The 144179-nt window shown below is 37.8% G+C and overlaps 1 protein-coding gene and 2 pseudogenes across 3 annotated transcripts; all 3 read right to left on the minus strand.

Moving 5' to 3' along the window:
• Positions 1 to 41108: 41108 nt before the first annotated feature.
• IL33 (interleukin 33) lies at positions 41109 to 77774 on the minus strand. The gene is made up of 8 exons (XM_081066759.1): positions 77737 to 77774; positions 54111 to 54218; positions 48274 to 48399; positions 47537 to 47671; positions 46081 to 46191; positions 45435 to 45485; positions 44494 to 44591; positions 41109 to 43137 (listed from the first exon to the last, which is right to left on the minus strand). The coding sequence occupies exons 2-8, from the start codon at positions 54205 to 54207 to the stop codon at positions 42934 to 42936; spliced, it is 822 nt and encodes a 273-aa protein (XP_080922885.1). The 5' UTR covers positions 54208 to 54218; positions 77737 to 77774; the 3' UTR covers positions 41109 to 42933.
• On the minus strand, positions 70892 to 71981 carry LOC308505106 (nucleophosmin-like; annotated as a pseudogene). The gene has a single exon. The product of its transcript is annotated as a nucleophosmin-like (transcript).
• Positions 77775 to 112852: 35078 nt separating the features above from the next.
• LOC308505013 (acidic leucine-rich nuclear phosphoprotein 32 family member B-like) lies at positions 112853 to 115911 on the minus strand (annotated as a pseudogene). Its single transcript has 2 exons — positions 115838 to 115911; positions 112853 to 113627 (listed from the first exon to the last, which is right to left on the minus strand). The product of its transcript is annotated as an acidic leucine-rich nuclear phosphoprotein 32 family member B-like (transcript).
• Between the last annotated feature and the right edge of the window lie 28268 nt (positions 115912 to 144179).

Genomic DNA, 144179 nt, shown 5'->3' on the forward strand with positions numbered 1-144179 from the left:
TTTTAGCGAGTAAACAAATAACTATTCCAAATAACTATTGGAACACCCTCACCTGATCTGCTCCCAATGACTTCTTTCTTTACTCAAAGATAAAGGAAATATTGAAAGGAAGACATTTTGATGGCATTCAGGACATCAAGGGTACTATGATGACAGCTCTGATGGCCATTCCAGAAAAAGAGTTCCAAAACTGCTTTGAAGGGTGGACTAGGTGCTGGCGTTGGTGCACAGCTTCCCAAGGGGAGTACTTCAAAGGTGACCGTAGTGACATTCAGCAATGAAATATGTAGCACTTTTTCTAGGATGAGTTAGCAAACTTAACTGTTAGCTTTCATACATGATTACCAGTTATGGGAGGTGGTCTGCACAGTAAAGTAGAAGTAGTTGGATAGGGTCTGTCAGGATGTCAATCCACCATATCCACTATTTCTACTCAGAGCTTGTAATTTATACAGTGGAAACATCAGGACTACAATCTAGTGAGGGCAGGTGTTCAGGGATCCCATAGCTCATTGCCTGGCTGCAGATTCCCAGGGAATGGCCTTGAGCAAGTTTTAGATTCTGGTGATTTTGTTGGATATTCTGGTAATTCTTGCAAGCATGATCTTGTGGAACATGATGCGATCGTCAGCAAATTTCACCAATTTGCCATGGCCATACCTGTGTCTCTCCAATGAAGCATCTAGCGGGGCATACAAACCAACTTCAGCCCTGCTTTGGGTTTATATTCAATAACCCTTTCACATAACTCAGTCGTGTTTATTGTCTTGCCTTGATTATCTCTCCTTAGATTAAAAAACTGAGTATTGTTCTTGGAACAATGCAAACACTGGAATTGGAAACATGAAAGGCTGATGATGGATTTGGCTACATGTCTAAAGGCCAGAAAAGGGCAACAAAGACTGCCTAAAACTATTTTGTTCCAGAGGTTGAACTTTTCCTCCTTTACCTGCAGAAATATTAGCAGTTTTAGGAATGCTAAGACTCAGAACTAGATCTCCTCTTTCAAAACTAAGGATGAAGGGTAAATAACTCCCTGAATTAAGCTACATAGCATGGAACATACATTGTCCATTCAAAGTTGAGATTCCAAATCACCAGATTTGAACTTGCACTTGATTATCCTTCTCTGAATTGTTTCCGCCACTAAGCTCACTGCCTAGTTTCTTGTTTCTATGCTTTCTCACCCTTCAAAGTATGAACTCCTTTGTTAAACTTTGATTCCTTTTAGTAGTGATTTCCCTCATAGCAAATTGACTTGACCTCCCTCAGCAACTTATGCCAAATCAAAACATGGTCTCTGGAAGAGGGCCTCCTATCTAGCAAAGTTCTGACCATCTGAGTAGACCTGGACACATAAGTAGCACAATGGAACAATTTATTTTTTTAGGCTTATGCATAACCACATACAAAACAACAGTTATACTTTGAAAACATAGATCTATCAAATGAAATTTCATTTATTTATAGTGATTCTAACCAATTGTTTGAATAAACTATTCTTTTAGTTTATTAAGTAGTAAAATTCCAAACTATTGCCCCATGGTTTTAGAATTTCGCATCTCTAGATTAGATGGTGAAATAATCTATATTACATAGAAAGGCTTACAAAATTGTTCATGTAAAACTGAAAGCTTTTTGATGCTATTTAGGCATTAAAAACAAAAAAAATATGATTCAGTAATGTATGAAGAATGAGTTTGAGAATTGTTTTTAACTCTACTACAATGGTTTGCTATCTTTTGTTTCTAAGGAAGACATTATTGATCCATTTTTAGTAAAGAATGAATTTTGAATTATTTCTCTAGTAAGGTTGATGGATTCATACCAATCCTTTGTAAACAGAAAGGTAAATGGTACAAAAAAATGATGGATTGTTTTCCTCTTAATATTTAGAGGCCTGTATGTTATGTTTTATAAATAAATTATTGAAACTTGAATGTAAAAACCAAAGCCACACCCTTCACTAGGTCTGGGTTGTTTGGGGATGGAAGAAGTGAGATTATAGTAATTGATACATGAGTCTAGAAATGATTAAGGACTTTTATCAGTGCCAGCAGGTTTAACCATTTGACTTCTTTTGTTATAAAAGATCAATATAGAGCTTTCTGATTATACTGACTTATAAAATAACACACTTTAGTGATTCCGATTGCTTCTAAAGAACTGACAATTTACCCTGCAGTCCAGTCATTTGCACTGTCAGATTTACTGAGTTCTCTGGGGTTTTATTTTGAGTATTACAGAACTACTATCATGAACATTTTGCTCATTTTAGCTGAATACCAGGAAAAATGTTTAAATATTTAATTGAGCCTGAAAATAAGGCATATAGTTGAAACCCTAATCCAGTCAGAATGTTTCAAGAGTAGGAGGAGAAAATTAGTAGTTGGGCTTTACTTGTGGAAAACCAGAATATTATATTTGATTTCAGATTGCAAGTTATTTTCACTACAGTCTCACATCATAGCCCAGCTCCATCAATAATATATGCAGTGAGTCACCCTCCCCATAGCTACTCTTTAGCACGAACTGGGATATTTGCAGCAGTTTACAGCGGCAAGTGTTATTGCTAGCAATTCTCATATTTCAATAGTTGAGTTGATCTTCATTTAGGACCAGGATGACATTTCTTTTCAGCATCCCTCCTACATGGACAAATTAGTTTACAACATACTTAGGTATATTATAGAATAGGATTTTCCTCTCTGAAGCCAAAACATACTATCAGGGTATTAAATTGGACCTTATTACTAACTGTTATTCACTCTCTTTGATGGTGTATATAATTTTGGCAGGAGTCCCGGGGGAATCAATTTCCATTCAAAATATGGTTGAATCTGAAAAACTAGCATCCTTCCCCCCCAAGGGGCCATTTGCATAAATTGATATGTATAGGATGAAGGGGCTTGTTAGGAGGAATTTTGTATACAGATCCTCAGAGGTAGAAGAAGAGGAATGGCAGGGAGATGAAGGGATGGAGAGAAGGGAAAGGAAAATGATCAAAAGATGCAGGAACTTCCCTAGATTAAAAATGAAGATGCTTCTTATTGGAAATATAAAGGCTATCTATATAAAGGCCTGCAAAGGGTTGCAAGGGCTCCTTAAACACTGTATTTTTTTCCAGAGAATGTACTTTTCCTTTGATGCTTGCATGAACATTAGTGGTCCCGGAAATTCTCCCAGTCTCTGAACCAGAAACTGCCTTCTTAATGCTGAAGATAAAGGGCAAAGAAGCCCATGTACTACATGTCAAAGCCCATTGCCCTCTATTTAGGGCAATATGGGCATTCTTTAGGGGAATTTCACAATGGAAGGCGTTCCCATTCTCTTTTTTCATTTGGATGAGAAAGGGGTGGGGTGGGGACAGATTCTCCCTTTCCAGAAGTTTTGACCTTTGTTTTCTTTTTATATTTTGGAGGATAGCAGGTTGGAAGATAGGTCCTAGGGGCAACAGTGGGGAGTCATCTAAGAGAAGAAAGTAGACAGCTGGCACATGCGTCTGAAAAGACTTGGTCAGTTGGGTTGATAGATGCAGGTCATCTGTGCTCTGCCAAGGAACTTGCCTTGTTTCTTTAGTCAGGATCTAGAAATTCAGAGGATGCCTTAAAAGGAAAAAGAGAAGAATGACAGTTGCTTCTCACCACCAGACTCCTCCCCAACGAACACACCTTCTGAATTATATGCAATTCCAACAAAGGCATAGGCTTCTGCTAAAATATATGCAGGGGACCCAGATTCCTTGAGGGAACATTTATCTGGAGGATGTTCAGATTTTGAGCACTGGGAGATACACGTTCCTCAAGTGACTGGGGACAAAGTGGACGTCTACAGAGAGTGCAGAGCAGAAGCATGTGGAAGGGCTGGCCCTGAACACAGATGACTCCCAGAAGTAACTGTGGAGACTGGGGGTGTGCGTGCTGAAGTCCTGAAGCTTGGCACTGAGGGTTTAGACCTAGCAACATGTGTGGCCAAAGCAATCGGACTCACTTGTATTCACAGGCTGTAGAGGTCCATGGACAATCAGGCTATTAACAGAAAATTCATGATCTTTTAAAGGTTATCATCATTGTGGTTGATTTGCTGTAACATGAAAAACCTGAGGCCTGGACTCTATTTTCTAGTTGCATAGCTATTTTTGTCTAAAAACTGTCATGCCTGCTATGGCAACAGCATAATTACTTTATTTTCTTGATTCTGAGACACAATCAATTGTAAGACACTTCATCGTTTTAATAAAAGGTTTCTAGGAGGAAAAGCCTACTATATTTTACATTGATTTTTAAGACGCAATCCTAACTTTAGAAACATTCAAATGCCACAAAATACACATTTTAGAATTGAAGAAATACAGTAGTCATGCAGCAGAATACAATCATTAATGGCTGTGCTTGATTTTTCTACTGGAATTCATAATGGACCTTCATTTACACTGTTTTCTCTTCCCTTTCTGAATGAAAGGACAGAGGGAAATTATCATTTTTTTAAATATCTGCTATAACAATTAAAATAATGGAGATTTCTAATGTTTGTTGACTGCTTAATCTGTGCCAGAAAATGTTCTGAGTACTTTCACATGTGTTATTTTATTTAATCCTCATAATAATATCAAAAGGTAGGTATTACAAATACTGTTAATTTCTGAGAGACTTAGTTTCCCCAGTTTGAAGACCAGGAAACCAAGGTACACAGAGAATAACTTATCTGAAGTCACATAGTTATTAAGTAGCAAACTTGAGATATTAATCTCAAACCCAGGATTGCTTAGGGTTTTTTTTTTAAACTCATTTTTTTGTTTGTTTACTTTTTACTCTCTTTCTTAAAAATTCTGAAATATATCATGCATACAAAAGTATATATAATATATGTACCTTTAAAAATTATAAATAATTGTGTACTCAACCACTCAACTAAAAAACAGTATTATGTTTCAACGTTTTTGAAGCTCGCTACATGTCCTCATTCTCTTTCCTTCAGCCCAGTTAACCTCTACTTCAAATTTTGGGGAGATCATTTCTTTTTTTCTTTGTAAGATTTTAACACTTATTTATGTATGTATAAATAACGCATTATTTAGTTTTGCCTATTTTTGAACTTTTTAATTATCTATTTTAGTTGAGGTATAATTGACATATAACTTTATATTAGTTTCAAGTGAACAACATAATGATTCAATATTTATATATGTTATGCAATGATCACCATAAGTCTAGTTACGATCTCTCACCATTTTTGAACTTTATATAAATGGAATCATGCCTGTATTCTTCTGTGACTTGCCCATTGTTTTTGAGATTTATCCATGTTGGTGGTATTGCTAGTTTATTAATTTTCACTGTTGTATAGTAGTCCACGGTATGCGTATACCACACATATTTATATATTCTATTTATGCAAGCTGTATATTGAGACAGTGACTTGAAGGTCAGATTCTCTGGTGAACCACTGCAGGCTTCAGGCCTGTCTGAAGTCCATTCCTGCACATATACTTGATATTTTCTTGTACACATGACTTCATATTTATTTATAATGGACTTTTCCTTCCTATAATATATCCTGAAACATCTTCAGCCTTATTTCTTCTAGTTCCTACCATACACTTTATACTCCAGGCATATTAAATTACTGCAGTTCTGAAAATGTAAGTTCACCTCTAGGCCTTTGCCCTTGTTGCTCTTTCTGCCTGGAATGCTTATTTCCTGGCTAACTCTTGTTCACCTATCAGCAGTGTCTGGTTACAAAAGCCTTCCTCCACTATATTCTAGTTTGGGGCTTCTCCTTGAGCTAACCAAGGGGGCTTCCTGCTATTATCTCAGGGTTTAGTCAGAGTTGGTTTCCCCAAGTGTCTAATATATTATTGAATAAAACCCCATAGTTATACTTGGTGCCTGGAAAGACTGTATAAAATGTCTGTTTTGCATAGTAGTAAAAAAGAGATGGATAACTGCATATTATTTTCATTTGCCTCAGGACTTTTGGCTAGATTCCAGAGGACTTTCTCCAAGAGCAACAAGATAAAATCCATCCTCTTTGCCTGGAATAAGTTCTCTGGCATGGGAAAGAAAGCTTCTTGTTTGGTTCTCTCTTTGTGTTATTTTGACACCAGCTTCTTATCTGTTAGACATCTCACCAAGAAATACCTCAAGAGATGGGGTTTGGGGTGGGGACAGGAAGTAAAATTCAAATTACTTTGTTACATACTTAAAACAACAACAACAAAAAAGCTTTTGATTACTATGCTGTATTTGTCACATCTAAGAAACCAATATTGGTATATTACTGTTAACTAAATTCTACAATTTGAATTTCCTGGTTTTTCCCTAATGCCCCTTTTCTATTTGAGAATCCCATCTGCAATACCACATTATATGTGGGCCTAGAGTCTTCTTACCCTCCTCTGGTCTGTGATAGTTTTTCAGACTTGCCTTGTTTCTGATGACATTGACAGTTTTGAGTAGTATTGGTCGAGTATTTTGTAGAATGTCAATCAATTTGAGGTTGTCTGATGTTTTTCTCGTGGTTAGACAGGGGTTATGGATTTGGGAGAAAACGACCACAGAGGAGAATGCCATTCTCTTCACATTATTTCAAGGGTGTGTGCTATCAACATGACTCACCACTTAGTTTACATATTTTTTAATATCGTTAGTTAAATGGCTGAATGGTGAGAGCATAGATGTTGACATTAGAAGACTGAATTCAGATTGTAACTCTGTCATTTATTAATGTGTAACTTGGGAAAGTTACTTTATCTATTCCTTAGTTTCCTCATCTATAAAGTGAAGATAATAGCATCTACCTCATTAAATTAGTATTATAAATAACATGAAAAGCACTTGGAACAGGGTTTGGCACAGAGAAAGTAGGATATAAGCTTTGACTATTATTGCTATTATTGGCTGACATGAGATTTGTATATTTCTATTATGTATGTCTTCCTGTCTCTGTTTACCTCAGAAAATTAAACTGTTAGTGTTCAGTGATAAAAAGGAAACTACATGGGAAGATCTTTGAACATGGGAAGATCTTCGTCTTATTGTTTCTTGGAGTTTTGAATTATCCCTAAAATACTGTATTTTCCCTTAAAATTAGCATAGTCTGCCAATGAGAATCTTTTGTGGGAGACTCCTTAGTATTTTCCCTATTATTATTATTTTTTGTATAATTCAGTTATTAAACTTGTGCTATATTTACTTACAATTTGAAAATTCTCTTCAGAGTACTGGTTCTTTTAGCCATTGATCCACTGATATATCTCTGGTTCCCTAGCCAGGAGTGCAATTTTGATTAATAATCTATGAAAAAGAGTTATTACTGTTTTCTTCCCGTTGACCCAAGCAAAAGATTCCCAGGGTGTGTTTCAGCATTTATTAGTATTACAAATGAAGATTTAATATTGTTCACTGCATAGTTAATGGTTGGTCTTGACACCTCTAAAAGGGGAAGACAATTGTATTTACAAATCTATATGTCAGTTTTCTGATGCCTTTTTCAGTTTTCTATTTGCAATTCTAAGTGATAATCTTGAATACTGATTCTGAATATTAAAATGTATTCTTTTGCAGTTGGGATTTCTGATAATTTCATTGGAAACTTCAAAAAATGTTTTATGCAAACCCAGCTATGCATATTCTAAAATATTTTTGTCTAATGATGTGTTGTGTTTCTTTTTCCCCCATGGAAATGTTATCACCCTGGCTGTTCTGTCTGTCTGTCTGTCTGTCTGTCTGTCTGTCTCTCTCTCTCTCTCTCTCTCTCTCTCTCTCTCTCTCTCTCTCTCTCTCTCTCTTTCTCTCTCTCTGTTTCTTGGTAATTTGGGCCAGTAGAATAGAGGTATTTACAAATGAGAATAATAAACACTCTTTTTTGTGTGGCTTCTTTTACTGAAATTATATCTGAGATTTATTTATGTTGTTATGTGTTTATTTTGTTACATATTTTTTATTGCTATGTATAACATCCATTTAAAGCTACCATTTCCTTCTATCTGCAAAAGTAATACATTTTCAAAGCAGAGAATTTGGAAAAAGCACAGAAAACAAAATAAAAATGACTGGTAGCTCCACTATCCAGAGGTAATTATTCTTAATGCTTTTGATTATAACTGCTAGGCTATTTTTCTATGCATATATGATTACTAGATTTGGATTATATATACATTTCTATTTTATAACCTGTTATTTTCTCTTAACAGTTCATCATAAACATTTTCCATGTCATTAAACATACGTTCTTTTACAATGGTTTAAAAATATTTTTTAAAAGATTGTCATTTTAAAAAGTGTGTGTGTGTGTGTGTGTGTGTGTGTGTGTGTGGTGATGGGGGAATATGTAAAGCACTCATAAGAAACAAAATTCAAAAGATACAAACAGCTGTGTAATGAAAAGTTTCTCTCCTCTCCTTGCATTGGCTACCCCCTGACCCCACCCCCAGGACCCAGTGTTACCAGTTTTTAGTATATTCTTCTGGAGCTGTTCTGTGCACATGTAAAATATATATAAACACGTTATTTTTCCCTTTCCTTTTTTTTTAACATTTATGTATTTAAGTGTGTTTTTCCAGGACCCGTTAGCTCCAAGTCAAGTAGCTTTTTCAATCAAGTTGTGGAGGGTGCAGCTCACAGTGGCCCATGTGGGGATCGAACCGGCAACCTTGTTGTTAAGAGCACCATGCTCTAACCAACTGAACTAACTGGCTGCCCCATTTTTCCCTTTCTTATGCACAAATATTTTGTGTACTGTTCGCCACTTGCTTTATTTACTTAATAAGGTTTCTTGTAGCTTATTCCACATCAGTATTTCCACATCAATATCAAGAGCTTTCTTGTCCTTTGACATATGATAAAATGCTTGCTTTACTGATATTAAGTGAAATACAAATTATAGCTACACTAAGAGGCTATTTGTCACCTGATAGGCGAAAAGGAAATGGTATTCTTTATTGTCAAGAGCATAAAGAAGTAATAACAACAATAATAATAGTAAAGCACTATTCCAAATAGTTTACTTGTAATGTCATTTCATCCACAGCAAGTCTATGAAGTAGGTTCTATTTTTCTGTTCATTTTACAGAAGAGGCGACTGATTCACAGAGTTTAAATAACTTACCCAGTTCACTCTTATACAATGATGGGGGTGAGGGGGCTCTAAATGGGTAGCATCCGTATGAAGAGAAATTAGGCAATTGCTATCAAAATTACGCATTTATTCTTTGACCAGAATTGCACTTCTAAGAATTTATTATATTCTCCCACATGTGAGAAATTATACATATATAAGAGATTTTTGTAACAATGTTTATAGTAGAAAAGTGTCAAGGGCTGATTGGAGAGAGCCGAGCTGCCAAAATGAAAGTAACAGTCAAGCCTTTCATTGCTTACTGCTGTAGTATAAGGCAAGAGACTAACCAGGAGAAAGTGTGGGCTCCCCTAGTGTTCCATTCTTCCCCCTGGAGCAGCACTCAGTGAGGGTCAGGTGAATCAGTAGGGATGTGAGTATCTTCTCATGGTCACCGGAACCGTGAGCAAAAGGCTCTTGACATTTTATGGACCCAAGGGCTGGGGGAAGGGAGAGGGGCAAGGGGTAGGAATGGAAAAGTAGCACTCACTGAGTCCTGAGCCAGAGTGGATAAAAGTGTCTTCAAGGTTCCTCTCATAAGGAGGTCTCAGCAGAGATGTCTGGTGAAGGCCCCTAAGGAAGAGGACTCCTAATGGAGGTGCCTGGGCTGGGAATGCACATATGTGGTTGGCCGTGGGGCCTGAGTCTTTGATTGCAACTCCCTTCTGGGACTGCAGCACACTGGTTGTGCAGCAAGTCTGTTATGGGAGGGCAGCTTTCCCAAGAGACTTCCCAGGTAAAGCTGTTGTAATTGCCTGCGTTCTGGCCTGAGAGATCACACAGAGGTTTTTGGCCATAGTCAGACTCCTCACTAAGATTAGAAACAATTTAAATGTTCTGTAGTAGGGTATTGGTTGAACAAATTGTGGTAAACCCATACAGTGTCTTGTAATATCGCAGTGAAACATGATTTTCAGTGGCAACAGAGTATAAATCTTAGTTGGAAATAGATGATTTACTTGAATAATTGAAGAGAGTATATGGTGGGTTGAGGGATAGTGCAGCAGCCAAGGCTAGCAACAGGGAAGCCATTACTATCCCTAATCCTGAATGGGTACAGGAAGGAATGGTCACAGAAAACTCTTGAGACTATAGCCTCCATAGAGGCAAATCATCACTGCCAAACTAGGAAGCAGGAGGAATAAATTCCCTGACCTCTCTCCTTCCACTGTTTGTTCAGCACATCCATCCCTTGCTGATATTTTCTGTCTGCCATAAGGAACCTGAAGCCAGAAGGTAAGGGAAACTGGTGTAGTCTATTAAGGTTAACCTTCCAGGGCATAGAGTAGGGACGAAAAGAGTGGAGACTGAAGCTGCAGAAGCAAACAAAATATCTAGTTCAATGATATTTCATTGGATAAATAGTATGTAATTGTTTAATCTATCATCTGCTTTTGAGCATTTAGTTTGCTTCCAGATTTTCTTTCTGGTTTTATAAATATTCTTTTATTTAAATCTTTGCATGCCTATTTCCATAAGGTATATTCTTAAAAGTAGAATACCTAGGCCCCACTTGTAAGATTTTTGATATATGTAACCTTCAGAAAAATTTTAACAATTTACCTTCTACCAGCAGAATGTGTTTGTTTTCCTACGTCCTCATAACACTAGATATACTGTGTTTCCCCGAAAATAAGACCTACCCTGAAAATAAGCCCCAGTTAAGATCATCAGCCAGACTGACGCGTTTAGTATGTTATGACGGTGTTCCAGAAGAAGATAACATGGCTGTATTTGAATAAATGTAGATTGTTGTACATGAAAAAAATAAGACATCCCTGAAAATAAGCCCTAATGGAGCAAAAATTAATATAAGATGCAGTCTTATTTTCGGGAAGCACAGTATCATTAGCCTTTATCAATTTAATAGGGAAAAGACTACATCTTGTTGTTTTAGTTTATATTTCTTTCTTAACCTTACCATGTTTCCCTGAAAATAGGACCTAGCCCGGACAATCACTTCTAATGTGTCTTTTGCAGTAAAAGTTAATATAAGACCCGGTCTTATTTTACTATAAGACTAGGTATAATATAATATAATATAAAATAATATAATACTGGGTCTTATATTAATTTTTGCTCCAAAAGACGGTGTAGAGCTGATGGTCCAGCTAGGTCTTATTTTTGGGGAAACACTGTATATGTAGTTATTGCCATTTTACTATTCATATTTTTTATCTTAGTTTTCTTCTTTTTCTTAAAGAAGTACCGTAATATTCCTTATAATACTGGTTTGGTGGCGATGAACTCCTTTAGCTTTTTCTTGTCTGGGAAGCTCTTTATGTGTCCTTGGATTCTAAATGATAGCTTTGCTGGGTAGAGTGATCTTGATTGTAAGCCCTTACTTTTTATCACTGAATATTTTGTGCCAATCCCTTCTGGCCTGCAAAGTTTCTGTGAGAAATCAGCTGATATACGGGAGCTCCCTTGTAGGTAACTAACTGCCTTTCTCTTGCTGCTTTTAAGATTCTCTCTTTGTATTTGACCTTTTGCATTTTAACTATGATGTGTTTTGGTGTGGGCCTCTTTGGGTTTATCTTGTTTGGGACTCTCTGTGTTTCCTGGACTTGTATGTCTGTTTCCTTCACCAGGTTAGGGAAGTTTTCTGTCATTATTTCTTCAAATAGGTTTTCAATTCCTTGTGCTCTCTCTCTTCTCCTTCTGGTACTCCTGTAATGCGAATGTTGTACACTCGATGTTATCCTGGAAGCCCCATAAACTCTCCTCACTTTTTTGGAGTCTTTTTTCTTTTTGCTGGTTCTGATTGGGTGTTTCGGCTACCTTATCTTTTAAACTGCTTAATTCTGTCCTCTGCTTCATCTAACCTACTGTTGATTCCCTCTAATGTATTCTTCATTTCAGTTATTGTAAAATGTTTTTTTTTTACATGTTTTCTATCTCCATTTTTATGTTTCCTATCTCTTTGTTGAAGTTCTCCCTGAGATACTGAGCATCCTAATTACCAGTGTTTGGAACTCTGTGTCCTGTGTCTGGTAGATTACATGTATCCATTCTGTTTGTTCTTTTCTGGATCTTTGTTTTATTCTTTCATTTTTGGGACATGTTCCTTTGTCTCCCCATTTTGGCTTCCTCCCTGTGTTTGTTTCTATGTATTAGGTAGGGCTGCTATTCCTCCTGGTCTTAGTTGAGTAGCCTTATGTAGTAGGTGTCCTGTGGGACCCAGTGGTGCTGTCTCCCTGGTTATCAAAGCCAGGTGCTCCAGGTATGTCCCTTGTGTGGGTTGTGTATGCCCTCTGTTGTAGTTGAGCTTTGGCTGCCATTTGTTTGTTAGTGGGAGGGATTGATCCTTAGGCTGATTAATTGTGAGGACTGGTTGTGACAACAGTGGAGGAGCTGTAATTCAAGAGTAGGGTTTGCTTCAGTGTGGTTCTAGTGCCTTCTCAGTCTGCCCTTTGGGTGTGTCATCCTTGGAGGTGGCCAGGTGATGCTCTAGCTTGGTCTGAAGCTGGCTACCATGTATGCCAACCCTGGTGCCTTCTGGAAGGGAACCTGCTGCAGGCCAAGTTTAGCTGCAGCTTGTACTTGCCCAGGACAACCTGGTATGAGCCACAAAGCAATTGTAGATTGGCACTGCCCACACTGGGCTTAGAGGTGTCTTGAGGGGCCAATCTGCAAACCAAGGCTGGTTGCCACTAGTGCTGGGCTTAGGGCTACTCAGCCAGAGGTATGGGACATGCTGAAGCCAGATGCTTCTTGTTTGGGTTATATGAACCTTTGAAAGATTTTATGAAATTCCAAAGAATGAGTTAAGATGGGTTGTTTGTACAGAAAAGTCACTGGAAGTGATTTGGGTGTGCCCGAAAGTTGGGTGGAGCGGGATCTCCGAGAATCACTAAGGCACAGCAGATGAAAGGTGATAGCCAGTTTGATGGAGATTCAGATATGGTGTCTGCCTGTGTCTGCACGTAGGGAGATGGGGAAGGCTCAACAAACGAATTATGGCTTCTGTGAGCTCCTCCGTCTGGGGAGAAAGCTGCCACTGCCTCCCTCACCCTAAGGCAAACAGTTCAGTTTCTCCTTGTATGTGCCTTGTTACCTTTTCAGCTGCTGCCCTAGCACTTGATGTCAGTGAGTCCATTAGCGAATAAGTCTGTGTGCAGTCCTTTTAAAAGGAGCTCCTGGCACTCCAGCTGTCCTCCATCTCAGCCACAATCTCCACTGATTTTCACAACCAGAAGTAATGGAGACTGCTCTAAGAGCCAGATAGAATATATGGTCTGACTGGGCATTTATTGATATTTGGTTCTCATATAGCTCATTTCTCCCTCTTAAGAAAGAAGTGACCTCTAATGTCAAGGATATTACAATTATAGTTTTATTATCACTTGCCCTTTGGATTAAAAATACCAAGTCCTTACGCCTTAAGTCTTAAAATTGTACCCTTTCTGTCTAGGTAGCTCCTCCAAACAGACTCAGCTTTTCTAAAAATATTGTGACAGCAACCATGGGATTTGTGTAATATGTGACCACCCGGCAAATAATACTTCTTTTAGTGACTCTGGGTAATGGATCTATTGCAATTGTCAATTAAAGAAATACTACTATAGTTTTATTCTAGGATCTTACTGGTTTATGATGGCTTTGACCTTTTTCTGTGTCAGATTCTCCTGGAGTTGATTTGCTCATTTCCTTGTATCCAGGACTTCATACCGTTATCAGCTATGTCTCAGTCTCTCCACCTGCAACCACTTCATTTAGTGCAGAACCTTCAATAACTACATGGAGATTTGTGGTTCTCTCTAAAAAATTCTCTCTCTGTCTCTGTCTCTGTCTCTCTGTCTCTATGTCCCTCTCCCTCTCTCTGTCTCTCTCTCTCTCACTTTCCTTCCCTTCCTCCCTCCCACCCATCTTCTCTCTTACTCTCTCCTGTGTGTTGCTCTGAGCTTTCCTACACAGGAATGAGGAGTGTTAGTAAAGAAAGAGAATATTCTAGTTTTGGAAAGACTCTTTAGTACATTGTCTTAGCTTGGGCTGCTATAACAAAATATCATAGACTAGGTGACTTAAATAACAAGTCATTATTTTCTCACAGTCATGGAGGCTGGGAAGTCCAAGGTCAAGATCCCAGCAGATTTGATTCTTGGTGAGAACTCTCTTTCTGGCTTGTAGGGCTCTCTTCCTAGTTTACCGATGGCTACCTTCTCACTGTATCCTCACATGGTGAACAGAGAAAACTCTTGTATCTCTTTTTCTTATAAGGGTACTAATTCTATCATGGGCCCCCACCCTCATGACCTCATCTAAACCTAATTACCTCCTAAAGGCCCCACCTCCAAATACCATCACATTGGGGATTAGGGCTTCAACATAAGAATTTGTAAGTGACAAAACACTCAGTCCATAACAACGTATAGAAGTCATTACTTTTTTTTTTTTCCTGTGAGCTCCATCAAAATCTCTGGCTGTAACCACTTGGGCACTTATTGATTGACTAATTCATGTTCACTATTTATAAAGCAGTGTTTCTTAAACTTTAGTGTACATACAGTTCCCTGGACTAATTTTTTTTAAATTCAGATTATTCAGATTCTGGGGTAGAACTTGAGAGTCTGTTTCTTTCTTTTTTTTAAAATCTTTGTTGGGGAATATTGGAGAATATCCAGGGCCTGTCAGCTCCAAGTCGTTGTCCTTCAATCTAGTTGTGGAGGGCGCAGCTCAGCTCCAAGTACAGTTGCCATTTTCAATCTTTAGATGCAGGGCCACAGCCCACCATCCCATGTGGGAATTGAACTGTCAACCCTGTTGTTGAGAGCTCGCGCTCTAACCAACTGAGGCATCTGGCCACCCCAAGAGAGCCTATTTTTAGCAGTCTCCTAGACAATGCTGATGTTGCTGGGAAAGGGACCACACTTTGGGCATTAAGGATATATATAACCACAAATATTTAGAAGTATTTATTTGGGAATTTGGGAGAGAAAGGATTTGGTCTTTGTTTAAAAGTATCGAGCATGGATATATGCAAATGAACAATTATGTCTAATATTTGTTCAGTCTATCCTAATATATTCAAAATCACATTCAGTCTCAGGTGCTATGTTAGATATTATAGGTCTTATATTTGGAAATTAGTAGGCTTCCATTGGCCTAATTCTCCATAGATATTAGAGATCTGTCCTCTTGAGACAGGAACGAGCAAGGATCATCTCCTTTTGGAGGGGTAAGTGGAGGAAAAGACAGAGATAGCACAGAGGATGTTAGGATAGACAGGGATCAACAAAATGACTTGCTAAGAGCATTCTCCTCAAAAATATTATTGCAAAGTAAACTAGTATCTCTCAAGCTTTAGGGCACATAAGAATCACCTAGGTTATCTGAGGAGAGTGCAGGTTACTGGACTCTATTCCCTGAGGGTTCTGATTCAGTAGGTCTGGCAGTGGAAAGGGGAAGCAACAATTTGTATTTTAAATAAGCACATCAGGTAAATCCAAGGCCCTGGACTATATGAGAAAGATTGGTAGTAGTCTCTGGGGAAAGAAAACAAAACAAAACATATAACAAAACCAGGCAAATATTTTTATCTCTTTTGATTGGAGTTTTTTTGAGTTACTGTAAAAGAGAAACAAAGACATCTCGCAGGTTAGCAGATAGGTCTATAAGACATCTAACTGTAAAGTAGCAGGCTCAAACCCTGTCAATACTCTCTCCAAGGCAGGATTGATGCCCACAATATATAGGAACATATATAGGAATTTAGAGCTAATAGGAATCTTAGAGGCTTTCCAACTTTTTGGGTTGTGGTCCATAGTAACAGACACATTTAATAGTGTTTCAGAAAACACACACATGTTATACATCAAATAACCTGTGATGCACTCTGATATTTTTTGTTAAAGTTCAATTGTTTAAAAAATTCTGGTTATGACCCATTAAATTGATTGTATGACTACTGTGTTACAACTTGCCACTTGAGAAACACCAATCTAGTACAATCACTTTATTTTACAAATGGAGAGGTAAAAGCTTGGAGAGGTAAAACTTGTACAAAATCATATAGCTATGAACAGTAGAACTTAGAGCTAGAACTCAGATCTCAGACTTTTAATCCAATGATCTGTCCACCATGACCTACTCTATACCTAAATGTTTGTTTTATTGCTCTTAACATCTTTTCTCTCAGGACAAAATGGCCTACTATTTGTATCTGTGTACTAGATTGCCTGCCTATGTAGTTGAAACATTTTGAAGGTCACAAATGTCTTTTCCCTAAATGAACCGCTAGGTGGTAGTATAACCTCTTCTGATGGTGGACTATTCAACTGAGCCAACGTGAATTAAGATTTGTGTACTTGGCACCCTTATTTTATAATGCTTTCTAGATTGATATTTCTCTGTGGATAAGCTGAGCTCTATGCTCATCCTTAAGAAACTATTTTACATAATTTTACAAGGTGGACACATTTTGTTATTAGGTATCTTTTCTCATTTGTGTGGAAGAGAGATTTAGAAAAACAAATACATGTACATATGTGTTTCCAGTATCCCCAAAAAGGCCCTCTTCTTCTGTAGTCAATATATTTTGTTTTCCATATTCTTTTTTTAATTAAAATTTATTGGGGTGATAGTGGTCAACAAAACTAGACTGGTTTCAAGTGTACAATTCTATAATACATCATTTATATATTGGATTGTGTGTTCATCACCCAGAGTCAGTTCTCCTTCCATCACCATATAGTTGATTCCCTTTACCCTCATCTACCACTCCCCTCCCCCCTTACCCTCTGGTAACCACTAAACTAAACTGTTGTCTGTGTCTATGAGTTTTTGTTTCTTTATTTGTTTATCTTGTTCCTGTGTTGCTTTCAGTTTTATATCTCACATAAGAGTGAAGTCATGTGGTTCTCGACTTTTCCGTCTGACTTATTTACTTAGCATAATAATCTCAAGATCCATCCATGTTGTTGCAAATGGCAGCATTTCATCTTTTCTTATGTCAGAGTAGTATTCCATTGTGTATATATACCAAATCTTCTTTATCTAGTCATCTATCGAAGGACACTTTGGTTGTTGCCATGTCTTGGAAACACCGTAAATAATGCTGCAACGAACATCAGAAAGAAAACATGGGCCAGTGGGCTCTCAACCACAGGGTTGCCAGTTCGACTCCTCGACTCCCACAAGGAGTGGTAGGCTCTGCCCCCTGCAACTAAATTGAACACAGCACCTTGAGCTGAGCTGCAGCTGAGCTCCCAGATGGCTCAGTTGGTTGGAGCGTGTCCTCTCGACCACAAGGTTGTCTGTTCAACTCCCACACGGGATGGTGGGGCTGCGCTCCCTGCAACTAACAATGGCAACTGTACCTGGAGCTAAGCTGTGCCTTCCACAACTACGATTGAAAGGACAGCAACTTGACTTGGAAAAAATCCTGGAAGTACACACTGTTCCCCAATAAAGTCCTGTTCCTCTTCCCCTCTAAAATCTTTAAAAAAAAAAAAAAGAAAGAAAAGAAAGAAATACCAAGTTCTAGGGAGCAACCTAAGAAGAAGTGTCCAAATACTTTATGGCAAAAATTACAAAACTTTCTTGAAAGACATTAAAAAAGACCTAAATAGAAAAATATACCACATTCACGGATTAAAAGACATATTATTGTTATGATTTTACTTATCCCAAGTGATCTACAGATTCAATGAAATTCCAATTAAGATCCCAATTATATATTTAAACCTAGTGAGCTAATTCTAAAATTCATGTGGAAATACAAAGGACTAAAAATAGATAAACCAGTCCTGAGGAAGTATAAGATTAGGAGATTTGCTTTACCAGACTACTAGACGTCAAAATCTATAAAGCTGTTAGTTCAAAGACAGACAAAAATGGAACAGAATAGGGAGATAAGAAATAGATCCTGGGGCAGCCTGTTAGCTCAGTTGGTTAGAGCGCGGTGCTCTTAACAACAAGGTTGCTGGTTCGATCCCCACGTGGGCCACTGTGAGCTGCGCCCTCTACAACTAGATTGAAACAACTGCTTGACTTGGAGCTGATGGGTCCTGGAAAAACACACTTAAATAAATAAAAGTTTAAAAAAAAAGAAAAAGAAATTGGTCTATATATGGTATATGGAAACTTAAAGCAAATCAGTGGGGCAAAGAATGAAAGTTTGAATAAAAGATGCTAGGAAAATTGATTATCCATGTGATAAAAATAAACTCTAGATGCATTAATATTTAAACATGAAAAGTAAAATTATGAAATTGTGAGAAACAATATAAAGAAAAATATCTTCATTACTTGGAGTATGGAAGGGTTTCTTAAATAAGATATAAAAAGAATAAACAAAAGGAAAATATTTATAAATTTAGCTATATTAAAATTTGTCTTTACTGGTAGACAGCATAAAGTGTGAAAATACAAGGCACAAATTGGGAGAACGTATCTGCAGCTGATAAAACTGACAAAAGGTCAGAATCTAGGATATATATAAATTCTCACATCAGTTAGGAAAAAAAATAAATAGAAAAATGGGCAAGAACTTAAATAGGCATTTCATAGAAAAAGAAAGCTGAATAGCCAATTAACTTACTAAGAAATGTTCTACCTCTTTAGTAGTTTAGGAAATGCAAATTAAAACCATTACATAATACCATGTCACCCCACCCATGAGACTGGCAAAAATTCAAAACTCTAACAATAAATAGTGTTGGAGAGAATATGAAGCAAGAGTAACACATACACTGTGGGTAGGAATGTAAATTGGTATAGTCACTTTGGAATAAAAAAATATGAAAACATCTTATGATGCATCAGTTCCACTTCTAGAGAAATTCTCTCAAATGTATACTGGGAAACGTGTGAAGGAAATATAGGAATGTTCATAGCAGTGTAGTTTGTAATAGCAAAAACCAGAAAGCACTCAAATGTCCTTTGACAACTATAAACCTTACTGTTCATGAACAAGGAGGAGGATGGCATGACTATCCCAAGTGTCGTATGGTTTATAAAGTGTCTGCCATACTAGCAAGGAAGATTCAAAATAACTCAAATTATTTCAAGAAATATTAGCATGGTCCATTATGTTCTTTCTTTTTACCTTTCCCTTTAAGAATAACTCACAAGTCTTTAGAGATAAAGAATATGTCATCAACAGTTGGCTAAAGAGAGGAATAGTTTATTGCATTGAACTCCTGCATTCTGGAAAGTCTGGAGTGGGTGTATAAAAGAAAATACTTTAAAAACAACCTCAAGACCAACTTTGAAATTAAATTGGCAGTCTCTCTGACTTGCACACCCGCTTGGTATTAATTATGAAGCTGACTTACATCCTAATGAAATGAGATCACAAAGGTCAAACGGGGTGTGGTCATTCGTTTTTGCAATAGTAACAGGCAAAATGAATGAACAGACTGCCTTTTCCTCATAGCTGAGCTTACTGGCGTAATTAATGAATACAACAGCTGCTATAGCAGTTGTTCATTCCCCACTCATTAAATCATAATGGTTTTCTAGTGAATGCCGAAATGCCAAGATAAATGTTTTCTCTCTGCATCTCACGTTACAAGCATATTTAACAGTACCTTAAGAAAGCCCAATTTTACCAGTGTCATTGGAATATTTGAATCTTTCCTGTCTTTCCTCCCCTATCAAGAAAGAGCTACTTTTCTGTTTTTCATTTTTTCTAAGAGAAAGGAAGGAAATTCTTTGGGGGGAAAGGAGACTTCCGGCGATGCAGGGGAGTTGTATTGCATATTCTAGGGGAAAAAATACTGCTGACCTTTTCAGTTGTCATGTTACGGAAAGCAATAACGCCAAGAAAACAGTGAAAGGTTGAAGGGCTCAGACACACTGGGAATTTCCGGCTCCATCACTTAGTACTAACTAGGATATGATGCTGTATTATTTAGCATTGAGAAAGCTGCTTAATCTTTCTAAGCCTTGGTTTCTTCATTTGTAAACTAGGCAGAGTAATAGAGCCACCGTGTTATGAGAATATGATAAGCATGTAAAGCATGTAGCCTAGCACATGGTGGGTGCATGGTACACCTTAGGTTGGGGGTCCCTGGGTTCTGAGTTCAGCGATCCATTTCATTTGTCAAAGGTTGCTCTGAAAGTGTCTGTGTGTGTTTTGCACAGTTTTCAAAAACAGTGTCTATACTGCCTTGTTTATGCTAACATGTAAGCTGCAACTTTGTGGTGATTAGTCTGGAAGGTACAACGGTGAAGTTGGTACAACAGTTTCTCACTGAAAATGGGTAACAGCAAAACACTTATGGTACAGATTTTATCTCTGCAAATAATGCCTCTGAGCTCCAGAGTACCATATATAGGGATTTGTTTGACATCAGCACGTGGATAAGCTGGGATGTCAAACCCAGCTTATCCCAAATGGAACACTTGCTTGTCCATCCATGAATCTGTTCCTCTTCAGACTTCCCAATCTTACTAAACAGTGCCTTTGTGCATCCAGCTGCTGAAGCCAAAAATGTGAGTTATTTCCAAATCCTTTAATCCCTCACTTCTTAATCCAGTTCATTTCCAAGTGCTATTTAAATCTCCTTCAAATATATCTTCAGTCTGTCTATTCACCCCATCGTCTCTACCACCATCACTCTAATCCAAATCATTTTTAAAAAGCTGGATTGCTACAGTAGCTCTCCAACTATTGTCGCCATTTCGATGTTTTTAGTTCCCTTCCAATCCATTGAATTTGTTATCTTCCTGATCCAAAGCTTTGGTGGATTCCCTCTGCACATAGGATAAATCTAAAATCTTTAATATGACCTATAAAACCCTAAATGATATGTCCTGTGCCTGCTTTTCAGCCTTCTGTCCCTCTCTTAATCACCCCATTAGATTAATGTGGGGACTCAATTTTTCCAGTTGTGAGAATTTAGCATCACTAATGTGGTATGCTTATACAGACTTTACCCCGATCTCAAGCATTAATGCAGTTATTATTCTCACTGTTTAAGAGTAGAATGACAGGACCAAGAATGTTCACTTTTGGCATAGTATCAGAAAGACATGTTTTGACAAAATTTGTTGCAATCCTGCGATGAATCTGTGAATAAGAACAGAATGAAATTTAACTTGTCCTAGTTATAGATAAGATTTAAACACACACACACACACACACACACACACACACACACACACACATAAGCCAAACAAGTTGAACACATGCCCTCAACGTACATACACCCTTGTGTAGTAAATCATAGGTTGTCACGTCCCTCGCAACAAGGGCAGTGAGGAGGCGAGAAGTGGCTGTTTGGGTTAAGTTTTGAAGAAAGAAACAAACAGAGACTTAATGCTGTTAAATCTCTCAGAAGGCCAGGGGTCTCTCAGTCTCAGAGGACTGGAGCCCCCAATAAAGCCAACTGGAAGTTTTTATTGATAAATATACAAGGGAGTAGCAGTGTTTTTAGCACGGTCTGTGAGACTCACTTATCACGTTATAGAAACATCCCAAGCCAATTATTTTAACCTTTAAACAGCCGAAGCACAAGGTCCCATGATATCTTACCTAAGGTCTGTACCTTCTCAGGGTCAAGTCTCTCATATTATAACAGCTCTGTTGAGATAAGTGCAGAGAACTGATCTTTGTTGTCCTCATGACTTCTCTCACAAACAGGTGCAAGGGAACAGCAAGAGCTGGCAACAGACTTTCCCAAGCAGGGGGAAGGGGAGGCAAGGCCCCTTCCCATATTTGTCTAAGGCAGCTCATTGGGGATCCCCACTCGGTTCCGCCTGGCTTAGGTTGTATCTCCCGTGAGATATCTTACCCGTCTTTGGCTGCAAACCGTCTTTTGGGGATCATACAGAGAGACATAAGGTGTAAACACAAGGATGGAACAGAGTCCCAGAAAGGCACAATCTCACAAACTCTTCTTGCCTTAAGGAAAGACATAGAGGGACAGTTGTGTGACTACAATAGGTAGATAAATCATGCATACATACAATGCTAGGCAGTATACAGTCAACTTTTCCACCACAATTAGCTAGAGTCATCCATAAAGTCTTCAAAAGATAATGGAGACAGCTGGATTTTGAAGGAAGCATAGTAATAACATTGATAGAAAAGAAGCAAGAGGATATTTCAAGTGTGTGAAAAAATAGACTGCTAGGAATGAATGTTCCAAAAAAAGGAACAGTGAGGAATCACGATATAAAGAGAGAAAAATAAAAGTTTCAAAGTAAGGAGACCTGTGCTCCAGGCCCGGCTCTATTTCTAGCCAGCAAGAACCTTAGCTTCTTTGGTTTGTTTCCTCATGTTTAATAATAATGATAAAAGGAATAGCTAACATTCACCGAGTGCTTAATGTATTTAAGCATAGTGCTAAGCATTATTTCATTTAATTAGTACAAATAGATTGCTACTTTTAATATTTCCATATTGCCGATGAAGAAAGTGAAACTTTGAGAAGTTAAATAACTTGATCAAGCTCATATAACTAGGGAAATAGGGAAGTAGGTTTTGAATCCATGTATTCTGATTTCAAAGCCAATGTCTTTTTACCATCTTCCTATATTGTGTCCTGAAAAGTTGAGGAGGTAGGAATAGACAATTTTGTCTCAAAGATTCTGTCATTTCAAGTGATTTCATAAATTTCAAATGATTCCATCATTTTTGTTCTGATAGAGTACAAAAGAGAATTGGGTACGTGGGTAGGATGGGTAGGGCCCTATAATGTAATTCTGATATTACCCTGAGTTAGTTCAAACTTCACAGATTAAAGGCACAGATCTCCACAAGTCTGCCCGCACTTCAGACACCAGCCACGAGTTCCAGGGTTCCCAGGACATCTGCACTTCTGACCAACTGGCTACAAATTTGGGGGTATCCACTTTCCCCTCAGTTTCAGTAATTTGCCAGAACAACTCACAAAGCTCAGGAAGGTGCTATATTTATGATAACAATTTTGTTATAGCACAAAACAGAAAACACACAAATAAGGACACCCAAAAAGAGACCACAGGGAGAAGTCTGGGAGGGTCTCAAGAGCAAAGCTTTCATATCCCTCCCCAAGAAGTCAGAATTGATGTGTAACAATTCCCACAGAGTACAATAGTCCCCTCTTATCTGTGATTTAGCTTTCTGTAATTTCATTTACCCATAGTTAATTGTGGTTCAAAACCATTAAATGGGAAATTCTAGAAATAGCAATTCATAAGTTTTAAATTGCACACTGTTCTGAGTAGGGTGACGAAACCTCTCGATGTCCCTCTCCATGCCCTGCCAAGATGGGTATCATCCCTTTGTCCACGCTGCAAACACTTCATGCTTTTTAGGCACTTAGTAGCCTTCTTGGTTATGAGATTTTTTATCAGAGATTTTTGAAAGACCACATTCACATAACTTTTATTGTAGTATATTATTATAATTGTTCTATTTTATTAGTAGTTATTGTAAATATCTTACTATGCCTAATTTATAAATTAAACTTTATCATAGCTATATATGTATAGGGAAAAATAATGTTTATATAGGATTCAAAAGTATCATCAGTTTCAGGCATCCACTGTGGGGGTGTTGGAATGTATTCCCCTTGGGTAAGGGGGAAATATTGTGCTGTTAACCAGGGAAGTTCACCTGAACTTTGGTGTCCAAAAGTTATTGGGGTTACATTACATAAGCATGATTAATTGAATCATTGGCTAGGAGATTGAACTCCATCTCCAGTTTTCTCTTTTTCTGGAAGTCACGGTGGTATGGTGGTATCGTGTTGGCTCCAAACCCCAACCCCCTAATCACATAGTTGTTCTTTCTGGTGTGGCCAGCTCCCATTCTGAGTCATCATCTCATTATCATAAACTATTAAGTGTTGCTTGAGGTTTATTATATGACGAATAACAAAGACACCCTTATCACTAAGGACATTTCCAAGGATTTGGAGGGTTCCTCCCAGGAACTAGGGACAAAGGTCAACCAAATCTCCCATTCCATTACATTTTTATTTAATATTATAAAAATGTATTATACAAATATATAACATACAAATATATTATGTATTCAATATATATTATATAATGCATAGTTTAATATAAATATATAAATTTATATAAATATTTTATATCTTTCATTCATAGTTTAACCACCTGAAATAAAATCATATTTTCAAAAATTTTAATAAGTTATGAATCTGCTGCTCAGCATTCCAAAGCACAGTAGTTTTCAGAAAACATTTACAGCTAGGTAGAGTTAGCTAGTGACTCTTAGTTTTAAAACAAAAGTGAGATAAACAGGCTAAAGGTGCTATTTCAAAATACCAATATCAAGGTAGTGTATAAGAAAAAGGAAACATAATGGAAGAGCTTCCTTCTAATAGAATTGTTTGGTGAAATTGAATGATTTCCTGGAAACCAAATATGGAAACTCTGTCCTTTATATAACATTTTCACAAAACACTTTATACAGTTAGCCAAGCACTTACACATTGTGAAAAGTTGACATAAATGGAGCAACTTAAAAATAGAACTAGAGCAGCTGTTTCAGAGGAATTGTATGGCATGTCTTACTCCTGGAACCTTAGGAATGTTTGAACTAGGCAAAATAACCTTTGGACTGGACCAAATCAACATTGTTTTACAAGCAGCTGACGGGAAAGCACACATGCTGAGCACAAGGACTAACAGCATATGAACGTGCTGTAGGATCTGTAACAAGCCATGTACAGCTAAAGAGTAACTTCGCTTATTAACACCCATAGGAATTCCTTTTTTTCCATTCATGTAATTCCCTTTTCTTATCTCATAACCCCCCCGTTGCCTGCACTCTGAAATTGGAACGCCATTTGGGTATCTGCCTGAATCAGTGCTTTCTGGATTGCAATCCTTTGATCTCAAGTAAATGCTTGTTGCTTCTCACTGGGGCTTTTTATTTTTAGGTTAAAAGGTATTTTTTGATTTGAGACATATAAATAAATGTTAAGGTAAAATGGGTTATCTCTCATTGTACAAACCAGGTAAGAGCAAAGCTCAGAGCTGTTAATGATTTGCGCCTGCGTCTTAATAGGTCGAGGAGTGAACACTGTTTTTCAGGCCCTGAAACTGCTGTTTTGTAAATAGAGATCATGCTACGGACCTCTCAATGTGTCTTTTGTATGTTGTTTCAAATTTTAATGATGAATTGCTGAAATGTATCTATTCTGATCATTAGATCAGCCCCTGAGGCCAAGAGTTAGCTTAGATAGGCTTGACTGAGGCAGGAGTTAGGTTGCTGTGACATAATAAAAAATTATCTGGTCTTTAGTAGCAGTTCCTGGCACATAGCTGTGGGGACAAAGCCCCAGAAAGCAGTTTCCAGGCTCTCGGCCTCACATAGAAAGGTGCTGGCTCGGGTAGTAAGGGGCATGAAAGACAGTATTAAAGGATTAGGATGTGCAACCCCAACCCCCACCTCTGTGGCGGGGAGAAGGGCTGGAGATTGAGTTAATTACCAATGGCCAGTGATTTGCTCTATCGTGGCTACATAACAAAACCTTCATTAAAACCTCTAATTGATAAGGTTTGAGGGAATTCTGGGTTGGTGAACACATACAGGTGCTGGGAGGGTGGTGTGCCCAGAGAGGATAAGTGTGGGGACAGAGTCCCAGAGTGCAGTTTCCAGGCTCTCAGACTCAGGCCTCACGAGGAAAGGTGCTGGCTCAGGTAGTAAATGGCCATCAACTGTGACTGGATGGCCATCAGCTGTGGCTAGTTGGCTGTTAGCTGTAACCAGTGAGCCATTGGCCACTAATATAACTGCCATGGCTACACTAGCAGAAAATGGGGGCTAGCAAGAAGATGGTGGCTGAGCTAGCAAGCACGGATTACAGTTAGCAAGTAAGGTTGGTTGGCAGACAAGAGGACGGCGGATAGAGGATCGTGTGGCTCTGGCTTCCTGTGTCTCCAACCCAGCCACCATTGAGAGACTACAGTGGTGTGACTCCCCTATCTATGGCTCCATGGGTGTTCCTTTTTGGCCTCACCACATCCTGCGTTCTTATGTGGGGAGCAGGAGCTGAGACCCTGCAGGCCGCCCCACACGACAAAATGGCGCAGTGAGCAGGGTCTCCCGCACAACAATAAGGAATGTTGCTTCCTCCAGGCCTGGCTCTATGCACCATCTCTATTTGGCTGTTCCTGAGTTGTATCCTTTATAATAAACTAGCAGTAGCGAGTGAAGTATTTTTCCTGAGTTCCATGACTTGTTGTAATGAATTATGGAACCTGAGGTGGGAGTTGTGGGAACCCCCAAAACTATATCCAGTCAGTCAAAAGTACCGGTAGCAACCTGGGACTCGTGAATAGCATCTGAAGTGGCAAGAGTCTTGTAGGACTGAGCCCTTAAACCTGTGCGTCTGAAGCTAACTCTGGGGCATTAGTGTCAGAATGGCAATGAATTACAGGACACCTAGTTGGTATCCAGAGAGTTGGAGAATTAGTCTTTAAAAAATCGCACACCTTTAGAGTCATAAGTGTTGTTAATAAAAACAGTTCAGGTGCAGTTTGTGCTCCCCGGGTAGAGAAAAGTTGTGTAGAGCACCTGAGCCTTTCGCCAGGAACCTCAGCCTCATTAGCGCCCATTCATCAGAGCTGTCTGATGGTCTCCTTACAAGATAATAGCCCTCAATAATTGTAGGACATCATGAAGTAAGTGATCTAGGATGTTAAAGTTTCATACGCTGAAAAAAGAGGATCTTAAAGATGGACTAGGCATTTATCTTATTTCAGTTGAGTTTATTATGGAGCACTGCTTTCCTTTAATGAAAATATTGAAAAATAATTATATTCAAATATTTTATTTATAAGCCTAACATTCTAAAAATATGTGAGCCGTGGGTCCTGGGTGCTTCTGAGGAATATTAGGACAAATGATTACAGGGACACTCCTCAAAGAAAGAAGGGACAGAAGAAAATGCACAGGGAGTCTTAGGAAGACGAGATGGGCTGGAGATCAGAGACTAATCCAGGGTCATCCATGAGTGTCAGTCATCTACCCTGAACACATAGGCGTATATCTCTGCTCTAGACCTGAGCGGGAGGGAGGCTGCTTTTGATGGAGGAATATTTTCCCTGTGAGTCCCCAAATGATGTAGATGATGTAGGATCTGCCGGCAGTTTCTGAATGTGTGCCAGGATCCTGTCTCGTGAAGCCGAAAATTGGAAACACGGACCCAGGAGAGGCAAAGAGTTTTAAAAAGATAGTTTATTGAAAGCAAAGAGTCAGAGCTCCCAAGTGGGAGAGGGTCCCAAATGAGGGTGGCCCGTGACTGAGGCTAAAGCTCTTACCTTTATACCTTTCCTTGCCTGTTTAGGGAAGGGGAGTTGTTTGAAGAAGGGAACTGTTTGAAGAAGGGAACTGGCACCTTCTAATGAAATCTTCCTACCAGGTTTGTTCTGCTTGCAGGAATTAGCAAAGTAACCCACTCTTATCTATCAGACCTGCTCCACCATTTGTCAGGCCAAAGGGGCTTTTAAGATTAACCTCAAGTCCTTGATACATTTTGTCCTGCAGCGAAGGAGTGATTTCAAAACCTGGAGTTTTAGAATATGTCTATCTTTGTTTATTTATTCCACCAGGGACCTCCCTGTTTACCTAGGGACACACTAACTATCCTGTATCACTTTGAAGCTGTCTCAAGTGGATCTCTCTCCAGGAGAGATGCCTGCTGAGAAACTCAAAAGAACGTTACAACTATAATTATAGTGCATAGATCCCTGGTCAGGGTGGCTAGGATTGAGAAACCCTTAGAGGTAAAGAAAGAAAACAGCAGTGGTGGTCTGAATGCAGCTGAGGCTCTGGCATGCTTTATTGCTGGGGCCAGAGCTGGACCATTCTCACACATGAAACTCAGTCCAACTGGTAATGCTTTCCTCATAGTTTTGAAAAGTAATAGAAAGTATCATCCACCCCTCAGGCTATTAGAAAATTGGCTATGTACTCTGGAGACAGTCTGACTTTCAGGGGAACTTTTCTAATTGCAATTTGGCTATATTTTTCTAACGCAGACTTCAACTCTTATTACAGAAAAGAATGATTCTAGGAAGTTGCTATATCATCATCAGCTATAGTGATGATAGATATATTTTCTTCACTTATTATTCTATCATTCAATAAAAATTTCCCCAGGTTATTGAGATATAATTTACATATAACAGTGTGTTATATGTATGTGTTAAGGCATACAATGTGATGATTTGATACACATATACTGTGAAATGATTACCACAATAAGGTTAGTCAACACAGCCATCACCTAAGTAATTACTTTTTTTTCTTTTTGTGGTGAGAACATTTAAGATCTCTCTGAGCAACTTTCAAGTATATATTATTAACTACAGTTGTTGCAGAAAAAGGCAGAGACCAAGAGACTCAAGCGGCACACAGAGATCAGGGAGAACACAGCTTTATTACGCCGGCGGGCTCAGCAGGATTGTTTCCAAAGACTGAGCACTTACTAGGGTCGGGCGCTATGTTTTATAGGGTTAGGCCTCCGGGTTTAAGGGGGATTTGCCCCATTGCTATTGCAGTGCTAGGAATTGGTTAAATCTGGCCGAAGTGCCAGGGAGGTCCGTCCCTAACAGATGTGATCGCTCAATACTGTTTTGACGGGAAAGCCTCTAACTGCTGTGCTTGCAGGAAACTGCTCTGATAAGATATCGGAGGAGGGAGGGGGACGGAAAGCTCCTAGCGGCTATGCTCGCAGGAAAATACTGTCCCAACACAGATACCATGCTGTATGTTAGATCCCCAGAACTCATCTTATAAGGAAGTTTGTACCCTTTGACCAATGTTTCCTTTATTTACTCATCTGTCAGTGGCCACTTATGTTGTTCCAAGTCTTACTATAGTGAATAATACTACAGTGAACATGGGAATGCTTATATCTTTTCAAGATAGTGATTTCATTTTGTTTGTATATATACCCAGAAGTAGGGTTGCTTGATCATATTGTAGTTCTATTTTTAACATTTTGAGGAACCTCCATACTGTTTCCTATAAGGGCAAGCACTAATTTGCATTTCCACCAACAGTGCGCAAGGGTTCCCTTTGCTTCATATTTTTGCCAACACTTATTTCTTGCCTTTTTGATGATCGCCATTCTAACAGGTGTGAGGTGATATTTCATTATGGTTTTGAGTTGCATTATGATTAGTGATGTTGAGTATCTTTTCATGTACCTGTGAGCCAGTTGTATATTTTCATGAGAATAATGTTTATTCAGTTTCTCTGCCCATATTTTAATTGTATTTTGTATTTAATTGCTATTGAGTTGTATACGTTTCTTATATATTTTGAATATTAACCCCTTATCTGATATATGGTTTGCAAAAGATTTTCTTCCGTTCCATAGTGTCAATGAAAAAACATCCAGCCTAAGAGAAAGCTTATAAGAGTTTATTTAAGCCAAACTGATGATAATTGCCAGGAAGCAATAATCTCAGCAGATTGAGAAAATACTCTGTGATTTACAGCTTATTTTATATGTAGAATCAAAGGAGAAGGGTTACATGAAATCCAGTGGTGGTATATTAAGGGGGTGGGAGAAAACAAAGTGGAAAGGGGGGAATCTCTGGGTTTGGGTAAGAGTAAATTGGAGAGACAGGTACTTTTTCACATAGGTGGGTACAAGATAGTTAATAGTTCACTTTTTATAGCACGTAGAGATGGTAATCAGGGGAAAAGAATAATAATGAGGGTTTCTGTAGTTTCCTGCTCTGGTCTGGCAAAAGGGATTACTGACATTCCAAGGGCATGTTATCTTAGATGCAAAAAGACAATAGACAGGCTCATTTAAGGTAAAGACTGACCTTTGTCAAGGAAGCCACAGGTTAAAGAAATGATTTCCCACCATGGCCCACCTTAGTTATGAATTTTTATGTTCACTCTACCTTATGTGGTTATTCTCAGTCTCCTGAGCTTGTCAGGTTTAACTTGTGGCCCCCTTTTCCATCCACAATAGGTTACCTCTTCATTTGTTAATAGTTTCTTTTGCTGTGCAGAAACATTTTAGTTGTTTCTGTGCAGAAACAACTATTTGTTTATTTTTCTTTTGTTGCTTGTGCTTTTGGTGTCATATCCAAAAAAAGTCATTGCCAAGACCAATATCATGAAGCTTTTTCCTTATGTTTTCTTCTAAGGGTTTTATAGTTTCAGGTCTTACATTTAAGTTCTTAATCTATTTAGAGTTAATTTTTGTGAGTGGTGCAAGGTAGGCACCTAATTTCATTCTTTTGCATATGAATGTCCAGTTTTTTTCCAGCAACATTTATTGAAAAGACTGTCTTTTCTCCATTGAGTACTATTGGCTCCCTTATCAAATATTAATTGACACATGAGTTTATTTCTGGGCTTTCAGTTTTATTCCATTGGCCTATATGTCTGTTTTTATGCCAATACCACACTGTTTTGATTACTATAGCTTTGTAATGTAGTTTGAAACCAAGAAGTGTGATGTCCTCAACTTTATCCTTCTCAAGATTGCTTTGGATATTCCAAATCTTTTGTAGTTTCACACAAATTTTAGGATTGCTTTTTCTATTTCTGTGAAAAATGCCATTGGATTTTTGATAGGGATTGCATTGCCTCTATAGATGGCTTTGGGTAGCATGGACATGTCAACATTATTTATTTTTCTTATCCATGAACTCAGAATATTTTTCCATTTGTGTTTACATCAACTTTTTTAAAAAAATTAATATCATGTAGTTTTCAACATATATATATCTTTCACTTCCTTGGATACATTGATTCCTAAGTATTTTATTGTTTTTGAAGCACATATCTTTACAGATAAATGTTTTCAATTTTGGGGGGAGATATCCACGAGAGGGATTGCTAGGTCATATGATAGTTCTAGTGACTTTTCTTTAACCAGACATTCTTTTTGCATGGGGGTTGTACCTAATATAACAATGTTTATCTTAGTCATTCTCTTTTCTTGAAAGTTCTCGTAACCAAAAATGAAAGTTTTGAATTGGTTTAATAGAGGCTTTTTCATAAAACTTTGGAATCTGCTCATTATTTGTCAAAAAAGTTGTTTTTAAAACTTATAAATATTAGTCTATTATCTTAGAGACATTACAATGAATTGTTTTCACTAGCCATTACTAGTTCCTCTTCTTTTCTCCCCTTTCTCACATTGTCTAATGAAGACACCAAAAACTAGTTAAAACAATAGGAGGGAAAAAAATACATAGTATTGGATTTCTTCCTTTGAATTGGAGAAAATTAAGAGGAATTTTTCTCTGGGAAACGTAATATCCTCCTCATAGGCATGAGGCCTTTGGAAAATGTTAGGCATGACCAGAGGAATGAGTCACGGGAGACCAAGATTGGTCTATTATAATTTATTTGGCGTGTTTGAGCTGCGGGAGGTCAGGCTAGAGCAGAGACAAAAAACCATAACCTCTTCCAGCAAAGAGTTTTATGGAGTTTTATAGGACGGGGTAAACAAGGCTGTTCCCCCTTCAATAACAAAGAGTTTCAGGGATGAGCAAGCCCACCAGCTCCATACCCTGGCCCCAGGTCGCATCCAGACCACCCAGGTCTGTCCAGACGCCCAGGTTTGCTGATCACAGGCCCCTAGGAGATAAAGCAAGACAGGAGGATCAAGACAAGATGGCTTTTCTTCCCTCCCCTTCTTCCACTTCCCTCCCAATCCGGTACAAGCCATTGTTTCTCAGACTAGTTGTATAGATTCATCAGTGGCTCGGCCGCTCACAGCAGCTCACGGCAGTTCTCACCAGCTTGCCACTGGCCGCTCCTGGAAGCACACGGTAGCCCACGGCAGCTCACGCTCACAGCAGCCCAACTCCAGGGAGAGCCATTGTTCACAATCTTAGCTATAGAAGGTGGAGCTCACTGGCCCATATGGGAATTGAACCAGTGACCTTGGCGTTAGAAACACGGTGCTCTAACCACCTGAGCCACTGGGCCAGCTAGACTAGATGGCTTTTAAGATAAGGTTTCTGCTCCTGGCCTAAATATGGCTTAACAGAAAATACCAGTAAGATCTCTTGAAAAATTAGGCCTTATTCTATGTATGAGAGGTTGGACAAAGGATTTTAAAAATTGCCTTTTAGATTTATTAGAAAGGAATCTGGAGGATTCCTCGAAAGTTGTGGTTTCTACATAGAGCAAGGAGAAAGGACTTAAAGTTACCCTCATCAAGAACTGATTGTCTTGGGCCGGCCCAGTGGCTCAGGTGGTTGGAGCACGGGCTCTCAACCACAGGTTGCCAGTTCGATTCCTCGAGCCCCTCAAGGGATGAAGGGCTCTGCTCACTGCAACTAAGATTGAACATGGCACCTTGAGCTGAGCTGCCGCTGATCTTCTGGATGGCTCAGTTGGTTGGAGTGCGTCCTCTCAATCACAAGGTTGCCGGTTCAACTCCCGCAAGGGATGGTGGGTGGGCTGTGCCCTCTGCAACTAGCAATGGCAACTGGACCTGGAGCTGAGCTGCACCCTCCACAACTAAGACTCAAAGGACAGCAACTTGAAGCTGAACGGCACCCTCCACAACTAAGATTGAAAGGACAACAACTTGACTTGGAAGAAAGTCCTGGAAGTACACACTGTTCCCCAATAAAGTCCTGTTCCCCTTCCCCAATAAAACTCTTTAAAAAAAATACATCATTTCTGGTATGTATGACATGGTATCTCGTTGTGGTTTTGTTAATATTCTTTTCAAGTAATTTTATTTTTAAAATGGAAATAACTATTATGTTTCTATCTTTGCTCATTGTAATGCGTTCAGATAATGCAAACAGCTATCAAGATGAAAATGAAAATTGAAAGTTTCCCATATCTCCATCCACCCAGTGATAGCTACGGTTAACTTTTGGAAGGAAATTCTTGGAAAATGCCTACCGTTCTCACTTTCTAACTCTTATTTACACAATCTTCAGATAATTGCTTAGAAACAGTTTTATTTAGTTGAATGCTTCTGCAATCCAGACTATGCCTTAGGAGAAAAGGAATAACCGTTGACTGAGTTCCTATGAAATGCCAGGCACAGTATTACCTTATTTAATTCCAAACAGCTTTTTGAGGATGCTCTTATTATCATTCTAGCATAGACTGAAATGGAAGCTGAAAGATGTTAAAAGTAACCTACTAATAAAACTAAAGTCATGATTTGCCAACCCAAGTCTGGCAACTGAAAAACTGTTTATTTTTTTTAATTTTAACATGCAACATCACTTGGTGAATTATGTCTTTATTACAGTTTTTATTAATTCAGTTAATCACTTACTTTAAGCAATTTGTGGTGAATAACTATAAGGACAATTCAATAAAGAAGTGAATAAGAGAAAACACATTTCAAAAATGCGGTTATTAACTATTGATACTGTGGATCTGTTAAATACCTTTAAAAATTCTAACAGTTTTATTGAAATATAATGGACAGCCAATAAACTGCATATATTTAAGATGGACTATTTGATAAGTTTTGAAATATGAATACACCTGAGAAACCATAATGGTAGTAAAGACAGTGAACAAATGAATCATGCTCAGAAGATTCCTCATACCTCTTTGTAATTACTTCTTTCTTCCCCACTCCTATACACTCCCATCCCCAAACAACCACTGATGTTCTTTTTATTGCTATAAATAGTTTGCATGTTCTAAAATTTTTATAAATAGAATCATGTAGCGTGCACTCCTTTCTTTTTAATCTGGTTTGTTTCGCTAAGTTTAATTATTTTGAGAGTCGTCCATGTTGTAGTGGATCTTAATAGTTTGTTCTTTTTTATTGGTGAGGAGTAATTTCATTGTATAGATATACTATAATTTGTTCATCTGTTCACCAGTGGATCGACATTTGGGTTGTTTCCAGTTTGGGGCTATTCCAAGCAAAACAGGTATAAACATTCATGCACAAGTCTTTGCACAGAGACACAAAGGTAATATGGTAAATACCTAAGAGTGAAAAGGCTAGATTATATCATAGATATATGTTTAGTTAATTTTAAAATAGTTTTTAAACAGTGTTATTGAGATATAATTCACATACCTTATAATCTATACAATTCAATGAATTTCAGTTAATTTGCAGAGTTGTATAACCATAAACCAGTTTTAGAAATTATGTTTTGTTTTGTTTTAAGATTTTATTGGGGAAGGGGAACAGGACTTTATTGGGGAACAGTGTATAGTCCAGGATTTTTTCTTCCAAGTTGCTGTCCTTTCAATCTTAGTTGTGGAGGGTGCCGTTCAGCTTCAAGCTGTTATCTTTCAGTCTTAGTTGTGGAGGGCGCAGCGCAGCTCCAGGTCCAGTTGCCGTTGCTAGTTGCAGGGGGCACAGCCCACCATCCCTTGCAGGAGTTGAACAGGCAACCTTGTGGTTGAGAGGATGCTCTCCAACCAACTGAGCCATCCGGGAGCTCAGCGGCAGCTCAGCTCAAGGTGCCATGTTCAATCTTAGTTGCAGGAGGCGGAGCCCACCAGCCCTTGCGGGAGGCAACCTTGTGGTTGAGAATCCACTGGCCCATGTGGTAATCAAACCGGCAGCCTTTGGCGTTAGGAGCATGGAGCTCCAACTGACTGAGCCACCAGGCCGGCCCCAATTTTAGAAAATTTTTGTCACCTCAAAAAGACCTTTGTCTCTATTTGCAGTCACTCCTTGCTCCTACTTTTAGCTCCAGAAACTTTCTGTTTCTACAGATTTGCTGTTTCTGAGTATTTCATGTAAATGGAATCATACAATATGCAATGTTTTGCATCTGGCTTATTTTATTTCATATAATGCTTTTGAGATTCATGCATGTTTTAGTATGTATAAGTACCTTGTTCCTTTTTATTGCTGAATGGTATTTCATTGTATGCGTAATACCATATTTTGTTTCTCCATTCGTCAGTTGATGGGCATTTGGGTTGTTTCCCAGTAATTGGATATTATGAATAATGCCCCTATGAACATCTGTGTACAAGTCTTTAAGTGGCTATGTGTTTCATTTCTCTTGGATAGATTCTTAAAGGAATTGTTGGGTTGTAAGGTGAATTTATTTGTAAATTTTAAAGGAATTTTTTAAAAGAACTGCCAAACTATTTCCAAAACAATTGTACAAGTTTAAATTTCCACAGCAATGTATGAGAGTTTCAGTTCCTCTGTATCCTTACCAACACTTGTTTTTGTTTGTTTTTTGATTATAGGCATTCTAGTGGGTGTAAAGCAGTTTTTTATCGTGGTTTTAACTTACATTTCCTTAATAACTTATGATGATGAGCATCTTTGCATGTGGTTTTCATGCACATATCTTCTTTCATGAGGTGTCTATTCGAATATTTTGTCCAATTTAAAAAGTTTGGTTGTTTGTTTTCTTATTATTACGTTTTGAGAATTATTTATATATTCTGGATACAAATTTTCATCAGCTATATGTTTTGCAAATATTTTCTCACAGTCTATGCCTTGTCTTTTTACTCTTTTAACAGTGTCCTTCTAAAAGCAGACATTTTTAATTTTGATGAATTCCAATTTATTGATTCTTTTTCTTTTATGAATCATGTTTTTGATATCATATGTAAGAAATCTTTGCCCAATCCAATATCATGAAGATTTTCTCCTATGTTTTCATATAAAAGTTTTATAGTTTTTAGGTTTTACTTTTTATATCTGTGATCCATCTTGAGTTAATTTTAATATATGGAGCAAGGTATGGATTGGAGTTCAGTGTTTTGTTTTTTTGTTTTTGTTTTTTTGCATGCAGATATCTAATTGTTCCATCACCATCTGTTGAAAAGATTATCCTTTCTCCGAATTGCCTTTACACCTTTGTAAATAATTAATTATTATATATGATTGAATCTATTTCTGATATCTCTATGCTATTCCACTGATGTATTTGTCTATCTTTATGGAAACACCACAGACTGCATAAATGTAACTTTATATTAAGTATTGAAAGCAAGTAGTAGAGACCTCTAGTGTTCTTTTTCAAAATTGTTTTGGCTATTCTATGTCCTTTTCATTTCCATGTAAATTTAAAAATCAGCTTGGGATTTTGATTGGGATTGCACCAAATCCATATATAAACTTGGGGAATATGGACATCTTAATCATATTGGGTCTTCTGACCCATGAACAAAGTATGTCTCTCCATTTATTTAGTTCTTTAATTTCTCTAAGTTGAGTTTGGTAGTTTTTAGTGTATAGGTCTTGCACATGTTCATCAGATTTATCCCTAAATCACTTAAAAAATTTAATTGTACTATAATGGTATTTAAAAAATTTCAATTTCCAATTGTCTTTTGTTATTATATAGACATACAATTGATTTTTGTGTATTGATCTTGTAGCATCCTGCATTCATGCTAAATTCATTTATTAGTTCTACCCTGTTTCCCTGAAAATAATACCTAGCCGGACAATCAGCTCTAATGCATCTTTTGGAACAAAAATTAATATAAGACTTGGTCTTGTGTTATATTATACAAGATCCGGTCTTATAGTAAAATAAGATCAGGTCTTATATTAATTTTTGCTCTAAAAGGTGCAAAAAAGGTGTATTAGCTTCTTTGTAGATGTTATCACACTTTCTACATGGATGATCATGTTGTTTTGAAATAAAGGCTGTTGTACTTTTTCTTTTCCAATCAGGATTATTTATTTTTTTTGTCTTGCCTTGTTGCAATGACTAGAACTGCCAGTAAAATACTGGATAGAAGTGGTGAGAGTACACATTCTTTTATTGTTCTTGATCTTATTTAGTCTTTTCCTAGTTAGTCTTTCACTATTCATTGTGATGTTAGCTGTAAGTTTCTTTCGGTCTATGCCCTTTATCAGGCTGAGGAAGTTTCCTGCTATTCCTAGTTTATGGAGTATTTTTATCAGGAATGGATGTAAGATTTTGTCAAATGCTTTTGTGCATCTATTGAGATGATAAATCGTTTTTCTATTTTAGGTTGTTAAAATGGTAAAGTACATTGATTGATGTTTGAATATTAGACCAATCTTATATTCCTGGGATAAACCCACTTGGTCATGATGTATTTTATATTCTTTTAATATACATATCCTTTATACATATTATATATCTTTTTTCAATATTATTGGGTTTCATTTGCTAAAATTTTATTTCGATTTCCTGTGTCTGTGTTCATGAAAAATATTCGTCTGTAGTTTTCTTTTCTTGTAACATCTTTTGTTTTGATATCAATGTAATTCTTGCCTCATAGAATGAGTCCAATAGAATTTGCTCCTCTTCAATGTTTTGACAGTTTGTTTAAAACTGATATTATTTGTTCCTTACATGTTTAGAAGAATTCACCAATATAGATTGTTTTTTTTATGAAAACATGTTAAACTTCCAATTCACTTTTTAAAAATTGGATATAGGGCTATTTGTGTTTTCTGTTTCTTCTTGAGTGAGTTCTTGATAGTTTGTGCCTTTCATGGAATTTGTCTATTTTCATGAAAATTGTCAAAATATTTTTCATAATAGTCCCATTTGTTATCCTTTTAATATCTTTAGAATTTATAGTGATGCCAACTCTCTTATTAACATTGGTAATTTGTATCGTCTCCTTCTTTCCTGATCTGTCTGGCTAAAGGTTTATAAATTTTATTGATTTTTCTCCAACACCCAGTTTTGGTTTCATTGATTGCTCTATTGTTTTTCTGACTATTGAATAATAATAAATTATTTCATAATTTTTTTGGTTTTCCATTCCTATATCTTAGAACACCTGTACTTTTATCCACTTTTTAAAAAAAATGTATTGGGGAATATTGGGGAACAATGTGTTTTTCCAGGACTCATCAGCTCCAAGTCAAGTCATTGTTTTCAATCTAGTTGTGGAGGGTGCAGCTCACTGGCCCATGTGGGACTCAGACCGGCGACCTTGGTGTTATAAACACTGTGCTCTAACCATCTGAGCCAACCAGCCGCCCCTCCAATGATATTTTTAAATTTATTTTTCAATTACAATTGACATAAAATGTTATGGTTTTTTCAGGTGTACAACATAGTGATTAGACTTATCTTTACTTTATGAAGTGATCATCCTAATGAGCCTAGTACCAATCTGACACTATACATAATTGTTACATATTATTGATTATATTCCATATGCTGTACTTCACAGCCCCATGACCTCTTTTATATTATCCAATGATCTTTTGAAGGAATATGGGTCATTTTTTCATTTTTACTATTAAATATTTTTATATTTATAATGTAATATTGATATGTATGAAAGACTAAATATATCTTATTTATAGGTTAAGTATAATCAAATAAACACCTGTGAACTTGGTGGATTACTTCTATACCAGTTAGATCTCATCTATTCTGATTTTACCCCCACTTTATCACTTACAGGGTAACTTCTCTTAAAGTCATGGAGGGATTTGATTGTGTTATTTTAGGTTTTAATGGTACCTGAGAAAAATTGTTCTCAGTTATTATCAATCAAGTTTGCCTGTCTTTCTAAGCTAACATTCACTGAGTGCTTGCACTATAAAAAGGCAATTCTTATTACTGTCCTAATAATCAGACGCGACCATTGTCTCTTCTACAGATAAAGTTTGCTTTAAACCTCATTCAGCAGAAAACCCAACACTAAAGCACACGTGGGTTTATTTTTCTCTCTCAACAAGAAAATCTGAAGTTCATACTATAAGACTAGGAAGGCGGAAAACAGTGTCACATATAACATGATGTCTTCTATTAGATTCCCTAGAAGCAGACTCTGAGTTAGGGATTTATGAGCATGTGATTTACTAAGGAAATATTCCCAAGAAAGACTGCTAAGGAAGTTGGGCAGGACAGGAATGGACAGGAATCTAAGTAAGAATGTGATCTTCTGATGAAGTCTAGCAGAGGGTAACTTCAGCGTGAACCTTATAGGGGAATTTTTGAGTGAAATTTAAGACAGTTATTTCACCCAAGACAAGGAAGCTGGGCTTTCAAAAGCTTTGTGAGGCTGATGGGAAGAATGCAAACTCACAGAAACTTTAGTCTCTCCGTGCAAGAGGGCAAATCAGCATCAGTACCATAGAGCAGTTCTTATAAGAAGAGCTGCAAATGTTGGATATTGAAAGCACCCAGAAGATGGTGGTGGTGGTGGTGGTGGTGGTGGTATGGGTATGTGGTACACACAGATATATTATCAAAGAACCCAATCTAAAGGAATGTAAGGGGATTTGGGCAGAACACCTATATTGTTCACTACACCAGAGTTCTTCCAACTTTTCCTCCTGCCATTTTCAATGTGTTGGCCTTTGTCCCCATGCTCATCATCTCATGGTCAGAAGTTGGCTGTTGTACATTCAACCTCGTATCTATAGTCTGGGGTAGGAAGAAGGGGAGAGGGTGAAAGACTGACAAAGGACATGCCAGTTGAATATGTCCCCTTCAAAAAAGTTTTTTTCAAACTTATCTTGCCTACATTTATTGTCCAAAACAATATTAAATGGTTACTACATCAATTACATGGGAGTCTAGGAAAGAGTGTGTTTTTAGTTGAGCATATTGCTTCCCAGTACAAAACGAGGTTCTGTTAGTAAGGACATTGGAGTGGTGATGATGGATATTAGGTAAGCAACTACAATATGTGGTACCTCCTCATTTTATAGAGGATAAACAGAGATTAAGAGAGGTTACATAATTTGTGAAGTTGCATCGACTGTAAAGAGTAAACTAAGGCTATGTTTTTAATATGCTGGCTAGTGATTCATGCATTCTTTTTATGGGAGTGTCCTCTGGGCTAGGGATTATAATTGGACTTGCACAAGTGTTTCATCACCTTGGCACCTCAACAGGAAATAGCTCATTCATTCTCTCTCTATCAATTGGCTTTCATTTTCATCTTTTGCATTCATTCCTCAGATTCTTAAATCCCTTAGCTCCAACCCTGACTACTAAGGGATTTGGAACAACCGAATTTACCTTCTTTGGCTGACATCTACAGAAGGAACGTGTTTAGCATGACCTTGGGAATGGATATATGAATAGCTCAAGGGTGGGTACTAGGGCATGAAGACAGAGAATTCAGTCCTACTTCTTTCCTTAATGAGAAACTCACATTGACCTCTCTCACCTTCAGGCAATTATATACTGCAGAGTTGGAGTTTTAATACATATTGTATGTGTTTTAAGTCCCATGAAGACAAGGAACATAGCTAAGGTTTCTTTTGTGCTTTCATGGTGCCTAGCAGAGTCCAGCAAACATGGCATGTATTTAAGGACTAACTGCTAGAAGATAAGATTTCTCAGTTATAAAGGTGATAGTATGAGGAAAGAATGAATTTTGAGACAAGCCTGTCCCAACTCCCAGGGGAGTAACCTACTTGAAGATTTTTCTATCCACCATGCAATTTCTCAGCATGAGGCACAAAGATTGAAATTGTTATTTTTTTGGCTTGTTTTGTTCTGTATATGTGAGGGTTCTTAATCAATCTTTTTAGACTTTAACCAGCTGTTGCATTCTAATTAAGTTACCAATTTTCTTTCCAAATCCCCCAAATCTCAACTCTCAGTTTTCTTCCAATTCTAAGTCACTTGTTCAAATGAAATTTTCTTGACAATATTTCAAGGTATTTAATAAACACATAAAAATCTGAAGACTATAAATAACACGAGGGAAAATAAGTTTTGACATAATTTTCTTTTGATACATGCAAAAATTCCTTCCAGTAATGTGTTTATGGACCATTGAAAGACATGTCCTACTCTAGATGCAGGTAAATAACAAAAGACCACCATACATTTGAATATTGTAATCAAATAACATCGACAATAATGGTGGTGGAAAGTATTTTTTAGGAAGAGGACTATTAAACCTGGAAAATAGATAGTCAGGTTGAAAGGTATCTAAATAAGGAGTGAGAAATCTCGGGTTAAAGTTCTAATGCAGGTGCATGTTGGCTATTTGATCTTGGGTTAAAGTCACTGAATATCTCCTGTATGTTGATCACCGAGATAGACACTGGGTGTACAAAGGTGAAAAAGACACAATCCCTGCTCGGGAAAATCACAGTAGTTTTGGATCACCAAAAATATCAGACAAATAAACAACTCCAGATACCAAGATTGGTGGATTAGGATATGCTTCCTTTTACTTAAGAATTTCAGAATGTTAAGTCATTTTTTGATAAAATCATTATGGCTTTACATACTTTTGAAAAATAGTTTATTGAACAATATAAACAATGTAATGGATATATTTGGTTATTTAATAATAGTCATTTTAAGTATATCATACAGATGCACAAGGTCAACATTTAGTGTTTTTCAAAAGGGCTGACATAAATTCTGCTTTTATTTTTGTCTCTATAGTACAATTATTGACAAAGTAATGAAATAAAGATATGTTCTACAATTATTTGCCCCCACACAGTAATTTTCAGCCTCTTTTATCTCTTTTATCTTTTGTTCCACCAGCAATTATAACCAGTAGATCTCAATAAATGAGAAATAAAAAAGCCTACATTTTTCCAGAAAAAGTCATTTCATACGTATTCTTTTATTATGTTTACCATTTATTGTTAGTGTTAAGCCTATGAAAAATTGTACTAGAAATTGCTAAGGTCTTAAAATAAGCAAAATCTATTCCATTAGTAGTTGAAAATGTTATTTTATGATTGAGTATAAATTTTACTCACAGTAAAACATGAAGATGTTTAATAAAAATATTGCCATCAATAGGTTTATGTAAAATTTTACAACATCAGGTAGACAAAGCAGAATAAAGGTGTTGGCATGCAGATGTCAGGTGACATGAAGCTCAGGGTGTGCCAAAGATGTATTAAGGACACGGTTGGTCAGAAGAAATGAAGAAGGAACAGAAATCAAATGAATGTTTCATAGTAAGCAGTGTCATTGGGAAGCCGGCCAACAAAAAGACTTGTGCACATGGGAGGAAAGGATTAGAAGAAATTTTGTCCAAGGTGACAAGGATGTTAAGTCGTTGGTTCCTGGAAGCCTGAATCAGAAGGACATGGTATGCCACAAACATAAGGGATAGCCAGTTACTGACATTATAATGTTAATCCTGTGTCACAACTAGGATCTACTAGATTAGAGGACTTCCGGCCCCACCATCGTACTTACTTTTGTTGTGGCTTAGTGCTTTCTCAAAAAATGTTTTAGTTTGTTAGATATTCCTACTGATTCCAATTCTATGTCTGAACTAAAATTTATTTCACTTCCTAATGTAAGAGTGCCTTGTTTATAGTTAACTCAGTCTATACAAATCAGAATTTTAAAAATGCAACAATTAATTAGAGGTGAAATTATTCACTTTACAAATACTAGATTTATTTTTCTTCATTTTAAAATTACCCTTGCCTTTTTCACATATTTATATTACCTGCCTAGTCATGTAGGCATCTGAAGTTTCAGATTATCTACAAACATGGTGTTTTATTCCAGTTGTGAAATAGTCAATCTATGAAGCATCTTATTGTGTTTTTACTAGCAACTCTAGTGTTTGCAACCAGGGAAAATTATGTCCCTATGTAGCTCTTTAAAATGGATCCTTGTCTAAAATGAGACTTGGGATAAGACCCTTGTTTCTCTCCAGAGGTCTCAACTATAAATATGAAGTTCCTTCTGTACTGAAAGTAGCAAAAAGTAAAGGTCTATATCTCTTCAGAATGTTGGTGGGTCTCTTTACCAACACCATATTTAATACACTGATACTTGTATTCGGTATGCAGTGATACAGAGGGAAATAAAAAACAGAACTGAAGGATTACAAAAAGTATTTTTATACATGAAAAGGAAAATATTCCACAGTATGCTAAGCATTCTCTATTTCCTTTAAATGTTATCTATTTCTCTTTTTAAAATTTCTCATCCCTTCTTCAGTGGTAGCTATTTGGGCTACCAACCCAGCGTCCACAGCTTTCCATCACATTAAGTTTAAGAGAGCTTAAATATGATATTCTCTCTATTTGAACCCCCAGTTTGGTCCCCTAATTTAACTAGAGCAAGATGGTTATCCTTTACTCCTATAAACACTCCAGGATTGCTCTTACATTCAAATGAAACGTATTTGGAGGAGGAGGGCTCCCTGTGAAGCAGAAAGAAGGTCTGGTCTGGCAACGGGTCTTCACATTTTTGTAGCTTAGGAAACAAGAGAGAAAGCAACCAATATATGAGTGGGAAGTCCAGAGTCAACTTCACATCCCTGTGTTAGAACCTAAAGGGGAATAATTATTTGTAACGGTATTTCTAGCAAGCCTGCTTAATTACTAAGTAGGGGATGGGAGGGGGTGGAAGTAAGAAGTAAGCAGAGGGTCAAAAAGGGAGGATTTGACTTAATTCACTGACAGTATACTTTCAGAGACATTATAACTTAGAATGACTGGATCTGGGTGCAACAGTTCTGGATTTGTACTCCTCTTTTGCCCTGTATTATCTCTGAGACCTGGCCTTAATATTTTAGTTGAACCAGTTTTCGAGATCAGTCAAACCCCAACTTACTCACAGACATGTGAGTGATATAAATGATTAGTTTTTTAACAGTAAACACTGGGATTGGTTTGATACACAGTAATACCTGACTAATACAATAACTCCATCATAGAGTTACTTTGATAATTAAATGCGATAGTATTTATAAAACATTTAGCACAATGCTTGGTATATAATAGAGCTCAATATGGGTTAACTCTTATTATTGAGTACTTATATATGCCAAACACTGTTATATACACTTAGAAATGTTAAAGGAATTCTGGTTACCATATAGTGTTCATGTCGATTACTTACATGGCTGTATGAGTTAGCTTCATCATTTTGTGTATTTATATAATTTATCTTCTATGTTATACTGTCATGTTTTCTTCCTTGTCGCCACTTTTGGCTTCTTTGTTCTTCAAGATGTTTATAATTCTTCATCATGACCAATATAATACTGCCACTTACTAACTGAAGAAGACTGTGCAGTGAATCCTATGATTAGAGTGTAAGTTACTATGCTATCTATAATACTTGGCACATGGAATACTTGGCACATGGAAATGTTTATGACCTTCTTTTTAGCAGACTCAGAGTGTGTTAGCCTAAGAAAACGGTATTTTACAAAGAAACGCTTCCTGGAAGAACAGAGTAGTTTCTAAAGCCAAATAGGAAGGATCTGAGATCATTCTATATAGCAGTGCTTCTCAAACTTGACTGTGCATGTGGATCTCCTGGAGATTTGTTAAAATGCTGATTCTGATTTAGTTGTGAGGGAGCCTGAAATCCTACAAGCTGCCAGGTGATGCCGTACTCTTGGCAGAGATCAGACCTTCAGTAGCAAGGCTGGACCAGCCATTTCCCTTGCTTCCCTACTCCACAAGCAAGTTCCTAGTAATGACTGGCTGTGTTGTACATAAAATAGCACAAACAAAACTGCTTCTTCAAAATACCCCAAACACCCAAATCTGCACAAATGAGTGGCACTAATCATGACAGTTACGTGCATATTTCTGTTACCTCCACAGAGTGCTCCTTATTATTGGCAAGCAGCAGGATGTCTTTGTCTTTTGTAGGACTCAGGTTTACCATTAACTTCTGACCATCAACACCATCACCTTGCAATTAAAAATATATAAGTCACAAAGTTAAGAATTGTAACTAATTTTAATTTAACTCAATTTAACACTCAGGAAAAGAGTTATATAAACTAACTGCTTTATTCAGAAATATTTGCACCTGAATGAAACTCAAGAGTCATTGGACAAATAGGGGATAATTCTAAGTCCCTTGAAGAAGAGAGGTTAGTTTTTCTAACTGAGAATTGTAACACTAATGAGTGTTTCTCAGGGTGTCAGCTTCTCTGTCTGCATGTCAAGCCACTGATAGTTGTCCTCTAATATCCAGCTTCTTTTCTTATATAATCATAGAACATTTCCCAGCCTGCCTCTTTATTTTTTGTAGCTAAGTGTAGCAATATGACTAAATTCTGACCAATGTGAGGCAAGTGGAAGTGTCAGATGCAACTTCCAGGTCATGTCCTTAAAGGGAAAGAGAATTCATGTACCCATCTTCTTCTGTACAGCCAATTGGACATTGTCATGGTGGCAAGTAATCTTGAACCACGTAGATGTTGGCAGAGCCACATAGAGAGAAGGAGGTAGGTCCATGGACAACCTGTTGAACAGAGTGCCATTCCAGCCCTGACTAAGAAATAAAGTTTTGTGTAGATTAAACCACTGTTACTCTGGATTTCTATTAAATGTAGCCAAATCTTTATCCTATTAAACTATAAAATGGATGGGATGGAGTAAATCCTCTAAGAATCTGAGATTTTACTATGAGGTTGTGCTCAAGAGAACCTTCCAAGACTGCCTTCCTTTCTCAGGAAGGATTTTTGGATTTGTCTTTACCCAAATTTGAGAATGCAAGCGTTACAGCTAGCCAGACCTCCAAGTTACCTGTTTCACTTGTGGAGATTTGCGAATCATAGAAACGGAATAACACCTTGTCTGAAAGAGAATGCATAAAATCCCTTGGGTGATTTATCAAAAGGTTCCAGTTCTAACATACACATAATATCAGAAAATACCATCTTATTATATATATATATATATATATATATATATATATATATATATATATATATATATATATCAACAAAAACAAAACTTTTATGGTTTTGAGGAAGGTCTCGAACATGTATAAAAATGCTCTGATGAATTCTCCAATACAATTATTAAAATATTTAAAATATTCATATCTCTGGTATATCCTTTCACAAGAGTTTTACTTTGGTGACATTGATAAGGCTGGAAAGATCAGGTAGTAATTTAGCGGTATCAAACATGTGTGGTCCTCCTTCCATCTTTCACAACAGATACCACTTCTCAGTACCAGTGTTCTTCCCTGACGAACCCTGACTAAGCATCTGAATCCTCCTCAACACAGTGATATTCAGGCATCCATTGCCAAAGCATCAGAGTTAGCACACGTCATGAAATCTATTTACCATATCTGAGTTAATCCATTGTTTATGGTTTAGTAGATTTATTTTTTACTTATTAGCCATCATTATATGATGATAGACAAAAAGAAATATTCTACCTTTCTTTTGGTTTTTTCCTGAATCTTCAACAGAGATCTCATAACTTCCATCCGCCGCAAAAGGAAAAGTAATGCATTGATCATTGTATGTCCTCAGGGAAACAGAACGTTCTGCAACAAGTGAAAATCTTGTCATTAAGAATTCAAAACTTGTTCTCATGAACAATCTTTTAGCAATTTTTAAAAAGTACTTCCTCAAAGTTGTTTTTTTTTTTTTTCCAATTTGAGCTACACTTAGTCCATCACTGTTGGAGAGATGAAAGTCTTTGGTGCAAGTTTAAAAGTCTCAAAGTCTGATGTGTGCCACCTGAATGGGATGAAAAATGCTAATTTCTTGCAGAAGGCCAGGGGAGGCTATGTTAGTGTGTTTGGTGGGGAGAATGAACCTGGAAAAGTGAGACATTGCCTGAGGAAACTTCCGCTTCTGGACTCCCCATTAACAGGGGACTGTGGGCAAGAAGGGACTGTATTGAAATAGACGTGGATAAATGAATTCCCACCTGTAAGGTGTGGAGTTACTGAGAGACTTTCAACAGTCCTAGAGAATTCAGGTATGAGCCCCACTCTGTCCTCTGGCTAAATAACAGGGACAGAGCAGTACTCCCAACTTTTTCAAATGTCTCCGCACACATAGAAAATGAGCATGCTGGGGTAAACTGGAGTAGATTTAGGGACTACCTTTCTGGGTCCTGAAGAAAAAAAGTATTCTATTGTCTTTGCATTATAGAGTTATGCTAAGAAAAGTATACAAAATGTTAAGGAGAATATTAAATATTGAATTTGTATAAAATAAAATGATTTAAAAATACATAGTGAGAAATTTCAATATGCTTCTGGGAACTTAAGACATTTATATCAGGAATAATGCTTGAAATGGCAACATGCAATTCCCAGTCAAGTTTTCTTAATGACCTCTTCACTTCTTGACAGTCGCCATCAACTTGGACTTTATTTACACAAGTAGGTGATGCAATTTAAAACCATTTTAACAACTATTTTAAATGTTTAAGAGTCAAAATTATACTTCAAAACTGTAATAGCACTTCCTTTTCTTTCATTGTCAAAATGTTGAAATTTGAGGGGGATAATGTGTTTCTTCCCCCCAGGATAACATATTTTCCCCAGGAAAATGTATATGGGATGCCAATCAATAGCAAGCATTTCAAAATAACGATGGGATGCTAACTCTAGCATGCACGTGCATTGTTAGAGCAGCTACCCTGCACCTATTTTGTATGCCACCAAATGGGCACACATCAGCAGCAAATGAACAGAAGTTTGTTTTGTTTTTGTTTTTGTTTTGGTGGAGACAGTCTCACCTAGGAGACAGAGAGAGTAGAAGCTTCTGATATACATGAAGACATTGACTTGTGGCTGCTTCCTAGACTGGCGCTTGCCAGGATCCTGTGTCTTAGGTCCCTCCTCATCCGCACATCACCCCTGTGACCAGTCACACCTTGGATACTTGAATCACCAGTTGCTCTCATATATTTCTGGACCATAGATATATCAAAGCTGAGGCCCTCTGCAGACCGTTCCAGGAGCTGCGGACAGTCAGCCAATACCAAATGTGACTCCTTGTATTTTGCAGCTGCAGAGCAGGGGTAGGCGTAGAAGTGCACTGTCAGTCCCCACTCTGCCCAGACCTCCTCCCCGCGCCCCTTATTCCTGCTTTGAGGATTCCCAGTCAAGGCTGCTTGCTGACAGTGCTGATTGGCCTCAAGTCTTTGGCCACCCCGGTCTGAAGGGATCAATACCTTCTGGCACTTTACAGCCAGAAGGACACACCCATGGAAGTCCAGGTGGAATAAAACTAGTCACCCATGGTCTCAGCACCCAAAAGGCAACCACTGGTAACATTTTAGTTTACTTCCTTTAAATCACTGAGATACTCACTTTATTGCAATGGTCTAGAACCAAACTCACAATATCTCGAAGGTATGTCTGTATATATAATTTTATATCCTCTTTTTTCTCTTAACATGATAACATAACCATTTCTCCCATGCTGTTAAACACTCTTTATATGCTTTTTAAAAATGGGCTAAAATTAGTTTATCATCTCTAGTCTTTCCCAGAGGGAAAATTTGGGTGAGGGAAAAAAATTATATACTTAGATGTGGCAGCTGAAGGCAAATAGATGCTCTGAATCACTATATTGAAGAATTACCAGGAAATATAGTTTCCCCTTACCTGTTTTTGGTGAATACCCATTCGTGGTTTCTTTCCTATAAAAACAGGCCTTCTTTTCTATGATAAAGCCAGAGCGTAGCTGCATAAAGTACATCTGGCAAACTTCTCCAGCCCTCTGTTGGGATTCTAAACAAATGAAAATATTGTGATACTGTTTCATTTCATCTATCTTTATCCTTTTACAAATCCTTTTACAAACCCTTTTACAAACCCTGAGTGTAGCAGACCAAGAAAGCAACTACAGATCTATTACAACATGTATCAGAAAACTTGGGGCCAGTTGTGTTTCAAAATTCAGAGTCTTAGACAAGTGAGAAACAAAAAACTCATAGACCCCGACAATAGTTTAGTGGTTACCAGAGGGTAAGGCGGTGGGGGGTGGGAGATGAGGGTAAGGAGGGGTGGGAGATGAGGGTAAGGAGGGGTGGGAGATGAGGGTAAGGAGGATCAAATATATGGTGATGGAAGGAGAACTGACTCTGGGTGGTGAACACACAATGGGATTTATAGATGATGTAATACAGAATTGAACACCTGAAATCTATGTGATTTTACTAACAATTGTCACCCCAATAAATTAAAAAAAATTCAGAGTCTTTTAGATTTTAGAATTGTCATGTAAAGTATATATTGTATATATGTAACACTCCCAGCTTGGACTAGGGCAGTACCCCAGAATAAAAAATTAATAATTTTGTAGTGAAACATGGGAAAATTTATATAAAGTGAAATAAAGACCGCATGTTTGTTCAAGTTAGGCTTTAACTGTCTAGTAAGTTCAGGTCACATTTTACTGCCAAATGAGTTATGAAAAACTTTAGATTTTTAGAAAAAATTGGAGTTTTCAGAATTCCATCTTAGGGAGTATGGCTTTACATCTAACGTATATCAAACTTTGCATAACTGAGGGGGAATTCTTATGGCCGTATGATGTCTGTAATCTTTTCTACTTATCTAGAATACACTTTCAATAATTTTGAAGAGATATCCGTAGCCTATAAAGATTGATTTTAAAAATACCTGTCATTTACTAAGTGTCTACAGTGGGCCAACCACTGTGTTAATAATTTTACATACTGTTTCATTTAATCCTTCACAGTAATATAGCGAGGAAGGTATTATCCTCCTCACTTTACAAATGACGATCTGAAGCTCTTAGTAGTCAACACAAAGTTGACAAGGTTACAGGTCTGGTGAGAAGTTGTGATTCAGTTGTGCATAATATTAAGAATAAAGCTACTCTTTCCACCTACCTTCATCTAAGAAAATACTACAGTGCAATTTTAGGGATTAACAAAATGCAAACTCAAATTAAATCAGGTAAAGTAAAAAATGTAATCAGTGATTCAGTAGCTCTAATTTCATTTAGCCAAAGAAAAATTAAAGTCTCAAGTAAAAAAATTAAATTTGCTACTTGGAATTCATCAAAAGCTTTTCAGAGTCAAATAGAAAAGAATGTTGTAATACTTGAGTCATAGGGTGTCGACTTTCAACATGATAGTAAATAAATTATCAAGCAATTTGTGTCTCAAACTAGCCAAATTTCAAGCTAGCCACATTTCAATTTTTCACAGTAATTCAGAAAATGAAAATAGTTACTGTGACTTTGGGATCCATTCTATGATAATTTTTTATTCTCTAGTATGTTTTTCAAAGTCAAGTGGAATAAACATTTGTAAGCTACTATTTGGAATTTAGTAGCCAATTATAGATGCCAATTTAGATGGGCATCTACATTTAAGTATCTTCAACTGTCTGAATAGGGCAGACCACTTGTTATACTCACATCAACTCTGGAATTGCTTCACGATTCAGAAACATCAGTTACGGTTTCTCACATTTATATAGTGCTTTTACAGTTCCAAAGATAATTTACTAAGCTATGCCAGAGCCAACATTCAACTTGGTCTCCTGACAACTAATTTAATACAATATTTTATATCAACTGTATCACACTGTCACTTCAGAGCTAAAAGGCGTAAGATGATACTATAAACGTGCTCCTTCCTTATATGCTTATCCGTCTCCCACGGGGACATGACATCCCACGGGGACATGACAGGCGTGTCTAATATTGAGAGTGGACTCTGTAGGGAACAGGGTATGGATCTTGGGTAGTCAAAAGTGAGGGTCATGATATTGAGGAAGCATTATGGATGCAAAATAAGAGACAGGCTAGAGATATGGATGTACAGGCTAGCATCTAGTGGGACAATAAACATTGAGTAGAATTCATTGGGGGTGACTACAGTTGAAGTATTAAAAATACTTTACATTGGGAATATTTGGGAAAAAGTGTACTTTGGTGTTCAGGGCAACTGGAAAGGTGTGAGGTTGTGTTCTCAAGAGGAAAGCACGAAGCTGGCATGGCCGTGGGGACTGTGCAGGAGAGAGTGCGCCACTAGTAGCAAAGGGCCAGGTGATGCTTATGTGAAGGCTGTTGCCACTTCCTGTAAAGTCGGCTGTATGAGGTCAATATCTTACTATGGTTTCCAGGGAAACAACCAATTTCTCATAACTAATTTCATGATAACAACAGCATGATGAAATCCCTGAGGCATTTCTGGTGAGCAAGTGGGAAGTGGCCTGGAAATCTTAACTGTGGGTTTGCCACTGAGAGAGCCAGACTACGGCTGACAGGAACTACAGAAGTGAATCACTTCACCTTTCATTTCTTCCCCAACCACTAATTTCACCAAGGTGTCTTCTCACTGCCTACTACCCTGCACCTGTCTGTGGCATTTGACTTTGAGGATCACATTCTTCTGTGAACCCTTCTCCCCTCATTGTCATGTCATCTGTCTCCTTGCTTCCCTCTGGTCGGTCATCTCTGTCTCTTTGTTAGTGCTTCCTCCTTTGACTGCTAAAATGTGGTTGTTCCTCAGGATTTTGTCCTTTGTCTTTTTCTCTTACTCTAGACTTTCTTTCTGAGTACTCTTACTTCAGTCATCTTTTATATGCTGATGACTCCCTGCCCTGTAATTCTCCCCTTAGTCTCTCTTCTGAGCTTTGTATCCACTGCTTTTTCTCCACAAGGCATTTTGACTTAGCTCCCTTCAAGCATCTCTTTATAGAGCATTCTGAATTCTGGACATCTCCACCTGAATGACTTATGCTTCCTCCAAGTTCAAATATACTTATAAAAACAAAACAAAACAGAAAATCCTGTTATCTTTTCCTACCCCCAATATATTCCTCCTGAATTCCCTATGTTGAAAAAACAGTACCACCACCTACATTGTCTGCTCAATTCTTAAATCAGAAAGCTGAGAATCATCCATTTTTTCCTTCTTTTGCTGTCCCTCAGCTTATTCAATCTGTCATTAAATCTTATTGGTTTCACCTTCTGAATGTATCTGAAATTTAGTCCTTCCTTTCCTTCCTGTTGTCTTAGGTCAGGCCCTCATTATCAGTCCCCTGGACAAATGTAGCAGATTTCTGACCCATTTCTGTTTCTGCTCTTGCCACCTCACTCTCTCTTCACACCACCACCAATGTGATCTCTCTAAAATAAAAACATCATGTCATTCCCCTCAGTTATACACTTTCAATGGTTCCTTATTCTCCACAGGATAAAGTCAAACTCCTTCACTGTGACAGAGGATCTTCCATGGACAAAACCAAACTAAAGGGGGGTGATCTCTGCTCAGTTCTATCCCCTACTATTGCCATGCAGGAAAATAAGCCCGGTGTTGCTAGCTCTTCAGATTTTTTTAGAAAAACCTCGCATTCAGATTTTTATGCAAAATCTCATAATTTTTCATTGTTGCCTCAATTTGAAAAACAGTATCAGTCACACTATTCAGGCCAAATAAAATACTCCTGCTGGGTGGATCTGTCTCAAGACTCCCAAATTGTGACCTCTGGCTGTGCACATAAGGAAGCTGGATTGTCAGGGAAAGGAAAGGGTTGATGGATGTGGGGGAGAGAAAATAGCAGAGAAGAATGGCCTGACCTTGGGGAGTAGCTTCCTAGAAACGGGGAAGAGGATGAGTTTGGGAAGGGACTTTCCTACAGCTCATGAATTCCTGTACCATGTTGTCAATACAAGTGACATGCCCTGCTGGTGACCAGAACTCACAGGGGTCCTTTAAGGATACCTGTAGTGGTCAGATAATGAGTTTTGTGGCTTTGTGAGTTGTGGATTGTGTCATACCCTGCTAGCCCAAGGGCTGAAAACAAATTAAAATGAGCTGGCATATTTTCTTGCTTGGAGGCTCAAAGCAGTTTAGAAAAATATGTGACATTTCTTGCACCTTGAGTTTTGAGAAGGGGTTCATACCTGCCACACACAAGAAATAGTTCATACCTGCCACACACCTTACAGCTTTCCATTGAGTTTTTGGCAACGCGTGTTTAAATCATGACAATTTTAGTGTTAAACGGAGCCAGTATTATTGGAAAGGAAGATCTGCTATGGGACAATAAAAATGTGAGGCATTCCAAAGTCATATAAGTGATTTGGGGGTTATCTTTATGACTGTTTTTCTAAATGGTGTAAATAAGCCACTGCAATCTTAAAAAAATGAGTTTCATTTTAATTTTTGCATCACTCTGACATAAACTCCAGCCCGTTTCCTTATTCCAACATCTTCAAGAGCCCATCTTCTGAAGTACAAAGAAAATACATTCTTCCAATATATGGTGATAGAAGGAGAACTGACTCTGGGCGGTGAACACACAATGTGATATATAGACGTTGTATTACAGAATTGTACACCTGAACTTTACTAAGTAACTTTATTAACTTTACTAAGTAACCATTGTCACCCCAGTAAACTTTAATTTAAAAAAAAGAAAGAAAGGAAAATACATTATTTATTAAGAGGGAATTTGAAGATGCAGACTTACTTCCACTGAGTCACTGTTTCTACAACAGAGCATTTTGACTCAGACTCATAAAAAGACAAGATTCCCTGTGATTTCCTGGCCATTTAGAAACCACAAGTATTAGTGTTTTCCCAGGTTACCAAAGAACAATGTGGGTGTGCTGGAGATTTAGGGAGGAGAGAAATAATAAACATTAGCACTGCTTTCTCTTCTAGCTTTAAAGATGCTCAAGGAAATGGAGAGGAGCCCAAAGGACAAGGGCACGCAGTTCCCACCATCATTCCTCATCCTCCCTTTTTGCTCTAGTCCATTTTTGTGTAATTCCTCTGTATGAAAAACATGAATATAAATTTGCATAATTCTTTCCTAGGATAGACAATTTAGGGATCAAAGAGGTAGATAGCCCTTTCATCTTAAAAGTATGGCTACTACCTGATTTCAGTTACTCTTCAATTTATTCCACACCCTTTGAGTTTGCAACTGGATAGACTTGAGCATCATTTGGTCAATTCTGCTTTATTTTGGGCATTGACTATACAAATATCTTCACTTATTGTTCTCCCCTTTATCAGAAATGACAAGTTAAGACCATAAGCTTGATACACCAAAGGTCTTAACAAATGTTTGTTGAATGAAAGTGGATCAGTTTAAATTTGATTAGCTAATCTGGGAAAAAGTTTTTGGGATTTGGTGGCAGGAAGTGTGGCTAGAAAGAAGGGATTGATATGAAGGGCTATAATTATGCTTTATCACTATTAGCAGGTTTAAATTATCTGAGCCATTCCTGTCCTGTGATTTATCAAATAAGCCAGAGGTGGCCCTACGTAATCTGTTTAACACCAAAGCCTGCTGTATCACACACTTATGAGCCATCCCTTTCAATTTTGGCTCTTGTATTCTTAGTAACTTTTGGCAAGGAAGGCAGCATGTATGAAAATTGGAATAATAAATATTTGATAACAGATAAAAACCAGTGTGTAAACAATCAGAAATTCTTAAGGCCTTACTTCTCAACCTGGGAGATTTTACCAGGGCTCTGCCTGATGAGATGTTCATTTTTGCTGAGGAAATTTTGGTGGTTGAATATTTCATTGTAGGCTTCATTTTTCAGGCTTCTGTTGAGTTAAAATATATTAGTTCAATTGTTTCAACTTGAAGACAAACAGAAACAACTGTAATTAACTCAATGTAAAATTGATAACATAGCCGCCTAGAGAAAATAATTATTTCAGTAAAATTTGAACATAGTATTCTGAACATATATCTATGCTGGAATATAGTCACAGGACAAAAAGAACTGCACAGAAATATTAAATGTTGTTTAGTGGGTTTTTTGTTAGTGATAATAGTGGTATTGGAATTCTGGGACTGTTTTGTCATACTATATGATAAAGCAAATAAGTAGCTGTACTGATGTTACAGGATTTTCACTGTAGGAGAAGGAGGTGTAAATGTAAAATAAAAGAAGCTGCGGGGAAAATATCCCTGTAATATTAAATTTGAATCAGCAGTATCAGTGTGCACTTATCTAATTTTCTAAATACTTTCTCCACTAACGGGAACCAGGACTCTAGATATGGTCTGGGAAAATAGAAGTGAACAATGAATATCCTGTTCCACAAAGCAGTGAGTCATTCAAAATCTAGTGAGGTGGTGTCTAAAGGGTCTCCTGCTGGCTAAATTGGGTATAATTTGAGCAACAAAAAGAATAATGATGGGAATTGGCTATAAATCATTTAATGAAAAAGGAAAACCATAAGTCCATAGCATTTCTCAAGAAAGAACGAATGAGGGATGTATTCATTACAGAAGAACTGATAATATTAGAAAAATTACCATCTTACAGTCCCCAATTTAATACTGATTCAGGCAAGGATCATCAGTAGATGCTGTATCTTGATTATCAAGCTGGGTGTCAGTACCCTATTAAAAGAACATGGCGCTTTCTGCAAATTCATGACAGAGAACACCATATTCTTTCAGTAGGGTACTGCAACCTGGCTTCATCATCAAGGTGAGGCAGTAGTGCTATGGTTTGTGGAGGTAGCAGGACTTCTTCTACAGTCTTAAATTCTCTGTGACATTGCCTGAAATTCTGCTAGTAGTTATTACTTCTTTTATTAAGCATTGCCCTCTTTTTGGATAAAATTTGAATAAAATGCAAATTATCCCAGGAGTGGGTACCATTTCAAACTTTTATAAACTTCATATTTATAAACTTCTATTAGGTTGGTGCAAAAGTAATTGCGGTTTAAAAGGTTAAAAATAATTGCCAAAACCGCAATTACCTTTGCTCCAACCTAATAGCAAGGTAAGGAAGGAGCATTGAGCTCCTGGATTAGAGAAATCATTGGAAGATAAATTCCATGCACGTTTATTTTTGTTCCCGGACAACCCCCATTAGGCTGAAACTCCAAATTTTCTTGTCTAGATGGAACTAGAATCTTCCATGCAGCCATCCTATGTACAGCCAGTCTCATGAGCAAAATCCTTCAGTGGTAGAGCAGTTGAATTCTCCCTCTTCTGTCCCTGGGAGTGAGTATTATCTTCACAGAGCTTGAGGACCTCACATCAATCCTTTCCTTCCTTTGATTCTCCTACCTTTACTGATCAAGAACACTTAGAAGCAGTGAACCTTAGACATCACTTTCCTAAGTCCGGACGTTATAGGTGAGCAGGATAAGACTGAAAGGTTAAGTGCCTTGCTCAGGATCATAAAAACAGAAGTAGGCCAGAATCTAGTCTCCTGACTTCCATCTGTATGCCAGAGCTTCCCTGGCCTGCCTCCTCTTCTCCCTCATTCAAGTGTAGGAAGAAAATAATCAAAATTGGAAATTTCAAACACTCAACCAATTGTTCAACTTTTTTTGAAATAATAAATTTCTGAATGTGGTAGTTAATTGGTAATCATAACATGTGGAATAGTGTAGTTAGGTAATCTTACTGTAGCTAAATTTTAAATTTCACAGAAAATAGTTCAAATAGTACCCTGCACACAGTAGGTGTTTGGATAACATGAACGCTTTCTGGATAACACTTCACGAATAACATGAAAATTGCATTGCTGAATTTTTTATTTGTTTCTTTGTTTTCTCTTTTATCCAAGGATCCTTATAGCCTAGAAACAAAATCTCCTGGATGGACATAAAAAAAAAAGTTTCATTTTCAAATAAATCTGGGAAATATTTCAATCAATATTCCACCTCTTGGGAAGTCAGAACTCACATTAAGGTAGTAAACGTGCTGACAGTCCTTCATTGAAGAATCACGGGTGTCTTTGTTTAACTATTTTCAGTAATTATTTGATCTTGTAACCTCCCCCATCCCTTCTACTAACACCCCCTAGACTAGTTTAAAAGAACACAATTGGAGGAACTCTGCTCTAAACCAATGTTAGCTTGTAGAGTTAAGCAAGGTAGATAAGAAATGACACATTTACAATGGAATCATGACACAGAGAAAGGCAGCTGAAATAACACATTTACAAGGCGGTCATTGACACAGAGAAAGTCAGCTGTTTTTTAAGAATCACGTAATAAGTCAAAAGTATAGTCAGGAAACGTTTTCAAATCCTATTCTACAAAACAAAGCATTCTCTTTAAACAACCCACAAATCTTGTACCTTTAAATATATGATCACTCCTTTCACAATTTTTTCAGTGTTAAAATTTACTGTTTATTCTCCTCCTTTTAAATCAGAAATATCTCAGAATACATGGCAACATCAACATCACTGGTTCTTTTGTGCTGCTTTTCCAATAACTTACAGCAAACATTTTTGCACACTGGTTATGATACTCACCTAAGTTATAAATGTGAAGGGATGGTCTCAAATGATGAGGTTTCCTGTCGTTAACACTGGTAGTAGTGGATGCAGTTATATTCCAACTTTACTTATATACACACACACTTGGATTAAGCAACATTGGGTGACGGCATTTGATAAATGAGGCAATGCAAATAGAACTAGTTGAATGGGTTAGAATGAGTGGGAGTATATCTTATTCCCACAGCCAAATCCTAAACAGAGCTTTTACATTGTTTTAGCTGTAGTACTTCAATGAATGATAGCGAGTTAATCATTAATTTTTATCATATATTTATGGCAGGACTCTAGTTAGTGTTTATTGCTCATATAGCGTATACAAGGGCACAGATTGTTTAATTGCCTTTCTCTTTCATACAAAAAATTGAAAAGTTTTTAAATAATTATTTTTCTGTTTATAAAATGATGTATATGCACTTAGAAAATGTGTAAATGACAGGATAGATCCTGACATTTTTTTCAATGTAGAAATACTATGCATATCAATTTTTTTAAATAAAAAATAGAATCGTACTGCAAAATGTTATTTTGTAAGCTGCTTTTTTCATTTTCCAATTAACACTACATCATGAACATTTGATATGTCTGAAATATTTTATAGGAAGCATTATAAATAGCATTGAATCATAGAAATATACCATAACTAATCTTTTATTGATTAACACTTCATCTTTTTCCAGTTTTTCCCTTTCTTTTCTTCTAATATCACCAATGCTGCAACTGACAGTTGTGTGTGTGTGTGTGTGTGTGTATGTGTGTGTTTATGATTCTTGGTAAATGTTTGTAATTTCATTGGTAGCATAAATTCCTAGCAGTGGAATTGGTGGATCAAAGGGTACATGTATCTTCTATTTTAATAGATATTACCTATTGACTTCCAATGGTTTGTACTGATTTATTATTTTTTCAAAAATCTAGGTTCATGCCTTTTTCTCCATTGCCTGAGCAGCAGTGGGTGTCATCACCTTTAAAATGTTTGTCTTTCTAAAGAGTGGACAATATCTCATAGTTTCAAATTTCATTTATTTAATTATTTAGTGAGATTGAGCATCTTTTTAAAAACCATATTTATTGTCGATTTCTGTACATTGTTGTTTTATATGAACTCTTCGTAAATTAAGAAATGAAACCCTTGTCTGTGATACATATTGAAAAACTTTTCCCCAATACCATTTATTTTTAGATTTTGTTAATGGCATTTTTTTCTATACATAATTTTTCAAATATTATGTGCTAAAATTTAATCAATTTTCTTTTAGAACTTCTAGGTTTTGTGTCTTGCTTCAAAAGAATTGCCCTTTACCAAGACTGTAAATTTATTATGCCATTTTCTAAAATATTTATTGTTTACTATTTAATACCTAAATGTTTGATTTACTATTACCTTTAGTACAAAGAATAAGTTAGAGATTTTTTTCCCTCAAGTGCTTATCCTAACCACATATGTAATCCAATTTAGACAAAGTGAAGTTTCATGTGTTGAAACTAGCGGTGCGGGGTGCTGTGAGTGCAACAGTAAGAAGTTTGAATTTTATCCTATAGCCAGCAGGAATCTTTTGAAAGTTTTTTAAGCAACTGACACATATTTTTTTTTAAAATGTGTGTTGTGAATGCAATTTTATGGCTGTGTGAAAGACCATCTGAAGGAAGGAAAGACAAAAGAGACAGGAAAGAAGACCCGTTAGGAGGCCAATTAAAATAGCCCAGGCAAGAAAGAACCAGGGCAACCAATGTTAGACTGCTAAGGAGGGGATGAAGGTGTGAATGCTGCAGGCATTTCAGACATCCTTGAATATTAGTATGAGAAAGGGCCCAGAGATCTCTGTTCCCGCTCCACTAAGTCACAAGCCCCTAGCAGCCCAGGCAGGATTAGAACCCAAGTCTCACTTCAGTTCAGATTGTGTCTGCCACGGTGCCTCCACAGCTCTTTCTGGATGTGGGTATATCTGCTCTGGACTGGAGGAGAGGGGAAGTAAAGGGAAATAAAAGTGGTGCCAGAAGTTCTGGGTAGGAAAATCAGGTGGGGAGTTCATTGACAGGGACAGGTGGTGAGTGTGGTGTGGAACAGGTAGAGTTTGAGTTACTTGAAGAACAATTATACGGGAATTTCAGAAGGGAGCTGGAACTGAATTGGGGAGGGGGGGAGGCGGGCAGAATTAGCCATGTGGATTTGCTCTTCATTTGTGAAGGCCTAAGTGTGATGGTGTGGGAGTGAACGAGATTGTCTCAGCTGAGTGTGGAGCAGGAAGAGAAAGCTGTATCTAGATAGAATTGTACATTTAAGGGGTAAAAGAAGAAAATGAGTTAGCAAAGAAGACCAGAAAGAGAAGCAGGAAAAAAGAAGAGGTCATATTATGAAGGCTAAAGGAGACCATCATCTCAAAAAGGAACATTTGGAAAACCCGATTCAAAAATGAGCAGACGACATAAAGAGTCATTTCTCCAAAGAGGAAATACAGATGGCCAATAGACATATGGAAAGATGCTCAACGTCACTAATCATCAGAAAAATGCAAATAAAAACCACAATGAGATATTATGTCATGCCTGTCAGAATGGCTACCATCAATAAATCAACAAACAAGTGTTGGCGAGGATGTGGAGAAAAGGGAACCCTTGTGTACCGTTGGTGGGATTATAAAATAGTGCAGCCACTATGGAAAACAGTATGGAGCTTCCTTTAAAAATTAAAAATAAAACTACCTTATGATCCAGCAATTCCACTTCTGGGTATTCATCCAAAGAAATCCAAAACACTAGTTCGAAAACCTGTATGCACCCGTATGTTTACTGCAGTGCTATTCACAATAGTTAAGACATGGAAACAACTGAAATGCCCATCAAGAGACGATTGGATAAGGAAATTGTGGTACACTTATAAAGTGGAGTATTATTCTGCCATAAAAAAGAACAAAATCTTACCACTTGCAACAACATGAATGGACCCAGAGGTTATTATGCTAAGTGAAATAAGTCAGACTGAGAAAGACAAATACCGTATGATCTCACTTATATGTGGAATCTAAATAACAGAATAAACAAGCAAACAAAACAAGTAAACACAGAGATACAGAGAAAAAAAACTGATGGTTGCTAGATGGGAGGGGTTTTGGGGCATGGGAGCGAACATGAAGGGATTAGAAACTACAAATTGTTAGTCACAAAATAGTCACAGGAATGTGAAATACAGTATGGGGAATATAATTAATTATGTTGTGTAGATTATGTAGGGTGCCAGATGGGTACTGGACTTATCAGGGGGATCACTTCATAGACTGTGTAAATGCCTGAGCACTGTGCTGTACTCCTGAAGCTGATGTAAAATAATCCCAAATGTCAACTATAATTAAATATATACACACACATATATATTATATATAATATATAATCATACGTGTGTGTGTGTGTGTGTGTGTGTGTGTATAGTCACAGGATGTAAAGTATCGTGTAGGGAATATAGCCAATGGTAGTGTAACAGCTATGTATGGTGTCAGATGGGTAGTAGACTTGGGGAGTTATCACTCTGTGAGGGGTGTAAATGTCTAATCATTATGTTTTTGTGTACACCTGAAACTAATAAAAATATTTTTTTAAAGGAACATTTGGTGATGAGCACTACAGAGACCCACCTGGAGATTAGACAACGTGGAGAGAGTCCTTTAAGCATGGTGGGAATCTCCAAGAAACTGTTTGGACTACACAGTGTGAAGGAGGAAGTAAGAGTTTTTTTTACAAAACTATAGTAATGAAAGGGAAACAAAGAAAGAGAGAATGGTATCTTGACAGAGTAGCATGAAGAAGGGAAGATGATGCTTACTAGCTAGCTGGTCTTGGACAAGTTATTTGATGTCTGAAGCCCCAGTTTCCTCATAATAATAATTTTCCTCATAGTATTTTTAACTCATTGGGTTTGTGAAAATTATATGAGAAGGTATATTTTAAACACTTATCACAGTAGTTGGCACATAGTAAGAACTTAATACATGTTTTTACTGATGTTTTTATTGTGATGTAGGACTCTTGGAGATGTTTCAATGCAGAGAGAAAGGAACCAATGAAAAGAAGAAAACTAATATAATAAAGTCCCAGAGGAGACAGAGAAGAGAGAAGGGAAAAATACTCTAGTGAAAGGGTCAACTTTGCAAAGGGGGAGGCATACTTCTTTCTGTAAGGGAGGAGGAAAAATGAGAGAATGAAAAAGATGTGAAATTTTAAGTTCTAGGAACATGAACTTGAGGGTCTTGTAAATGGCTCAAATCTTCTTCATAAAGCAGATTGAGAGAAGAGTCATAGAGATTAAGAGAAATAAGCATGAGTTTGAATTTTTGAAGACAAGTAGGAAAAGTCTGGAACAACTCCCTGGATAATGTATAAAAGAATGAAGGAATGGGGAGCAATTGTTCATGGACACTGAGTTTCAGTTTTGTTAGGTGAAAAAAGGTTTGGAGATGGTTGTGGTGATTGTTGCTCAGCAATGTGAATATACTTCATGCCACTGCACTGTATACTTAAAAATGGTTAAAATGGTGAATTTCGTTATGTATATTTTACCACAATTTTGAAAACTATTAAACATTTCTTTTTAAAAAATGAGTGGGAGAAGTAGAAAGACAGGGGTGTGTGGGGTGGGAAGAATTAGAAGGATGGGGGTGGGAGAAAAGGTAAAGGGGGAGGGTGGGTGTGGTGGGGAGAAGTAGAAAGACAGGGGTGGATGGGGTGGGTGGGGTGGAAAACTCCCATTTTCTCTATCCTAGAGGTAGAGATATTCTAAAGATAATGGTAGTCAGGAGGAGGTGTCATGGATGAGCTGTGGAAGAGTATTAAAGAAACAGGCATTCAAGTCATCAAGGGTGATGACAGCAGAAACAACATGAAATAGAAAAGAACATCCAGGTTCCTGGTGACCAGAATAGAATGAAATGAGCATAAGTAGTTGGGCCCAGGGCTGGGCTAGCAAGGGCAGTGGAAAATGAGAAATGTGTCAGTTTCTCCATTGGCTCTGGGAGCTGGACACACAGTAAGGGAATGAGTTTTCAGAATAGTGGTGTCACCAGAGGAAAACCACGTTTTAGATAATAAAAGGAAATGGAAAAAGCTTTTTAAGAAAAAAGGAGGGTGAGGATAAGGAATGTGCATATGTGTGGGAGGGGAACATTCCAGAGGAAATGACATACATTTAAATTATTTATTTAAAAAACCTGAAAGAAGATTTTAATCTATTAAGAAATAGTATCTTAAGTAGAAATTCATTAATTGGTAATTCACCTCTAAGCAACAACAGAAATGTATGGCGTATAGTCCTTTCCAATGTTGCAGTATGTGGGGTTGCCTACTTGGCCTGAGAAGGCTTCCAGAAACTTACATTCAACAAATACCGAATGCTCATTACATACCAGGGACTATCTATTCCATCAGCATTGACCTGTGGGACACTGCATGAAAATTTTCATTTCACTTTGTCATATTATCTACATTTAACCAACTGGAAAATCACTTATTGAATCATTAATCTTCTCTTATATTTCAGACAATGCCCTTTGATTAGCATTTTCCCTCTTAAAATACTGATACCCATAAGAATGTTGTCTGTTGGTCTTTCTTTCCTTATTGTAAATTTTACTTTTAAAACAAATTCATTCAATCAGATTGATTTCCTATAAAGAATATTGTTAAAATACAGAGTTTATAAGAAATTTTTATTAAAAATACATGTTTATGATGGGAAATATGGATGATACAGAAAATTGAAAGTTCAACCTTTGATGCCCTAGTAAACAATTAAACGCTTTGAAAAGAAGCATGACTAGTAGTCATTATAAGGAAATCCTACCTCCCTGAGATCTTGAGGTCACAAATGATACTGGATTTGTATCTGTTTGTACTACACCACAGAGTGTAGCCTCATAATGACAACAATAATAAATCAGACACATGCCTTATTCTGAACTAGGTGCTGGGGATACAGCAGTGAACAAAGCAAACTGTGTCCTGCCCTCCTAGAGTTTATTCTCTTTTGGGGAGCTAGACATTGAGCAAACAGTCATACAAATAAATCGTTTATGAACAGCGGTAAATAGGAATGAGGCTGGTAAAGAAGATACAGGAGTAGAGTGGTACTAAGGTGGTATGGTCACAGAAGGTGGCCTTTATTCTGTACCCAAAGGATGTGAAGACATATACAAGGGATGGGACAGAGGGTGCCTTCTGGGCAGAGAAAACCTCCAAGCCAAGGCGTTGATAAAACCTGTCATGTTTTGGGAAAAGAAAGGGCCACTGTGGCTGGAGTGGAGTGGGCAATGGGAGAATATAACGTAATGAGGGTGGAGATAGAGGGAGCAGAAGTTTGAAGAAGGTAAAAGGAGGTGTGGGGGGAGTCTGCGTCCTGGAGTCCTGGAGAAAGAGCTTGGATTTTATTCAAAGTGCAAATGGAAGCCAAAGAAGGGTTTTAAGTAATATGGGATGTTTTTAAAAGAGTACTCTGGCTGCCATGTGAGGAATAGATGGAGGGTAGTCAGAGGAAAGAAATAAAACCAGCAAGGAGTCTGAGTCTGCATGAGTTCAAGCTCTTAACAATGGCGGTGATGGTGATGATAATAGTGGTGATAGCAGTTCCAATGTCTTGGTCCTCTTTTGTGGGCCAGATGCTTTATATATATTATCTCTAATTGTCACCAGGACCTTGGTATTTGAGTATGATTGTCTCCATTTCCGAGGTGAGAAAATAGAGACTCAGAGAGATTAAGTGTCTAGTAAAAGGCCACATAGCTGATAAGGAGCAAAGCCAGAATCTGAAATCAAGAACATCTGGTTCTTTCTCTTACTCCGTGGGAGCCACTGGTAGAATTCAATAGAATTGAATTCCTGGGCCTTAAATTCTATTCACTGTCTTGTCAAGCTTGCATGTTCTTGTATGGGCAGAGGATCTATGATGCCTGGTAGGGTCATGTGAACCCATTGTGTGGGGACTAGAATATTACTGGAAGAAGACAGTGACCCCATTCTTGCCTGGGCTGGTAGGAGGGAGAGGAAATAGGGTGTATGACTAAACTTAGCAACACTCTATGGCTTCATTCTGTGAGATTTTGCAGAAGAGCAGAAAGGAGAGGGTGAGAGGGGAGGGTGCTCACACTAACCTTCTGCCCCTGTGGATGTAGTGGTTTCACTTCTTTCTTCAAAGAAAGAAGGAGGGGAGATCAAAATAAACATGTGATGTGGAAGAAAGGGAGAATGACGTTCAGGGAGCAATGAGACAGCATTCTCCTTACCCAAAATGAATTACTTCCTGTCCCCCACTCATGCTCCCTATCCCCCTTCCACCCCGCCCGCCCCCCCACTCTTCTCCATTCTGCAAGTTCCTAATTGTCACTTACCTGGACCCAGGAGAGAACATTTCTCCTAGGTAGAGAAACATTCTATAAGGAAATCAGGCAAATTATTCTATGACTCAAGCCAAGTTACTTGTGAGAGGAAGGGAGGGATGGTGAGTTTTTCAGGAAAATTCCTTTTATATCTTCAAGTTGAAAAACGTAACATTTGTAAAGCACTTCTATGTTCTTCTGTAGTTTTCCTGGATGCAGTCTTTTTATCCAATCATGTTTATACACTGGTACTACCTGCCCCTTGAACCTTTCTAACCTCATGCAGCCCTTCTCCCTACACCTGTACATTTTAGACCCACTGGACGGCTTTACTATTCCTCAATTCACCACACACTTTCACACCTCCGTGCCTTTGCTCAAGCTGTTCCTGTTGCTACAGATGCCTCTTGCTCTTTGCCTGGGAAGCTTCTATTTAACCCTTAGAGCCAATTCATATGCCTTTGTCTCCCTAATCACCCACAATCCAGCAGAATTTATTACTTCCTCTCTTATTTGCTTATCATATCCAACTCTGTTTCTCAGTGTCCTCTGCTGGGCTGCTAGTTCCATGGGAGCAAAGGTTGTATTTTAGTCATCTTTGTTTCCCAAGCAAATATCCATAGCAGGTACAAATAAATATTATGTCATTTGGATCAGTTCTTCCAAAAACCCTACAAACTAGGTAAGGCAGGCATCACCTACTGGACAAATGTGGAAGCCCTGTCCAAATCCCAAAGGTCTACAGAGTGATGGAGCTGAACAGTGTAAATGCCACTACTTCATTTTGACCTACAAAAATGACAGTTTTATATGCCTCAGCCTAATAGAACCCAAGTCTTCTTGTTCTTAGGTCAGTGCCCTTTTTAAAGCATTTAAAGAAGCTGACTTTCTGTTTGGCCTATGGCCAGGTTTTAATGTGACCAAATATTTCTAATTATTTCAGTTCAACAGATCGTTTCATTCCCCTCCAGCACCTTTCCTTATGCCTTATGTACTTTGGAGATCCAGCTGTGTGGGACCAAGTCTTTAGTGATTTTTGGAGCAGCAGAGGTAGAATGACCTCCCATTCTGAAACTTAGACCCAGGATCTCTCCAGGTCTCAGTCTCTTTATCTCAAAAACAAAGAGGGTGCGTGAAAGCCAGAGTCTCTTCCTATCCTTTTGGCTCTCTTTCCTGTGCTCCTGTACAGGCTCCCGGTTCAGCCCCTTCCTTCCTCTCTCTCTGGGCCTGCTTCTATACAAGCAGCTGCACCAGCCTCTTGCCCACCCAAAGACGCCACCCGCAGGAAAATGCACAAGCCTTGCCTCAGCCCTGTATTCTTCTCCTCTCCTTTCACTAACCTTACAACAGGCAGGATGAGGCAGGCAGACAACGGGGGAAATAACCTGGAATCATGTCTTAGCCCTAGGCAGATCTGAAATCCAGGTAAGCCACAGACTTGACTACATTTTTGTCTTAGGAAAAATTACATTGAAAAGAAAAGTTTATAAATATAAATATAGATATGTATATATATATATATATATACACATATATATATAAAATATATACACACACATATACAGAAGGTGCCAAAATGTATGTATATTTTAAGAAAGGAAAAAACTATTAAAATTGTAATACTCAATATATACCAATAACAAAAGATGAATACAAGTTATGTTTGACTTCTGCAATTACAAGAGGTGTTCAAAGTGGTTACCATCAGCATCCAGACACTTATGATTATGGAGAACTACTGCTTGGGCAATGTTGACCAAAGTGTCCACTTGTATACATTTTTTTGGCACCCCCCGGTGTATGTATGTATGTGTGTATATATATATATATATATATATATATATATATATATATATACACACATGTATATATATGTATATATATAAAACCTCAAGCAAACATATATATATATATATATATATATATCCACCTATATATATATATATTGGATTCAGTCATATATATATATGTGTATATATATATATATATATGTATAAATAGGATTCAGAAAGCTCTAAATACTAGAAGAAAGCACTGTATGGGAAAGAAACACCATAGAACAGGGATAGGTCTTTGGTTTTAGTTTAACTCAAATTTAAAGTTGAGATCTTTCTTTCTTTTACTTTTAAAATTCTTGTTATAAGTAAAATTGGACACATAATATACAAATTATGAATTTTGTAAAAAAATCAGAGGAGTATAAAATATTCAATAGGAGTATGCAGATTTAAAAGTTCTGTGTTTTTAAAAATTAACCCTTATATGGTGTTGACTATATGCCTAGAACTATGCTAAGTGACATATATTTCACTCATTCAATCATCACAGCAACCTTGTCAGGGAATACTCTCATTTCCCTATTTTACAGATGAGGAAAGAGGCATAGAGAGATCAAGTAGCTTTCCCAAGGTCCCACAGCTAAAACCTTAAGCAAACATTTTCAAAATTCATGAGGTGCTCCAGGAAAGGGGTGAAGGAATTCAAACCTGTTGGGTTTCAGATCTTCTTTCCTACCCTCCACACTCGGAGCAGAAACCCCTTATTCATACTGAACTTCCGCTTGAAAGTTTTCTAGGTCAGAAAGATTTTGCTACTAAGAAAACAAAACTGAAAGTTAGAAGACATGGTATGAGTTCATGCCACCTGGAGTATGTGACCCTATAAAAGAGAGTGAGACAGAAGCCCAATTCATATACCATCAGTGAGGGTCTAGCTAGTGAGTAGATTTATTGGCATTATAAGGAGAAATCACTACACTTTATGGTTGGAAGAGGGAATTTTCAAAACTTTTAAAGGAATAAAATCCTTTTCTGAAAAAGAAATATTGCATAAATCCCCAAGAGATCAAAAGAGAAATTTATTAATTTATTAAGATAAATATGGTTTATATGTTTAAATTTATAACATTTGCTCATTATAAAGTCAATTAATCAGAGACTTCTGTTTCCAGCATAATAGTGGATTAGTTACTGTGACCAACTCTTCCGACAAAAACAACTAAAATGCTGAAAAAATATATTTTAAAAATTGTTCCAAACTCACTGTTGAGCAGACATGAAAGTAAAGAATGCATAGTGTTCAAAACACTGGAAGGCAATCAAGTTTGTCTTTTTTCTAAAGTTGTCTGCTAAATGCTAGGGACAAGACAAACAACTACATGAAGTGTAGGGTCCAGGAGATGAAACCCAAAATATGCCTAAGGTGCGGATTCTAATAGGAAACCGCTGCATAAACTTTGATGCTCAAAGGGATATACTCGCTGTGTAAAGGTGATTGAGATAAATAAACTCCACCTGCAGAAGGGGACAGCTAGGAAGCTTGTTTGTCTCAATTCTAGAAGAAAAGAAAACTATTCCTCTGAGATTTTATCTCCTTATGAAAAGTCAGCTCCCATGTGGGTTTGCAGTCTGAAATCACACTACTTACATGCTTCCAAAAGCATCCTTCTGAAATAGAGGATTTAATATAAAATGGTTTTAAGTTGGTAGTGTTTCAAGACAAATAGGAAAGGTAAACACAAATCTTATCTTGATGAACTGAGCTGCAGCCCAAGCCACAAAGTATTCACACAGCAAAATTTTCAAGGTGAATGAGTAGATTTAAATCATGATTTATAAAGCAAGTATAAGAATACTAAGATAAGAGCCTCTAAAAGGTGAGAGCCCACAGTAAGAACAGACAGCAGAAACCAACCTGCAAAGGCTTCTTGTATTAGAATAATCAGAAATGACATATAAATCAACTGATTTTAATATATTTGAATAGTTTAATATGTTTGGATATGTTTGGATGTATGTTCTAAAAAGATTGAAAACATGAACAAAGAACAAATGGATTTGAAAAAGATCAAAATAGAGTATCTAGAAATGAAAACTATATTATTGAAATTAAAGCTCCATGGATTGATTAAACAGCAGATTAGACACAGATGAAAAAAGTGAACTAGAAAATATTTCTGCAGATATTGTTTGGAATACAATCTAGAGACACATACAGATGGAAAATATGTAAAAAAGTGTAAGAGACTTGGAGGACAAAATAAGACAGTCTAATGTGTAACTATTTGGAATTTTAGCATGAGATGATAGAATAGAGAAGGAACAATATTTGAAGATATAAAGGCTGAGAACTTTCCAAAATTGTTGAAAGACTCCATTCCTCAGATCCAATAATCCTAATGAAACCCAAGCAGGTTAGAAAAGAAGGAAAGGAAGAAATCCATATCTTGATATATTAATTATAAAATTGCAGAACATTTTAAAAAATAAGATTGTAATATCAATTACTGAGGACAATGAAACTATTTGGATAAGCAAAAAGGAAATTTTGATTGGGTGTATAGATGGATGTTTAGTCTTACAGTAGCCCCAGAACCTGTGAAATTAACATCAGATATTTGCAGAACAAATAAACCACCTCTGTAGTCCACTGAGTACCATTGACAACTGCACAGCTGGACTAAAACTCATTATACAGATGAGGGAAGTGACACTCAGGACAGGTCTTACTCAAAGTCACAGATCTAGTGAGTGGGTACAGGGTGGAGCCATGACCAGAACTCATTTCTCCCAACTCATGGAGCAATATTTGTGACTGCGTTTTCCTCTGTATCTTGCTGCTATTTCTTTAAAATATTAAACAAGAGCAAAGACAAACAAAATATGAAGAAAGCACAGGGAACAGTTCCAGTTTGTTAGGGAACTTTTTGGTGCTGTCTCTGTGTCTCATGTACGGGGTTTAATAACTGATTACATTCTTACACAGTGCAATGTCCCATCTCTAGCAACCAAGGAAACTGCTCACTTTTTTAAATGGGTGTAAGGAGATACAGCCTTTTTTTCATTTCTTTCTAGCTTGTAAGGAAGGCAGCATGAGGGTAGAGAAGGGTTCTAGAAGATGTGATTAAAGCTGAGTCACAACAAATAGTTCTGGAACAGCATTCTATATAAGGTGGTAGGAACAAGGTGGTGGGAACAAAATGTTAGCCTGGATAAATGCTTTGCTGAGAAATAATCAAGGAAAAAGCAAGTGGCCAGTCACAGCATGTGCGTATACCTGAGTCATGGATCATAAATCAGCACTAAAAACTGGAGGTAAAATCCAATCTATTTTAATTTAGTTCACTGCTTTAGACCTGGCTGTTTTGCTTTCTAAAAAGTTGATACCTAGATCCACAAGAGAAGACAACTTGCAAGGGTAGTCCATGCTGATATATCAAATGTATCATCTCTGTTTATTCATAACAAGATAGCAATTGCATCTCTGTGTGTATGTGTATGAATGTTTGGATGAATTATTTCTAGACCTTGCCTAATTGTCTGCAAATATATGCCAACAAGTATGAAAACATCTGGAATTGGCAACAATACAATCAAAACAGATAGCTGAACTGAGGATAAAAACTAATGCATTAATGTCAGCTTGACTCTGGGAATAGTGCCCCAATTCTGAAGCCTAAAATGGTTTAATATTTGCACAATTCCAAATCCTAACAAAGATATGATTCTTTGGGCATTATTCTAAATTCTATCAGGTGATTTGCTGTTTGTTTTTTAAGAGAAACATGAGATTTTTAGACAGGCAAAGCTTTGGATTTTGAAGCTCATCTTTAACCTAGAATGCAATATATACCTTTAAATTGGCCATGTAAAGAAGCAGGCTGATTTGGGTATGGTATATTTTTCAACCACATAAAACATTGATACGACGAAATTTATTCCAGATTCCACATATATATGTTTAAGGCCAGTGAAAGTGCACCTAACTTCCATTCCCAGTGGATACTACTAGATACTTCTAGAATTGATCCTGGGAACTAGTAGGATTCATTTGAAGACAACTTTGGAAAACTAAGGAATAACAGGAGGAGTTATTAAAAGAATGAGCCAGACATTTATGGAAATGGGGAAAGAAAGACTCTAGTCTCTATAATCTAGGAGCAAGAGAAGGAAGCCCCAAGCACCAGATGAGGTAGCAAAACCTTGCAATGGTGGAAGATAAATGGACCAGCCCTGCTTTAAAAATAAAAACATTATTTTAAAAAAGTTTTCTCCTTAAGAATGGAAGTCAACTACTGGTTTAGTAAAGTGCTTACTAATTATACTATGAAGACTAAAGATAAGTTTCAAAAATGCCCTTTGCTTTGCCTGAACTTTGTATTTTAAAGATCCTGACATCCAAGAAGATAAGAATTGTCCTTGTGCTAAAAAAAAAAACAAAAAACAAACGCATCAGCCAATTGGCTTTTAGTACTTCGATGTCACAAGTAGAACCTCTATATGATCAGGTTTATCAAATACTTGTGATAAATTGTACAAAGCAGATACTTTGTTAAATGATATGTTATTTGAACAATGTATTAAGAATGTTGCTGAAGGTAGAGTTTTATTAGCTCATAATGATTAAACAATAACTTGATTATTTTTTTGTTTTTTTACTTTATTAAAATACTGAGTTTATTTCACATGTATATTTTTGTCTCCCCACCATTTCCATTTGTCTGACCACCACTACTACTATGTCCTATCATAACATTCCATACATACTTAAAACCAAGCAAAGGGTGGAGTCCCATCTTTAAAAACTAAACAGGCATTTTGGACAACACATTCTTGGCAATGGAACCTGGACAACATTTATCAGACACGGTAGGGCAAGTTCTCACTCTGCATTATAAAAAGGACAGCCAGATAGCAACTGTTACAGAAATGAAATAAGACGGAAAATTTTAACAAACTGTTTAAACTATTCTCTTAACGAGACTTCCTCCACTGCCAGAGATCTTGACTAGCCTCCTGGTCAGTCATCCGGAAGCAATTCTTCACATAAGTGATGAACTTGGCTTCCACTTTGGGAAGAGAACCACCTTTTTCTATACTTGCTTGCATTTTTGCTTTAATGTCTTCTACAGAACTAGGCCCTTTCGGTGTTTTAGGAGTTTTTTCCTATTTTTTGAAGGATTCTTCACCTTTTGATCTTGGTGTTGATGGTTTTGAGTCTTTTCTATTCTAGTTTGATTTTTGTGCATTTTTGGCTGGAGTATCTCAAACAGATTTCTTTATAGGAACTTTTTCTTCAGCTTCCTCATCATCAAACTCATCATCATCATCTTCGTCGTCATCATCCTCGTAGTCGTCATCTTCATCAGCAGAAAGTTTTACTTTTTTCTGTGGAACCTTGCTCCCACTTCCAGGGGCAGAGTGCTTTCCAGATATACTTAGGAGTTTCACATCCTCCTCCTCGTCATCTTCTGACTCTGCATCTTCCTCTACAGCTACTAAGTGCTGTCCACTAATATGCACAGGCCCTGAACCACACTTCAACCGTAAGACCACAGGTGGTGTTATTTCAAAGCCCCCAAGGGAAACCGTTGGCTGTACAGACATTTTCAAAGTTGCCAGTGTTACTTTAATTGGACAGCCTTCATAATTCATTGCCTCTGCTTCAACAATGTGCAATTCATCTTTTGCACCAGCCCCTAAACTGACCGTTCTTAAAGATGGTGCTCATTTTCATCATTATCCACTTTAAAGTGATAATCTTTGTCGGCCTTTAGTTCACAACTGAAAAGATAGTTCTGGGGCCTCAGGCGGCTCATGTCCATGTCCATCGAATCTTCCATGGGGTGGTGGCGCGCACTTAGGTAGGAGAGAAGACAGACGGAGATAAACGACTACTGTTGGGCAGCACAGACGCGCAAGATGGAATCGCACCAGGGACGATTAATTTTTCTTAACGTATGTTATATTCAAGGTCTATCAAAACTGAATTTGTGACCATGGGGTTAAGGGAATAACCCTTTTTTTCTATTATTGTATAACATTTTTAAAAAGTGATTCCTGACTTTTTTTCCCCCTGAAACCTCAATACAATATGATGGTTTGTTTTCTTCCCTAATTAATGTTGCCTTGCAAGTGGGACACCCCAGAGGAGTGCCTCAGCTCCAAAATTACAATCAATCCTAGGGAAGATTTTTTTTCCTATGAAATTTATTTTTAAGTTGAAGGAAAAAGATTTGTCAGTAGGTTCTAAAATATATGGATCCCACATTCTCAAGTGTGGTGGTCGAGGAGACTAACTGGCAAAATTAAATAAGCACTCTATTTCATGGTTGAAAAAATTAAAGGATTGTCAACGTCTGTGTTTAAGAATGAAATGAGCTGACTGGAAAATAGTCAGATGGGAAACAGACACATGCTCCTTGTGGCTGGTTCCTTTTTCATTTACCTATGCTCATGCCATACCAGCTATTAAACGTTTTTGAATATCACCCCTGGATACACCCCAAGATTCTTTTTCACAGCCAAAAACAAAAATGTGATCACCACCCAGTAATACACTGAACCGTGTATCATATTTAATATCACATATTAAATTTGATTATTCTAAGACATTTAAAAATGAAGGGTATGGAAGCTTTCCACTCACAGAGGTGAGAGTTTCTGGTCATTGACCTGAACAAACTGAGCCACAAGCCACACCCTGGATACATAATTCCCATAAAAGTTTAAACAGAGCTGGCTTGTGAATGATCAGAAAACACAGCTCAGAGGTCTGGAAACGTGCCCACCACGGTATGACAAGCCTGTGTCTCCCACCTCGGAATGCTCCAGTTGTTCCCCAAATTGCTGACTTCATCCTTTACATTAGATTCTAAATAGGTTCAACCTTTGTAATCTGGTAGTTGGTTTGAGGCAAAAACTACTAAAGTGGAAAAACTGTACTACACACAGTCCTCTGTGTCTTATTCTTCAAGATAAGCCTTCATCATTTTCCTCCTCTGGACAGATGTGACCTATTTCTGAGTATACCCAATGATATAGAGAAAAGAAATGTAACTGATGTCCCTTCCTTTGCCAAGAAGAGGCCTTGCATATAATGGATACAAAAGACATCCGGACCTAATTATGAACCACAGCTCTAGAAGTTACCCTAGTTACTGCGTGGTTCTGCCTAGATAGTAGGGAGAGCCAATGAGTCTAAACCTCATCTAAACTCTTTTAGGAGCATCTGCCACAAATAACCAGCGGCAAAAAAAATTGGATGCTGCTAAATCATGGACTTCTATCTAATTTTTATACTTTTATGAATTAAGAGATAGACGGATTTATAAACAATATTTTTCCCCTCTGGGACATCACAATGCAAATGACTTTAATGCTTCTAAATGCTGAGTGTGACCTCATGGCCTCATAATACCGAGGAGAGATCCTTCCAGGTGACATAATAAATGGTAATAATGGGACAGCCAGATGTAAGCACTACATGTCGTGTCTTGGCATGGGACCCTCCAGAATTTCTGAGAAAAACAGTTTATACTCCTTTGAGTTACTAACATCCAATTTATTCTATTAAATGACCAGCACATGGGGACAATTACTATTATGGTTTAATAAACCACATGGCTCTTGAGTAAGTCAGTGAAGAAAAAATATGAAGTAGTGCTACACACATATTCAGGTAATATGGATCTTATACAAGTCATAGTAAATTTTTTTAAAAAGGAAGCTGAAGATAGCCACATATTGGAATGAATTTTGGCACCTACGTCTGTGGCTGAAACTTTTTTAAAAGATTACAAAGAAATAGTACTCAAGGAAACTTAATACTACTACTAGTAATTTACTGACATGAAGCAATCATGTATGCCGTACTGATCAAGTATTGTTTAAACGGATTGCTAAAGAATGTGGACAAGTAATACATACTATACAGATAAACAATAATGGAAAAATAAAACCTCAGGAGAAAAAATTTTACAATAAATTCAGGTTAGAGGAAAATTCATGTTTGGGTGTAATAAGCCCCCAAATGAAAGAGGCCTTGTTATTGTTTGTTTGTTTTACCTTTTGCACCAGAGGAATAAAAATTCAGGCTCAGGAAAGTTAAGTAAGATCCCAAATCACCCAGGTAGTCAATGACTGATGATGGATGTGAGGCCTGTCTGACTCTAAAAATCTGTGTTTTATTATTGAGGTGTGGACGAAAAAGGAGAGCTGTAATATATCTAACCGAAAGTAATCTCACAGGGTGATCTGATTACAAATTCCTAACTGGGCAGGTCATAGAGGGTAGTCTTTTAACACTTTTTTTAATGAAAGGTTTTTAAGCCAGCCCTGTTCATTGTTCTTGTGCATCTAGATTAACACACTTTGAAACAGCAGAAGTAATAGTACTTTAAGGCAAAACTACTTTCAAGAGAGCATGTAATCTTGTTAACTGTTTTGTAATCCAATCCCCACCTGCTTTCTCTTGTAATCTTGTAACCTGCTTTCATGTAATCTTCTTTATGTTCCCTCCTAAATTCCAAAGGAATAAAGGAAACTGCAAAACTGTCTCTCCCCAGAGCATTTGAGATAGTTTCCGAGCATTGTCATCAGTTTGGCGCAAATAAGTTCTTATAAAAAATTCTCTACAGATTTGGGTGTTTTTGTGTGGACATGAGAAAAAACACATGATCTCTGCTTTGTAAAGGAAGTAGAAACTGCTTAAATAGCCTTTCTTAAACAACTAACACTGATAGAACCAGCAGGCTAAGAAGTTAGAATGGTTGAGGCTGGAACGCTGCAGACATAGAAAACTATGAAGTTCTGTTAAAGTCTTTAAGAAAACATTAAATCTTTGTTAGGAAATCCAAGAGAAGTAATGAGCAAAACATTCTTAAATTGCAAAAGGTCTCCGGTGCACTAGTATTGCAAGGGAAAATTGTGATAATCATGTAATTTATGAGGTGTACAAAGTGAAGGATAATTAAATGTAGATTAGTGTGCTGATTAAAAATGAAGCACCTAGCCAAGTTTGTGGGTTGACTCCTTTTAGTTCTGGCAATACCAATGGAAATGGCAAATGAAAATTACATAAGAGGATGGTGGCAGACACGGTATCCTTTTCCTCAGCTGACAATGAATGTAGCCTTAAAGAAAATACGTGTTAGGTTTTAATGTCATCCCATTAATATTTTTATGTTTGAAAATGATGGAAACTGAACAGAAAGTGGTTTCACAAAGATTAGAAATGCATTAAATGAAGAAGATAAGAGATGTGTTATTTGGAATCTGTCTTCCTTCATAGGACTTGACTCTGGTTTTAATGTCTGGTCTGAAATTCACTGATTATGTCATCTTGGGTTAGTACAATCTTTCCAAATTTCACTTGTTTAATTTTATAAATGGAGAAGGACAAATCTCTCTCCCAGAGGTGCTGTAACGATAAAATGGGATAATGTGGGAAGCACAGCTCACATTTAGAACACGTTCGGTGGTTAATAAGTTACCTTTACCAAACGGCTTCTGACTTGCTTTACCTTCATAAGCATCACAGTGCAACTGTAGGGTAAGGTGGTTTGTTGTCGTTTGTTCATTTTACATTTTGCATCAGAGAAAAAAATTCAGACTCAGGAAAGTTAAGTAAGATCCCAAATCACCCAGCTAGTCAATGATAGATGATGGATTTAAGACCTGTCTCATTCTAAAAAAAAAATCTGTGTTTTTCATTGTGATGCTTTATTTTACTCTTTACTTAAAACAAAATCAAAAACCTTCACAGATATAGCATGATCTACCAACAATAATAAGGCCAGTATGTGAGCCTGTGCCAGGAGTCTGCTACAGGGAGGAGGTACCCCACACTCCTCACTCCCCATTACTACTCCCTACGCCACAATGAACTTTGCCTGTCCTCTATAGCTGTGTCCCTTTAAAAGGTTGCTTTTGCATGCAGGTATCAGCACCAGAGAGCCCACAGGGAAACCAAAAAGAGGTTATAGGTTCTACCACAATTTCTTGAAATCCTTGAACCAAATATCCTTTTAGTTTTTAACAGAATTAAGGTTTCTTTCTGCTGTTCAAGGAGATTATTTTTGGTGTTAATGTTTCTAAATGTCCCTGCCGCAAACTGATGTAAAGAAGGAGAATTCTGACTGACATGCTTAATTCCTACTGTGTTTGCCAAAATTTCAGCTTGTTGAATGAAAGATACATTGATTTTGACACAGTCCCATTCATATCTCCAAAAAAGACCTCATGCTATCAGATTTACTAGCATAAAATTTCCCAGATGTATACAAGTATTTTTTCTTCCCCACTCACCCAACCCCTGTATTTTCCTGCAATGACTTAATCGTGTCAAGGGAGCAGAACTTTTTTTACCACTGAAGTTCAAGCACATCCCCTGAAGTTAGTTGCAAGCTGTTTCTTTAACCCTCTGCAGTGGCAGCTCCCATTTCACAGTCTCTTCCCTTACTTTCAGCCCTATCATATCCACCCCTAAGTGAAAGTTCCCCTCAGAATTCTTCCCTCTGTATAAAAGGGAAGGGAAGGGAAGTACATTCTGGCTGTGGATATTGAGTGTTAAACAATGATGAGAAAGAGCGAAATATCTACATAATGCATTGCCAAGAAAATGGATTATTCAGCTACCAGTCAAGTAGGAAATCCAGGGTCTTTTTAAAAGAGGAATGCAGAAAATTTGAAATCTGAGTTGTAGACAGTGACGCCTGCGCAGAGTTCTTAACTCTTTAAAGGATACTACCCAGTTATGTGATTCGGTTCAAGCACCCCAAACTTTGGGAAATAGAGAATTCTGAATTTTTCTGAACCCGTGTTCAGTTTTGCCTTTTCAGGGATGAAATTAAAAGAAGAACATCAAGCATCTGAAAGACAAATGTGAGAAGCAGTAGGGAGGGATGCTGGAAATAGCATAGGACCACGGAGGCCTACCGGGACACTTTAAGCTGAAGCAGCACAGTGCTGAGGAAGGATTGAGAGTCAGGAAGATCCAGTCCTATCCTACACACTCCACTCTCAAGTCTCCAAAGACCTTCTGGAATTTGTGTACAGCCACAATACTTTTGGATTTTGTGCCATTTTATTTATTAAAAGAGTCTGAAGATGTATATTCATGCATGGAAAGGTAAGGCAGATAAAAGAGCAAGGAGAAAAAAATTGCCATGAGGTAGATAGCAAGAAATAGAAAACAAAATGAACTTTAAAGGGAAATCTAAATGAAGAAGAGCAGCAAAACTAATGAGATTTTGAACTTACCTGTTTAGGATGTCAATTCCTTATTTCTTTCACAAATGGTTTATTTTTAAGCAGACGATTTTGAGGGGATGACACCCAAACAATTCTAAGTTTGTCTTGTATAAGCATTAGGAATATGAAGTAGAATTATCAACATCGTGAACTTTTGTGGTGGGGAGAGGAACATTTACTATAAAGACGATTACAATTTATATTAGCAATCAATAATTTTCCAATTCCCCAAAGGAAATTACAATGGACTTCTAAGTTAGTAGCAATTATCACCATCAACTTATACTGCTATTGACAATAATAAGAAATCAGCCTAACTCATTATTTTATACAAATAAAACACAGTTCTTCATGGTTTCCAAGATCTTACTTTGCAAAACCTGACAAAAATATATCAGAATAGTGGTTTCATTCTTACCTTGTGATCTTGTTTTGATATCTGCCCTGCAACGCTGCAGCCTTGTGTTAAGAGAGCTTGCAGATTTTATTTGTTGCCCAAGGTTTGGCAAAGAACCAAACTGCCATAAAAAGGGAAATCTGATTGGGTGAGATTTTAGAAGAGTTTTACTTGCCAGTAAAAAGCCAGTAGCTTTACCGTCCTGTCTGCCTCTGTGATTTACTGCTTTCTGCCTTCTCCCCATCTCCATCCTAAATTAATCCAGCAATTATGGATTTTATGTTCTTTGTTTTTCTCTTTCCAACTCACATCAGAATCACCTCAAATGCAACCCCCACCCCATCTCCAACTCAATATCTTTTCTCTTCCTCCACATATTTCAACTTGGCTCCCTTCAGAGTTGAACTTAACAACTTCCCTTCAGTGCTATTTATTTGGAAACTCTTTTGTCACTTTATTTATACTTTTGACCATTGGCTTTTTAATTTACATTCTTCACTAAGAGGTCAGTTTATTGTTTGAAATTCCTTTATACATAGGGTCACCTCCTATTGCATATCAGTAACATGTAGCTTATCTGCAAATAAGATCCCTCAGATAGTCCATGCATCTCAACATATCTGACCTGCCTCTCTGCTCCTCATTGTCTGCTTATCCTTTCATCCACCTCAAAAAATCTCACAGAAGATAATTGCTTTTAGTTGCAAAAGCAAGTCCTGAACTGTATAGATCCTAGCTCTTTTTACCTCATGAAAAATGTTGCTCCTACATGCCTTCTCTCCCTTTCTTTGGCATCTGTAATATAACCATAGTAGGAAATAAAGAGATGAAGAGATGCTTTTTAAAAACTCGGGCTGTTTCTGTATCCTAAGATCATACGTCCAAAGAAAGACTGCTGTTGTACTTAGAAGGATATTGTGAATGGGCTGTATGTTACATACACGCAGGCCTAGCAAACCCCCACAACTATCCAACCCACAAGTTTAGAAGGATGAACTTGAATCAAAGGGGCAGAAAAAATGTTCTGTAAAATTAAATAATAGGAATCTTTTCATTTTACTCTTGGCATAGTGAGGAATAGAATTTTAGGGTTCTAAAATCTAGGGGAAAGTGAAGCCAAGATGGCAACTAGTAGCTGGCCAGGGCTTGGGAAATTTATGACTGCGATAAGAGAGAAAAAACAACCAAGGAACATGGAAATCTCTTATCCAGTTTAAAGCTGTTTCCTGCTCTGTGTAGTAATGTGCTTTTGTCATCCCCAAACCTGAGCAATTAACTGCTACAAGCCATAGTGTCGTGTTTGTGAGGAATGAGGAAAGAGGGCTGTGTCCACTCTTGGGGTAAAGCAGTGGAGACAGAAGGCAGACAGGCAGGAAGCTGAGATGACCCGTGCTGACAGGGAATTGCACTGTGTGCAGTAAATGGGAAGGAAAAGTAGCAAATAAAGTCAGGGAATGTCAGGGAACGTCAAGTGACAAGGGAATATCAGCATTCTTTACCCTGGGAATTCTTACAAATACTGAGATTATAAGGGATAAACAGTGTGGCTGAACTCTTCATTATAAAATGGCCCTCTTTATCTATTTATTTAAGAAGTGTCTTGGGCCGGCCGGATGGCTCAGTTGGTTAGAGCACGAGTTCTTAACAACAAGGTTGCCAGTTCAATTCCCATATGGGATGGTGGGCTGTGCCCCCTGCAACTAATATTGAAAATGGCGACTGGACTTGGAGCTGAGCTGCGCCCTCCACAACTAGATTGAAGGACAATCACTTGGAGCTAATGGGCCCTGGAAAAACACACTGTTCCCCAATATTCCTCAATAAAAATAAGTAAATAAATTGTCTCTTATAAGCAGTATATGGTGTTTTTTTTCTCCCACCAGTTTGAATATCATTGTCTTTGAACTGAAATAGTCTATTTACATTGATTGTAATTACTGATACTTTTGGATTTATTTTTACTACCTTGCTCTTTTGTTTCTCTGTTTTGTCCCCCTGGTTTATTCCTCATTTTCTTCCTTTTCTTGCTTCTTATGGATTAATCAATTTATAAAATTATGAAATTTTCCCATACATTATAACTCCTGTCTCCTCAGTAGAGTAACACTGGAAAATAAAAAATAAAACCAACAAACAAACAAACAAAACAAACAAACTACCCAAACTTCAGCCCTGCTTTGAAGAGGATTTCCAATTTTATTTTAATTTAATTTATTTTGTCTCTGCCTCATGCAACTAAATAATTTGGCAAATGTTTTAAGGAGCTAACTCTTTGTATGCCAGGCTCAGTTCTCTAGTTCTCTCTTTTCACTGAGTTCTTCACCCTAGAAGCCTCCAATTTTGTCAATCCAGCCCCAGAAGACAATCAAACGCTTTGCTCATTTCTCTGTCTCCTAGCAGTGGCCTTCTTCCTAGACAAAATTCAGATTCTCGGCCTTCTGCTGCACACACAGAATTGGCAAAAGCCTCTGGAGGGAAAGCAGCAGTAACTGTCAGCTCATCTCTCCTTTGAATCTTGGCTCCTCATACTCAAAGTTTTAGCAACTTTCTCCTACCTTGAAATCTTTTTTTTTTTTTTAAGTTTATTGGGGTAACAATTGTTAGTAAAATTACATAGATTTCAGGTGTACAATTCTGTATTACATCATCTATAAATCACATTGTGTGTTCATCACCCAGAGTCAGTTCTCCTTCCATTCCATATATTTGATCCCCCTTACCCTCATCTCCCACCCCCCACCCCCTTTACCCTCTGGTAACCACTAAACTATTGTCTGTGTCTATGAGTTTTTCTTTCTCATTTGTTTGTCTTGTTCTTTTGTTGTTTTTGGTTTATATACCACATATCAGTGAAATCACATGGTTCTCTGCTTTTTCTGTCTGGCTTATTTCGCTTAGCATCATACTCTCAAGATCCATTCATGTTGTCACAAATGTTCCTATATCATCTTTTCTTACCGCCGAATAGTATTCCATTGTGTATATATACCACAACTTCTTTATCCATTCATCTATCGAAGGACATTTTGCTTGTTTCCATGTCTTGGCCACCGTAAACAAAGCTGCAGTGAACATTGGAGCACACATATCTTTATGTATAAATGTTTTCAGATTTTTTGGGTAGATACCCAGGAGAGGGATTGCTGGGTCATATGGTAATTCTATTTGTAATTTTTTGAGGGACCTCCACACTGCCTTCCATAGCGGCTGCACCAGTCTGCATTCCCACCAACAGTGTATGAGGGTTCCTTTTTCTCCACAGCCTCTCCAACACTTTTTACTATTTGTCTCATTGATGATAGCCATTCTGACTGGGGTGAGGTGATATCTCATTGTGGTTTTATTTGCATTTCTCTGATGATTAGTGATGTTGAGCATTTTTTTACATGTCTGCCATTTGTGTGTCCTCTTTGGAGAAATGTTTCTTCAGGTCCTCCGCCCATTTTTCAATTGGGTTGTGTGTTTTTTTATTGTTGAGTCACATGAGTTCCTTGTATATTTTGGATATTATCCCCTTATTGGAGGCACTGTTTGCAAAAATGTTCTCCCATTCAGTTGGTTGCCTCTTTATTTTGTCGATGGTTTCTTTCGCTGTACAGAAGCTTTTAAGTTTTATATAGTCCCATTCAATTATTTTAGCTTTTACTTTCAGTGCCTTTGGAGTCAAATTCATAAAATGCTATTTGAACCCAAGGTCCATAAGTTTAGTACCTATGTTTTCTTCTATGTGGTTTATTGTTTCAAGTCTTATGCTTAAGTCTTTGATCCATTTTGAATTAATTTTGGTACATGGTGACAGATAGCAGTCCAGTTTCATTCTTTTGCACGTGGCTATCCAATTCTCCCAGCACCATTTATTGAAGAGGCTGTCTTTTCTCTATTGTATGTTTATTGCTTCTTTGTCAAAAATTATCTGTCCATATTTATGTGATTTTATTTCTGGGTTCTCAATTCTATTCCATTGGTCTATGTGTCTGTTTTTCTGCCAATACCATGCTGTTTTGATTATTGTAGCCCTGTAGTACAAGCTAAAGTCAGGGAGTGTGATACCTACAGTATTGTTCTTTTTTCTTAAGATTGCTTTGACTATTCAGGGTCTTTTACGGTTCCAAACAAATCTGATGATTTGTTGTTCTATTTCTTAAAAAAAATGCCATTGGGATTTTGAAGAGGATTGCATTAAATCTGTATATTGCTTTGGGTAATATAGCCATTTTAACTATGTTGATTCCTCCAATCCATGAGCATGGAATGTCTTTCCATTTCTTTGTGTCTTCTTCAATTTCTTTCAAAAATGTCTTATAGTTTTCAGCATATAGGTCTTTCACATCCTTGGGTAAGTTTATTCCTAGGTATTTTATTCTTTTTGCTGCAATTGCAAAAGGAATTTTTTTAGATTTCTTTTTCTGAGATTTCATTGTTAGTATATAGGAATGCAATGGACGTTTGTACGTTGATTTGTAGCTGGCAACTTTACTGTATTCGTTGATTGTTTCTAATAGCTTTTTGGTGGAGTCTTTAGGGTTTTCTATATATAGCATCATGTCAACTGCAAACTGACAATTTAACCTCTTCATTCCCAATTTGGATGCCTTTTATTTCTTTCTCTTGCCTGATTGCTCTGGCAAGGACTTCCAACACTATGTTGAAAAGCAGAGGTGATGGGGACAGCCCTGTCATGTTCCTGAATGAAGAGCAATTCACCATTAATTATGAGATTAGCTGAAGGTTTGTCATATATGGCCTTTATTATGTTATTTTCCTTCTATACCTATTTTATTAAGTGTTTTAATCATAAATGGATGTTGTATCTTGTCAAATGCTTTTTCTGCATCAATTGATATAATCATATGATTTCTGTCCTTTATTTTCTTTATGTGATGTATCACACTGATGGATTTGCGGATGTTGAATCATCCTTGCGCCCTGGCAATGAACTCCACTTGGTCGTGATGAATAATCTTTTTAATGCATTGTTGTATTCGATTTGCTAGAATTTTGTTTAGGATTTTTGCATCAGTATTCATCAGAGATATAGGTCTGTAGTTTTCATTTTTTGTGTTGTCCTTACCAGGTTTTGGTATCAGGGTAATGTTGGCCTCATAAAATGCGTTAGGGAGTACTGTCTCTTCTTCAATGTTTTGGAAGAGTTTGAGCAGGACTGGTATTAGAGCCTCTTTGAAGGTTTGGTAGAATTCACTAGTGAAGCCACATCGTCCCGGACTTTTGCTTTTGGGAAGGTTTTGGATGACTGATTCATTTTCGTTACTGGTGATCGGTCTGTTTAGATTTTACTGTTCTTCATGGTTCAGCCTTGGAAGGCTATATGTTTCTAAGAACTTGTCCATTTCTTCTAGGTTATTGAATTTGGTGGCATATAGTCCTTCATAGTATTCTTGGATGATTCTTTGTATTTCTGTGGCGTCCATGATAACTTCCCCTTTTTCATTTCTGATTTTGTTAATTAGTGCCTTCTCCCTTTTCATCTAGCCAAGGGTCTGTCGATTTTGTTAATCTTTTCAAAGAACCAGCTCTTTGTCACATTAATTTTTTCTATTGTCTTTTTGTTCTCTATTTCATTTAGTTCTGCTCTGATTTTTGTTATTTCCTTTCTACTGCTGACCTTAGGTTTCAATTGTTCTTCTTTTTCTAGTTCTTTAAGGTGTAACATGAGGGTATTTATTTGGAATATTTCTTGCTTCTTGAGATAGGCCTGTAATGATATAAATTTCCCTCTTAAAACTGCTTTCGCTGCATCCCAAAATTTTTGGTAGGATGTATTTTCATTGTCATTTGTTTCTATGTATCTTTTGATCTCTCCTCTAATTTCTTCTTTGACCCAGTCGTTCTTTAAAAGTATGTTGTTTAATCTCCATGTATTTGTGTTTTTTCCTGTTTCTTTTTGCAGTTGATATCCAATTTCAAAGCCTTGTGATCAGAGAATATGCTAGATATGATTTCAATCTTCTTAAATTTGCTGAGGCTGATTTTATGTCCCAATATATGGTTTATCCTTGAGAATGTTCCATGTACACTAGAAAAGAATGTATAGTCTGATGTTTTAGGATGAAGTGCTCTGTATATGTCAATTATGTTCATTTCATCTAATGTGTCATTTAGGGCTGCTATTTCGCTATTTATATTCTGTTTGGACAATCTATCCACAGCTATGAATGATGTATTTAAGTCCCCTAGTGTAATTGTGTTTTGGTCAATTTCTCCCTTTAGTTCTGTTAGTAGTTGCTTGGTATATTTCGGTGCTCCCTGATTGGGGGCATAAATATTGATGACTGTTATGTCTTCTTGTTGTGTCGTCCCCTTTACCATTATAAAATGTCCATCTTTGTCTCTTGTTACCTTTTTCACACTGAAGTCTGTTTCATCTGATATCATTATGGCTACACCTGATTTTCTCTGGGTACCATTCGCTTGGAGTGTCAATTTCCACCCTTTCACTTTGAATCTATGCTTGTCCTTGTAGCTGAGATGTGTCTCTTGGAGACAGCATATGGTTGGGTTTAGTTTTTTTGATCCAATCTGCTACTCTGTGCCTTTTTATTGGTGAGTTTAGTCCATTTACATTTAGAGTGATTATGGATATGTCAGGATTTCCTGTCATTCTATCTTCAGTTTTCTGGTAAGGCTGTGTCTCCATTGTTTCTTTGCCTTTTTGTTGTTGTCTGTTATTTCTGTGTGGTGGTATTATATGATGTTTCCCTCTGTTTCTTCTTTTGTTACAGTATATATTTCAGTTCTGTATTTTTTTTTGAGTGGTTACCCTTAAGTTTATGTAAAAGAAAGTTTGATATTTAGAGTATTCCATTTTCTTCAGAACGCTTACTTTCTCCATTCCCATATTCTGGTTCAGTCCTTTACTCTCCCCCTTTTTATGTTTTGGTTGCCATAAATAGTCCCTGTTTATGGTGGTCTAATAGCCTCCTTTAGTATTTCTTGTAGTGCAGGTCGTGTATTAGAAAATTCCCTCAGCTTCTGGATGTCTGGAAAGGTCTTTATTCCTCCTTCATATCTAAAGCATATCTTTGCTGGATATATTATTATTGGCTCATAATTTCTCTCTTTCAATAGTTTGAATATTTGGTTCCACTCCCTCCTGACTAATAGAGTTTCCGCTGATAAATCTGATGATGATCTAGTGGGCTTTCCTTTGTAAGTTACCGTCCTCTTTTCCCAGGCTGCCTTGAGGATTCTTTCTTTGTTGTTGATTTTAGACAGCTCCAATGCAATGTTCCTTGGAGAAGGCCTTTTGGAGTTGAGGTAATTAGGTGTTCTATTTGCTTCTTGGATTCGAGGATCCAGTTCTTTCCACAAGTTTGGGAAGTTCTCATCGACGGTTTGTTTGAATATATTCTCTGTTCCCTTCTTCTCCTTCTGATATGCCCATTATTCTTATATTGCTCTTTCTGATGGAGTCAGAAAGTTCTTGTAAGAGTTCTTTCATGTCTTTTAAGTCTCAAGTCTTTCTTCTTCCATCCTTGTCATTTCCAGGTTTCTATCTTTGATGTCACTGATTCTTTCCTCCATCTGGTCAACTCTAGTACCTAAGCTGGTTATTTCATTCTTAATTTCTTCTATTGACTTCTTAATCTCCAGAAATTCTATTTGGTTCTTTTTTAACTTTTCAATCTCTTTCGTAAAATGTTCATGTTGTGAGTAGGAAAAAAAAAATGGCGGCGTGAGGTGAGCCTCTGTAACGCTCCCCTGGAATTTACAACGAATCGGACAACAATAACTCCACAAAGGACTCCTTGCACAGCAGACAGGCAAGACGAAGAGGCCGACTACTGAATTCACCTCCAGGTGGGTGAATCGCGCGAGCGGGGGAGGAGGGAGAGGAGAAGTGCGGAGACGGAGCCGCGCGGGCGCAGGACACAGACCTAGCTCGGTGCTCGGGAGCCCGCTGCTCCCGGATCTTCCGCTGCTGCGGGAGAGGGAAGGACTCGGACTGCTAGGGCTCCGCTTACGGCCCACAGGGCTGAGGGGGCAGCATACAAAACCGCTGAACCCAACGCTCGCTCACGGCAGACCTCGGAGCAAAGACTGAGGGAAGAGGGCTGAAATCGGTGGTTTAAGCCCTCACTGCCGAGCGGAGAACGGAAGCCCTAAGCACGGAGACTAGCCGCCCCCTCCCTACCCTCCCAGAGCTCGCCCCGCCCCCACCTGCCCGGTGCTAGAAGCTATAAAGTAGCAGTGTCGGATTAAAGGACAGAATATTTGCTGCTCTGAGAACTGTGGACCGCAGACACAGATTCGCAGCTCAACTAGTTCCGGCAAAGGGGAGGGAGCTGTGGAAGCAAGACTGGCTGTGGTGGTGGTCGCCGCCATTGCTCTGGGCCACCTCTCACAACTCACCCCGCCCCTGGCCCCACCTATCTGGGCGGATCCCTGCAGGAGTAAACAGAACTGCTGAAACAAACGGGCTCTGAATCTGGTGCAGAAAGAGCTTTGGAACTCCAAAAGCTCTTCGCATACCTATCAACCTGTTGCAGAAGACACTCCTGTAGATGTCTAGGAAGAGAAATAGTAAATCAGTGATTGCCATGAATAACCAAGGCAACAAGACAGCTCAGAAAGAAAGTGAAAACTCTCCAGAAAAGGAACTTAGAGATATGGACCTTTGTGATTTAAATGACAGAGAATTCAAGATCGCAATTCTGAAAAAACTGAACGAGATGCAAGAAAACACAGAAAGGCAGTTTAATGAACTCAGAAACACAATCAAAGAACACCATGAGCATTTTACAAAAGAGATTGAAATCTTGAAAAAGAACCAAATAGAATTTCTGGAGATTAAGAACTCAATAGAAGAAATTAACAATAAAATATCCAGCTTAGGTAGTAGAGTTGACCAGATGGAGGAAAGAATCAGTGACATCGAAGATAGGAACCTGGAATTTACACAGAGGGAAGAAGAAAGAGACTTGAGACTTAAAAGAAATGAAAGAACTCTACAAGAACTTTCTGACTCCATCAGAAAGAGCAATATAAGAATAATGGGCATACCAGAAGGAGAAGAAAGAGGGAAGGGAACAGAGAATATATTCAAACAAATCGTCGATGAGAACTTCCCAAACTTGTGGACAGAACTGGATCCTCGAATCCAAGAAGCAAATAGAACACCTAATTACCTCAATCCCAACAGGCCTTCACCAAGGCACATTGTATTGAAGCTGTCTAAAATCAATGATAAAGAAAGAATCCTCAAGGCAGCCAGGGAAAAGAAGACGGTAACTTACAAAGGAAAGCCCATTAGATTATCATCAGATTTTTCAGCAGAAACTCTACAAGCTAGGAGGGAATGGAACCAAATATTCAAACTATTGAAAGAGAGAAATCATGAGCCAAGAATAATATATCCAGCAAAGATCTCCTTTAGATATGAAGGAGGAATAAAGACCTTTCCAGACATCCAGAAGCTGAGGGAATTTTCTAATACACGACCTGCACTACAAGAAATACTAAAGGAGGCTATTAGACCACCATCAACAGGGACAACTTGTGGCAACGGAAACATAAAAAGGGGGAGCGTAAAGGCCTGAACTGGAATATGGGAATAGAGAAAGTAAGCGTACTGAAGAAACTGGAATACTCTAAATATCAAACTTTCTTTTACATAAACTCAAGGGTAACCACTCAAAAAACATCCAAATCTGAAATATATACTGTAATAAAAGAAGAAACAGAGGGAAACATCATAGAATACTACCACACAGAAATAACAGACAACAACAAAAAGGCAAAGAAACAATGGAGACACAGCCTTACCAGAAAACTAAAGACAGAATGACAGGAAATCCTCACATATCAATAATCACCCTAAATGTAAATGGACTGAACTCACCAATAAAGAGACACAGAGTAGCAGATTGGATCAAAAAACTAAACCCAACCATATGCTGCCTACAAGAGACACATCTCAGCTACAAGGACAAGCATAGACTCAAAGTGAAAGGGTGGAAATTGACACTTCAAGCAAACGGTACCCAGAAAAAATCAGGTGTAGCCATAATGATTTCCGATGAAACAGACTTCAGGGGGAAAAAGATAACAAGAGACAAAGATGGACATTTCATAATGGTAAAGGGGACTATACAACAAGAAGACATAACAGTCATCAATATTTATGCCCCCAATCAGAGAGCACCGAAATATACCAAGCAACTACTAACAGAACTAAAGGGAGAAATTGACCAAAACACAATTATACTAGGGGACTTAAATACATCATTGACAGCTATGGATAGATCATCCAAACAGAAGATAAATAACGAAATCGCAGCCCTAAATGACACATTAGATGAATTGGACATAATTGACATATATAGAGCACTTCATCCGAAAACATCAGACTATACATTCTTTTCTAGTGTACATGGAACATTCTCAAGGATAGACCATATATTGGGACACAAAATCAGCCTCAGCAAATTTAAGAAGATTGAAATCATACCAAGCATATTCTCTGATCACAAAGCTTTGAAATTGGATATCAACTGCAAAAAGAAAGCAGGAAAAAACACAAATACATGGAGATTAAACAACATACTTTTAAAGAATGACTGGGTCAAAGAAGAAATTAGAGGAGAGCTCAAAAGATACATAGAAACAAATGACAATGAAAATACATCCTACCAAAATTTTTGGGATGCCGCGAAAGCAGTTTTAAGAGGGAAATTTATATCATTACAGGCCTATCTCAAGAAACAAGAAAAATCCCAAATAAATAACCTCATGTTACACCTTAAAAAACTAGAAAAAGAAGAACAAGCGAAACCCAAGGTCAGCAGAAGAAAGGAAATAACAAAAATCAGAGCAGAACTAAATGAAATAGAGAACAAAAAGACAATAGAAAAAATTAATGTGACAAAAAGCTGGTTCTTTGAAAAGATTAACAAAATCGACAAACCCTTGGCTAGACTCACTAAGATAAAAAGAGAGAAGACACTAATTAACAAAATCAGAAATGAAAAAGGGGAAGTTATCACGGACACCACAGAAATACAAAGGATTATCCAAGAATACTATGAAGGACTATATGCCACCAAATTTAATAACTTAGAAGAAATGGACAAGTTCTTAGAAACATATAGCCTTCCAAGGCTGAATCATGAAGATCTGGAAAATCTTAACAGGCCAATCACCAGTAAGGAAATTGAATCAGTCATCAAAAACCTTCCCAAAATCAAAAGTCCTGGACCAGATGGCTTCACCAGTGAATTCTACCAAACCTTCAAAGAGGATCTAATACCAATCCTGCTCAAACTCTTCCAAAAAATTGAAGAAGAGTCAGTACTCCCTAACTCATTTTATGAGGCCAACATTACCCTGATACCAAAACCTGGTAAGGACAACACAAAAAAAGAAAACTACAGACCTATATCTCTGATGAATACAGATGCTAAAATCCTAAACAAAATTCTAGCAAATCGAATACAACAATGCATTAAAAAGATTATTCATCACGACCAAGTGGGGTTCATCCCCGGGGCACAAGGATGGTTCAACATTCGCAAATCCATCAATGTGATACATCACATAAACAAAATAAAGGACAAAAATCATATGATTCTATCAATTGATGCAGAAAAAGCATTTGATAAGATACAACATCCATTTATGATTAAAACACTTACTAAAATTGGTATAGAAGGAAAATACCTCAACATAATAAAGGCCATATACGACAAGCCCTCAGCTAACCTCATAATTAATGGTGAAAAGGTGAAGCCCTTTGCTCTACGTTCAGGAACACGACAAGGTTGTCCCCTATCACCTCTGCTTTTCAACATAGTGTTGGAAGTCCTCGCCAGAGCTATCAGGCAAGAGAAAGAAATAAAAGGCATCCAAATTGGGAATGAAGAAGTTAAATTGTCACTCTTTGCAGATGACATGATGCTATATATAGAAAACCCTAAAGACTCCACCAAAAAGCTATTAGAAACAATCAATGAATATAGTAAAGTTGCTGGCTACAAAATCAACGTACAAAAGTCCATTGCTTTCCTATATACCAACAATGAAATCTCAGAAAAAGAGATAGAAAAAACAATTCCTTTTGCAATTGCAGCAAAAAGAATAAAATACCTAGGAATAAACTTAACCAAGGATGTGAAGGATTTATATGCTGAAAACTATAAGACATTTTTGAAAGAAATTGAAGAAGACACAAAGAAATGGAAAGACATTCCGTGCTCATGGATTGGAAGAATCAACATAGTTAAAATGGCCATATTACCCAAAGCCATATACAGATTTAATGCAATCCCCATTAAAATCCCAATGGCATTTTTTAAAGAAATAGAACAAAAAATCATCAGATTTGTTTGGAACCACAAAAGACCCCGAATAGCCAAAGCAATATTAAAAAAAAAGAACAATACTGGAGGTATCACACTCCCTGATTTTTCCTTGTACTACAGGGCCACAATAATCAAAACAGCTTGGTATTGGCGGAAAAACAGACACATAGACCAATGGAATAGAATTGAGAACCCAGAAATAAAACCACATAAATATGGACAGATAATTTTTGACAAAGAAGCTAAAAACATACAATGGACGAAAGACAGCCTCTTCAATAAATGGTGCTGGCAGAATTGGATAGCTACGTGCAAAAGAATGAAACTGGACTATCTGTCACCATGTACCAAAATTAATTCAAAATGGATCAAAGACTTAAGCATAAGACCTGACACAATAAACTGCATTGAAGAAAACATAGGTACTAAACTTATGGACCTTGGTTTCAAAGAGCATTTTATGAATTTGACTCCAAAGGCAATGGAAGTAAAAACTAAAATAAACAAATGGGATTATATGAAACTGAAAAGCTTCTGCACAGCAAAAGAAACTATTGACAAAATAATGAGGCAACCAACTGAATGGGAGAAGATTTTCGCAAACAGTTCCTCTGATAAGGGGCTAATATCCAAAATATACAAGGAACTCATGAAACTCAACAACAAAAAAACAAACAACCCAATTGAAAAATGGACAGAGGACCTGAAGAGACATTTCTCCAAAGAGGACATACAAATGGCAAATAGACATATGAAAAAATGCTCAACATCGCTAATCATCAGAGAAATGCAAATGAAAACCACAATGAGATATCACCTCACCCCAGTCAGAATGGCTTTCATCAACAAAACAAATAGTAACAAGTGTTGGAGAGGCTGTGGAGAAAAAGGAACTCTCATACACTGTTGGTGGGAATGCAGACTGGTGCAGCCGCTATGGAAGGCAGTGTGGAGGTTCCTCAAGAAATTACGAATAGAATTACCATATGACCCAGCAATCACTCTCCTGGGTATCTACCCCAAAAATATAAAAGCATTTCTCTATAGAGACACGTGTACGCCAATGTTCATTGCAGCTTTGTTTACGGTGGCCAAGACATGGAAACAACCAAAATGTCCTTCGATAGATGAATGGATAAAGAAGTTGTGGTACATATACACAATGGAATACTATTCGGCGTTAAGGAAAGATGATATAGGAACATTTGTGACAACATGGATGGATCTCGAGAGAATAATGCTAAGTGAAACAAGTCAGACAGAAAAAGCAGAGAACCCTATAATTTCACTGATATGTGGTATATAAACCAAAAAGAACAAGACAAACAAATGAGAAACAAAAACTCATAGACACAGACAATAATTTAGTGGTTACCAGAGGGTAAGGGGGTGGGGGGTGGGTGATGAGGGTAAAGGGGATCAAATATATGGTGATGGAAGGAGAACTGACTCTGGGTGGTGAACACACAATGGGATTTATAGACGATGTAATACAGAATTGTACACCTGAAATCTATGTAAATTTACTAACAATTGTCACCCCAATAAAATTAATTAAAAAAAAAAATGTTCATGTTGTTCTTTGTGATTCTGAGTTCATTAAACTGCCTTTCTGTGTTTTCTTGCATCTCGTTGATTTTTTTCAGAACTGCAATCTTGAATTCTCTGTCATTTAAGTCACATATTTCCATATCTTTAAGTTCCTTTTCTGGAGACTTTTCACTTTCTTTCTGAGCTGTCTTGTTGCCTTGGTTATTCATGGCAATTACTGATTTATTATTTCTCTTCCTAGACATCTACATGAGTGGCTTCTGCAACAGGTTGACAGGAAAATGTGTTTCTTTTGTTTTCCAGTACTTGTTGGTAGAATGTTTTATTTTCTCTCTGACTGCAGCTTTTTCTTCTCTCTCACACGGTAGTGCTATGTTTTCTCTGCACTATTCTGGCTTCTCACACAATGGGGGGATTCCCTGGGAGACGGGCTTCTCCTCTGTTAATAGTTCACCTGGGTCACAGGGTGCAGTGTCCGTGTGGGTATGCGGAGAGCTTTTGAAGTTCCAAATCTCTTCCTGCACCAGATTCAGAGCCCATGTGTTTCAACAGTTCTGTTTACTCCTGCAGGGATCCACCCAGATAGGTAGGGCCAGGGGCGGGGTGAATTGTGAGAGGTGGCCCAGGGCAATGGCAGTGACCACAACCACAGCCGATCCTGCTTCCACAGCTCCCTCCCCTTTGCCAAAACTACTTGGGCTGCGAATCTGTGTTGCTGTCCACATTTCTCAGAACAGCAAATCTTCTGTTCTTTTGATCTGACACTGCTACTGTTCTGCTTCTAGCACCGAGCAGGTGGGGGCGGGCGAGCTCTAGGTGGGTGGGGAGGGGGCGGCTAGTCTCAGTGCCTATGGCTTCCGTTCTCTCCTCGGCAGTGAGGGCTTAAACCACCATTGTCAGCCTTCTTCCCTCAGTCTTTTCTCCGAGGTCTCTGCCGTGAGCGTTGGGTTCAGCTGTGTTATATGCTGTCCCCTCAGCCCTGTGGGCCATAAATGGAGCCCCAGCAGTCTGAGTTCTTTCCTCTCCCTCAGCTGCGGTAGTTCTGGGGTGCAGTGAGCTTGGAGCACTGAGCTAGGTCTGTGCCCTGTGCCCGTGTGGTTCCATCTCCGCACTTCTCCCTTCCCAGCTCCCCCGCTAGGGCGATTTGCCCACCTTTAGGTAAATTCAGTAGTGGGCCTCTTCGTCTTGCCTGTCTGCTGTGCAGGGAGTCCTTTGTGGAGTTATTGTTGTTGGATTAGTTGTAAATTCCAGGGGAGCTTTACAGAGGCTCACCTCATGCCGCCATTTTGATGACGTCTCCTCCAATTTTTTTTCCCCCTAATCTGTTTTTTCTGTTTATTCTCAAGTGACGACATTGGACTGCCACAAAGTACTCCATTCCATCAGAAGTGAAAGTCCCTAGCTGTTTGAGTTAAATACAAATAAAATCATGGCTCCAGAAGCTAGGAGGACTATAAGTGATTTGGGCTCTATTCATATGAGCAGAGAATTTATTATCTAAAACATAAAACTTTTGAAAATGAAGAATCATATTAGTAATTAGGCCAGAGTAATAGATGAACACTGAGATAAGGTGATACCAGGTATTATGACTTTTTTATAGTTCTTCCTCCTCCTTTGTTCCTTCTCAAATACCAAATCTGCTCTATCATTGCCTCCTTTCAGGGTAGATCCAAGGTATACAGGAGACTGTTTGCAATTTTGATGACCCACAGACACATATTAGATCTGGTGATGTTACTGTGTTCCTAAAAAAGAAAGAAAGTTAAAACTGAGAGTTTGCTACTAACAGACTTTAAAACATGAAATTGTAAAGGATATACTTCAAACAGAGGGATTTGAACCTAAATGATATTCAAGTAAAATTGAAGCATAAAGAGTATGATAAATATGGGGGTAATGCTAAATAAATATTAACTGTAAGTAATGATAATAATATCTTGTAATACTAAGAAAAATAAGGTACAACTAAATGCATGAGAAAAATAGCCCTAGAGAGGTGATGATACGAATGCGAGTTCCCAAAGACCATGTGTTGGTCAGGAATGGGATAAAAATACCTGAATTTTAGGCTCTGATACACATTAAGTATGCATATTACATTTTCCAGGAGGATTTTCAAAATAATTCGTGTTGGACACATAACTAATTTCCAAACTATTGGAAAAGAAAAATAGAATGAGAAAAGAAAATAGTCTATAGAATAAAAATAAAGGTGAGAGAAGAAAACATAGGAAAGGCAAGACAAAGAGAAAAGACAAAATGTAATCGATGTATCCCAATATATCAATAATTTCATTACATGAATTAAGTGCTCCAATGAAAGAACTAATTTTATTAGACTTCAAAAGAAAAGATCCATCTATGTGCTGTTTTTAAGAGACATATACAAAATCTATAAATTAAAATTAAAAGATAGAAAAATATATGCTGTTAAACCCTAATCAATAGAAAGCTGATACTGCTTCATTCATGTTATGCTTTAAGATAAAAAGTACACCTAAAGAAGAAAGGTTTCTGAATAATGAAAAAAATGTTCAATTCACTGGAAAGAAATATATCTAAACTGACAAACACCTAGTAACACAGTCCAAAGTATATAAAACAAAAATAAACAGAGTTACAGGGAAAAATACACATATCTACTATTCTAGTGAGAAACTGAATACATATATCTTAGCAATTATTGTTAAGCAGGAAAAACATTACTAACAATACAAAAATTTTAGATGATACAATCAATAAACTCATATGGATATATGAATTGTACTCCATCTAAGAAATGAGATTACATACTCTTCAAGCACACATAGAACATTTACAAAATTAAGCATATTCTTGTTCACAAAGTAAGTTGCAAAACAATTTCAGTTGATGTCACTGAATATATAAAGTAGGCAACTCCAGGGTTCCATCCTTCCACAAAAGCAACTAATAAGCTGGCAAAAACTGTTAAAATCAAATTTCACATAACCCTGCAATCTAGTAAAAATTTACAATCATGTAAAGCTTAATGAAGAAAGAAGCTGACATATTGAAGTAAGAGAATTTTGTGGTATTTTAAATTGCCCACTAGCCATCCCTCTTCTCCCAGATCAATGGCAGCCATGAAGATGGCAGCCTACACGCCTGATGCAGGTGCTAGTGCCAGAGGGAGCAAGAAGGAACTCTTCTCAAATAATTGTAGTTGTGTGTTTTCACCTATCTGGGGCCTCCCTAAAGGACTTATGCAAGGGCTTGCCTTTTTTTTAACTGATTTGAACTATTCCCAGGGCTGGAGTGGCTTCCTAGGCAGTGTTTGCCAAAAGCATTTAAAGGCAAAAGTATTGGCTGCAGCAACCTGTGGCAAGAGATAAAACAATCAGAATAAGCAATAGACAGATTTTTAAAAATTCCTGGGAAGGAAGAAGTTGAGAAAAGAGATGCATGGAAGAGTAAGGGTTTGTATTCTCATGTATGCTGGGGAAATCAAGAAGCCAGTGCTTATACCCAAGGCTGGACACATGTTCAGAACAGATCTGAGAAGTATTTACACTTTCATCCTCTGCTGACCTTCAGCCTCTATTATAGCATGAAATGAAGGCTATAGTATAATTATAAATGGACTGGATGAGCATTAAAGGCATGTCCAATGTAGAATCCATCTGCAAAACTTGGGAGAATAATTTTTTTTCTTTTTTCCTTTTAATTTTGGATGTAATCGCTTAAGAAAATCACTTTTATAGCACCAGCTAACCACTAAGCTAATGGAACACAGACTTTTCAATGGCCATACACAACAGAGTATACAGGCTGTATGAAAATACTTTAGAAAAGTCACGAAAGAGACATCAACAACACACAACAAGCAAGAGCAACAAACCCTGAAAATGGGGAGACTTGAATTTCCAGAGTTGCCACATTATAATATTCAACATGTTCATGTGTTTTCAACACAAAATTATGAGGTATGCAATGAAACAGTAAAGCGTGACCCATTCATAGGATAAAAAGAAATGGACAGGAACCATTCTTGAGGAAAATTAGGCATAGGACTTACTAGACAAAGACTTTAGGTCAATGGTCTTAAATATGTTCAAACAGCTATAGGAAACCAGCACGATGTCTCACCAAATAGAGAAGATCAATAAATGGAAAGAAATTACAAAAAGGAAACAAGCAGAAATTCTGGAGTTGAAAAGTAAAGTAACTGAAATGAAAAATTTATTAGAGGTGTTCAATAGCAAATTTGAGCAGTGAGAAGAATCAGTGACAGGTCAATTGACATTGTCCGGTCTGAGGAGCAGAAAGACAAAAGAATGAATAATGATCAGAGACTAAGAGACCTGTGGGACACCATCAAGGATACCAACATATGCATAATAGGAGTCCCAGAAGGAAAGAAGAGAGAGAAATAGACAGAATATTTGAAAAACTAATGGTTAGAAACATCATGAGCTTGATGAAAGATAAGCATCTCTACGTCCAAGACGCTCAATGACATCCAAGCAGGATAAACTCAGAGATCTACACTAAGATACATATAGCCAAACTGTCAAAAGACAAAGATAAAGAGAGACTCTTGAAAGTAGCAAGAGCAAAGTTTCTCATCATGTGTAAGGTATCGTCAATAATATACACAGTCAATTTCTCTTCAGAAACCATGGAGGCCAGAGGGCAGTGGAATGATATATCTAAAGTGCTGCAAGAAAAACACCATCAATAAAAAATACTATATCTAGCAAAACTGAAAAAGAAATTAAGATATTCTCGGATGTACAAATACAGAGAGGACATCACTAGTAGATCAACCATGCAAGAAATGCTTAGCTGAGTCCTTTACTCTTAAACGAAAGGAATATAGACAGTAGTTTGAAGCCATATGAAGAAATAAAGAACAATGTTAAAAGGTAGCTACATTGGTCTATATAAAAGCTGATATTGTATATTTGTGGTTAGTACCTCTTCTTTTTTTCTACGTCATTTGAAAGAAAGATACAAAATAATAATAATTATAGATCTATGTTAATGGGTACACAATGTAAAAACATGTAATTTGTGACAAAAATATTAAAAAGGAGGAAGACGGAACTATAAAGAATTTTAGTATGCTATTAAAAATAAGTTGATATTAATTCAAACTTGATTATTATAAAGTGAATATTTATTGTAATTCTCAGGGTAACCACTAAAAAGAAAGCAAAAATATACAGAAAGAAGTGAGGGGAATAACATGGTACAAAAGAAAAAATCAATCAAAAAATAAGGCAATAATGGAGGAAATGAGGAACAAAAAAGATAGAAAATATATAGAAAACAAACAGTAAAATAACAGAAGTAAGTCCTTCCTTATAAGTGGTTACTTTATGTAAATGCATTAAATTTTCCAGAGCAAAGGCAGAGATTGGCAGAATGAATAAAAAGTATGGTCCAACTATATGCTGTCTAAAAGCAACTCGCTTTAGATCCAAAGACACAAATAGGTTGAAAGCGGAAGGATGGTAAAGGTATTCCATGCAACTACTTAATATCCCCTCCATATCTTACTTCCTTTTATAGTCAATTTTTCTATTCTATCTTAGTTCTTGAGATAAGCTTGACAGAAGCAAAAACCTTCAGCATGTGTTTATGCTCATGCACCCAAACCAAGCTAAGGCATGCTCTGGGAGAGAGCTACATAGGAAACTAAAATGTGTTGAGTGCCTACCAAGTGTCAGGTACTTTATTATATACATTATATCATACTATATACAACAGTATAGGATTTAATCTACATGTCCCCATGAAAGATCATGTCATCTCTATTTTACAGCTAAGTTAACTGAGGCATAGTTAAGCTACTTCCCCCAGCTAACATTACTAATAAGTGGTGGAGTCAAGTTTAAACGCAGGTCTGTCTGACTGCACTGCACCTTGCTGTTTCTACTTGTGTTTTAACATTCCCACTAAAAGTTTCATATTAAATCGGTCTGTCATCAGTTATTGCCCAATCAGAATAGCAGAATTACTCTATGCATTTCAAAAAGAGGGAATAAAATCAGAAGGGCCACAAGGGCTGTGTTACTGAGGCTATGCTGTTGGATCCCTTCTGTGATTGCTGTCACTATTGCTACTATCTTTGAGAAAGCCGAGAATCTGCACTCTTACTGAAGCTGCAAGAACATGGGAACCCATAGCTCATAATGCTACTAGACTCACTGGCAGAATCTCTGAAGCTTATGGTTGCCTGCTGCCACTCCTAGATCCAAAGGCAGTAAATGGAAAAAAAGATGTCTTTTTTTCTTCCTCTTGCCTTCTAGTCTTTCTCCAGGATCTGGCTTTGGTGGAATCTAATTGAAATCTACCTAGTAAGGAAACCTAGAAAATCTAGCTTGCAGATTTCCAGCACCCTGCAATATAGAGAATGCTGAAGGGCAAGAATGAAGCTAAAAATCAGTTTTCCCAGGGAGTAATATAGTATTGACTTCCATCCTCCCCTTAGTTTTAGAGGCCTCTTTTCTCATCATTCAGAGAGATTTAGTGCCATCACTGAACAACTGGATTTCCATTTCATACTTAAGCAAAAACAGGATTCATTGGAAGTACTCATATACTGGGTGACTACAGACTTGAGAGGACATTTGTAGAATGCAGTTTAGTAAGAACCAGATCTGGGAAACAGGAACTGATGGGGATAGGGTGAGGGTTAAGAGCTCTGCAAGACACCGCTGCTTAGAAGAATTCACTTTACCATTTTTCAATTTTAAATTTCTACTGAATATTCAAAGTCTAAGACAAGGTAATTAAATTGGTCAATCTTAGAAAGGATGACAACTTCATTGGGAAAGGTAATTTTCCCAAAGTAAAATAGAGATCTGTCACCCAAAGATATGGAAATGGTTCTTGGGCAGAAAATAAACCAAACAAACCTACAAACAAACAAAATCAGCTACCTTTGCAGTCCCTATTGCTAGGTATTTTCTCTAGTGTCCTCCTTCTACTCTGAATCCTTTCTGGATTTCTCTGGGAAAATAGTATCCATTTCTCCTCCCCGAGAATTTCAGCCCCATCTCTAAGTAGAATTTTTTTTTTTAGGATGCAAATGTAAGTTTTAATGAACTTTTAACTCCCTTCTTTTACCTGATGAACCTTTCTTGTCATCCTCTCTATCCAGGAGAGCTCCCCAAGTGACCCTTCCATCCTCCTGGTCCTTTCCAACTTCCATGAGAAGTTAATAAAAAGTCATGACATTCTCTTTGTACTCTGTCTACTCCTCTTTCTTTCCCTTCTGTCTTCCTCCCAAGGAATGTTTTCTGGGCCTGCTCCATTCTCCTGACTGAACTAAGCTCCATTATAAATATCATCATGGCTGCCATTTATTGGGCACCTACTATGTACCTGGGGTTTTATACACATTATCTCATTTAATTGACATCAGAACCCCAACGAAGTTCTCATTACACAGGTAGAAAAATTAAGGCTCAGAGAGGTTAAGTGGCTGATCTAAGGTCACTTGTCTGGTTGGTGAGGCTCATATGAACCCCAGTCTGCCAATTCCAAACCTTGTGTTCTTTTCAGAGAACTGTGGGATGTATGCTGCCTTCCATCTGGGGGTGCAGGAGATGGAAGAGATATCAGAGAGTCTACTCAGGCTTCTTGCCAGATCTTCATTTCGAAAGTGCATATGAGACAAAAACAAAGGAATGTGATAATATAAACAGAACTAGAAAATCAGGAAATCCCTGTCTTTATCAGATTGCTTTAATCTCAACATTTTAGATTGAAGTTATACACAGTGACCTTCCCCCCATATTTCTGGATATTTGGGGATTCAGCCTTCTGCCCAGTACAGCTTGCCAATAGAATATTAAAATTAAAAAGATTCAAGAAATACCTCTGCAGTTTTACTCAGAGACATGATTCCTCCCCTCGAGTAATGTGCTTAATCGGGTTTGGTTTAGAGGTAGTAATCTTTGCTGTGAACCAAAAGAAATAATCCTCTACACAATTGATATAAATGTATGAAACAAATATACTATCTGTAATTGTGATGACAAATGCTTTCGTTTAAGCACAGCTTTGCCATTAACCAGGTACTTTAATCAGCTCTTAGGATTCTTAAAACAACTCTGAGATACAGATTTCATGAGAAAGGGTGTTCATATTTACTGAGTATCTACCACACTGTAAGCTCTGTCATGGATGTTGTAATTTATCTACATTATCTCATTTAATACAGAATGTTATGCAGTTTTAAATGCTGTTATCTCTGTTGTCAGATAAAACATCTGAAAGAGTCGAACTCTAAATTTTGGCCATTCCTTTGCTTGGCCCAAAAGGAAGGGAGGTCAGGATTGTGTGATTCCATGGAAATGTAACAGAAAAGATGGCCTGGTTGGGTTCATCATCCTCCAGCTTGTGGGGGTTTAGGGAAGGAGATATAGAGGTCAGAGAAGAGAGATGAAGAGGCTGACACTAAATATTTGCTCTCCGTCATAACCTGCTATCTCTCTTTTGTTCAGTAAGTTTACAAAAGGTTTTGATAGAGTCAGAAAAAATATATCATTAAAGAATTATCTAGAGAACCTCAAGAGGTCACCTGTAAGAAGAGACGATGGTGGGTCTTTTCTCAGACCATCTTTTTTCTCATTCTATATATTCTCACAGGGCGATGTTATCCATATCCGTAGCTAAAATGACCTTTTATCAATCAGTGACTTCCAAATCCTTATCAAAATCTAGACCTTTCCCCTAAATATCTTTTCACATATCAAACTGTTTACTGAACATCTGACTTGGATGGCCTACAGATCCCAAATAGAAGTATCTCCCTGCTGCTCTTCTCCTGTTCCTGTTTCATGTTCCGTGTTCCAGTGAATGGAAGCATTATCTATTCAGTTACACAAATAAGAAACTTAGGCAGCGTCTTTGGATTCTTATCTTCCCTAACTGTTCTCTACCCATTCGACCCCGAATCTAATCAATAACCAAACCAATCAACTCTATCTTCCAAATATCTCGGGAATCCACATGCTTCTCTCTGTCAGTAGCTCAACTGAGCCAGAGAAAGCTGAGCTGTCTTGTGTTGATTAGCTGATTAAAAATGAGCCAAAATGAAAGTAACAGTCAAGTCTTACAAAATAGTACAAGGAAGAAGCTAAAACCAGAGAAAGTGTCAGCTCCCTCCATTTCATTTTCCACCATGGAATGGTGTGACAATGGGGTTGACTCACGATTGAGGGAGCCTCGAACAAAAGGCTCCTGCAGTTTTATGGACGTTAGGGCCAAAGGACAGAAAGAAGGGGAGGGCTAGGAATGGAAAAATACTGAGTACTATGTCATCTTGGGGCAAGTATTTTCTAAGTCCCCTGATGAGCCTTCCAAATGGAGATGCAGGTGTATATAAAAGCATGGCTGGCCAGGGGATATTGAGTCCTTGACTGTGACTTCCTTTAGAGACTGCAGTGCATTGGCTGTGCACCAAGTCTGATGTGGGAGGGCGTCTTTTCCCTGGTAAAGCTTTTGTAATTGCCTGGGGTTGGGCCTGAAAATTACATTTTGGATGCCTTTTTCTTTTTCTTAACTGATTGCTCTTGTATATATATATTACATTTTCTTTTTTAATCCAGTTTTATTGACATATAATTAATATATTATATTACATAAATTTAAGGTATACAATGTACTAATTTGGTAGGTGTATATATTGTGAAATACTTTCCATAATAAGTTTATTGAACTCATCCATCACCTCACATAGTTACAATTTTTATGGTGAGAACTTTTTAAAGATCTATCTTAGCAACTGTCAAATGTACAAAACTAGTATTATTAGCTATAGTCAATATGCTGTATATTACATCCCCAGGACTTATTCATCTTATAACTGGAAGTTTGATCCTTTAACCACTTTCATCCATTTCCCCACCTCCAACCTCCTGCCACTTGAAATCACCAATCAGTACTCTGTTTCTATGAGTTTATATTTTTAAAATTTCACGTGTAAGATCATACAGTACTCTGTGGTGACAATGGAGGAGCTGTGGTGCAAGGGTTGACCCTACAGAGCAGGGTTTGCTTTAGTGGGGTTTGCTTTAGTGGGGTTTGCTCAGTTTGTCCTTTGGGTGTGCCATGGTCAGAAGATGCTCCAGCTTAGTCCAAAGCTGACTATCAGGTGTGCCAGCTCTGGGGCCTCCTGGGAGGGGACCCACTACAAGCCAAGTTTAGCCATTGTCTGTGCTCTGCACAGGACCACCTGGTATGAGCCACAAAGCAATCCACAGATGGCCACCACCTGCACGGGGCTTACAGGTGCCTTGAGAGACCAATGTGTGAACCAAAGCTGGCTATCACTAGTGCCAGTCTTCAGGCTTCTCAGCCAGAGCTATGGGACACACCAATGCTAGATGCAGCTTGTTTGGATTTTCTGTGCCTTTGAGAGATTTTATGAAACTCCACAGCATGACCTAAGGTGGGTTGTTTGTATGGAAAAGCCACTGGAAGAGACTTGGGTGTGCCTGAATGTTGGGTAGGGTGGGTTCTTCAGGAATCATTAGGATGGGGCAGACAAAAAGTGATGGCCATTTTGATGGAGACTCAGATGTGGCATCTGCCTGCATCTGTTTGCAGGGATGGGGAAGCACTCAACAAAGAAACATGGCTCCCACCATCTCCTCCATCTGGGAAAAAGCTGCCCCTTCAGCCCTTGCTCTGAAGTCAGACAATTCTGTTCTTCTCCATACATCCCTGACACCATTCAAGTCACTGCCCCAGTGCTGGAGCTCAGAGTAAGTGAGTCTATCAGTGAGTAGGTCCATGTGCAGGTCCTTTAAGAGGAGTGCCTAGGACTGCAGCCATCCTCTGGCTCACTCATCCTTAATCTCCTTTGGTTTTCACAGCTTAAAGTTACAGGGACTTTTCTCCCCAGCACTGGAACGCTGGACTGGGGAGCCTGGTGTGCAACTAGGATCCCTCATTCCTGCAGGGAGACCTTTACAGCTGAGATATCCCTCCCTCATGCAGGTGTGGGACCACCCCGTTCCATGTCTCCGCCCCTATTATCAGTCTTGAGGTGACTTCTTACGTATGTCCATAATTGTAGGCCTTTGGTTCAGCTAGAGTTTAGATGATTCTCAATGATGGTTGTTCCATAGTTTAGTTGTAATTGATGTGGTCCTGAGAGGTGATCTCAGCTTTTACCTACTCCACCATCTTGACTGGTAACTGTGTTATTTTAATAGTAACAGTGGAAGCCAGAGAGAGTGAAATAATATCATTAAATGCTATTATTTAAGGATATTATTTCACTCTCTGAGAGAAAAAAAGAGAAGAAAAAGAACTGTAAATCTTGACTTATTCACCTATCAAAACTATCCTTTAAGAAGTAGTAAAATAAAGACTCTTTGTCAGATAACTTAAAAACAGAAAATATAAAGAATTTACTCCTGGAAGGGAAAAATGATCCCAGAATCAAGGTCTAAGATTCGATAGGAAATGCAGGTATATCTGAACACAAGGAAAGCTAGTTTGAGGACAAAGTTGACTAATGGAGGATGGTAGAGCAAAAAGATGTTCTGAAAGAACTTTGATTCTTTGTATTTTTTCTTAAATATTTTTTCCTTTCTTTTTATTAGTTTCATTTGTACAAAACAACATAATAGTTAGACATTTAAACTCCTCATAAAGTGATAACCCACCCCCAAGCTGCTACTACCCCTCTGACATCTTCTATGACTGTTACAATACCATCGACTATCTTTCCTATGTTGTACTCCATGTTCTGTGATTATATATACCTATATATTTAGTTATAGTTGACATTCAATATTATCCTACTTCAGCTCTTCAGGCATATAGCACATTCATCGATCAGGCGTCTACACGGTCTATGACGTGATCCCATTGATAAGTCCAGTGCCCATCTGGCACCTTACATGATTTTTACAACATTGTTGATTATATTCCCCATATTGTATTAACTATCAATTTGTATTTCTTAATGCCTTCACCTTTTTCACCCTGCCCCCAACCCCATTCCCATCTATCATCCTGATAGATCTAGTACCTCTCTGGCACATACCTAGTTATTATATTATTAACTATATTTCTTATGCTATACCCTACATCCCCGTGACTACTGTATAACAATGAATTTGTACTTAATCTCTTCCCCTTTCACTCATCCTTAACCTCCCTCCCATCTTAAAGAAGTCCCTCCAAGGTTCCTTGTAATACTGGTTTGGTGGTGATGAACTTAAGCTTTTTCTTGGCTGGGAAATTCCTTATCTGTCCTTCAATTATAAATGACAGCCTTGCTGGGTAGAGCAATCTTGGTTGTATTTCATTGCTTTTCATCACTTGGAATATTTCCTGCCACTCCCTTCTTGCCTGCAAAGTTTCTGTTGAGAAATCAGCTGACAGTCTTATGGGGACTCCCTTGTATGTAACTAACTGCTTTTCTCTTGCTGCTTTTAAGATTCTATCTTTGTCTTTAAACTTTGGCATTTTAATTATGATGTGTCTTGGTGTGGGCCTCTTTGGGTTCATCTTGTTTGGGACTCTCTGTGTTTCCTGGGCTTGTATGTCCGTTTCCTTCACCAGGTTAGGAAGTTTTCTGTCACTATTTCTTCAAATAGGTTTTTAATACCTTTCTCTCTTTCTTCTGGTATCCCTATAATGCAAATGTTGTCCCAGACGCCCCTTAAACTCTCCTCAATTTTTTGGATTCTTTTTTTCTTTTTGCTGTTCTGATTGGATGTTTTCTGCTACCTTATCTTCTACATCGCTGGTTGGATCCTCTGCTTCATCAAACCCAATGTTGATTCCGTGTAATATATTTTTTTGTTTCCATTATTGTATCCTATCCTTTATTTCTGACTGGTTCTTTTTTATGTTTCCATCTCCATTTTTATGAGATCATTGAGTATTCTTATAACCAGTGTTTGGAGCTCTGCATCTGATAGATTGTTTATTTCTGTTTCGCTGAGTTCTTTTTTTGGAGTTTTGTCCTGTCCTTTCATTTGGGACATGTTTCTTTGTCTTCCCATTTTGGCTGCCTCCCTGTGTTTGTTTCTATGTATTAGGTAGGGCTGCTATGTCTTCCAGTCTTAGTTGAGTGGCCTTATATAGTAGGTGTGCTGTGGGGCTCAGTGGTGCAGTCTTTCTGGTCACCTGAGCCATGTTCCTTGTGAGGATTGTGTGTGCCCTGCTTTTGTAGTTGAGCCTTGGTTGGTAATTGAACATCAATGTGAGGGACTGACCCTTGGGCTCACTGGTTGTGAGAACTGGTCTTGACTACAGTGGAAGAGTTGTTGTGCAGGGGCTGATCCTATGGAGCAGGATCTGCCTCAGCAGGACTCTGGTGCCTGCATAATCCGCCCCTTGGGTGTGTCGTACTTGGAGACAGTTAGGTGATGCTCCAGCTCATTTTGAAGCTGGTGACTGGGGGGCGCCAGCCCTAGGACCACCTTGGAGGGGATCTGCTGTAGGTCTACTTTAGCCGGGATGCCACCTGGGGCTACATAGCGGGAGCCAGAAAGAAATCTGCAGATGTCTGCCACTTTTGCTGTGCTTTTCCTTGAAAGGCCAAGCCGCGAAACAAGGCCAGCTGCTACTAGAGCTGGCTTGGGGCTCCTCAGCCAGAGGTACAGGACACACTCAAGCCAGATGCTGCTTGTCTGGGTTCCGCAAACCTTTTGGAGACCCTAAGGAAATGCAAGTTGAACCAAGGCAAACAGTCTGCATGAAAAAGCCATGGAAAGTAGCCTGGATGTGCCCAAAAGTTGGGTGGGACCAGGTCTCACATCGCCAGGACGAGGCAAACAAGCGGTGGAGACTCAGAAATGGGGGCTTGCTGTCTTCACACACCAGAAAGGGGAAGGACTCAACAAAGAAACAATGGCCTCCACCAGCTCCCCCATCTAGGAGAAAGCCTCCTCTCCAGCCCCCATCAGAAGCCAGACAACTGAATTCCCCACTATACGTCCCTGCCACCTTTCCAGCGCTGCTCAGAGCGAGTGATTCCGTTGGTGGGTAAGTCTGTGCACAGTCCCTTTAAGAGGAGCACCTGTGAGTGCAGCCGCACTGTGTCACTCAGTCACAATCTCCCCTGTTTTTCACAACCGAAAATTATGAGGGCTTCTCTTCCTGGCATTGGAACCCTGGGCTGTGGTGGGGCTGGGCCCTCTTGCTCCTCTGGGCGTTGGGGCAACCCCCACAGCCAAAATAGCTTTCCCAATCTTTAATGGTCACACTCGGGTGTGGGACCACCCCATTCCTACCTTCCTAGCAGTCTGGAGGTGGTTTCTTCTGAAAGCCCTTAGTTGAAAGGCTTCAGTTCAGCTTGATTTTAGGTGCTTCTCAATAATGGTTGTTTTGTCGATTACTTGTAATTTTGATGTGGTTGTGAGAGAAGATAAAAATACAGCATTTACCTACTGCGCCACCTTGGTTTTCTCCAGAACCTTGATTCTTCATGATATTATACCAATGAACTAACTAATCCTGGGGCCACCATATATTGGAACTTCTTGTTGTGTAAAATAATGTGTCCTATACTGAGATAGATAGAGCATATGTGTGTGACTAAGAAAGAATAAATTGTATCAAATTCTGTGGAGTGGTCAAGTAGGATAAAAATAGAAAAGAGTCTTTTGGTTTTGACTATTGAAAGATCATTGATGATCGTGGCAAAAGCAGTTCAGTCTCTCATGAACTTGGCTGTACTCTCTCTTGAGATTGAGTAAGAGACACATTTCCCAACCTGTGTCCTTTTAATAAATTGTTCTTTCAGATTTAGTTGGTCTGAGTAAATTTCTTTTACTTACAACCAAAAGAGTCTTGAATAACAAGGGATAATTTTTGGAATCGTTAAGAAGGCTGAACTGGCAAGACTTAGTGAAGGATTACTGTGGATTGTAGGAAAAGATAGAGGTTATGACTGGCTTCTTTGTATGGCTTCAAGATTCCTCTATGTTGTAGCATGTATCAGTACTCCATTCCTTATTATTGCTGAGTAGTATTCCATTGTGTAGCTATAACAAATTTTATTTACATGTATCTATTTATCAATTGATTGGTAGTTGAGTTGTTTTCATGTTTTGGCTATTTTGGACAATGCTGCTATGAACATCCATGGACATATGTTTTCATTTCTCTTTGGTATATGACTATAATTGGAATTGCTGGATCATATGATAATTCTGTTTAATTGTTCAAGAAACTGCCAGACTGTCTTCTAAAGTGACTGTACAATTTTATATTCCTACCAACATTGTGTGAAGGTACCAATTTCTCCAGTTTGCTCTATTTGATGAGACACTGTTTTCATATTTTACTTCTTTAATTATGCTTTCCTTTAGTTCTGTGCATAGCTACAAATGGCTGCTTTGAAGTCTATTGCTGTTAAATCTGACATTGGGTTTCTCTCACAGGCAGTTTCTGTTGCTTGCTTTTTTCCAGTGTATTGGCTATACTACCCTGTTTCCTTGCTTGCTTCATAAGTTTTCATTGGTAAATGGATATTTTAGGTAATATATTGCAGCAACTTTGGGTACTGGTCCTTCCCCATCCTCATTCCAGGCTTTGTTATTGTTTTCACTTGTTTGTTTGCTTGGTGATTGGCTGGATCATTTTAATAAATCCCTGCCCTCCCCGCACCTCTCCCCCTCCACACACGTGTACACACAGTGTTGTCTCTAATGTTGCTCCTTAGGGCGGCACAGCTTTGGTTATGTCCACAGTCACCCTAGGATGACAGTGGTATAGGTATGACACTTCTCTGTTTCCCTGGTCACACCCAACTGTGAAACCACTACTTACTGGCTGATGGCTCTGTTTTCAGCAATGCCCTGGGACATTAATTATTCTAGTTTCTGAGGTCAATGTTAAATATATATTCTGACCCCAGAAGGGCTCCTCCTAGCTGTCTTGTTCCCTGATTCTCTTCTGAAAACTAACTAACCTACAGTCTAGAAGGCATCTTCTTTAAATCTCCTCCCAATTGCCTTTTACCAAAACCTCCACTCTTCGTGAGCGTTTGCCTAGGCTTGAATGTCACACTGTATAGCAAATGAAGTCAATTCCTTTGGAAAAACATTAGGAAACATTAAACATGTTTACAGGGCCTGCTTCTCTCAGGCAAAATCTCTGATCCAGGGCCCTGGATGTGAGTGGGAACAGTGGCCCACATCTCTCTGATCGATAGCCCTCCATAGAAGCTGAGCACTCAGTGGAGGGGGCAGGCGGAAGTCTAAGGTCCTCTCAGCTTCCTCTCTTGGAAAGGAGCTGTCACTTCAAGAGGCAGGCAAGGCTATACTGGGTCCCAAGTATTCTCAGCACACCATGCCCAACATAGAGCCTCTGTTTCAGACGTTGGGGCTGGACGGAAAAAAGGAGCCTCCACCTCTTGACCACATTTTCCTGGAAGTGAGCCTCAGCAACAGGTAGCTGGGACAGTATGAAGAACATTGAAGTTTCACTCCTCTTGGGAAGAAAGCCCTCTGACTGGCAGCTGGGGGAAGAGAGAGGCCTCGTGTTCTTGGCTGCAGCAGGTTGGAGAGGAATCTCAGCTTCCCTGAGCCGAAAGGGGAAGAGAGTTCCAATAACATAGACTCTCACGTTTCTTACCAAATTTTGAACATTTTCTTGAAGGGCTGTTTTATTCATTTGCTGTTTGCCTTTAGGACCATGTCTAGAGGCTTTAAATGTTTTTAAAGCCAGTTTACCAGTTTTACTGGGGGGGGAGGTCAGCACGCTGTCGTGCTGGAAGTTGATCTTATAATAATTTCTTAAAATAGAATCATACTATTCTGAATTTTAACATGATATATTAGTTTATTTTAGTTTAGTTTAGTTTTTTGGCTAATAGTGCTTTATTGAGATGTACTTTACATACCATAAAATATACACTCCTTAAGTATATTACAATGAATTTACATCTGTATGCAATGTGTACATCTGTATAGTCATCACCCAGATTGATTTAGAAAGTTCCTCCACACCCACACCAGTAGTAATCTCTGTTGTGAACAATCTCTATTTCATCACCACAGATTTCTTTTGTTTGTCCATGAATTACAAAAAAATGAAATGAAGTCATACAATCTGTATTCATTTGTGTTTGTCTTTCTTATTCTACATGTTTTTGAGATTCATCCCTGTTGCTACATGCATCAATAATTTATTTCTTTTTATTGCTGAATAGCATCCCAGTATCTATTCACTTGCTGATGGATGCTTTGGTGATTTCCACTTTTGGCCTATTGTCAATGAAGCTGCTATGATCATTCATGTACAAGTCTTTTTGTGGACATATGCATAATTTCTGAATTATTTCTACTATTTTCATAATAGAGGAAAAGTTATATCACAACAGAAATGTGTGTTTAACTTTGTTAAAAACTGCCAAATAGATTTCCTAAGTTGTTATACCATTTTACAATCCCACCATCAGTGAGTGAATCAAAGTTCCTTTTGCTCCACATCTTTGCCTGCATTTGGTATTATCAGTCTTTCAGAGTTTAGTCATTCTGGAAGGTATGCAGTGGATCTCATTGTGGTTTTAATTTACATTTCTCTGGTGACTACTAATGTTGAGCACCTTTTTGTATGCTTATTGGCCTTCTGGATATCTTCCTTGGTAAACTGCTTTTTCAAGTTTTTGTTTGTTTGTTTCTTACATTTTTATTGGTTTGCTTTTCTTTTCATTATTGACTTGTAGATTTTCTTTATTCTTGATGTAAGTCTTAACTAGTATAAGAACTGCCATATTTTCTCCTTGTCTGCTACATCATTTTTTTTCATTTTGGGAAACAGCTTTATTGAGATACAATTTACATAACATACAAATTACCAATTTAAAGTGTATAAATCAGTGGTTTTTAGTATGTTCACAAATTTGTGCAACCATCAACACAATCAATTTTAGAATATTTTTATTACCCTATAAAGAAACACCATACGTCTTAATCATCTCTAATCCCAAGTCGTGAAGTTTTATGCCTGTTTTCTTCTAAGAGTTTTATTATTTTAGCTCTTACATTTATGTTTATGATACATTTTGAATTAGTATTTGTATATTGTGTGAGGTAGGGGTCCAACTGTATTATTTTGCACTTGAATATCCAGTTGTCGCAGTCCATTTGTTGAAATTATTATTGTTTGTCCCATTGGGTTGTCTTGGCAGCCTTGTTGAAAATCAATTGACTGTAAATGTGAGGGTTTATTTCTGGACACTAAATTTGATTCCATTGATTTACATGTTTATCCTTATGCCACCACCACGAAGTGTTGATTACTGTAGCTTTGTAGTAGGTTTTGAAATTGGGAAGTGTCAATACTTCAACTTTGTTCTTTTTCAAGATTTAAAAAAGAAGAATCTGGAATCTCTTGTAATTCCATATGAATTTTAGAATCAGCTTATCACTTCCTGCAATGAAGTCAGCTGAAATTTTGATAAGAATTGCACTGAAGCTGTAGATCAATTTGTAAGGTTTGTAAGTGCATTTTAATACTAAGTCTTATGATATATGAACATGGGATATATGTCCATTTCTTTAGATCTTTAATTTATTTCAATAATATTTTATTGTTTCACAAATGTAAATTTTGAGCTTCTTTTGTTCAACTTGTTTTTAAGTAATTTTCTTTAATGCCTGGAAATAAAATTGCTCTCTTGTTTGTTCATTGTTTCTATAGAGATACCATTGTTTTTTATATATTAGTCTAGTATCTGGCAACCTTGCTGAACTCATTTATTAGTTCTAAGGGTTTTTTAGTGGATTCCTTAGGATTTTTCTATATACACAATTATGTCATATAAAAATATAATTTTATTTCTTCCTCTAATCAGGAAGCCTTTTATTTCATTTCCTTCTTCACTTTCTTAATGATAACTTTTGATGAACAGAAAATTTTAATTAAGTCTGATTTTTCAGTATTTTTCTTTTGTTTGCGTTTTATGACCTAAGAATCTTTGCCTACTCTAAGGTTTCAAGACATTCTACAGTTGGTTTTTTTCCCTAGAAGTTTATACTTTTAACAATCAAAATTAGGTCTACAATCCAGGTCAAATTAATATTTTTCCCACTGGTGGGACATGGAATCAAAGTTCAGATTTTTCCCCGAGATATACAGTTGTTCCAAATATAAAACCATTTAAATTTTATATTTAATGATTTTTATATTATATTCCATTTCAGTAATATAGATCTAACCATAAATATTGTAAACACAAGAAGGAAAAAAGATTACATTTATGCATGAAACAAGGTTTTTCTCATCTCTGTGCAGCTATAAGGGTTCATTTTCCTTCTGTTTGAAGAAGTCTCTTTAGTATATCCTTTAGCAATAAAAGATTCTCAAGGTTTTTATTTATCTGAAAATGACTTTATCTGGTTTATTAGTCAGGGTTTTCCAGAGTATTTATAATAAGTAATTGACTCATGTAATAATGCAGACCGAAAAGTCCCAAGATCTGCAATGCAGACTGAGAAGTCCCAGCTGGAGACCAAATGTGTGGAGAACAGATGTGTGTTTTCAGCCTGAGTCCAAAGGCCTGAGAACCAGGAGAGCTGATGATGTAAGTTCTAGTTTAAAAGCTAACAGGCTCAAGATCCAAAAGGCTCCAATGTTTAGCCCAAATCAGAAGACTGGAAAAGATATGTCCCAGCTCAACTGTCAAGCAGGAGTTCTCTCTTAGCAGGCTTTTTGTTCTATTCACACCTTCAAATTATTGGATAAGGTTCACTCACACTGGGGAGAGCAATCTTTTTAACTCGGTCTACTGATTCAAATGTGAATCTCATTGAGAAACATACCTAGAATAATGTTTGGTCAAATGTTTGGGCACCTTGTGGCCCAGTCAAGTTGACACAAAATTGACCATCATATATGGTCTTCCTTTTTGAAGGATATTTTCTTTAGACATAGAATTTTTGGTTTGGTAATTAGTTTTTTTTAGCACATAAAAACTATATTTCCATGGTTTCCTGACTTTGATTCTTTCTTTTGAGAGGTCATCTGTCATATAGATTTTTGTGATTGGCATAATCTTTGAGATTTGTCCATATTGTTTCATCTATCCATAGTTTGTTTATTTCTGTTGCTGAATATTATTCATGGTATAGATGACCCAAAATTTGTTTTTCCACTCACTAATTAGTATTTGGATAATTTCCACAGTTTAGGAACTATGAATAAAGCACCTTACCATGTATTTATTAGTCATTTAAATATGTTCTTTTTAGAAATGTCTTGTCAATCTTTTGCCCATTTTTCTAGTTGTCTTTTCTTTATTGACTTGTCGCAGTTCTATATATATTCTAAGTAGAAACACACTGGAGGTGCCAAAAAATGTATACAAGTGGACATTTTTGTCACTGTTGCTCAAGTAGTAGTTCGCCTCAATCAGAAGTGTCTGGACGCTGATGGTAATCACTTTGAGCACCTCTTGTAATTGCAGAAGTCAAACTTGTATTCATCTTTTGTTATCAGTATGTATTAAGAATTACAATTTTAATATAGTTTTTTCCTTTCTTAAAATGTGTATACATTTTTTGGCATCCTCTTAGAATCTAAAATCTCTATAGATATTGATATAGATATAGATATCTATACTAATCTAATATCTAATATACTAATCTAATATATATATATCTGTGTGTATATATATATCTATACACAGATATATATATATATATATATATATATATATATATATTAGATTCTAAGTACAAATCTTGTTGGTAATATGTATTGCACTTATCTTCTCCCAACCAGTTACTTGTATTTCCACTTTTTTTGATGAACAGGAGTTGATAATTCTTAGTATAGTCAATTTTTAAATATTCCTTTGTAGTTGGTGCTTTTTATATATATATTTTAAATATTAACATTTTATTTGCAAAGCTTCTTTGTTGTACAGAAAGGAAAAATGTTACAATCTTGGTGTAACTGGTAGCCACAGATAGTTGACTCACCAATCAGAGCTATCCATGCTACAGTAAGAGTCTTACACAAAAATCTAACGATACTTACAATTTTCTCAGGGTGAAGTTCCCAAGCTTGGTGGTGGATTTCCACGAGGGACTAAACGGAGGAAGGCGGAATGTCAGAGGAACTATTCTTTGGCTCTTTGGGTGAGTGGATGTTCTGGGGTTTGTATCACAGCAACGTTTTTTTGTTTTGTTTTTTAAATAAACAGCTACCAAGTCCATATGAGCAGTCCAACCAATACTGAACACTTCTTTTTCTTTTTTTTTTGAACTGAACACTTCTTTTTCTTTTTTTTTTTTTGCAGGTTATTTGGGGTCTTAGTCATCTTCTCCATCATCTGTTTCTCTCTTCCTCTATTCACCTTTCCTGCTTTCTTCCTCCTCTTCATCCTCATCCTCATTGCCTTCATCTTCATCAACTTCTCCATCATGTCCAAAATCTTCTTCCTCCCCATTGACTTCACCTTCATCCTCTTTGCCTCTACATCTTTATCATTAAACTCTTCCTCCTTGCCATCTTCCTCCTCCTCATCTTCTCCTTCTTCATCATCCTCTTCTTCATCATCCTCTTCTTCATCCACACCATTCACCTCTGCATTTGAATCAGGGGCTTCCCAGTCCTCTTGGTCATAGCCACCTGGGTGGGTCAACTGGGGCAGGAGCTTGAAGACATTCTCTTGGTAGTCATTCAGATTAGTAACCTCAGAGTTAAACAGATCCAGGTTCCAAGGTGCTGATGTTTTTCAGTTTATTTAGATGTGTGAGATTTGGAAGTTTTTCTGCCAACATATTCAGCCCTCCATAGATTCTGTCATTGAAGTCAAAATTTTTCCATTTAGGTAGCTTGGGGAGATTTGAAACTGAAATCCAATCTACGTTTAATAAACTGAGGAACTCTTAAGTTTACCAGTGCAGCTATTAAGCCCTCAATTTTTCCCTCATTTCTCTTGTAATTGTCCAGGACAAGTTCTCTAACAGCTGCCGAGGTCGGTTCCTCAGCTCCAGATGGATCCTCCTCTTCACATCATTTCCCATTCCATCCTCTTCAAACTTAACTTTCCGGGAGCGGTGGAGCAGGGAGAGGGCTCCTGACCTGGGTGGAAAAGGCCATTGGAAGGGCTTATTAAATCTTGCTTAATAAATTTTTCCCTACCTCAAGCTTACAAAAACATTATTCTATAATTTCTTTCAGAATCTTTATTGTATTACCTTTCATATTTAGATTTACACAGCATCTGAAATTTATTTTTATATGTAGTGTGTGGTAAGGGTTATGTTTTCTTTTTTTCCATAAGGGTATACAGTTGTCACATCAACCTTTATTTAGAAGACCATACTTTTCCTGCTGCTTTGCGGGACCACTTTTATCAACACTCAGTAGTTACTGTGGCTTTATAATATGTCTTAATATCTGTTAAAGTAACTTTTCCAACTTCATTCTGTTTCAAGATTGCCTTGGCTTTTCAAAAGATAAATTGTAAGGATAAAATTAAGTAGATTAAAAGACATTCACAAGACATATCAATTAATTACATTTTGGGATCATGACGCAAACAATAAATTGTAAACACACATACATGTATTTATGACATCTAGAAGAAAACTGGAAATTTGGACATTGGCAATAGGGTACACAATTTGATAGCATTAGGTGTTTATTTTATTTTAATGGTATTATGTTATTGTGGTTGTTTTTAAATAAATTTTTATCTTTTCTAGATACGTAATGAAATATTTACAGTTCAAGTGATGTGATGTCTGAGATTTGTTCAAAATAATTCAAAGAGAAGAAAAGTGAGTGGGGGTGTAAATAAAACAATATTGACTATGACCTTATATTTGCTAAAGATGGGTGACAAGTTCATTATATTTTTCTGCCTAGTTTTGTATATGTTTGACTTTTTCCACAATAATAGACTTAAAATTGTTTTGCTATTCTTGGCCCTTTGTATTTTTATATAAATTTTATAATTCTTTTTTCTTATTCTTTCCCCAAAAAAACATATTTAGTTTTATGTTGGGACTACATTGATTTTACAGATAAATTTTGGGAGAAAGTAATGACCTTAGAACACTTTAAATCCATTTGCTCCCCCCTCCGCCGCCTGCCTTTTGTGCCAATGATTACATGTGTTTTAACAATATTTTAAATCATATATTTACATTTATAGAACATGTATCCCACAAAACTTTATTAGTGTTGTTTATTTACAGTCAAAATTCATTCTAATAATTTATTTGCCCTCTAAGTAATTTTTTTCTTTCTGATTTCCTTTTTCTTCTGCCTGAAGTATCTGCCTGAAGTATCTCTCTTTAGTATTTCCTTTAGCAATGACAAATTCTCAGTTTTCATTTGTCTGAAAATACCTTTATTTGAACTTCCTTTCTGAAGAATCGTTTTTCTAGACATAGAGTGTTTAGGTTGACCGTTATTCTATTCTTGTCCACTAAAGATATTGTATTCTTACTTCTTTCTGCTGAGAAGTCATCTGTCAGTTTACTTGCTCATTGAATGAAATCTGCCTTCATTCACTGACTGCTTTTAAGGTATTCTCTTGGTGTATTAATCATATCTTCTTTTCCCTCTTCTGTATTTCTGACGCGTTGACATATGGGGCCTTGCTGACCCTGGAGAGACTGCACCTCCAAAAGATAACCAAATCTTGGAGATAGTACATGACTTGCCTAGGAGTGTGTTTCATATGCAATCCAACTAATCCAGAGCCTATACTCCAACCACTTCTTTTACTGGGCTTTCATAATACCATGCCACTATCTCCCTGCTTTAATCACCTTATGTACTAGGCAGATAGAGACAGTCCCAACTGCCTCGTCCAGCACAGGCAGGACAGTTAGGCCTGAGGGGGAAGGGTGGGAGATTAAGGAAAACACAGAGACAGGAAGGTTGGGATCAGGAGGTCCACTGTCCATGGATGGCGGAGCAGTGGTGCAGTTTTTATTTCTCACACGGTTTTTATACAGTCTTAGAACAATTGCCTATAGAAGCTAGTATTAGTAGAACAAGCAAGTATTAGAACATACTGTTCCGTGAATATGTAAGTTTGTATGCCTGTGGCTATAATTGTGTTATCTTTTTCTTTCTGGGGGAAGATGCTGAGGCGAGGCCTCCCTGGATGACCTTGCAGACTGCAAGGACCTTGTCAGCTTACATCCTGCTCTCCACATCCAGCACTCTAGAGCCCACTGAAATTAGTCAAACTACGCAATTCTAACCGACTCATTTCTTCCCATGGAAACCACACCACCTAGCACATTCCTTCCCACAGAAACCACAATAAAGACTTGCCCAAGTTTTCCCCTCGCTCGCTCTTTCCACTTCCTGACTGACGCTGATGCTTCCTCATGTGACGCGGCATACCCGCTCCTCTTGGGAACTTTGAGTAACAAACTATCTTTTCAATGGCAATCATCTCCTGCTCTGCTAGCTGTAACATACCAGGATAATAATAAAACCTACATTTTAAAACATTTAGGTTCTGTTACTCGAAAGTTTTATTATGACCTGCTTAAGTTTGACTTTTTCGGTATTCTATACTTCTTGGGGTTCATTGGGCTTTTTGAAACTATATCATTGTGTCTTTTGTTAGTGTGATTGATTGTGTAATTGTTCCCAACTGTTTATTCCTTTATGTATCTATACATTTTGCCAGGTGACTTTACAATTCCTCCCATGAAAGACAGCGTGTGCTTACCTGTCTTGATTTTGAGCTTGACTGAATGACTTGCTTTGGCCAACGCCATGTTAGCAGACTTGACACCATCAGAAACTAGAAATGTATTTGTGCAGCTGGGCTTGCTCTTTTGCACTTCTGTCAACCCCTTGAGGAAAAACATGTGCTGGGAGCCCACTGAACCAACGTGCAGCTTAGAATTAGGCCCAGGTGACCCAGCAAAATATAGAGCATCAGAGGTAGTTAACATCTGTTAAATGAATAACTGAATGAGTACAAAACTGAAATTAGAGAGAATAGAAATGTCATAAGAAGATTCTGGACCTGTATCTGTTTTCTCTTTGTCCTTGCCCATCAATGAGTAATTTCCGGGTAAGGGCCCATGGGTAGAAATCAATACGATGAATTATGAAAGTTTATTTTCTTCTAAAGCCTTAGATTAACATGGCCTTAACATGACCAACATTCTTGAGCTCTGTATAAAAAGCTTGTCTTTACCTGACAAAGGGATGAAAGTTCATATTTGTTCCTGAATGACATTGATTTAATAATTGCCAGGTTTCAGCCACAAATTATGAAAGCAGGAAATGACCTGTCTGCTTTAAGGTATGCAATTTACCCACAATTTAGGCAGGGTGGAGAAATGAGTGGTGGAGGTTGTGGAATGAAGGCGTTATCCTGCTCTACTAAGTATGACCATAGTGCAAAGAGCTTGAATTCACTTGTTAAAAGGATCAAAAGTTCATATTTGTTCCTAACTTATGTACCAGTGGGCTAACTGCCAAGGATAGTAGACAACTTAGAAAGCAGAAAACACCTCACTCACTTTATAGCAAAGAGCCCTAACCCAAGGTCCTTGGTCCCTAAAGTCATGGCAGCTATACCTGGTATGCATAAGACAGGCTTAAGTGTCATTATCCCTGCTCCCCTTTACACCTCTCTCTTAAGTCTACCAGGCAGCATTGTAGTAACCACACACTTCCACTTGGCAGAAGAACTGACCATTTGGAAGAAGCTCTTTTTGGTCTTGGAAGCATTCTTCATGAAGGGAGGTGATGTGGGAAGAGAACTATGACAGCAATGATGTAGTCAAATTGAAAAGGTCATAGGGCATCAGTGGAAAAAGTGGACTTCTTGACACATGTGGATAATTCAAACCCTCAGCTTATGCTGTATTTTCTAAGCAGCTGAGTTGAGGGTTTGCCCAGTACTAGCAGTAATCACAGCCTAATCTATGGGAGGTGGGAAGCCTTTGACAAGGGACTTCATTCAGTTCTTTGATTGAGTTGCCTAGATCCTATGGTTTTAAATGGAAATTACCATATGTGGAGAAAATTTCAGTGTCATTCAAACCACGACTGTCATTTGTTTATTTTTTTATTTCATTTTTTTTCAACCAAGTACCAGATATTGTGCTAAAACTGGGAAGTTAAGAACAAATAAGCTATAGCATCCAGAAACCAAAATCCAGTGTAAATTCAAAATAAGCAGATTGGGGTGTGAGACTTGTTCAGGAAAAAGCGGGTTCTCTGTGACATACTAATGGTAGATAATCGGCAAGTTACTAACCTCTCCTTGCCTCAGTAGACCCATCTATAAAATGGGCATAATAATAATTACCTACCTCATAAGGAATTAACTACTTCATAGGAATAAAATTGATTAATTTGAAATATGGTGTTTCAGGAGAGCTCTATAGATACCATGGATGAGCAGAAGATGAACAGGTGGACCCTAGGGCAAATTAAGCCTGAAACATCACTGGAGGCAAAATGACAAAACTGAAGCCATCCCACTTCAGGCACATCATGAGAACGCAGGATTTTTTTGGAAAAGACAAAAATGTTGGGAAAAATAGAAGGCAGCAGGAAAAGAGGAAGACCAAGTATTATATGGATTGACCCCATAAAAGAAGCCGTAGCCATGAGTCTACAGAAGCTGAGCAGGGCTGTGAGGACAGGAAACTAGATATCACTCATTCATATAGTCGCCAGGAGTCGAAGCCAACTCAACAACACATGACACACATACCTCATAGGGAATCAAGTGAGTTAATACTTGTAAACACTTAAAATGATTCCTGGCAGATCAACAAATGTTAGCTACTATTATTATTCCCAGTCTGAATTATCCACACCAGTTTCTTAGAGCCCAGTGCCTCAGTGGATTTCACTGTTAGGTTTATAATGGTATCACAAGTCATTATACCTCAAATGTGCATTACTAACGAGATTGAAGAGTTAACATTTTAGTTGCTTTTGTTGCAAACTTTTGGGGAGTAGCTGAACCTCCTTTGTGACTTTCACGATTTTTTTCCTTATTCCCTATCGATATTTTTGATGTTCTTTAAGCTCATCTTTTTCTTACTTAAATAGATGAGACGTTTCTCAAAACAATAGTTGTGAATTCATAACTTTGATGTCCTAGATTTTTTTTACTGAAATGAATGAAAATAAACTAATCAGCATAACTATTAAAATAAAAACATCCACCCATGGAATCACCTAAAATCATCTCAATGTACTACAGCCTCTTGGATTTTATAGGTTCTTTAGGGATTTTATCTGCTCTAAATAAATGTCTGTATGAATCCTTAATCCATTAGCAATATATGTTTATTATTGTGACATCCAAGGAGAATGCCAATGGGCCTCAAGATTTCTTCTTGTGTTGGGGCAGAGAGTACACACTGTTTACTCTTTGTGAGCTAGTCCCAACATCCAGCACTCAGATATCCACACTCTCCCCTCTATACACCTCTTCTTAGGTGATTTGAATGTCTTGACCCTCCTAATTCATTGATTCATTCATCTTTTTTAGCATTTACTAAATATTTTCTCTGTGCCAGGCATTGTTTTGAGTGCTGGGGACACAGATGAATGATTTCGGCTCTTGAATAGTGTCCAATCTAGTGGGGAAAATAAAAACAATAGACTGTTATAAAGCGGTTTTCAAAATAGAGTCTGTGATTCCAGCATCCACTTTGTTGTTTCTGTAGGAAACAAGCAATCCCACTTTACTTTTGTCTCAGACCAAAGAGAAAAGAACAAGAAAAGAAGTAAATTATTAAAGTCTGGAGGCTTTAAGATAAGGCTGGCACTGTTTTGCAATATTTCAAATGGATAAGTTACCCCCCACCAAAGGGACTCCCAGGGCATTGGTTCCTATACTCCTGCCCTAAGGTGGGTTTCTCTAACCTCTCAAATCAGTATGTTAAGGAATTTGCAGCAAGGTACTTGTGAAGGTGAATTTTAAAAACAGATAATGTCCCTACCTAGGAACCTTGTAAGATACTGAGAGAACCCTGTTGGAACACTTATCTATTGCTAAAATAAGGTTCTATAACCAGCCACCCCAAAACTTGGTGACTCAAAACAACCATTTATTTCAACTCTGTGGGTTGGCAGGGTGGTTCTGCAGATTTTGGTGGTGCTTCTCTCACAACTGGGACTCATTTTCCTATTGAGTGGTTGACTGGCCTTTGGCTGATCTAGGGTGACCTTGTCTGGAAAAAATGGCTCTGCACCATGTGTCTCATCCTCCAAAAGGGTTGCTTCAACATGTTCCCACAGTGAAGGCAGAGGAGAGAGAGAGAGAGAGAGAGAGAGAGAGAGAGAGAGAAGATATATGTAACGCCTTTGAGGCCTAGGCTTAGAACCAGTACAGACAATTCTGATTCTTGGACAAATCATAGGCCAGCCCAGATTCCAGGGGTGGAGAAATAGATTGCACTTCTTTATGAGAGTGACCGCAATATCATATTGCAAAGAATGTAATGTAAGTACACGGAAAGAAAACAGAGGCCATTTGGTAATCCCTTTGCCACATCAGTCTCCCAGCTTTTTACCAAACAAGCACCTATTTCCTGTTGTACTCATTGCTGTGACAAAAAGGAAGAGTAACTAAAGCCACACGAACATCAGTGAGAAGGTGGCAGTCACATGCACCGAAAAACATGCATCCAGTGACCCCTAGGAGGACAACAAAGCGTTGTTACTGCTTGGCTGAGGACACACAAAATATCCTTGAGAACACCCTGAAAAAATTAGGAGCACTCAGGAAGACCATAAACATGGTGGTCAATCCACCAACTTTAACCAGAAGACACTGGCAGAATATTTTTTTAAATTTTTAATTAACTTCTTTCTTTCATTTGCTATTTCCCTATGTCTTGCTTTCTTCCCTTCTTGCCATCCTCCCCGCCCCTTCCCACGCCATTCCCCACACACATTTTAAGGAGTCTATTTCTTGATTTGGTTTCTAAAAATCAAAGTCCAAAAACAAAACAGTGTTTAGGAAAAACAGCAAAATTAATAGAGGTAGGGAATTCTCCCCTAGAGACTAGAACAGGATTCCTCAGGGACAAGAGGAGCAAAAGAGAAGGGAGTCGATTCGAGCTGAAGAGCAGGTGGCTCTGTCCCCAATATCTGGGCAGAGTACCTGGCCAGCAAACAGCACATACCTAGAAAAGAGGCCAGAGGTAGAGGTAACAGAGAGATTATTGAAATTCTGAGTTTGTCAGGGAAACAGCAGGGAGAGCTGGCCTCCTGGAAGGAGCCACACAGCAGGCATGAGGGATAGGATGGGGTACCTCCTGGTCATGGGGACGCTGCAGCCAGTTGCAGTACCAGCTCTACCATTTGCCAGCCTGTGTGACCTTGTGCCAATCAGGTAACTTTTATGTCCTTTGACTTCCTCATCTGTAAAATGGGGTAAAGAGTACCACTTTGAAGGATTGCTGTTTAAATAATGTTTGCAACTGTTTAGATAATGCCTGGCACATAATAAGCGCTAGGGAAGATACCCTGCTATTATCACGACATTATCACAGAACCTGTGTTTCTAGTCCAGAAGTCAGCTGGGCTTCTGGATGCCTCAAAAGTTATCTAGGAGGCAGAGACTGAAGACTTGACCGGGCCCACTGCATCCCTCGTGCCTTTGCACTAGGTAAGTCCCAGGAATTTAGATACAGATCTGGTAAAAGGGGGTGAGAGCCCCAAATTTGGTGAAATCACTCTAGTTAAAAGCTTCAAATAAGAATTAGGTTGAACGAAAGAAAAATATAACAAGTTTTATTTCTTGCACTTCCACCTTTATGCACTGGGATTCACATGCACTCTCTCTGTCTTACTGGCTGGATTATGAGTGCCTTATAGGCTGGGGCCCGTTTGGTGTTTTTTTTGACACGACTTTTTCATATCAAGTTTTCTTTTTTCCTTCTTCATCTTTTAATTATTTCTTTTTTCAGTTACAATTGACTGTTGACTTTTACTCTTATATTAATTTCAGGTGTAGAAAGTAGCAGGATACAAAATTAATATTCAGAAATCAGGAGCCATTTTTCTTCCATGTGCACAGGAGAGGTACTCAGTGGACGTCAGGTAAATGAAACAATATGGTTATTTTTTATTATTATTAAGGTGAAATTCATGTAACGTTAAGTTAAACTATAAATTTTAAGAAATTTTTAAAAATTGTGGCCAAATACACGTGACATGGAATTTACCATCTTAACCATTTTTAAGTGTACAACCATTTTAAGTGTACAACTTGTACAACCACCACTTCTATCTGGTCCTAATTCATTTTCATTATTCCAAAGGCAAACTTCCTACCCATTTAGTAGTTACTCCCCCACTCTCCCTTCCCCCAATCCCTGTCAGCCATCAGTTTGCTTTCTCTATGGATTTGCCTATTCTGGATATTTCATAACAGTGGAATCATTCAATATGTGACCCTTTGTGTCTGGCTTCTTTCACTTAGCATAATGTTTTCAAGATTCATCCGCATTGTGGCATGTATGAGTACTTCTTTTATATAGCTGACCAACATGCCATTGTATATTAATATCACAATATGGTTATCCATTCATCTGTTGATGGACGTTCAGGTTTCCACCTATTGGCTTCTGTGAATAGTGATGCTATGAACAATGTGTACATATATTTGTTTCAGTACCTGTTTTCCATTCTTTAGGACTAGAATTGCCAGATCATACGGGAAATCTATAATTAACTTTTATGGGGAACTGTTAAAGTGTTTCCACAGCTGGAATGTGGCTATTGATGGAATCTACAGCCTTATTAGATTGACAGTTCTCAACACCTTGAAAGAGCAGTTCACCATCTGCACCCTCTAGCTCAGGGGTCCCCAGAGTAACTTGATCCTCTTCCAATTCCCAGAGCCTGAGCTGGAGATCATGGCTGTTATTTCCCAAAAGTGAATGAAGCTGCTGTTTTCTTCTTGGAAGATGCCCTGAAACATGATGCTTCTGTTTACCCTATTCCTACTCTCTCCAACCTGCCCTCTTGGAACTGATTCTTGGCCTTACTCTGCTAGAGTACATACAAGGTCTGACAATTAAGTTCGTGAATTTATTGCAACAATGTTGCTAACCTTTTTGGATATTAGAGGGATTATTCATTATGAGTTCATACCAACTGGGGACAAATAGTTAACCAAGTTTACTATTTGTGAGTGCTGAAAAGGCTGTGTGAAAAAGTTGACCTGAACTTTTTGCTAATAATTCATGGCTCTTGCTTCACGACAATGCACCAGCCCACATGGCACTGTCTATGAGAGAGTTTTCAACCAGTAAACAAATAACTGTATTGAAACACCCTCCCTACTCATCTGATCTGGCCCCCAATGACTTCTTTCTTTACCTGAAGATAAAGGAAATATTGAAAGGAAGACATTTTGATGACATTCAGGACATCAAAGGTAATACGATGATAGCGCTGATGGCCATTCCAGAAAAAGAGTTCCAAAATTGCTTTGAAGGGTGGACTAGGCACTGGCATCGGTACAGAGCTTCCCAAGGGGAGTACTTCGAAGGTGACCAAAGTGATATTCAGCAAATCTCACTTGACTCAGTTCCTAGACCTGGTCCAAGTTTCAGATCTAGACTCCATTAACTGAAAAGGTGGCCTGGTACCTAGAAGGAAGGACCCTGAAACATGATAGCAAGTATATACTATGATGATTTTTTTAAAGCTTTTTCTTATGACCATTTACTCAGGTGACTATACACTGGAGAAAGAGGAATGCCTGAACATTTTGGGAATTCTCAGATACAGGGTTTGAGTAACATTGATAACCAAAGACCCAGAGACACATAATATTATTATGGCCTTCGATAGAGCGATAGTAATGGTTATGACCAAGTCCAACTCATAGAGGGGACTAGTAGGTTCACTCACCCACCCAGTTGTTATTTCCCTATATCCCAAGGGTATAATTAGAATGTATATGCTCGGCATTTGGACCCACATTTGGCCTTTGACCTAAGAGGAAAGTGCTGTAATAGTAGGAAAAAGATGTAAAAACTTTTGAAACTGCCCTAATCCACCTGTCCAAGATATTGATTAAATTATAAAAAACACAGCATCTCATCCTTGAGGGAGCAGGCTCTAGTGGAAATTAGTGCCACTTTCAAAGGCTTAGAGGACACATCAGTAATTGTCCCTATCATATCTCCATTTAATTTATCAGTCTGTCTCCTGCAGAACCTGGCTAGATCCTGAAGGATGATGTAATTACTACAAGCTCAACCAAGTAATAACCTAATAACAGCTGTTCTGCCAGGCATGGTATCCTTACTAAAGCAGATGAATAAGGCCTCCAATAAGTGGTACACAGCCAAAGAATTGGTGAATCAGTTATTTTCTACTCCAATCAGGAACAGTCTCAGCTGACAAAAAAACAGACTCATAGACCAATGGAACAGAAAAGAAGGCCCAGAAACAAACCCAAACATATATGGTCAACTAATTTTTTTTTTTTTTGGTTAACTAATTTTTGATAAGGGCACCAAGAACACACAGTGGGAAAAAGATAGTCTCTTCAATAAATTGTATTGCTAAAACTGCATATCCAGATGCAAAAGAATGAAATCGGACCTGTATATTACATTATACACAAAAATCAACTCAAAATGTATTAAAGACTTAAAGCATAAGACCTGAAACTATAAAACTCCTATAAGAAAACAGAGGAAAAGTTCCTTGACATGAATTGGTCTTGGCAACAATGTTTTGGATTTGAAAACAAAAGCACAGGCTACAAAAACAAAAATCAATAAGTAGAACTTCATCAAACTAAAAAGTTTCAGCACAGCAAAGGAAACAATCAACAGAACAAAAACCCAGAGACTTAAAATGTCACATGGCAACCTATGGAATGGAAGAAAGTATTTGCAAACCATATATCCAATAGGGGTCTAATGTCCAAAATATGTAAGTATCCAAAATGTCATCCAACTCAATAGCCAAAAAAAAAAAAAAAAGTAAAATAACTAAAATTGCAACTGTTGGGAAAAATTTTCCAGGTCTGAGAGACCAGAGGAAGAGGCTGACAACTCTATCATTACATTAAGAGTTTATTAAAGGAACATATATATGAGGTGCATTCAGGGTTGTGACGGGATGCGATGGATATCCTCCACAATGAGGGGCAGGCGCTAAAGGATTATATAGGGCAGGGCAGGATGGATAGAGGTACTGGGTAGTGACCCACCCCACATAAGGTGAAAATGCCTATCATGCTTGTGCCAACCAGGGCTCTGGCCTGTTTCAGAAACCAGCACAAACCAGCAGGCTGTGGGGCAAAGAGGAGGTGTGATCAGACAATCTCTGAGAGAATTTAGGGCAAGCAATCTCTGTTCTGCCCCCAATCTAGCTGGCAAGTCTGGCATTACTCAGGAGCATTCATGTCATGGCATAGTGTTTCCTCTACACCAATTTCAAAAACGAGCAAGTGACCTGAATAAACATTTTTCCAAAGAAAATATACAGATGGCCAACAGGTATGTGAAAAGGTGTTCGACATCACTAATTATCAGGGAAAGGCAAATCAAAACCATAATGAACATCACCCCACACCTGTTAGGATGGCATTATCAAAAAGTCAAAAAATAAAAAATGTTGGTGAGGATGTGGAGAAAAGGGAAACTTGTACACTGTTGGTGGGATTATAAATTCACACAGCCACTGTGGAAAACAGTATGGCAGTTCCTCAGAAAATTAAAAATGTTTTGTAAACTTGAAGTTTGCTACAAAAAAAAAAGAAAGAAAAACACCAATCTGATGTATTTGTCTATTTTTGTGCCAATACCACATTATGTGAATTATGTTAGCTTTGTTGATTTTTTGCAACATTCGTAATTAAATATTCACTCCATTTCATACCTAAGAATATTGATCTTTCTGAGCCTTTAAAAGCATCTCTCTGAGACTTTAAAGCAAGTTTAGTTATTAACTTCTCTTTTGTGTACCTTTCTTGCTTAACAATAAGATAATCAGAGAAGTTAAACTATCTACATGATTGCTTAAAGCAGTGCTTGCCAAACTTTTTCACTTAGCACACATAGAAGGTAATAAAACTTGAACAGCTTCCTGGAGTAAGCATAAGAGGCAACTTCAATCCAGACTGATCCTGAGGGATCTGGCTCCCACAGAGCCTGAAAGTATCATATGTTCATATATCTATAACTTTTTCATACCAGGCAAGGTGGAAAGCTCTGGAATGCTAAGACCAGTGGAAGCAGACTAAGACAGGAAATAGAAGGGACAGGAAGTGGTTCATAGTGACAGTGGACTAAATAGACCATAATGCTTACTCTAGGGCACCAGGTGATATATCTGTTTGAGAATATCAGCTTTGTCAGTCAGATCTGGTTTCTCTCTGGGAACCAACTTGTCGCCCTGTAACTTAGCTCATTCATTCAGGAAATATGTTTTGAGTACCTGCTATGTGCCTGGCTCTGTCCTAAGTAGTTAGGTTACAGTGAATGACATAGACAAAATTGCCAGCCCCCTTGGAGCTTATATTCTAGCATGGGGAGGTGGGGAAGACAGAAAAGAACCCCGCTAAACTTAAATAAATAAATTACATATAATATATCAGAACATGATATGTGCTAAGCAAAGAGTAGAGAAAGTAAGGGAGGTTGGGGATGCAGAGGGATAAAGCAGGTGGGTTGCAGTTTAACATAAGAAGGTGAGGGTACACCTCATTGAGAAGGTGTCATTTAAATAAATTATTTAAGGAGATGAGTTTAGTTAGGTATCCGGAGGAAAAGCTTTCCAGTATGAGGAAACAGCTGAGACAAAGGCCACAAGGCTAGAGTGACACATCTGCATGTTTGAGAAATAGTAAGTCCATTCTGAGCAAGGAGAAAAGTTGAGGGAGACATGGTAGGTATAAGAGGTAATTAACTGGGGCATGTTAGGCACTGCTTTAGGCTCAATAAAAGGACTGGGCTTTTACTCAAAGGGAAATGGGGACCCAGGGCAGGAATTTAAGCAAGAGGAGTGGCATGATCTGAATAGACTGTAGGGGACGAGGGTTGAAACAGGGAGATCTAAGAAGAGGCTGTAGCAGTAACCCCAGTAAGAGGTGAGGGTGACTTGGAAAACAGTGAAAGTGGTAACAGAAGAGCAAATTCTGGATATGTTAGGAAAGCTGACTCAGCAAGTCACTTAACATCTCTAAACATTAGTATAAATTCGTAAAATAAAGATAAATAATATCTACCTCATAGAGTTATTGTGGGATTAAAGGAGATAATACATGTAAGGTGTTTAGTTTGGTGCATGGTTCAAAGTAAGCAACGGTCATGGAAGTAAAAAGTCTTATTAAAAGACTTCAGAAAATCATCCCCCCATTAATTTATGCACTCAGAAAATATTTATTGAAATATATATTTCTACTTTGAATACAAGTACAAATGTGAAGGGGTTGTGGTTAAAGTTCCTCAGAAAGCCACTTGGATGAATCTGTTACACTTCAGAGTACACAGTGACTTGATGTTAACTAGAACTACCCAACCATAATGCCAGACATGGTATCCTTACTAAAGCAGATGGATAAGCCCTCTAACAAGTGATACACAGCCAAAGATTTGGTGAATGCATTCTTTTCTACTCCAATCAGGAACAGTCTGATCTGACTTAGAAACAGACTCATAGACAGAACTGCTGAAACACACCAGCTCAGAATCTGGTGCAGGAAGAGCTTTGGAACTTCAAAAGCTCTCCGCATCCCCACAGGGATGTGACGCCCTATGACCGAGGTGAACTGTAAACAGAGGAGAAACCCGCCTTCCAGGGAATCCGCCCATTGTGTGAGAAGTTGGAATAGTGCAGAGAAAACATAACACTACAGTGTGAGAGAGAAAAAAAGGCTGCAGTCGGAGAGAAAATAAAACATTCTACCAACACGTACTCGAAAACAAAAGAAAGACCTCTTCCTATCAACCTGTTGCAGAACCCACTCCTGTAAATGTCTAGGAAGACAAATAATAAATCACTAATTGCCATAAATAACCAAGACAACAAGACAGTTCAGAAAGAAAGTGAAAAGTCTCCAGAAAATGAATTAAAGGTATGGAAATAAGTGACTTAAATGACAGAGAATTCAAGACTGCAGTTCTGAAAAAATTCATGAGATGCAAGAAAACACAGAAAGGCAGTTTAATGAACTCAGAAACACAATCAAAGAACAACATGAACATTTTACGAAAGAGAGTGAAATGTTAAAAAAAACCAGATAGAATTTCTGGAGATTAAAAACTCAATAGAAGATATTAAGAATGAAATAGCCAGCTTAGGTAGTACAGTTGACCAAATGGAGGAAACACAATCAAAAAACGACATGAGCATTTCACAAAAGAGATTGAAATTTTAAAAAAGAACAAAATGGAATTTCTGGAGATTAAGAACTCAATAGAAGAAATTAAGAATGAAATAACCAGCTTAGGTAGTAGAGTTGACCAGATGGAGGAAAGAATCAGTGACATCGAAGATAGAAACCTGGAAATGACAAGGATGGAAGAAGAAAGACTTGAGACTTAAAAGACATGAAAGAACTCTACAAGAACTTTCTGACTCCATCAGAAAGAGCATATAAGAATAATAGGCATACCAGAAGGAGAAGAAAGAGAAAAGAGAACTGAGAGTATATTCAAACAAATAGTTGATGAGAACTTCCCAAGCTTGTGGAAAGAACTGGATCCTCGAATCCAAGAAGCAAATAGAACACCTAATTACCTCAACCCCAACAGGCCTTCTCCAAGGCACGTTGTATTGAAGCTGTCAAATATCAACGACAAAGAAAGAATCCTCAAGGCAGCCAGGAAAAAGAAGACAGTAACCTACAAAGGAAAGCCCATTAGATTATCATCAGATTTCTCAGCAGAAACTCTACAAGCCAGGAGGGAGTGGAACCAAATATTCAAACTATTGAAAGAGAGAAATTATGAGCCAAGAATAATATACCCAGCAAAGATATCCTTTAGATATGAAGGAGGAATAAAGACCTTTCCAGACATACAGAAGCTGAGGGAATTTTCTAATACACGACCTGCACTACAAGAAATACTAAAGGAGGCTATTCGATCACCATCAACAGGGACAATTTGTGGCAACCAAAACATAAAAAGGGGGAGAGTAAAGGCCTGAACTGGAATATGGGAATGGAGAAAGTAAGCGTGCTGAAGAAAATGGAATACTCTAAATATCAAACTTTCTTTTACATAAACTTAAGGGTAACCACTCAAAAAAAATCCAGAACTAAAATATATACTGCAATAAAAGAAGAAACAGAGGGAAACATCATAGAATACCACCACCCAGAAATAACAGACAACAACAAAAAGGCAAAAAAACAATGGAGACACAGCCTTACCAGAAACCTAAGATAGAATGATAGGAAATCCTCACATATCAATAATCACACTAAATGTATATAGACTAAACTCACCAATAAAAAGGCACAGATTGGATAAAAAAAAACTAAACCCAACCATATGCTGTCTCCAAGAGATGCATCTCAGCTACAAGGACAAGCATCGACTCAAAGTGAAAGGGTGGAAATTGACACTCCAAGCAAATGGTACCCAGAGAAAATCAGGTGTAGCCATAATGATATCAGATGAAACAGACTTCAGGGTGAAAAAGGTAACAAGAGACAAAAATGGACATTTCATAATGGTAAAGGGGACTACACAACAAGAAGACATAACAGTCATCAATATTTATGCCCCCAATCAGGGAGCACCGAAATATACCAAGCAACTACTAACAGAACTAAAGGGAGAAATTGACCAAAACATAATTACACTAGGGGACTTAAATACATCATTGGCAGCCATGGATAGATCATCCAAACAGAAAATAAATAATGAAATAGCAGCTCCAAATGACACATTAGTTGAAATGGACATAATTGACATATGTAGAGCACTTCATCCTAAAACATCAGACTATACATTTTTTTTCTAGTGTACCTGGAACATTCTCAAAGATAGATCATATATTGGGACATAAAACTAACCTCAGCAAATTTAAGAAGATTGAAATCATACCAAGCATATTCTCTGATTACAAGGCTTTGAAATTGGATATCAACTGCAAAAAGAAAGCAGGAAAACCACAAATACCTGGAGATTAAACAACATGCTTTTAAAGAATGACCGGGTCAAAGAAGAAATTAGAGGAGAGATCAAAAGATACACAGAAACAAATGAGAATGAAAATACATCCTACCGAAATTTTTGGGATGCAGTGAAAGCAGTTTTAAGAGGGGAATTTATATTATTACAGGCCTATCTCAAGAAACAAGAAAAATCCCAAATAAATAACCTCACATTAAACAAAACAAAACAAAAACAGACTCATAGACCAATGGAACAGAAAAACGGGAAATTCCAGGCACAGCTCTTATTTACTAAAATGTCTTTTGAGGCAGACACACCTGTGAATTTTGCCACTTAATCTGTCAGGATCTGTGCAGGTCCAGATTACCCAATATGATCTTTAAGTCAAGAGAAAATTGGAAGAGAGAATTAGTGATTCCTGATAAAGCACTTGAAGGTGAAACTTTAGATTTTTCTACCCTAGATAACCTCAAGACTTTGTGTTCTATTGTTTACTACAATAGAAGTCCAACCTTTCAGCAATCCTGGTTCCTGTGGAATCAAAGAATAAGAGCTAACAGCTGCAGACTCAAGACGGAGCGCATACAGTAACTGAGTAGCACGTTATCCAGTCATACCACACTCTGCTCAACAACACATTTTGACAATGAGGGGAAAAACCTTTCAAATTAATTGTAAGAGATTATCCAGAGGGTCTAGTGTAATATGATCCTCTGAAACTAATGTGACAGAAATTAGTGGTTCTATGCACACTCAGTGCCTACATGTTTAATACATCTCCATGGACAAGTGCCCTGGGTCAGAACTTCTTCATTTCTTCTGTTTCTCTGGATGTGCCTAGTTCTTCATCTAATAGCCCTTTCACTTTACAGTTCCACTTTACAGGCCCACACGCTCAGATTTGAAGACTCTTTGATATTGACTCTTTCCTGGAATTGGATTGGAGTTTCGCCACTCTCCCACTCCGCTGGCTGATGGGGCCATGATGGGTAGATCCCTCCCTGGTGGGGTTGGTAGATGTCTAGGGAGAGGTACTGGGGACAGGAAGCTGTCATCCTCCTCCTCCTCCCCTCCAACAGTTTTCCATGGTTCCTGTGTCTTTTTCCCTTCTCTCTGGCTTCACTCTGGGAACATAAGAAAAAGCTTGGTCTTTGAGAGTGGTAGTTCATAACCATGGCTGGACATTGGTAAAGTTCAAAAGCCCCTAGATGAGTCCAGTGTTCAGCCTACCATTCTGGAGAGTGAGCCTGGCAGGTAATTTTCTGGAAGCTGCAGGGAATGAGAGTGCTGAGGACACTGCTGTGCAGGGCAGTCTCTCTGTGGACCAGCTGAGCCCCAACTACTTCAGAGCAATCAAGCCATGCATGAAACGCACGCAGTGATCAGGACCTAGCATCTCTGAAGAATGTGAAGCAGGGCCCTCGATTGCCCGAGCCTCATGCAGCCCTGTGGGCTCTGTGGTGAACCCTCCTGAAGTTCTTGTACTTTCTTCTGTTCCAGCCTGTGTTAGTCTGACAACCTGGGCTGCTGGCTTCGCCTTCACTCCCTCCCTCAGTTTGCAGTCTGTTTCCTCCTTTCTACCTAACTTTTTGGTATGCACTAACTGGTCCCTTTGGCCGGTATCAAGAACCTTCTATTAATGATTCTAAGAGTATATCCTATGGACCATATCTGGTATCCCCATGGGTCTGATTTTGGAGTACTGGACCCTGGTGAATGGAATTTGCCAAAAGACCCAAAGTGATTTGGCTAGTATGCTTACAGATTGGGATATTGGTGAAAGGGGCAGAACTGAATGGTTGACTCTAATAAGATAATTATCGTCTCTTGTGCTATTAGCACAGGGATTATATGTAGGTCAAAATAATAACATTTTTCTGTAAATCTAAAACTTTTTGTTGACCTCACCATGTATTACAGCCAAATTTGTCAGCTGGTGAGTATATGTTAAAATTAGGAATGAGAAAAGTTGCAGATGTGTATTGACATAAAACACTAGTAAATATCAAGAGAGTTAAGCCTTTGGGATACACATCTGTAGCATTCCTCTTCAGCCATTTTTTGGCAAAGAATCTTGGGCCTTGGGAGTCACATTCCATGGATGCTTCTAAAGAAGGAAACCATGGATTCTATCCGGTAGCTTAGCACCTAATAAAACCGAAGTTCCCAAAGAAAGGATTCTCCTATACATGATAAACTATCCTAAATCTGGCTAAGAAAAAACTAACCAGTTCTTGAAAATAAGGCCATGTATAGACTTTATGTAATACGTGACCTACATTGGCATGGGACTCACTGATGAATCAGTCCGACAATCAAACCGGTACCAGAAAAAATGGAGCAGGGACAGCTTGAGTGAGAAATGCCTCTGTCTGAGTGAGTGCATAGGATGAGCAAACAATCATAATGGGCAAGAGTAGAGTGGTTCCCATGATGGGGATGAAATTGCACCAAACAACTTCCCAACAACAGGGGATCTGGAGGAAAGGAAGGGCCACAGGCTAGTGCAGAGCCTATGCCCAAAGCCTACTTCAGTTCCTTGACTGTACCTTCTCTCTCCTCATTTCTCACTTCTAGGAAGAGCCCTGCTTTGATGTAGCTTTGTATCTTCCCTCCTGGCTTGTCTTAGAACACGCACTTTACTGGATATGAACCAGCATAGGAATTCTCTTAATGAGTGGTCAATTACAGTGGCTCCACATCTGTAGTTTTATATACAGAAGTTTTATGTAAGATTATATTTGAGAACAAGTTTCTGCCTGTGGAAAAAAGTTGAAAAGCCACTAAGCTAAATTAAGACTGTCAAATGGATGGTCAGTACCATTTCTGCCCCGAAGAGAGTAATCTGAGCTGTCAGATCCAACTAAAGAAGAGATGGGGCTTCAAGCTCCAAGTTCCTGCTACTTCTGAATTAGTAACTGAGTGACTGAGGTAGTTACCATCAGAAGCTAAAGTCAAAAGGATGCAGAGTATAGCCATGAAGTGGGGAGAGTCAGGGCCTCAAGGTGAGGGGGAACATGAGGGGTCATGGCCAGCCAAACCGCCACATGAGGCAGTCTTGTTTCATCCACTTTCCACGCATCCACCCACCACCACCCTACTGGATTGTTTGAAGCAAATCCCAGACATTATCTCAATTCATCTGTCAATCCTTCATTACGTTTCTATATAAGGACTCTTTATTCCCCCAGTTTTATTGAGATATAATTGACATATAATACTGTGTAAATTTAAGATGTACAACAGGATGATCTGATACACGAATATATTGTAAAAGGATTACCACAATAAAACGAACACATCCATCACCTCACCATGATTACCTTTGTGTGTGTGTGGTGTGTGTGTGTGTGTGTGTGTGTGTGTGTGTGTGTGTGTGTATGTCTATGGTGAGAGCATTTAAGATCTTGGCAACTTTCAAGTATATAATAAAGTATGGTTAACTATACTCACTGTGCTGTACATTAGCTCCCCAGAACTTACTTATCTTATAACTAGAAATTTGTACCTGTTGACCAACATCCCATTTCCCCCAACCCCCAGCCACTGGCAACCACCATTCTGCTCTGTTTCTGAGCTCAGCTTTTTTGGATTCCACATTTAAGGAGATCATATAGTATTTGTCTTTCTCTAAAGGACTCGTTTTAAAGCATACAAACACAATTCCATTATCACATCTAAAAAATAGTATTAATTCTTTAACATTATAAAGTATCCAGTCAGAATTCAGATTTCCCTGTCTCATACTTTTTTTTTTTTTTACTTTTTGTTTGTTTAAATGAAGATCCAAACAAGACCCTCCTCTTGCATTTGTTATTATGTTTCTTTGGTTTTCTATAGATTCATGTTCCCTTCTTTTTTCCCTTACTATTTGTCAAAGAAACCAGGTAGAATATTTTTAAAATATTAAAGTTTTAAACAAAGCAAAAGAGCAGTTCTATTCATTTGAATTACTGTCTTCACTCAGAAATAAAACAAAAATTGTTAGTTGTGGAAATCATGTGAAAACCATACCAGTTTGATGAAACTCTTTCTATATTCCAGATGCAAGCAATCTTAAGTAACTGTGATTGGTCAGGATTGTTTTAATTGAAGATTAATCTAAATGGAAGAGTCTAGTAATAAATATATTCATAAATATCTATAGTTTTTCACATCTGCACAAAAAAAAATCTTTAATAAGTGTCAGTCCACTTATTTAATAATTCCTTCAGCCACTTTACAGTATTTGGTCACGGATTAGGTTCCCTATTTACTGAAATATTCCTATGTGCTTCTGGAAATACTTGGTCAGAATCATCAAGACCTTTTAATTGACTGGGTCTGAGGAGCTGAAGAAGAGGACAGTGTTATGTGGACATCCAGGTGTGCCATTTGAGTCACGGGATGGATGGTGGGACCTGTCGTACATTCGGTAGCCCAGGAGGAATTTCTGAACTCAAACAGAGTTGGACAAGAGATGACAAGTTGGCTTCAGAGGGTAACAAATGACAGTCACTAGCTGTGTTCCTGCCCCATCTCTGCCAGTGCCGTTGAATCCAACCACTTTTCTGAGAGCCATGGGGCTTCTCCCCAGTGGAAAGAACTTACTCCCTGCAGATGGGCCAGCTCTTCCCCAGCCCTCGGGAAGAATGCCCTCTACGTGATTTAGCCATTAAGCAACCACCTCATCAACCTGAATCTGGGGCTGCTTCTAGGGAGGAACCGACAGGAATTCTTTGGAAAGTAGGTAGAAGAAGAGAGATAATCTTGTGAACACTCTTCTCTAATGCTGTCCCACATTTCTCAATTCCTGCAGACATCAACAACAGGTCCTGGCCTCCCCTTGTGCCTCCTATACTACTACTCCAGGCTCTAACCCTAAGGCAGCCTTAATCTCCCTTTAGTTAGTGGAGAGCCTTAAACACAATGTGTGGGGCCTGACCCGGCCCAAAGCCCCCTTCATTTCTTCTCCCAAGCGGTTTCAACATGTCCCTTACCCAAATTATACTTTTGAAAAATTTGAGACAACCATATTACCCCCAAATCAGAAAATCTGTAAGTAAAAATATTATGTAAAATATAGACAAATCGGAGCCTTTTAAAGTAATCATATTGTACATGGGATAAGTAAAACTAACCGGGTTAAATGGAAAAATAAGGACACAAAAATATGTGCAAGCTGTGTTGTAGCTATGAGAAAATGTGTAGATAAAAAAGGACTATGTTCTCTTGCTGGTGCCCTCTCTTGCCCTCTTATGAAGCCAGTTGGAGTGTTGTGAGAAGCTCTACGGAAAGGCCCATATGGAAAGAAATTTTGTTACAGATCATGCAAAATAGCATTTGTCAGATTCTTGTGTTTGTAGGCACAAGCCTGTCAGAAACCTACAAGATGGAAATAAATCTTTTGTAGTTGATATGTGAAAGAAACTTCATGCGTGGTACCCAAAGTTTTCCTAAAACAAACGAAAAACAATGATAATGTATCATAAAGGTATTTAAGGCAATTAATACAAAAAAATGTGTGTTTCTGGGGAAAAAAAGAATAGAAACTAACGATTTTACTAGGAACGTCAGGATTATGGATGGATATTTTACTTTAAAAAATTTACTGTAATACACATTGTAATTTTAAAATAGAAACAAAATAAAAGTGAGAATGTTGGATTAAAAAGGAGAAAGCATGATCCTTAAAAAATGCTTGATGTAGGTGAAGAAAAGGAAAATATAAATAGCGGGAAATGAAAGAGTCATCCTTATTTCTCCAGGTGGAAATGGTTAACTACAAAGCAAATGGATAGATGATTTCCAAGTGATTTTTATATTCATTTTATTTACTTTATAGTTTATCAGTTATCTGATATTTTCATTTTATTTAGTTTTTTACACTGTATTATTTATTTATTTATTTATTTTTACATTCAACATTATTTTATATTAATTTCAGGTGTATAGTGTATAGTGGTTAGATATTTCTATGACTTAAGAAGTGATCTCCCTGAATAGTCTAGGAGCCACCTGGCACTATGCATAGTTATTACCATATTATTCATTATATTCTGTACGCTTTACATCCCCATGACTACTATATAACACCCAATTTGTACTTCTTAATCCCTTCCCCTTTTTCACCCCGCCTCCAACCCCCTCCCATTTATCACCCCAATAAATCTAGTACCTAACTGATATCACACATAGTTATTACAAAATTATTGACTATATTCATTATGCTGCACCCTAAATCCCCATGACTAAATCCCCAACTCTACATATTTTTTTTATTTGAGGTTTATTGAGGTGACAATTGTTAGTAAATTTACATAGATTTCAGGAGTACAATTCTGTATTACATCATCTATAAATCCCGTTGTGCGTTCACCACCCAGAGTCAGTTCTCCTTCCATCACCATATATTTGATCCCCCTTACCCTCATCACCCACCCCCCACCCCCTTACCCTCCGGTAACCACTAAATTATTGTCTGTGTCTATGAGTTTTTGTTTCTCATTTGTTTGTCTTGTTCTTTTGTTGTTTTTGGTTCATATACCACATATCAGTGAAATCATTCAGTTCTTGGCTTTTTCTGTCTGACTGACTTCGCTTAGCATTATACTCTCAAGATCCATCCATGTTGTCACAAATGGTCCTATTTCATCTTTTTTTACTGCTGAATAGTATTCCATTGTGAATATATACCACAACTTCTTTATCTATTCATCTATCGAAGGACATTTTGCTTGTTTCCATGTCTTGGCCACCATAAATAAAGCTGCAATGAACACTGGAGCACATGTGTCTTTATGTATAAATGTTTTCAGATTTTTTGGGTAGATACCCAAGAGAGAAATTGCTGGGTCATGTGGTAATTCTATTCGTAATTTTTTGAGGGACCTCCACACTGCCTTCCATAGCGGCTGCACCAGTCTGCATTCCCACCAACAGTGTATGAGGGTTCCTTTTTCTCCACAGCCTCTCCAACACTTGTTACTATTTGTTTCATTGATAACAGCCATTCTGACTGGGGTGAGATGATATCTCATTGTGGTTTTTATTTGCATTTCTCTGATGATTAGTGATGTTGAGCATTTTTTCAAAGGTCTATTTGCCATTTGTATGTCCTCTTTGGAGACATGTCTCTTCAGGTCCTCTGCCCATTTTTTAATTGGGTTTGTTTTTTTGTTGTTGAGTTTCATGAGTTCCTTGTATATTTTGGATATTACCCTTATCAGAGGCAGTGTTGGCAAAAATCTTCTCCCATTCAGTTGGTTGCCTCTTTGTTTTGTCGATGGTTTCTTTTGCTGTGCAGAAGCTTCTAAGTCTGATATAGTCCCATTCGTTTATTTTAGCTTTTACTTCCATTGCCTTTGGAGTCAAATTCATGAAATGCTCTTTGAACTCAAGGTCCATAAGTTTAGTACCTATGTTTTCTTCTATGCGGTTTATTGTGTCAGGTCTTATGCTTCAGTCTTTGATTGAATTAATTAGTCCATTTTGAATTGAATTAATTTTGGTACATGGTGATAGATAGCAGTCCTGTTTCATTCTTTTGTACATGGCTTTCCAATTCTGCCAGCACCATTTATTAAAGATAATAATAGACAGAAAAGAAATGTCTTTTCTCCATTGTATGTTTTTTGCTTCTTTGTCAAAAATTATCTGTCCATATTTATGTGATTTTATTTCTGGGTTCTCAATTCTATTCCATTGGTCTATGTGTCTGTTTTTCTGCCAATACCATGCTGTTTTGATTATTGTAGCCCTGTAGTACAAGCTAAAGTCAGGGAGTGTGATACCTCCGGTATTGTTCTTTTTTGTTAAGATTGCTTTGGCTATTCGGGGTCTTTTGTGGTTCCAAACAAATTTGATGATTTTTTTGTTCTATTTCTTTAAAAAATGCCATTGGGATTTTGATGGGGATTGCATTAAATCTGCATATTGCTTTGGGTAGTATGGCCATTTTAACTATGTTGATTCTTCCAATCCATGAGCACGGAATGTCTTTCCATTTCTTTGTCTTCTTCAATCTCTTTTAAAAATGTCTTACAGTTTTTAGTATATAACTTTTTCACATCCTTAGTTAAGTTTATTCCTAGGTATTTTATTCTTTTTGCCACAATTGCAAAAGAAATTGTGGTTTTTTTTAATTTCTTTTTCTAAGATTTCATTGTTAGTATATAGCAATGCAATGGACTTTTGTATGTTGATTTTGTAGCCGGCAACTTTACTGTATTCTTGATTGTTTCTAATAGCTTTTTGGTGGAGTCTTTAGGGTTTTCTATATATAACATCATGTCATCTGCAAAGAGTGACAATTTAACTTCTTCATTCCCAATTTGGATGCCTTTTATTTCTTTCTCTTGCCTGATTGCTCTGGCAAGGACTTTCAACACTATGTTGAAAAGCAGAGGTGATAGGGGACAGCCCTGTCGTGTGCCTGAACGTAGAGCAAAGGGCTTCACAACTCTACATAATTTTTATCTTCTTTGTCTTCTTCTCCTTCTCCTTCTCCCTCTCCATCTCCCTCTTCTTTTCCCTCTCCCTCGCCCTCTCCTATTCCTTCTCCATCTCCTCCTCCTCCTCCTTCTTTTTCTCCTTCTTTATAAAGAAGTCCTACTACCATTTCTTTTAATATTGGTTTGGTGGTGATGAACTCCTTTAGCTTTTTCTTGTCTGGAAGTTCTTTATGTGTCCTTCAGTTCTAAATAATAGCTTTGCTGGGTAGAGTAATCTTAGTTGCAGGTCTTTGCTTTTCATAACTTTGAATATTTTGTGCCAAATCCCTTCTGGCCTGCAAAGTTTCTGTTGAGAAATCAGCTGACAATCTTATGGGAACTCCCTTATAGGTTAGTAACTGCTTTTCTCTTGCTGCTTTTAAGAGTCTCTCTTAGTCTTTAACCTTTGCCATTTTAATTATTATCTGTCTTGGTGTGGGCCTCTTTGGGTTTATCTTATTTGGGACTCTGTGCTTCCTGGGCTTGTATGTCCATTTCCTTCACCAGGTTAGGAAGTTTTTCATCATTATTTCTTCAAATAGGTTTTCAATTCCTTGTTCTGTCTCTTCTCCTTCTTGTACTTCTATATTATGAATGTGGTATGCTTGATGTTGTCCCAGAGGCCCCTTAAACTCTCTTCATTTTTGGATACTTTTTTCTTTTTGCTGGTCTGATTGTTTTCTGCTACCTTATATTCTAAATAGCTGATTCAATCCTCTGTTTCATCTAATTCATTGTTGATTCTCTTTAATGTATTCTTCATTTCAGTTTTTGTATTCTTTATTTCTGACTGGTTCTTTTTTATGCTTTCTATCTCCATTTTTATGTTTCCTATCTCTTTATTGAAGTACTCCCTGAGATCACTGAGCATCCCAATAACAAGTGTTTGGAACCAGCGTCTGGTAAATTGCTTGTCTCCATTTTGTTTACTTCCTGTTTTGGAGCTTTGTTCTATTTTTTCATTTGGGACATGTTTCTTTGTCTTCCCATTTTGGCTGCCTTCCTGTGTTTGTTTCTATATATTAGGTTGGGCTGCTCTGCTTCCCAGTCTTAATAGAGTGGTTTTATGTAATAGGTGCCCTGTGGGACTCAGTGGTACAGTCTCGCTGGTCACCAGTGCTGGGTGCTCCGGGGATGTCCCTTGTATGGGTTGTGTGTGCCCTCTGTTGTAGTGAGCATTGATTGCTGTTTGCACGCCACTGAGAGGGACTGACCTTCAGGCTGATTGGTTGTGAGGACTGGCTGTGATTGTAGTAGAGGAGCTGTGGTGCAAGGGCTGACCCAACAGAGCAGAATTTAGTGGGGCTCTGGTGCCTGCCTGGTCTGCCGTTTGAGTGTCTCATCCTTGGAGGTAGCCAAGTGATGCTCCAGCTTGGTCCAAAACTGGCCACTAGGTATGCCAGCCCTGGGGCCTCCTGGAAGGGGACCCACTGCAGATAAAGTTTAGCCACAGCAGTGCTCTGTCCAGGGCCACCTGGTATGAGCCACAAAGTAATCTGCAGATGGCTGCCACCTGCACTGAACATACAGGTGCCTTGAGAGGCTAAGCTGTGAACCAAGACCGGCTGTGACTGGAGTCAGGCTTAGAGCTTCTCAGCCAAAGGTACAGGACATGCAGAAGCCAGATGCTGCTTGTTTGGGTTTCGTGAACCTTTGGGGGCGGGGTCTCTGGGAATCACTGAGGTGGGGAAGACAAAAGGTGATATAGAGACTCAGATGTGAAGTCTGCCTGTGTCTGCATGCACAGGGGGAGAACTCAACAAAGAAACAATGGCTTCCACCAGCTATTCTGTCTGGGAGAAAGCTGCGTCTCCAGCCCTTGCACTAAAGCCAGACAATTCAGTTTGTCCCCATATGTCCCTGGCACCTTTCAAGCTGCTGCCTCCGCACTGGAGAGTGAGTCCGTCAGTGAGTAAGTCTGTGTGTGGTCCCTTTAAGAGGAGTGCCACCCTCCATCTCACTCAGCCACAATTTTTGCTGTTTTTTTTTTGGTGGGGGGGGCAATAAGGTACAAGTTTATTGCTTTATAGTGCATTTTAACAATTCAAAGTCAACCTGAATAATAGGAATATTATGAATCCATCTCCACTTTTCTACTTTGTCACAACTTAACATTTTGGTCTCAATTGTTGTTATTTGAATTATAGCAATGAATATTCCATGTTTCATGATGGGGCAGCACGTATGAACGAACATGTGCTGGGAAAGTTCTGCTGGATCTGGTTTGTTTCACTTTTGAGGATTAACTATTAATACATGTTTCATCTTTTAATGAGTATATTAAGTGTTGATGTTTTTTTCCTCAAGGAAGGCATATCTTCCTTGAGGAAAAAAACATCAACACTTAATTCAACACTTAAATTACTGTGTCAATTTATTGTATTTCATTCTGTCTCCAGTTGGGGGAGGGGGGAGCTGGAAATGGATATGGGTGTTTTTTCTTATTTTTATTTTTATTTTTTTAAATTTATTGGGGTGACAATTGTTAATGAAATTCAGATCGTATAAATCTTTCGCCTTTTGCTGGTATTTACAACCAGAAATTATGAAGACTTCTCTCCCCAGCATTGGAACCCTGGGCTGGGAAGCCTGGTATGGAATTGGGACCCATTGCTCCTCTGGGGGAGTACCTGTAGAGCCAAGATATGCCTCCCAATTTTTGATGGTCACACGTTCTATATGGCCCGTTCTATATGGCCCGTTCTATATCTCCGCCTCTCCTACCATTCTCAATGCGACTTCTTCTGTATGTCCATAGTTGTAGGGCTTTGGTTCAGCTACACTACAGGTGATTCTCACTGATGGTTGTTCTGTAGTTTAGTTGTAATTGATGTGGTCCTGAGTAGAGGTGAGCACAGCATTTACCTACTCTGCCATCTTGACTGGAAATCTCCTTATTCATCTGATATTTTTAATAAACTATGGAAGTGTTTCAATCATTTGATAAAACAGGGACATGTATATTACTGTATTATATACATTAGTCAAATTATAAGCATTTGTTTGGGAAACTGCTCCAAGCTAACAATATCTGCCACAAAAAGCTTCCTTTGGTAGCTACAATTCCAAATATATTTTTAATGTACTTATTATATTTCTTGGAAAACCACAGAAAGTCACAGATTGACACATTCCCATGGAGTTTCTGAACACACTTGGAGGGCATGGTATCTGACTGGTATTTTTCTCTGTAGAGTCAGGTGAGTAGAGTTGGGACCACGATGGAATCAGAGTTGAGTGGAATGATTCAAGTACAGATCATAGAAATTTACACTTCAATAGAGAGTCCACAGGGTGCAGGGCAGGCAAGAACACCTTGTAAAACTCTGCTCAAAAGATAAAAGACAGAAAAAAAAATGGATCCTCAAAAACATTACACTAAGTGAAAGAAGGCAGCTCCAAAGGCCTTATATTATATTATTCCATTTATATGAAGTGTCCAGAATATGCAGAGCCAAAGAGATGGAATCTATATTTGGAAAGGAGGGAAGACTAAGAAATGACTGCTAGTAAGTATGAGGTTTCTTTATGGGGTGACAAAAATGTTCTGGGTTTGGATAATGAAGATTGCACAACTCTGTGGCTATACTAAACAACACTGAATTGTATACCTTAAAAGAGTAAATTTGAGGATATATGAATTATACCTCAATAAAGATGTTATTTAAAAGGAGAGAGAGAAATGATTACTCAGATGCCAGTGATGGATTAAAAAGTCCCTTTTAAATTGAGGCAGCATGCCCAAAGTACTCCCTTGGTTTTAAAAAGTTAGATATATCTTCTAATGTCCGAATCCTTCTTCCTGCAAGGCACTCATCCTCTCTATTTCACAGTTAATAAATAATCTGTGACTTTTAAGCTAATTTGCATCTCCCTGTAGAGAACTAGCTTGTCTTCAATTAGGTGGGTACAGCATTACATTTCTCTGGAGCTGAAATGATGAGATATCAAGAAATTAGTTCAAATCTAAGCATCAATATTTGGCATAAAAATACAATTGGAACTAATATCACACACTGATTTAAATATTTATTGGCTATAATAAAATATGTCAATTTATTTAAATTTTATGTATGAGACAAGTGAAGTTGCTATAGCTCTTAGAGTTTTTGGTTTTCATGGAATTGCCATTTATTCATCTTTTCTCAGAGGAAGCTTGGCCTTCCCCAAGTTTTTGGATACATTTTAGATGCACTTCTGTCTTTCCATGATTTGTGCAAGTTCTTATGGGTACTAGATTGATTGTTTTCAGCTTATCTCACAGTGGACGAATGACCACTTGTATTTTATTATTTTATTTTATTATCTCCAGGGAGGCTTCTTTACCCACTGCTTTCCTCTAATCTTTCATGGGGCTGGTGGCTGGCTGCACTATCCACAAAGATAGTGACTATTTCCTAGGAGATGATTGGTTTTGTGTGTTTTATTTCAGGTCATTGTTTGGATAAGCTTCAGCCATCTTTAGTAACTCTGACTCATACTCTGACTCATACTCACAGTAGCCACAGTGGTTGACTTGTTACAGTGGTTCCCAAACTCAGGTGTCACCTGGCTCCTCTTCCTCCACTTCAAGGATAGTCTAAAAGTCTAGTCTCACAGAAGCCAATGGTAAGTAAAGACTTATGGAGAATCTCATAGAGGAGGTGTTCCTGGTCCTTGTACTTGTGAGTGCCTGCTTTACTTCTATGGAAATCTTACCCTATGAAGTCTTACACAGGAAAAGACAATTTAAATAGAGTACTGCTTTATAAAGAAATCAAAAATACTTTCTACAGATATAAAAAAATTTGAATTCTGAAAACTTTAGATGAAGAGATCTTAGAATTGAAATTTCATGGCTGAATGAGAAAATAGTCATGAACAGAAAATTACATAAAACCATTCACAATGTTAACAGACTCCTAAAAATGGTCACAAATCTGAAAATAGAGGAGGTACAGTGAGTGGACGAAGCCAAGAGATGTGGACCAGTTCTGTGACTTTGGACAAGTCATTAACTTCTTTATTCCTCAGTTTTCTTTTCTGTGATTTGAGTACAATACTAGTTATCTTTCAAGATTAGACTAGTATCTGGCATTTAACAGGATTCAACAAATGGCAGATGGTAATAACAGCAGTTATTTTTTTTTCTATTTTTGAACTAACAGTATTGATATTGACAGAAACTTTTGCATGTAGAGGTAAATAATCTTGTGTTTTGGACTACAGAAATGCTGGATGTCAAGCTTGGACATCTTCCATGAAAGAGTCTTTAGTGACGAATTATTTAAAAGATGTTTTAAGATGTTTCCCAAAAGTCCATAATGCAAAAAAAAAAAAAAATTTTTAAATAGCAGCCTTATGGTTATCTCTAGCCAGAGATTCATTGGCATTTTATGTTATTTGCAAAATATAACAAAACAATCGAAGGATTTTAATTATCACCTCTAAGAACTAGAAAGAATTGTTTCTCTGACAGCGATGCTAATTTCTTCCACTTTAAGGACAGCCTTATTAATCTCTCCTTGCCCAGATGTTGTTGTTGTTGTTATTGTTGTTGTTATTATTATGAAATTTATTGGGGTGACAATGCTTAGTAAAATTATATAGATTTCAGGTGTACAATTCTATAATACACTATCTATATATCACAGTATATTCACCACCTAGTCAGTTCTTCCATCACCATATATTTGATTCCCTTTTCCCTCTTCTACCACCTCCCTTCCCCCCTTACCCTCTGGTAACCACTAAACTATTGTCTGTGTCTATGAGTTTTTGTTTGTTTGTTTGTCTTGTTCCTTTATGGCTTTCAGTTTTATATCCCACATATGAGGGAAGTCATATGGTTCTCGACTTTTTCTGTCTGACGTATTTTGCTTAGCATTATAATCTCAAGATTCATCCGTGTTGTTGCAAATGGCAATATTTCATCTTTTCTTATGACCAAGTAGTATTCCATTGTGTATATATACCACATGTGCTTTATCCAGTCATCTATCAAAGAATGCTTTGGTTATTTCCATGTCTTGGCCACCATATATAATGCTGCAATGAACATTGGA

This window comes from Rhinolophus hipposideros (assembly GCF_964194185.1).
Source record: "Rhinolophus hipposideros genome assembly, chromosome: 11".
NCBI lineage: Eukaryota > Metazoa > Chordata > Mammalia > Chiroptera > Rhinolophidae > Rhinolophus > Rhinolophus hipposideros.

Excerpts from the sequence above, each read along its gene's own strand:
- IL33 (XM_081066759.1), bottom strand. The coding sequence starts at position 54,207 with ATGAAGCCTACAATGAAATATTCAACCACCAAAATTTCCTCAGCAAAA. Across the intron at positions 46,192-47,536 it reads TGGTGATTCAAGTATCCAAG|AACGTTCTGTTTCCCTGAGG; the intron begins GTGTGACTGGTC and ends CACTTGTTGCAG. Across the intron at positions 44,592-45,434 it reads AATCTCCACAAGTGAAACAG|GTGATGGTGTTGATGGTCAG; the intron begins GTAACTTGGAGG and ends TTTAATTGCAAG.